This window comes from Thalassophryne amazonica, chromosome 10 (assembly GCF_902500255.1).
Source record: "Thalassophryne amazonica chromosome 10, fThaAma1.1, whole genome shotgun sequence".
Classification (NCBI taxonomy): Eukaryota; Metazoa; Chordata; class Actinopteri; order Batrachoidiformes; family Batrachoididae; genus Thalassophryne; species Thalassophryne amazonica.
The window spans coordinates 113,938,820-114,082,998 of NC_047112.1; the positions used below are offsets into that span (position 1 = coordinate 113,938,820).

A 144,179-nucleotide genomic window follows, 5' to 3' on the forward strand; every position below is an offset into this window, starting at 1 on the left:
GCATCTGCTGTGGAGTCAGTAAAAACATCTTTTGCGCCGCTTTGAACGCCATTATCCTCTGGGTACTATTAGACTCGTTATAGCGGGCAGGGCCGCGGCGAGCAGAGGCAGGAGAAAGCCGCCCGTCTGAATCAGCGCTCCCCGCTTCTTTTATAACTGGTTTTTTCTGTCGGCCAGAAGACGTAAAACTCTTTTTCGTTTTTTCAAGGCCCGGAATTGAGAGTCGCTCAAGGCGATATTCCCCTTTAATATATTCAAAGCGATCTCGGATAAAGTTTTCAGAAGCTCCGGCCTGCAGGTCTTCAGGCTGTGGTGACGCTCCCTCGCCCCGGCTCTGATTAGCGCTTTAAGAGCGGGGGCGTTCCTTTTTAAAAGAGAGCTCATGTCCGTTTATCTTTCTGCAAATAAACTGTGGGCCACTCGTGCGGGAGTAATCCCGATCTCAGTCTGAACTGATCTGGACACTCCTGCGTGCAATCCAGTAATAAATACCCGTAAGGTACGCTCGTAGCATCATCAAGTGCCTCCAAAAAAAATTGTTTTCTGCCGGGAAACATTTGCTGAGCCAGAATGTTCATCTGTAACTTGTCTCTGGGATTTTTAAACAGCACCATATAATTACAATTCAAACTGATGGTTCGACTGTATTTCCCTTTATGAAACACGTTCTGTGTGATCATGATGACGTTCATATTCCGGTGATGTCTGTACTGGGTGAAAATTCTTACAACTTCAGGATGATCCGCTGCTTGAAAGATGAGATCGTCCAAAATAACCAGATGGCTCTGACCTTCAGGGAAAAGGCTGTCGTCCAGAAATGAGTCAGGGAGTCCTCTTACAAATTTAATATTTTTATTCTTCAGTTCAGAATACAGAGGTTGTTCAGACGTATACAGCCATACAATGTTGTCAGGCACATATCTCATAGCGTGGCTACAATTTTCCAGCAATGTTTTCACAAACACAGTCTTTCCCGAACCACTCGGTCCAACGATGAGACAGGAGAATGGGAGCTGAAGTCTGGGGTCAATCTCCACCGTATTTCCAGAGTGAGACATGTTTCAAAATCCGAACGGTTCGGTTTCCCCGTCCTTTAAAAGACGCCGCTTGTCATACACCACCCTGAAGGATTTTTGAAATGACACGTTTGTCAAGCTGAAACTGCTTTTATGACGTTTAATTCCCTGCTGCGGCGTTTTGATAGATGCAGCAAGGGCGGGATCTTTATATAACCCTCGACCAGATCTTTGACGCTGTCAAAGTTTATTTTCTGACAGCTTTCGTGGGTTTGAGTGATCCCCTTCACACGCATGACCGTTTTACCTCGTGCGGTTTTATATGCGTAACTTTTAGGTCCCGCCGCTGCAAACTCTGTGATGACGTCGCCGTTCAACTCGTCGGTGAGCTGCCCCAGATAATTACCGGTAGGCAGCGGGGTTTCACCCCGCCTACAAACGTAAATCAGGCTATCGGTATCATAATACAGAATCCTGTCAGGATTTGCCACAGCCTCCATAAAACCGTACAAGGTCAAACGCGCGTACGCCGTTGTAAACGCCGCGATGAAAATATTGACGGTTTTACCCGGTCGGTTGACGTGCCGCGGGCCGTACCTCCATTGAACCATAGCCGCCTGACTGCTGAGGAATGTTAGATATGTGACCTCGTACTCTTCAGAAAACAGATACCTGAACAGATCGTCAGCATTTTTAACGAGCGCGGTCTGCGTCAGATTCGCCCTCTGGGCGAATTTCCCCCAGAAGGAGTTGAGGCAGATCTTAGCCATCTGTCGTTTTTGCCGGATTGTGACTGATTTTTTCTGGGTCTAAACGAATCTTCTGATTCAGCCAGTAGTCCGTGATGTATTTTTCTCTGCTCTCGGAGTCTTTATCAAATTCGGGAGGGAAACCAGAGGCTTCCTGCTTGTGTTTTAAGAAGGTGTTTATGTACCCCTCAAAGATTTTATCACTTTTTTCCTCAAAATGCCAGACTTCAAAATCTTAGCTACAGCATAGCCTGTATCCAGAGCTTTGTGGAATTCCGGGGTCGTCCAAGTCCCAGACAGAGCTCTCTGCTGCTGACTGTGTGTGCACGCTGCAGCTTGATTATTTTCATCAGCGCAGGTGCGACACAGAGTAAACACAGTTTACCGTGAGGAGTTCTGTGTGGGAGGACGGGAAATTTTAGCCCCTGGGGCGGGTACACGATGGCTTTGATGAGCCCGAAATAAGTCCTGGGGTCTCGGAAATTTCTCTCGATAATTTCCGGATGCCCCGTGGGATATGTGAAATTTACGTTAACGTAAGGATACAGCGAGGTCACGTCGACGTAATAGACCGTCTCATCTTGCTCAGCCGTGTACCTCAGACGGGCCGCGCAAGTCCGACCGCCGTATAAAGCGTCGCGAGGTTCGAGGGGGGCCGGTAACCCCCTGCGGGCGAGGAAACACCGAACGCTCTCATCCCTCAGCCTCATTTCAAGCCATTGATGCTCCCAAATTACGCTGAGGGTGATGCCCGGCATAGCCCGCAGAAAGGCTATTTTTTTCTGACACGCTGCGTGGAGCTCTCCAAATGAGGTGTTTGTGAGAGGGTTTATTTCATGCTGTGTAAAACACCTTGCACACCCGTGGTAAAACATCCGAGAAACTCCCACACTTTTATCCGGCCGTCAATCTGAGCATACCCATCAACATAATAACCTCCTATTTTTTTCTCGCCCCTGTTTAGAGCATGATCGATGATAATGTTTTGCGTCTCAGCAACCCATTCTAACCATTGCACGGCCACGTCCGAATATTTTTTATGCCTCGTTCTATAATTGTCGGCGGAGGGGATCGCCAGCGTTTTTGGAGCAAGAAAGTTAGTTTGGAAGACTTTCATACACGCCGAGGCGATTGTAACGCAGGTAAAAGGATCCACGAGTGTTTCAGCGATGAATTCAGACATAAATTTGGAGCAGGCTGCAGCCAGGATTTTTGTATCGTTATCACAATACATAACGGCCTCGGCTTTAAAATCGAAAATTGCGTTTTTTTTCCGCACGTACCACGCGTTAAATTCCTCTCTTTCTCCCTCTGACATATTTGCGACCCCGTAAGCCGCTGAGTCCGGGTACGGACCGACATAGTTCAGATTTTTTTCTGAACTGAACAGGTGCGGAAAGTAACCTTTGCGGATGATTTCGTCTTTCAGCCGGATCCCCAGGGCTTTAGGCATCTGAGATATGCGCATTGTAAGGAAAGATAACGAATCTATATATTTCTGTTTAAAGGCGGCGTCTGTCATGAGTAAGAGTTTACTCCCGGTCATAATCACAGCGGGGGTTACGCCCTGCTGGACTAAATACTTTAGAAGCAAATAGCCGTCAAAACCTTTTGAGTTGTGAGCGATGAACACGTATTCCTTGAATTTTCTCGTTCTAAAATGTTTAAAGAAGCGGGCTACGCAGTCTGTCCCCCATGCGCTCCAAAAATCACCCGTCTTTGTTACAGCGCTGACGTAAAACGGTACGTGTTCCCCGTTATTATCGACATACGTTTCAAAATCATAAAAAACATATTTCTCTGAATGCGTCTCTTCAGCTTTGACCGGCGTCATATAGCAGAGGTGACCCTCGCTCGGCTCCTGGAGAGCCTCGCCGCATATATGACACCTCTTCTGCTTACACACGTGCGGAGCGCTGTTTTTAGAAAACGCTATGTAATACTCGCGTTTACATCGAGAGCATTTTTTTTCTGTTATCACACACATTAACGAACTTACCGGCGGAAGGACGATACTTCGGCTGTTTATGCAGGCTGTAACAGGCGGGCGAGCGACACTCCTTGTTACATTCGCTGCAGAATACAGGGTTATTTTTCTCATAACACTGCGTGGATTCACAAATTTTACAATATGACGGACAATTATGGGAGGCGTGGTTATTGTACCCCTCAAAGCAAAACTTACATACATATTTCACTCCCAAAAATCTCTTTAAATCGATGATTCCGTAAAAATGATTATTAAACAGAAAAACGAAAAGAGTTTTCTGCAGCACCGGTATTCCTGTCTGGAATTTTGTCAGCTTTCTCTCCCCTTCGGCTCTGAAAAACACCACAATTTTACAACCCAGAGCGTTTTCAAATTTTCCCACCTGCTCTAAAGATACCGGCGTAGCTTCCGTTAATCCGACGCTATTTTGTAACGCCAGTCCGCGCTGCTCCGCCTCGTGCGTACTCAGATGAGGATTCAATAACTGAACGAGGTTTATCGCGAAACATAAAATGTTGTCAGGATTATACACGATATTAAGGCATTTGGATTTTTTCCTCAGAACCTCGTGATGGAGGAGGTCATCTATTCTGCGCTTCCCCGCGCCGTTCTGGTTGCGGATGACTTGAACCACTAATTCCAGAGACTCGTCGGCTAAAACGTTGGAATTCGATTGTATCAATCGTTCTAACAGATTTTGGAAGCCCGTCACATCACCAGCGTCGTTATATGAGCTGATCAAAGCGGCCTCGTTGTAGACTGAGTCCCCACGAATCTCCATTTGGATAAAGTCCCCGGCCCTGGCGTGTGTTAAAGCCTTTTCGACCGAGTTATGAAGAGCCCCTACGACGTTACGGTAAAATTCCGCGTAGTCGGGAATTTCGTCGGCGCACTGGAAATTGAGAGGCAGCCTGATTTCGATATTGTTAAAAGCAGGTCTCCTGATGACGTTAGCAGCCCCACCACCCGTCATGGGAGAGTGTCGGCTGGACCCCGGTCGTGCATCATCCCCGCCTTCCATCAAAACAGAGATCGCCGCGTTTATCGGGGTTAAACGAGCTCTGTTTAAAATCTCTTCTCCGCGCGCATTGCGCGGGGAGGGACTTCTTAAAGGTGAAAAAGCGCGAGCGTCGTTAGGCGTTTGATTTAATTCATCCACCGCGGATTGGACGTGAGGATTAACTTCACATGCGAGGAGGTTTACGGCGTTATTTAACGGAGTCAGACGTACCTGGTTCAACGCCGCGGGACCGGACTCGTCTGGAGGTGAGGTGTGCGGGGGGTCAGGGGGCTCTTCAGTATCAGACTGGACCGTCGAATTTATAGCGTTAATCGCAGAAAATGATGTAGGGGTTAATTTCTTCCGATTCTCGTTCAGCCGCTAAATTGTTAAGAGCCTCATTTAACGGTGTTAAACGAACACGGCTTAAAAGTCTCTCTCCGGACTCGATGTTATTTTGAGGCGGCGAATTTAACGCCTCGGGTAATGGGCCATCTGCTCCAGGAGCGCTCCCCGCTGAGTCGATTATTGAAGCGTTTAAATCCAATACACGTCCGAAGTTATTTTCCCGATGTGAATTCTCTCCTTCCATCTTTTAAAATCTGTAGCAGGAAGAATCTACCTCAAGAAATTCAGTTAATATACCTCTTCAAATGAATTCTCCCGTTCCATCGGAATAAGAGAAAAATAAAAAAATAAAAACAGACTACACATTTTCAAGAAAGTTGCGTGATGAGGTTAATCCCAGCTCAGAATATCTTTGAGCCTTGCGTCTCTGTGGAAAATAGACGGTCTCCCTCCACCGCGTGCTGAAAAAAGAGAAAATCGTTAGTTATTAACTATTTAAAATAAATAAATAAATACATAAACTCCGACTCCTTACCGTGTACATCCGCGGATCGTTTTACGGGTCTCTCCCGCTGACCCGCTTCTCCATGGGCTGTGACAGAAAAAATCGGGTTATTCCAGAGTTTTTAACCGTGATTTAATCTCGATCGCTGTACTTACATCTGCGTGGTGAAGTCGGGGCTTCCAGCCTTCGAACTTCTTCAGGGGGCTCTGACTTGATTTCTAGAATTAACATAAATAAATGAATACAAAGCATCACCCTCGCAAGCGGATATTCTGTACTATTTCAAATATATTACCGAGGACGGGTCCGAACGCGCTCTGGACCGTCTGCGTGGTTTTGTCTAAAAAAAAAAAAAAAAAAAAGACAGTTTCAGACGGCGTGCATCATTTAAAAACACTCATTTCTATCAAAACAGATTACTTAAATCACTTACCCTGAAAGCTGATGCGGTTTTCGCACTCTGCTCGAAGACAAGAAAACTTAATTAAACAACATGGTTTTCCAGGATTTTTTCCGCAAATGTATTCTATTTTATACCCATAGCTGGGGGTCCAGGCATCTTCACTCTTCACCGGTCGTAGTGGAAATGCTCGCTGACTCGTTCCCAGGGACGTAAGTGATAAGGAGCATTGTTGATTGTTCGGGCTCGGGGCAGCATCTCCGCTCAGCGGGTGTCCCGCGCACCATGATCGATTGGCTAATATCTTAAAAGAAAACATCATCTGGCGTGAGTGATAAGGAGCATTGTTTATTGTTCTTCGGGTTCATCACCTCGGGGCAGCATCTCCGCTCAGCGGGTGTCCCGCCACACACACACACACACACACACACGCACACACACACACACACACACGCACACACGCACTCACACAGACAGAGCGTCTGCAACAGGTTTTACAGCCGTGGGGTCATGTTTCCGCGAGCGGCTCTATGCGTGGGTATTTGACCGTCTTGCTGCAAAGACTTACAGCCGAGAGACGGCTATTTGTACCCCCTTCTTTAATTTGACGTCATAGAGGGGGCGGGGCTTAGTGACGTAATCGATTTTGATTGGCAGCTGTCACTTTTTTGACGAAAGGTGGGTCAGTTTTCTCTCTGTTATTGTTCTGCACATCACTGTTATGTTATTAAATTCTGTTATCCTTTGTACCGTGCTCTGCTTATTTTATGCTTGGGTCCTTTAAACGCTGGCCGGTCCTCCGCCCGCGTCCGACACATAACAAGTATCCTAATAAAACCATTTAATTGCAGAAAAAAAATCTAAATCAAATACACATAACAGAAAAAAACTTGCTACACACAAAAGATGTTGAATACAGTGGAGCAAACTGTGTACTGGGTGAACATTCTATTTTAAGAATAGTAGCACGTTTGAGTATTTTTACAACCACGTCTGAAATAAGTCTGTGCCAGTGAAATGCTGCAGTCTGACAAAACATCACAATCAGGTTGCATGACAGGTCATTAATTTCTGCATTATTTTTGAGGTGATGCACTGATTTTTATGTAATTTATGTTTCTTTTCTAACAAATATATGGAAGTAAGGATGAGTGGTTGAGCAGACATTGAAGGCCATTCAACATGAATGGTATATGTCTTTTAAAAACAAAGTGGTGCAATATTAAAATTCAATCTAACCGACAGGTTGAAGGATGAAAATAGTCTCAAACTCTTCCGTCTTTGAGAATTAATAGAAAAGCACGACAACTATTTGTAGTCAAAGTTTAATAAAATAAAATCCATTTTAATCTTTTAAAATGGATTTTATTTTATTTTATTAAACTTATGGAAAAAATATGGAGATGACTAAGTGCACAGATCTCAATCTAAAGAAAAAAGCAGTTTCCACATTTTAAGACCTCGCATCCGCAATGTCAAAAATACTAATGTTCCAAATAAAATGAATCAGTACAGATTCAGCTACAATTTGGTGTTAGTTGTGCATCTCTAGCTTCATTTGTCACCTCACACTGAAACATTTTCTATTTTCCCTATATTTTTGCATATTCTGGATCACCAGATCCAATCATCACCAAACTTTGTTGTTTGATCGAACATTTGACTACTGTTACACCCTAATTTTTTCAAGCCTTTCTGCCTTGTTTTTGTGGAGTGAGAAACTAGAATGTCAAAATTCCCACAATGGTGAAGAATCCTTTAAAAATTTCCTGGATCCGCAGCATGATCTGGATCACCACTAAAATTTAATCACTTGTTCCTCTTGTCATTTCCAACCACTCCACAAAATTTCAGCAAAATCCGTTCAAAACGTTTTGAGTTATCCTGCTGACAAACAGACAGACAAACAAACAAACTCGACCGAAAACATAACCTCCTTGGCGGAGGTAATAACGTAGATCAAGCAGGTAAGGTGCTTTCCAGACAACTTTCATCATACCAAGGGGAAATTCTAAGAATTCAAGGAATTCTATGCATGTTCTTAGAATAACGTCACTAGGAGCTACAGTGAGGAAAAAAGTATTCGAACACCCTGCGATTTTGCAAGTTTTCCCACTTAGAAATCATGGAGGGGTCTGAAATTTTCATCTTAGGTGCATGTCCACTGTGAGAGACATAATCTAAAAAAAAAAAATCCGGAAATCACAATGTATGATTTTTTTAATAATTTATTTGTATGTTACTGCTGCAAATAAGTATTTCAACACCTGTAAAAATCAATGTTAATATTTGGTACAGTAGAATTTGTTTGCAATTACAGAGGTCAAATGTTTCCTGTAGTTTTTCACCAGGTTTGCACACACTGCAGCAGGGAGTTTGGTCCATTCCTCCACACAGATCTTCTCTAGATCAGCCAGGTTACTGGGCTGTCACTGAGAAACACAGAGTTTGAGCTCCCTCCAAAGATTTTCTATTGGGTTTAGGTCTGTAGACTGGCCAGGCCACTCCAGAACCTTGATATGCTTCTTATGGAGCCACTCCTTGGTTGCCCTGGCTGTGTGTTTGGGGTCATTGTCATGTTTGAAGACCCATCCACGACCCATCTTCAATGCTCTAACTGAGGGAAGGAGGTTGTTCCCCAAAATCACGCAATCCATGGCCCCGGTCATGCTCTCCTTAATACAGTGCAGTCGTCCTGTCCCATGTGCAGAAAAACACCCCAAAGCATGATGCTTCCACCCCCATGCTTCACAGTAGGGACAGTGTTTTTGGGATGGTAGTCAGCATTCTTCTTCCTCCAAACACGGCGAGTGGAATTAAGACCAACAAGTTCTATTTTGGTCTCATCTGACCACATAACTTTCTCCCATGACTCCTCTGGATCATCCAAATGGTCATGGGCAAACTTAAGACAGGCCTGGACGTGTGCTGATTTAAGCAGGGGAACCTTCCGTACCATGCATGATTTTAACCCATGACGTCTTAGTGTATTACCCACAGTAACCTTGGAAACTGTGGTGCCAGCTCTCTACAGGTCATTGACCAGCTCCTCCTGTGCAGTTCTGGGCTGATTCCTCACCTTTCTTAGGATCACTGATACACCACGAGGTGGGATCTTGCATGGAGCCCCAGTCCAAGGGAGGTTGACAGTCATGTTTAGCTTCTTCCATTTTCTAATAATTGCTCCAACAGTTGATCTTTTTTCACCAAGCTACTTGGCAGTTGCCCTGTAGCCCTTTCCAGCCTTGTGGAGGTCTACAATTTTGTCTCTGGTGTCTTTGGACAGCTCTTTGGTCTTAGCCATGTTAGTAGTTGGAGTCTTATTGATTGTGTGGGGTGGACAGGTGTCTTTATGCAGCTAACAACCTCAAATAGGTGCTTCTAATTTAGAATAATAAGTGGAGTGGAGGTGGACTTTTTAGAGGTGGACTAACAGGTCTTTGAGGGCCAGAATTTCTGCTGATTGGCAGGTGTTCAAATACTTATTTGCAGCAGTAACATACAAATAAATTATTAATTATTAAAATGTATTAAATAATAAATTATTAAATATTATTAAATTATTATTATTAAAGATTTTTTTTTTTTTTAGACTACATCTCTCTCAGTGGACATGCACCTAAGATGAAAATTTCAGACCCCTCCATGATTTCTAAGTGCGAGAACTTGCAAAATCGCAGGGTGTTCAAATACTTATTTTCCTCACTGTATTTTTAGCCTTATGCTGCTTCATGGATACATGGCATTCAACGCCAAAGAGTTATGTGCCTTTCCACATCAAGTCAAAAACTGAATTTACTCCAGGTGGACTCCAGTTAGGCTGTAGAAACATCTCAAAGATGATTAGTGGAACTAGGATGCACCTGTGCTCAATTTTGATCTTCATGGCAAAGGCTGTGAATACCTATGTACATGTTACTTCTTAGTTTTTTAAAAATAAATTTACAAAAATCTCAAAAAAGCTTTTTTCACATTGTCATTATGGGGTGTTGTGAGTAGGATTTTGAGGAAAAAATGAATTTCATCCATTTTATAATAAAGCTGTAACACAAAAAAAAAAAAAAAATGTGGAAAAAGTGAAGCGTTGTGAATACTTTCCGGATGCACAGTACGTATGGAATCACAACAGGTGTATTTTGATATGCACTGAATTGTGGATTGTAGGGGATACTCATGTAGGGGGCAGAAAGTGTGCAATCAAACTTTTATCAGCATTTAATAAACAATATTAAAGATATATTCAAAGAACACTGATTTCACATACCTGGAGAATATTTGTTATTGTACATTTACAGTTTGAAATTATACACAGGTCATAAAACATGAGGTCACAGAGATTCAAAACAATAAATAAAATATGAAGCCCCTTTCACACCAGGCCTGTGCAGAGTTGCATTGTGCTGTGTATAGTACGCAGGAATGACTGTTTGGACTTTATTTAATGTGCCACAATTGTGAGAGAACTTCAGGAGGTGAAGGTGGAACTGCAGCCGGCGATCATGCAGATGAGCCGTCCGTGATGAGTTAGTGGACGTGGACATGTCCTCTCACTGGCGATCTATCCCTGAGGATTACAGTGGACGTAGAAGCTTGGCCCGCCTCTTCTTCTTCTGTGGTTTTGAAGCTTCATTGCCAGCAGAGTTCAGCGGGATTAATTAAATCTAGCAATGCAGGTATGTACTAATAAAAACCAAAAAGGAATTTTTCACCGGACTGGCATAGGGTTGTGTACAATTACAAAGGCTTGGTGTATAGTCACGCAGTGCTGCATAAACTTACATACAGTAGCAGCGTGTTGTGTAGACTTGCACAGAGCACAGCGTCTGGTGATCTAATCCGAATGTCCGGGAAAAAAATTAAATGTTTAATTTTTTTGTGTCCATTTTGCGGACCCCTTTGCATCCCTCAGCATATTGTCACGTAGGGCTGCATAAGCTCAGCGTAGCCAGTATGCAGCATTACGCAACTCTACATCATCTAGGGGGTGCAGACTGAATAGTAAGTTAGTCCCTTCGGCTGATCCCTTGTTTTGCACTCGGGGTCGCCACAGCAAATCCAAGGTGGATCTGCATGTTGAATTGGTCAGGTTTTACACCGGATGCCCTTCCTGCCGCAACTCCACATTACATGGAGAAATGTGGCAGGGGTGGGATTTGAACCCGGAGCCTTCTGAACTGAAACCAAGTGCATTAACCACTTGGCCACCACCCCTGCCCATTGTAGACCGAATAGTCCGCCCCTAAAAATCGGTCCACCTTTTGCATCTACGCGTGCATCATTTCGGAGCTCTGCCGCTCGTCTAAGATGTGTTGTTTTGTCTGCTTATGTGGTAGTGATTAGGTCAAAACTGTCTACTGGTTCATGGACTATTTGCTGATGTGCTAATCCTGCCATCATGCCTTTAGAGCAAGGAGGGGATGAAGGGCCCAAACTGAGAAGGTGTTCCTTACTAAAACCTCCTGCTGTGATCCATAGGTCTCACACTGATAACAGAAAGTGCCAAGAGGGTGCAGGTTTTCTTTGCAACCACCCACTCCACCAGGTGATTTCACTGATTAATATCACTTTGAGCAGATGGAATCAGTTAATCAGTGAAATCACCTGGTGGAGTGGGTGGTTGCAAAGAAAACCTGCACCCTCTTGGCACTTTCTGGAATCAGTGTGAGACCCCTGCAAGGAAAAGCTGCAGTCTTGACCCTTCGTGGCACAATGTTACACAACCAACCCTGCTCTTGGACATCATCACCTGTCCCTGTTGACCCCCAGAATGTGAATCTGCTACAAATTGTTAATTATCCACAAACCATTAATGAAAATTTACATGAATTGTGAATATCTGTGAACAGTTATTAATTTTGCTGCAAACCGTGAATAAAATATCCCAGAAAACATGAACGCAGGTCTCGTAAAGCGTAAATTGCAAAATGTGAACATCTCAGGGAGGACAGAAACCTCCCATGGAGCAGAAGAGCAAAAGCTCACTTGATCTTGATATTTTCAGTATGAATAAAGACTGTGAAAGTGGCGCCTCACGAGCCGTCTGACTTTTTGGCTTTTCAGCAGGTGTCAGAAACGTTACCACAGGGTTAACTGGCTTGTGGCAGCCAAGCGTTCACAGCGACGTCACTTTTTGATCCTTTGATGTCAATTCATCCTATCATCAGGAAGCAGAATTCACCAAGCATTGGATTGTTCACCCACTAATAGGGAACGTGCCTATGAGGCACCATGACAATTGCACAAATTTGATCCCCCCACAGCCGCGTACCTGCTTTGTCCCGCCACACGTCACGCTATATAAAATAATAATTTCATAGCCAACACCACATCTGCTCTCAGAACTTGGCTGATGAAACCATCTCTCATCGCTCCCAGAATCACAGAGAAATGATCTGCTGTTACAGGTTGTCTCAGTGCATCATGTGGTGGAGAACGCATTTGGAATCTTGTCTCAAAGGTAATTATTTATAATATATGGTGTAATTGATGGGTAAAACAGGCACATTTTCATTCTTATGAGTTGGATGTTATATCTGTAAAGTTATGTTTATTATAGCTGTAACATCTCATTATAATCTCAATTTCAAGTTCAAATGCACTGCACACGATGACACCCACTGTAAGAGGGATCGAACAGGCTCTCAGATGTACGAGGCGTTGGATGCAGCTATGATTTTACACCTTTTGCATATAATTCCTGCTTCATTCATACTTAATGCACAATTCAACCAGCTTCGCACTATGTGTGACGGGGCCCTTAGGGGGCACTGTTTGGTCGGTGACACCAGTGTTAAAGGGGCTTGAGATTTTCTCTGTCTTTAACTCAAGAAACTAACCTCTTACATTTAACATTTGTTTATTACAAATAACATTTCAAAGATTAAAAACACAAATGGTCACACATTCATGTTTGTTTAAAGTTATTACAGTTATGAGCTTTTCATCATTTTTAAAGGCTGTGGTATGTTAAATGTGCTAAAATGTTTCCACAGTCCTGTTTACATATGAAACTGATTTACTATTTCCAGTGGACTTCAAAGTTTCCTTCAGGGGTCACAGCACCTGCCCTGCATGTTTCTAACTCTCGATGTTCCCCTCCTCTGCAATTAACTCTATCAGGTGTTCTCAGCCAATCAAGAGCTGTAAAACACCAATTTAAAAAAAAAAATCAGGTCTGACTTGACTAGGCAGACGTGGAAAACATTCTGCTGACTTTCCAAATTCCAGTTTGATGAGGAGAATTCAAAATACAGATAGAAACATGTACACAAACCTCTTAAATATCACAAAGGTTTATACTCGCATGAGATGGCTTTTCGAGGTGGGTGGTTTGAAAAAGCCTTATTTCACAAAAGTGGAATCGAAAGATAAGAGATGACATGGAACAATATTTATAAAACAAAACAAAACAACAGAAGCAAAAAAAACAAAACAAAACTAAACAAAATAACAACAAAATGTCAATATTTAGCATGACTTATCTTTCCATCACCATGACAACTTGAACTACAGTTCTCATGGGAGCCTGGCATGAAAAACGGGTCGCGAGAACGCAAAACCCACCAGTCACATCCCATCAGTTAATGGAAATGCTGTCATTTCACATTTGTGCTTTATCATTATTCTGAAAATATCCCTTAATGTTTATGAAAATCTGCAATAAAAATCCAGTTAGTGACATGGACAAACCATATGTTTTATTTTTAATGACAGGGAAAGTGATACATGGAGTCTGGGCAAGCAGAAGAATTAACAGAGTTAATCAGTCGGTTGGCAAAATTTCTTCAACTCTGTAAAAACTCTGACATATTCAGCTGTGAAATTTTTGGTTCTGATAAATACACTTGAGCACCAGTGAACTTGTTTTTGTGGGCCACGTTGGCAGCATTTAACAAACACAGAAACTGTAAATAGGTCTTAGTTCATTCATCCACAGTCCATAACAGTCCATAACAGTCCATAACAGTCCATACTGCATAAACTCTGTGTTACATGAGACATGACACATTGTGTCATTGAAATTTGATGTTATTTACTCCTTATCATGGCAAGGTTAATATTTTATATATATATTTTTAACTTTCCTTACTCTCAAGATGGCTGCAAACTAATCTTAGTGCCAAGAAAAATGTGCATCAATCAAGCTAACAGCCTTGATGGTAACTGCAGGGTCGTGGTGGCAACTAAGGTCACTGTTGGTTATATCAGGTAAACATGAATAATTTGTGTGATATTACGAAAGATTAATCTCTCTCTCTCTCTCTTTCTCTGTCACTAAATGTTGATGTTTTAAGCATCAATCAAAACCAAAGCTTCCAGTTTTAATATGACATTATGCAAAATGTTAAACTTCTGTTATATATTTCCATGAAGTTTTTTCAAATTTTCAATTTTCAATTTATTTTCATTTATATAGCGCCAAATCACAACAGAGTTGCCTCAAAGCACTTCACACAGGTAAGGTCTAACCTTACCAACCCCCAGAGCAACAGTGTTAAGGAAAAACTCCGTCTGAGGAAGAAACATCAAGCAGACCAGACTCAAAGGGGTGACCCTCTGCTTGGGCCATGATACAGACACAAATCACAGAAACAATTCACAGAACAATTCATGTTGTTCAATGTTGGTGCACAGGACAGGAGGATCGCCAACACAAATACCACACCCATCTCTGGATGGAGCTGCACCTTAAACAGAGAGAAAAAACAGAATCAGGCATCAGAAAGACAACAAATACTGTATAATTTATCAGCATTAATCAACAAGAAAAACAAAGAAATACTAAGGTGATTGCCGGCCACTAGCCCTAAGCTTCACTAAAAGACCCAGAATTTAGGTAAAGTTGATGCTGCAGCCCGCTCCAATTACTAATAACATGAATTAAAAGAGTAAAAAGCATAAAACAAAACTGCACCAGTATGCTAGCCATATGAAAGGGAAAATAAGTGCGTCTTAAGTCTGGACTTGAAAGTCTCCACAGAATCTGATTGTTTTATTGACGCAGGGAGATCATTCCACAGAACAGGGGCACGAGAAGAGAAAGCTCTGTGACCCGCAGACTTCTTATTCACCTTAGGGACACAAAGTAGTCCTGCACCCTGAGAACGTAAAGCTTGGGCTGGTACGTAAGGTTTAATTAGGTCAGCTAGGTAGTAAGGTGCCAGTCCATGAATAATTTTATAGGTTAGTAGCAGAACCTTAAAATCTAATCTCACTGGGACAGGAAGCCAGTGAAGAGACACCAAAATGGGTGTAATGTGGTTGAACTTTCTGCTTCGTGTCAAAAATCTGGCTGCAGTATTTTGAACCAACTGGAGAGCCCTAATGCTAGACTGCGGTAAACCAGAAAATAGAACATTGCAGTAGTCCAATCTAGAAGAGATAAATGCATGGATCAGGGTCTCAGCATCAGCCATAGACAGGATGGGACGAATCTTCGCTATATTTTGCAGGTGGAAGAAAGCAGTCCCAGTAATATTTCCAATGTGGAGGCCAAAGGACAACGAAGGATCAAAAATTACCCCAAGGTTCCTCACTTTGTCAGTGTGATGTATGACACACGAGCCGAGGCTGAGCGTTAACTGGTCAAATTGATGCCGATGTCTCACTGGACCAAGAACCATCATTTCAGTCTTATTCTTGGGAAAGTGTAGTGACACGGACCCACAACACGGGGCGTAAATGAACGGACAATGGAAGGAGTCAAATTATAACACTTTACTGTTGTGAATGACACAACCAAACACAGCAGATTCAGAATGTGCAACAGTCAATTAATAAAGGTGTCGTGTGGGCAGGCTCGACGATAGGAGACGCCCATCTGGAAATGAACCGGAACCACACGATTTCCACCACCACCGAACCCGAGGAATACTGGAGCCGCCAAGTCCCGGAATCCCCAGGTGGCCACCTTCCCGGCGTGTCGGATCTGGTACTGCTGGCAGAAAGCAAAAGACAGTCAAAGGGTGGGTGTGTGAACACCCAGTAACAATCCTGGTGGGAATTCCACCTCCACCTCTCACTCAACACTTTGCAGCGGTCCCTCAGAAGAAAAAGAGCGCCGTCTTGCACAGCCTCCACTAAACGGACCGGTACTCCTGCAAACACTCACAATAACAGATTTACAAAAGGCTGAGGATATTACTTCCAGATGAAGATGATATCTCGGCAGTTTGGTGGAGGTGTCTTCCTGCTTTTATACCAGATGTGATGATTAGTGACAGCTGTCACCACGGCTTGTTCCTGAGGCGGCAGCGCCCTCTCGTGCCTGAAGCCCGCACTTCAGGCAGGGCGCCCTCTGGTGGTGGGCCAGCAGTACCTCCTCTTCTAGCGGCCCACACAACACTTATCAGAGTTTAAAAGTAGGAAGTTTCTAGACATCCAACGTCTCACTGCTGCAAGGCAATCTTCTAAAGATTTTAATCAATTAGAAGGATTTTCAATTCAATTGAAATTGAATTGAAAAATTGAAATTCAGGATTTTATGTGAACGAGATTACCAGCAGTTATTGGCATGTATAACTGAGTATCATCTGCATAGCAGTGAAAGCTAATCCCAAAATGCCGCAATATGTGCCCAAGGGGTGCTATATAAAGGGAGAAAAGCAGGGGGCCTAAGAGTAAATTATTGAAGAAATGAAGTAAATTATTGTCTTTCATTACCACATAATTGGTTCATCTACTTTCTGCCAGAACAGTAATGTGGTTATTATGACTAGTGTGACAGACTTTCACTGTCACAAAATGTGAATGCAGCACAACTAGGGACCTTGGGTCCCAACCAGTCCATCCCCACATTATAAAACTAGCAATCTGTCTGCTGCAGTCAGGTGATACATAGGTATCCCCTTGATCTTCTCCAGTCTCCACAAGTTCAACACTGTTACTGCACATACCTACACTTCTGATCACCGAGTCCAGCAAATCATTGAAAGATCTGGATCTTAGTCTTGATCCGGGACAATGGGAAATCTGGACAGTCTGACTCCTCACTCAGCTTCTCAAGTGCTGTACTTAAGGGCATCCATTAATTCCAAGAACATTAGAGGCATTGTCTGCAAAGTGAAGGTCAGTAAACCTTTTCTTGCAGAGAAAGGTGCCTAAGTTTTTGGACACCACAAGCCCAGCCAATACCCCGTCCATGCACGTATGGATCTGAGTAACAGAATTCAGTAGGAAAATGTTAGAGATTCTTCACCCAAACTACACAGCAATCTGAGTACAGGCCATCTATAATTTTCAGCCACTTATTTTACAACCCCAATTCCAATGAAGTTGGGACGTTGTGTAAAATGTAAATAAAAACAGAATACAATGATTTGGAAATCCTCTTAAACCTATATTCAATTGAATACACCACAAAGACAAGATATTTAATGTTCAAACTGATAAACTCAGGACCATGCCGTCATTGGGATGGTGGAATGCAGTGGAATGCACTTTTCTGGAAGAAGACCAGTTAGAGCACAGATGGTGAGTTAACTGCTCACAGTTTCCTCTAATCAATACCTCCTTGTCTATCCTCAGAGCCAGTGGTTGGCAGAGAAGGGAGAGATGAAAAATATACAGAGTAGGGTTCCCTCAGGACCAGGGTTGGGAACTACTTCTCAGAGTCATGACAGACTAATTTGTCATCTCCACATACAGTAGTGTTCAGAATAATAGTAGTGCTATGTGACTAAAAACATTAATCCAGGTTTTGAGTAGATTTCTTATTGTTACATGGGAAACAAGGTACCAGTAGATTCAGTAGATTCTCACAATTCCAACAAGATCAAGCATTCATGATATGCACACTCTTAAGGCTATGAAATTGGGCTATTAGTAAAAAAAAATAGTAGAAAAGGGGGTGTTCACAATAATAGTAGTGTGGCATTCAGTCAGTGAGTTTGTCAATTTTGTGGAACAAACAGGTGTGAATCAGGTGTCCCCTATTTAAGGATGAAGCCAGCACCTGTTGAACATGCTTTTCTCTTTGAAAGCCTGAGGACAATGGGACGTTCAAGACATTGTTCAGAAGAACAGCATAGTTTGATTAAAAAGTTGATTGGAGAGGGGAAAACTTAGACGCAGGTGCAAAAAATTATAGGCTGTTCATCTACAATGATCTCCAATGCTTTAAAATGGACAAAAAAAAAAACAGAGACACATGGAAGAAAACAGAAAACAACCATCAAAATGGATAGAAGAATAACCATAATAGCAAAGGCTCACCCATTGATCAGCTCCAGGATGATCAAAGACAGTCTGGAGTTACCTGTAAGTGCTGTGACAGTTAGAAGACGCCTGTGTGAAGCTAATTTATTTGCAAGAATCCCCCGCAAAGTCCCTCTGTTAAATAAAAGACATGTGCAGAAGAGGTTACAATTTGCCAAAGAACACATCAACTGGCCTAAAGAGAAATGGAGGAATATTTTGTGGACTGATGAGAGTAAAATTGTTCTTTTTGGGTCCAAGGGCCACAGACAGTTTGTGAGACGACCCCCAAACTCTGAATTCAAGCCACAGTTCACAGTGAAGACAGTGAAGCATGGTGGTGCAAGCATCATGATATGGGCATGTTTCTCCTACTATGGTGTTGGGCCTATATATCGCATACCAGGTATCATGGATCAGTTTGGATATGTCAAAATACTTGAAGATTGTCATGTTTCCTTATGTTGAAGAGGACATGCCCTTGAAATGGGTGTTTCAACAAGACAATGACCCCAAGCACACTAGTAAACCAGCAAAATCTTGGTTCCAAACCAACAAAATTAATGCCTCACAGATGTGAAGAAATCATGAAAAACTGTGGTTATACAACTAAATACTAGTTTAGTGATTCACAGGATTGCTAAAAAAGCAGTTTGAACATAATCGTTTTGAGTTTGTCGCTTCAACAGCAGATGCTACTATTATTGTGAACATCGCCTTTTCTACTTTTTTTTACTAATAGCCCAATTTCATAGCCTTAACAGTGTGCATATCATGAATGCTTGGTCTTGTTGGATTTGTGAGAATCTACTGAATCTACTGGTACCTTGTTTCCCATGTAACAATAAGAAATATACTCAAAACCCGGATTAATCTTTTTAGTCACATAACACTACTATTATTCTGAACACTAATGTATATATATATATATATATATATATATATCCTGGAATTTCAACCATGTCTTGCACTATGACTCTTCTGGATGATATTCAGAGTGCTCATTCAGAATAAAGTTAATTCAGAATAAATTTGGGACACCAAGCAAATGGCAGCCTGAGTCTTTAACCAAAACCACAAACTTTGACTGTGTGTCAAGACTGTGATCAGCGTTCACAAATTGGGCACTTTTGTAGACCCCACAGTTCTGCAACATATAAGCGGCACTTCTTGACAAGTGAATCACTGAGTTTATTTTTTTTTAATCTACGTAAGGTTGAATAATACTATATGCGCCCATATGGTACTTACGCTTCTTGCTGTCCACAGAGTTCACTGTTCTTCAGAATATGATCTTGTATAGTTTGTGCCTCCAGTGTGTATTATTCGTTAGGAGTCTTTTATATGAGATATTTTTTTCCACAGTAATGTTTTGAGATTGTTCAGAATTAATGAGTGCTCAATTTCCATCTGTTCTGTGGAGCCTTTCAGTGCAATGCAGGCGTACAGCTGCTTCTCAAGCTCCTCACTCACGTCAGATGGTGCGCCCCTCAGAATATAGTCTTTAAGTGCATCACAAGCTTTGGCCAGATTTGGTCTGACCACCTCAGATGTGCAGCGATGCTTGGTGAGATCACAGGAAGTGAGGCAGTCTGTCCCATAGAGACAGTCTTCATCCACATTGCAGTGCTGCTGTCTCATGGTTTCTTGAAAACTGATTTCAGGGACAATGTGGCGGGCATCCTTCACCTTTACATCATGTCGGTCTGTATAGCCAAAACTGAAGGCACTCACATCACACATGAGGAAGCTGCCAAATGTGCCGTGGAAGATATCCTCAACCAGTTCCAGTAGTCCAATGGAGATCTTTGCCTTGTGTGGCCAGGATGGGGTGAACCACTGGTCCATACTGTGACGCACGCTGGCAGGAATCCACAACTCGATAAGCCAGGGGAGGCTGATTCCATACAAAGGTGAATATGGCACCTTCTCTATCATATACAAGTCTCCACAAAAGCCCAGTAACTTGGGCATGTGCTCTCTGTCCTGTAGGAATAATGTCAGCATGAAGTCATTGCGATGCAGCAGAGCCCACATGGTGCGAGCCTCAGGCAGGGAGATGTAGCTGTCCTTATTGGCATCAGCTATAAACAGGACTTGGGATGCAAGATCTGAGAGGCTGGGCTGGTTCCCGACTTTGGTCTGTAAAGAACAAAAATACAGTACAATCCTAAAAAGTAGCCGAAAGAGGTCATATTATATAGCACAGGACAATACACAATATAGGACACTAGCGGCTTAATTTACAGTATCAATGATGCCAACACAAAAGACGTGCACCTTTTCACAGACATGAAGTGAAATAAATAAAGTGTGTACCTTAAGAAAATTAAAGGAGAGTTGTCATTTAACATAAAAAACATAAAAACAACACATTTGTAATCATGTGAGGTTAGGTCTGAGAGCTAGAGGTGGGCGATACTAAATACAGGCCCAGTATCGCCGATATTGATACCGATACTTTTTCATATTTAAGCTTCATAGATCCAAAGGATCCAAAACACCTAGGATAGAATTTCACCAAACATTGTACGTGACAACAAAATACTCAACACAACTTAAAACAAAATCTCCTGCGGCAGAGGGCTGACAAACCACAATACAACAAAGTTAACACACCACAACAAATACTGTAAACAGTTTCAAACTTCTTCTGTTTTTCAAGTCGAACAGTACAATAAAATAACACAAAAAATAAGGAATTTCTTCCCTTCAGTGCACTTCTCTACATTGATTCTTAAATAAAGAGTGTAAAAAAATAGAACTTAAAGCAAATTAAAACAATCTTCTGAGGTTAGAGAGCTGACAAACCACAACAGAGAAAAACTATAACACACCACAACAAATACTGTTAACAGTTTCAAACTTGTTCTTTTTTTCAAGTCAAACAATACAAGAAAATAATACAAAGAATAAGGACTTTCCTCCCTTCAGTGCACTTCTGGCTTTAAAGAAAATAAAAGCATTAAGTGAAAATTAAATGAAGAAAGTATAAATAAATAAAGAAAAAGTGCTGCTCTTACAGACAGAGGAGACTTTGATGAATCTGCGTGTGCAGCAGTTAGGGCATGCGGGAGAGAAAAAAGCTTGAGTATCAATCTTTTTACATGAGGATCGTTAAATATCAATACCAGCATTGGTATCGATATTATCGATATTAGGATTGATCCGCCCACCTCTACTGAGAGCAGTACAAACCGGCGGAAACCCACAAAAACACAGTGAGAATAAGCAAATGCCACATAGAAAGGCCCAGGTGGGAAGTGATCTCAGGACCCTCTCGCTATGAGGCAACAGTGCTAGCCACTAACCCACTGTGCCACCTATATGTGATCACCACAAGCTCACTCATAGTACAGGGAGTCCCACACAGGAAGTGCCAAATTTTGAGTCCACAGTGAAACAGGAAATGTCACATTTTGAACATTTCCTGGATCGACAATAGAGGAGATCTTGTGGGATTTCACGGGAATTCAGTGACAAGTTGTCACTGAAACAAGAGGTACCACATTTTGAGCCCACGATGAAACAGGAAATGTCAAATGCTGAACACTTCCTGGAGCTACAGCAGAGGATATTAACCTGTTTTTCATTATGTTGTTTTTGCGCTGGTGTGTTTATCTTCTGTAAGGTTTTTGTGTAACGTTTTGTTTGTCTCAATAAAAAAATTAAAATAAAATTAAAAAAAAAAAAGAAAGAGGAGATCTTGCATGAATAGAGTAGATCTCACAGGAATTCAGTGCACAGTCGACACTGAAACAGGAAATGCTAAATGTTAAGTCGACATTGAATTCGGGAATATTAAAGTGAGAGGCAGCGCACACCTTCACAGCACATGAGGTCAGTCAGTGAGTATTTAGTGTGTAAATTGCCTGAAGTTTTTTAGCCATGCTAATGCTACCCAGAAGCATTTACTAAAAAATAGTCTGAAGGATGTAAATGAGATGGTGAGGACTTTCCAGGCATGTGAAATGTAAATAAAGAAAAATGCTTAAAATGGTGGGGGTTAAGAGGACCGTAGTTGGGGGGTCTGGGGTGGTGGGATGAAGCTGAAGGTTTTTAGCCATGCTAATGCTCCCCAGAAGCATTTCCTGAAAAAGTCTGAATGATCTAAATGACATGGTGAGGTGTGGAAGAGCTTTGCTCGTTTATGTTTGTGACATATACATATTAATAATTATGGCTTTACAAATAACTTGTTAATCTAGATGAATTACTCAAAGCACCTATAACGTGCCAAATTTTTAAAATCTAAATTAATCACACTTTGATCCGGTCATTAGTCTGCCCACACTGGTTTTGTTCACTTGGTCTGTAAATAAACAGTGTTTTCTGGTGTGCGGACACGCCTTTCTTTCTCAGTTCTACCAGCACCTGTGTTTATTTGGTTCAGATGTGTGTACCTTTGGATGCTTTTTGAGTTGTAGTAAATGGTTGTAAATATCTGCACCAGACCAGATGTTTTTATTTATTTATTTGTGTGTCAGTGCAAAACAAACAAAAAAAAGCAAAATATCATTTGTTCATCAACAGCACATCCATCAGCTTTATGTTGTTCTTTCTTTCTTTCTTTCTTTCTTTTCTTTCTTTAATATTTATTTCATTCATTTAAAAGAAAAACAGAAAAGCAAAAAAACAAAAGCACCACAATACCAGAATGAAAAGGAGCAGAAAGAAGAACAAGTCTTATGATTTCTGCCCCTTTTAACAATACAATCTTTCAATATCCAGCATCATAGTCAACATTATTTAACAGATTGCATTTCTTTAACTTGTCACATACCACTGACCCATTTCATAATTATGACCATTAATTAATAGATTACATCACTGACAGGTTACATTTAAACTTAACACACTCCAAACATTATTAACAGTTTACTTTTTTTTTTTTTTTGACTTTCTTGCAGCCCACTGACTTACTTCATAGTTTCATACTTACTTAATACATCTAATTTAATATGTTTTTAAATAATTTAAGCGACCTTAATTCTTTAATTTCTTTATTAAGATTGTTCCATAATTTGACACCATTTACTGCAATACTCCTTTCCTTTACTTTGGTTCTAAATCTTGTTTTTTTAAAGACTTCTATTCCTTTCAATTTATAACTACTTACTCTTTTTTCAAACATATTTTGAATGTTTGTTGGTAAAGTATTTTTATTAACTTGGTACATCGTTTGTAATATTTTCAAATCAACTAAATCATGAAATTTAAGTACCCTATACTTAATAAACAATGGATTAGATGGATCTCTAAAACCACTGTTACTAATCACTTTTAAAGCTCTTTTCTGCAAAATAAATAAAGGTTGTATATAGGTTGTATATGTTGATCCCCAGATTTCTACACAGTAAGTTAAATATGGGACAATCAATGAATTGTACAATGTTAATAAACCATAACTATTTAATGAATATTTTACTTTATGCAAAACAGCAATGGCTTTCGCTATTTTTCCTTTTATGTAATTTATGTGTGACTTCCATGTAAGATCTTCATCAATCATGACTCCTAAAAATGTCATTTCTTTTACCCTTTGTATATCCATTCCATCTATTTGTAATGACACATTATTTTCTTTCGCTCTATCATTAAACAATATGAAATTTGTCTTATTAATATTTAGTGACAATCTGTTTATATCAAACCAATGTTTAACTTTTTCCAACTCTGTATTTATCACTTGTGCTACTTCCTGTATATCTGATCCAGAGTAAAACAGCGTTGTATCATCAGCAAATAAAATGCTAAATGTTCTCAGACTAAACAGCCTTGTTCATGTTTCCTGCTGCTCAGCTCCACATGCAGTCAAACTTTTTTTTTTGCCAGCTTGCACTCGGCCGAGACAGACACATTTTCTATTCTCTCCCTCCCTCCTTATCTTTCCTGCTTCTGTGGCGTGTTGTCTGTGAGGCTCCAGTTTTTGCTCTTCTGAAAAGCGACAAAAATGGATTTGTTAAAGTGGTCTCTGAACGCAATTGACACTATTTTTTCTACAAGACATTCGGGGGCGGAGGACCCGACCTGTCCTGCCGGGACGCATGTAATGGGCTACGTGATGGACTCGTGGAGGAGATGGCAGGTCATGTGCCTTTACACGCTGTCTGTGGAGGACGTCGAAGATGTGTATCTATTTGGCTTGGGAGTGACCGGCTTTCTGCTGTGTGGTGCGGGCATAGCGCTGGTTTACTGGAAAATTTAAAAAGTGGAGGCTGTTTTGATTGGGCCATCCAGATTGCCCCACTTGATTGATTCGATTGGAAGGACAGTGACTGCTCAGTCGGCAGGTGTTAACCGCACGTTGGAAACCATCTCTGGGAGGATTGCAACGCTGGAAAACCGCCTTGACCGTCAGTAATGACCACATCCTTTCTACATTCAGATGCATTGAGAGCCGCTTTGTTCTCAGAACTGTGGAATCTTTCAGGCGTCTGCTAATCAGACATTCATTTGGCTTCCCCAAGACAGCTGCACTTCAAGGCCACTGCGATAAAAAACCTCCAAGAAGATTAAACACTCAAGCCTCGCTTCCCCGGTCTCCCCCTCCCTCAGCTTCTCCAGCTCTGACGTTGACTGTGAACAGTGACTGCTCAGAGCTGAACCCCCCTCCCTTCCAGGATTCAGTCATGGCCATTGTTTAGCGCCAAAAAGGGCTGCTACCTGAGTGTTCTGATAAACTGGCCTTTCAAATCTTGGCTGTCGTCCTGTGTTCTTGTTTGTCGGTGTGTTTACTGTTCTCTGTGCTGATAAGAGTTTTTTCCTCGTTGTGGCTTCTCGAAGGCAGCAACCTTGAGGGTTTTTTTTTCTCTTCCTTACCTTGTGTGTGCTTTTTTATATGTTTATGTACCGGGCCGGCCTATGTGTGTTGTGTGTTATGTGTGTGTCGTTTGTTATGGGTCGGTCTTGGTTTGCTCAGCCCTGCTGTTGACCAAGGCAGGGATGTACATCTGGAGCCGGTCCCCAGGCACCTAATGGCGACTTCTGCTCCTACTGGCAATTAGGATGGGTTAAATGCAGTAGACACATTTCATTGTGCAGGGAACATGTTCTTCTGTGCATATGACAATAAAATTCTTTTGAATCCTTTGAATCCTTGAAACACCAGTGAAATGCTTTCCTGACAAAAGTAACTTGTTTTAATGACTGACATTGATATATCTACAATGTTTGGGGTTTGTTTTGCGTGGAAACGCTGCTTTGGCTTTAATGGGCATTAATTAATGGAACTCTTAGGTCCATGAAAAAAATCATTAGTTTATCATCCTTGACATTGGAAAAAAGGGGTGAGGGCGGGCGGATTTTTTTAAATATTTTTTCTTACAAACAGGTACATACTGATGTCTGAGACATCAGTCTGTCTGAGACATCAGTATGTTTGAGACATCAGTCTGAGACTGATGTCTGAGACATCAGTATGTTTGAGACATCAGTCTGTTTGAGACATCAGTCTGTTTGAGACATCAGTCTGAGACTGATGTCTGAGACATCAGTATGTTTGAGACATCAGTATGTTTGAGACATCAGTCTGAGACTGATGTCTCAAACTACATCAGAAGAAATTTCAAACCTGAATAATGACACAAACAGCACCTGCACACCAAGTGAGGAACTGAAAGTACGTATCAGCTATTTTTAAAGTAAATCTTGTTTCCATGTTGAATACAGTCAGTGTGTTGCACACTAGTAGTGTGATAAACATGCAATACTGTGTGTGAGTGAGACGGAGCAACTGACTGTGTGGTTGCAACAAACGGCAAGTTCTGGACCCGGCTCGGTAAACGTCGGCTGTCTTCAGCCAAAGCATACTCGCCACCAAGCAGATGCACCGGTTCTTGAATCAGCTGTACTGCTGACAATGAAATTTGACAAAAAAAATCAGCATGTGGGCAGGATGATAAACTAATGGGTTTTTTATGGGGTCTTAACAATCATTAACTAAACTCTGTCAAGTTTAAAACAGTGTAGAAATGTTTGATTCATGATGTTTTTCATCCAGCTTTTAAAGCTGTTCGGCCTTTCAAATTTCACAAAACTGGCTAAATTTAGTTTCCACCGAAATCCAAACATTGGAATGTTGGTTAGTTCTTTGCTGTCAGGCACAACTTATTACATGACAATTATCGCTACAAATTTCAAAAACAGTTTTAATCAATCAGTGTTTTTGTTTATGACCGTCTACAGTTCAGATTTATCAACAAAATAGTTTTTGATTGGCTACACAAGAGCGCTGCTCCGCCCACTCACCAGCCGTCCTCTGATCGCCTGTTCATCAGCAGCCTCCATCACTTTCTCTCTTCCTCAACTTTGTGTTTTTCTTTCACTTTCAATCACTTTAGCAGTTCCACCATGTTTAACTCTCCTCTCCTCCGTGTCTATGTCGTTTATGAGATCGGTTGAAATTTCCTTCTCAGCATGCTCATGCAATCTGTGATGTCAGTATCAAATGGCGTGTCATCACTTGAATTTCAACTCATGTGGGTTGAAACTGTGGATTTTTATCATATTGGTAATATAACATTATGAACCCCTCATTTAAATGCTAAGGAATGAAATTATAGTGGTGCCAAAGAAAATTATTTTTATGACTTAAATCTTACAAAACCCAAAGGCCGTACAGCTTTAATGTTCAAGGAGAGATTCAACAGTGAAATGGTCTCGGATCAAATAAAATAATTATTAATGGGGTCAATTTTTCTTTTACATTTTCTGTATACTGTTTTTTCATCTCTTATTTATTTATCCATCCATTTTCTATACCCACTTAATTCAATTAAGGGTCACAGGGCGGGGGGAACTGGGGCCTATCCCGGCAAAATATAAAACTTCAGCAATCATGACGTGGTGTTATCTGTCAGGAAGCCAGAAAAGAAAGAAGAGAAAGGAAAAGGAAGAAAAGAAAAAAACAGGACAGTGGGAAGTGATAATTTACATGAGACAAATTAGGCCTCCGTGTCAACAAAATATAATGTTTATGTTAGCCACCTGCCTGACTGTGTTATATTAACTGTTGCAGCTTCATAAATGATTAATGTGCACTTGCAAAATGAGTGTCCCAAAAACTAATCTACTGAAAACCCCCCTTAGATAACTTCCTTAGTCTCACATCGCCCTCTGCTGGCCTCTTAAGAACATAACACCCAAGGATTAATATGTAGACATACAAACATAATATCTATGACACCACATCTCCTCTCCTTATGTTAACAAGTTATACCTGTTCACATTTAAATAATACTTTTGTTAATAATTTTATTAAAATTGCCACAAAAATAAAGACATAGATATTCGTCATATGTCATCTTGAAGCATATCTCAGGGAATTTTATCTCTGGTGGTCACTTCTAATGTCACCTCAGTTTGTATGAGTTCTGGCATTCACAAGATGTGTTCAACATGTGCACCGCTCCTCTGGTTCGGCCACATCTCCCTTTAACATGGTTCTATCAGTTTGAAGCTTCTTTACAATCCTTCATATTGTCGTTCTGTCGGGAGCTTTTCTAACTGCAAAATGACATTAATATTGTCACTGAGTTAATTTTGCACGATCTATATGGTCTCAAAGTAGAATTCCACCAGTTTCCGTTTTTGCTCGATTGTAAGCAGCATCCTCACTGGATCAGTCTCAAACCACATCAGAAGAAATTCCTCACATATATTTTGATTTCTGATAAAAAAGAATTCAGATTAGCAGTTGCCAAATGATTTTGTGGCACTTTTTTGGGGGACACTCTGTATGTTCGATTTAGTTACTGTGCACATTTTTGTATTTAGGATTTCATAATTACTGCACAATTTGCACTCTCTTTATACAGTAGCGTTCAGAATAATAGTAGTGCTATGTGACTAAAAAGATTAATCCACATGGGAAACAAGGTACCAGTAGATTCAGTAGATTCTCACAAATCCAACAAGACCAAGCATTCATGATATGCACACTCTTAAGGCTATGAAATTGGGCTATTAGTAAAAAAAGTAGAAAAGGGGGTGTTCACAATAATAGTAGCATCTGCTGTTGACGCTACAAACTCAAAACTATTATGTTCAAACTGTTTTTTTTTTTAGCAATCCTGTGAATCACTAAACTAGTATTTAGTTGTATAACCACAGTTTTTCCCTGATTTCTTCACATCTGCGAGGCATTAATTTTGTTGGTTTGGGACCAAGATTTTGCTTGTTTACTAGTGTGCTTGGGGTCATTGTCTTGTTGAAACACCCATTTCAAGGGCATGTCCTCTTCAGCATAAGGCAACATGACCTCTTCAAGTATTTTGACATATCCAAACTGATCCATGATACCTGGTATGTGATATATAGGCCCAACACCATAGTAGGAGAAACATGCCCATATCATGATGCTTGCACCACCATGCTTCACTGTCTTCACTGTGAACTGTGGCTTGAATTCAGAGTTTGGGGGTCGTCTCACAAACTGTCTGCGGCCCTTGGACCCAAAAAGAACAATTTTACTCTCATCAGTCCACAAAATATTCCTCCATTTCTCTTTAGGCCAGTTGATGTGTTCTTTGGCAAATTGTAACCTCTTCTGCACATATCTTTTATTTAACAGGGGGACTTTGCGGGGGATTCTTGCAAATAAATTAGCTTCACACAGGCGTCTTCTAACTGTCACAGCACTTACAGTTAACTCCAGACTGTCTTGATCATCCTGGAGCTGATCAATGGGTGAGCCTTGCCATTTGGTTATTCTTCTATCCATTTTGATGGTTGTTTTCCATTTTCTTCCATGCGTCTCTGTTTTTTTTTTTTTTTTTTTTTGTCCATTTTAAAGCATTGGAGATCATTATAGATGAACAGCCTATAATTTTTTGCACCTGCGTATAAGTTTTCCCCTCTCCAATCAACTTTTTAATCAAACTACGCTGTTCTTCTGAACAATGTGTTGAATGTCCATTTTCTTCAGGCTTTCAAAGAGAAAGTATGTTCAACAGGTGCTGGCTTCATCCTTAAATAGAGGACACCTGATTCACACCTGTTTGTTCCACAAAATGATGAACTCACTGACTGAATGCCACACTACTATTATTGTGAACACCCCCTTTTCTACTTTTTTTTTTACTAATAGACCAATTTCATAGCCTTAAGAGTGTGCATATCATGAATGCTTGGTCTTGTTGGATTTGTGAGAATCTACTGAATCTACTGGTACCTTGTTTCCCATGTGGATTAATCTTTTTAGTCACATAGCACTACTATTATTCTGAACACTACTGTATGTGATGGGTTTTGGCAAATGTTCAAATGCACTGTCAAAGAAATATTTTGCTGACATAAAGTGTGAGCTTAAATGGCGTGTCCATACTGCGGTTCGTGTAGGCTTTGGGCAGACGGTGGGATGGTGAAGCATAGGGGGCCACCAAGCCCATTTTGCTTGCGGCCCCCAAACACCTTGAAATAGCCCTGGACAGGATGCCAGTACCGAAGACACTTGACAGTCAACGAACGTGGGCGACAAGGCTTGATGTCTCCATGAGGCTCCAGCAAGCGCCCAAGCCAAGTGACAACTCATCATCTCCGGGCAGGTGTCAGCAAAGGCTGCGAACCATTTGGACAGATTCTCTGTCAGGTAGCTCAGTGCATTTGGAACCTCGGCTCCCTCTTTTAGGTTGATTATGAGCAAATTATTTCACACACAATCTTCCATTTCGGGAAGCTTTTTTTGTTGTTTACGCATTGTTTCCACAAACGTGAATACAGTCTCCTCCGTGCTTGTCACGCGTTCCTTTAAATTTGCTGTGTCGGCACATATTTTTTATTTCGTCCGCGTGATTAGATAGTGTTGAATGTAAGCTATCAATCCGCCTTTCCAACCAGTTGATGTGTGCCTCTGCTTTTTCTTCTGCCTCTCTGAAATATTTGTCCATGAATTCCTTCACGGTGTTCATCATACTTGCATTGGGGTCGACAACCTGCTTGTTTAGTTCAGTCATAATGTGCCATTTGGCTGCACTTGACTCCCTAGTTTCATGCATTAAGAAAAGGTAACCTTACAAATATTTTCCTTCTTACATGACAAACAAGTCACTCAATCCTAAGATTTAGAGGTTAGTTTTGGGAAAGTGTAAAACCTATCTCACCACGGAGCTGCCATCTTATCTAAAAAGTGAAAGATAATGTGGTGTCCTGTCACTTTACTGCTGATTAATTATACCTTAGGTGTACTTTTTCCGGCCCTTTTTCTCTTTGTCCGAGGCACGGTTAGCGGGATGGCTACTAAAGACTGGGTGCCGGACTGACCGTGATATGCCATGCCTGAAGCTGGTGCAGTCTGTGTTTGTTATTATGTCATGTTGTTTTGATTTCCTGTTTCTTCACCTTTGTAAGACTTTGTAAAAACCTTGTAACTGTTAGAATGGCCTAAGCAGTGGGTCACCCCTCTGAGTCTGGTCTGCTCGAGGTTTCTTCCTCAATATCAGAGGGAGTTTTTCCTTACCACTTCCACCTGTGTGCTTGCTCTAGGGGGTTAGTAAGGTTAGACCTTACTTGTGTGAAGCGCCTTGAGGCAGCTTTGTTGCGATTTGGCGCTATATAAAATTAAATTGAAATTGAAAGTGCTATTAATTTCAGGTCATACTGCCCACCCCTATGTGATTTTATTTAGTGCCCAAACATTTCATCAATACTGAAACAGCTAACTTTAAACAACACTTTGGAACATTTTAAAACCTTTTGAAATGCCCGTGTTTTGAACATTGTTCCACTCACTCATCACTCATCTTCAACCACTTGCTCCAATTAAGGGTCACGGGGGGGGGGGCTGGAGCCTACCCCAGCAGTCACAGGGGGTGAGGTGGGGTACACCCTGGACAGGATTACAGTCTGTCGCAGGGCCACATATAGAGAAACAAACACATTCACACCCGCATGCACTCCTACAGACAATTTAAAGTTTCCGACCCACCTAACCTGCATGTCTTTGGATGTGGGAGGAAGCCAGAGCACCCAGAGGGAACCCACGCAAACAAGAGTCCTCACAAACACCTAATGTGCTGTGCTGCTACCTGGTCAACACTGTCACCTGCTGGATCGTTCAGGATTGTGCATCCATTTCACAGAATGTGCACTGACCCTGTGCTAGAACCCTGTGTGAGACTAGATTCTTCTTCCAGCTCCTGCTGAAATTCTGACCATTCCCTCCCGCACCTGCAACATGTGTGTTACAGTCTCGCCTGCTTTCGCAATGGATGTGTCCAGTCCAACCCACACCTGTGTAACACGGCGCGTACAATAACAGAGATACATTGATTTTGTGTATTGTCTCGTTCAATGGGAGAATACATGTCATTTAGGCTATTAATAAAGAAATTCATGAGATTGTTTGCCTCACTGAATCCTGGCCTGTATGTCTTTTAATGCACTGATCAGGAATAGTGTTACTGTTTGGTTGTTTTCAGTTTAAAAACAGTTCCATGTGACAGTTCAGTTACTGCATGAGTGACTATACCTGTCCCCATGCAGTGGTAGATAATGTTCTATCTGGAGTTCATGAATACGATTCAGTGGGAACTGCACGGTGCACAGAAACAAAGCAGGAGTCCAGATGTTGCGCTTTTCACGCCCGGATTATGTTGATAGTAAGGGGTCCCACCAAAGAAAAGGATTTTTAAAAATGAAAATTTAAAAACTGACAAACATTGGTTCTGCACAATGTGACTCATTTTGAAATGACTTATGTGGTGTTTATGCAGGGTTTCATGACCTTTAAGTAGTTGAGGATCATCTCATTGAACTTCTCCACGGAGGTCCCCTTGGTGAGTTTGTTGAAGGCCGCAGTCAGTTTCTCATCTCCTAAATCATAATGGAGGGCCTCATCCATGTGGCACTTCAGGACGCCCTCCAGGTCTCCCCAACTACCAGAATACACCTGCAGTAATGGCATAAGCATAAGCCAAGGGAAAGACACCAGCCAGCACAACACCACCAAACAGATTAATGTGCTGTGCTGTATTTTCCAGAGTATAATTTACTTTTTTGTGTCTGTGTTACTAGTTTGGGAGATCGTAGGACTTATATACAGAAAAAGCACATGTTAATCATTATTATTGTTAGTAGTAGTAGTATTCTCTGAGTCTCACAGGAATCAAAACAAAAACAACAATCAAATAATAAATGTCAAGATTAAAGTTACATTGCAATAATGCACAAAAATCCCAAATTAAAGAGCTGATTTAAAAAAAATCAAATGGACTCATGTTTCTATTGTCGTGTTTCCAACACTGGGCCAAAAATCCATGTCCATCTGATGATTCCTTTTGTCCAAATGGCATCATATTGCACATTTATTTGTTCATCTTGTATACTTTTGTCCACTGTGTTACAATGGACAAAAGTACTCTGGAAAATACATTAGTACGAGAACAAAATCACATCTTTGGAGAAAAATAGGCTCCTCTCAGCATGACTGCAAATTTGTAAGTAAGTTAATATGGCTTGCAGCAATTTTAATTCAATTTATTTCATTGATATAGCACCAAATCACAACAAAGCTGCCTCAAGGTGCTTCATAAAGCACACAGGTGACAGTGGTAAGGAAAAACTCCCTCTGATGATGTTGAGGAAGAAACCTCCAGCAGACCAGACTCAAAGGGGTGACCCACTGCTTAGGCCATTCTAACAAGGCTTTTTGCAAAGTTTTACAAAGCTGAAGAAATAGAAAACAGGAAATCAAACAACCTAACTTTTCAAAAGAAAAAAAAAATCATTTGATGAGAAGTCCACAGAGGTGTTTGCACCACAGGCAGGGGTCGCCCAGATATTATATATTAGATTATAAATAAAATGTTCATTACAGCAAACTATTGCTGTCATAGTGGGTGTTGAAAAACATAAATGTGTTGTTTGCTTATCATACTGTCAGTATAAGAAGTAAAGTGATTTTTGCAGGGTAGAGAAGAGTCTGTTCCAGGAACATCGTTCTTTTGAATACATTTGATCTTCACTTATTGTGGGCTCACTTGCCATGTAGTTCAACACCAGTTGGGACTCTAAAGTTTGACTCATTCTTCATGCTACTAAAACTTGAAACCACTTTGCTGTAATATTTAGTGGATAAAAATAATTTGAACACATCTTTATTAATTCTGTCCCCTGTCAAGCTGCTCATGCAGTGAGAATCACATTAAATAATCATATTTATCAATTTCATGCTACATTTATATTATTCTGTTGATTCCTATCTGACACTCCTTATATTTCTGACCTAGTTTGTACAAAAGAGATTTAAGAAAGGTGGCAGACATTATAGGCCCCTCATTTTCATTATGTTTCTTAAACATATGTTTGTTTGCACACTATTGTGTCTGTGTGTACAGTAGTGTTCAGAATACTAGCAGTGCTTTGTGACTAAAAAGAGTAATCCAGGTTTTGAGTAGATTTCTTATTGTTACATGGGAAACAAGGTACCAGTAGATTCAGTAGATTCTCACAAATCCAACAAGACCAAGCATTCATGATATGCACACTCTTAAGGCTATGAAATTGGGCTATTAGTAAAAAAAAAAGTAGAAAAGGGGGTGTTCACAATAATAGTAGTGTGGCATTCAGTCAGAGAGTTCGTCAATGTTGTGGAACAAACAGGTGTGAATCAGGTGTCCCCTATTTAAGGATGAAGCCAGCACCTGTTGAACATGCTTTTCTCTTTGAAAGCCTGAGGAAAATGGGACGTTCAAGACATTGTTCAGAAGAACAGCGTAGTTTGATTAAAAAGTTGAATTGAGGGGGGAAAACTTATACGCAGGTGCAAAAAATTATAGGCTGTTCATCTACAATGATCATCAATTCTTTAAAATGGACAAAAAAACAGAGACACGTGGAAGAAAACAGAAAACAACCAACAAAATGGATAGAAGAATAACCAGAATGGCAAAGGCTCACCCATTGATCAGCTCCAGGATGATCAAAGACAGTCTGGAGTTACCTGTAAGTGCTGTGACAGTTAGAAGATGCCTGTGTGAAGCTAATTTATTTGCAAGAATCCCCCGCAAAGTCCCTCTGTTAAATAAAAGACATGTGCAGAAGAGGTTACAATTTGCCAAAGAACACATCAACTGGCCTAAAGAGAAATGGAGGAATATTTTGTGGACTGATGAGAGTAAAATTGTTCTTTTTGGGTCCAAGGGCCGCAGACAGTTTGTGAGATGACCCCCAAACTCTGAATTCAAGCCACAGTTCACAGTGAAGACAGTGAAGCATGGTGGTGCAAGCATCATGATATGGTCATGTTTCTCCTACTATGGTGTTGGGTCATGGATCAGTTTGGATATGTCAAAATACTTGAAGAGGTCATGTTGTCTTATGCTGAAGAGGACATGCCCTTGAAATGGGTGTTTCAACAAGACAATGACCCCAAGCACACTAGTAAACCAGCAAAATCCTGGTTCCAAACCAACAAAATTAATGCCTCGCAGACACATCCCTCTTGCTTGCCTCTACTGGTGGTTGGCTCTCACTGTGGTATTGTATCACTTCCTGTTCCGGAGCACAGCGGTGTTTTTCTGTATCTGTTAGCTGTTTAATCTGCGCAGTTAGATTGATCTAGTTATCTAGATTACGATTTGTTTCCCAGTGTAATCTTTACGTGCCTTAACTAAAGCACTCCTTCTGCTGAATCACCTCTAAATTATTTACACATTATTCACTTTGCGTGTTTTTAGGAATCCGCTAGCTTAGCATAGCTACTGGCTCTTAGCCGATTTAGCATGGCGGCTTCTCCTGTCTCTCCCACACTTTTCTGCTCTGGGTGTGAAATGTTTAGTTATTCCTCGGCCTCCTTTAGCAGTAACGGTACTTGTAATAAGTGTAGCTTATTCGTAGCTTTGGAGGCCAGGCTGGGCGAATTGGAGACTCGGCTCCGCACCGTGGAAAATTCTACAGCTAGCCAGGCCCCTGTAGTCGGTGCGGACCAAGGTAGCTTAGCCGCCGTTAGTTACCCCCTGGCAGATCCCGAGCAGCTGGGAAAGCAGGCTGACTGGGTGACTGTGAGGAGGAAGCGTAGCCCTAAACAGAAGCCCCGTGTACACCGCCAACCCGTTCACATCTCTAACCGTTTTTCCCCACTCGACGACACACCCGCCGAGGATCAAACTCTGGTTATTGGCGACTCTGTTTTGTGAAATGTGAAGTTAGCGACACCAGCAACCATAGTCAATTGTCTTCCGGGGGCCAGAGCAGGCGACATTGAAGGAAATTTGAAACTGCTGGCTAAGGCTAAGCGTAAATTTGGTAAGATTGTAATTCACGTCGGCAGTGATGACACCCGGTTACGCCAATCGGAGGTCACTAAAATTAACATTAAATCGGTGTGTAACTTTGCAAAAACAATGTCGGACTCTGTAGTTTTCTCTGGGCCCCTCCCCAATCAGACCGGGAGTGACATGTTTAGCCGCATGTTCTCCTTGAATTGCTGGCTGTCTGAGTGGTGTCCAAAAAATGAGGTGGGCTTCATAGATAATTGGCAAAGCTTCTGGGGAAAACCTGGTCTTGTTAGGAGAGACGGCATCCATCCCACTTTGGATGGAGCAGCTCTCATTTCTAGAAATCTGGCCAATTTTCTTAAATCCTCCAAACCGTGACTATCGAGGGTTGGGACCAGGAATCAGAGTTGTAGTCTTACACACCTCTCTGCAGCTTCTCTCCCCCTGCCATCCCCTCATTACCCCATCCCCGTAGAGACGGTGCCTGCTCCCAGACTACCAATAACCAGCAAAAATCTATTTAAGCATAAAAATTCAAAAAGAAAAAATAATATAGCACCTTCAACTGCACCACAGACTAAAACAGTTAAATGTGGTCTATTAAACATTAGGTCTCTCTCTTCTAAGTCCCTGTTGGTAAATGATATAATAATTGATCAACATATTGATTTATTCTGCCTAACAGAAACCTGGTTACAGCAGGATGAATATGTTAGTTTAAATGAGTCAACACCCCCGAGTCACACTAACTGTCAGAATGCTCGTAGCACGGGCCGAGGCGGAGGATTAGCAGCAATCTTCCATTCCAGCTTATTAATTAATCAAAAACCCAGACAGAGCTTTAATTCATTTGAAAGCTTGACTCTTAGTCTTGTCCATCCAAATTGGAAGTCCCAAAAACCAGTTTTATTTGTTATTATCTATCGACCACCTGGTCGTTACTGTGAGTTTCTCTGTGAATTTTCAGACCTTTTGTCTGACTTAGTGCTTAGCTCAGATAAGATAATTATAGTGGGCGATTTTAACATCCACACAGATGCTGAGAATGACAGCCTCAACACTGCATTTAATCTATTATTAGACTCTATTGGCTTTGCTCAAAAAGTAAATGAGTCCACCCACCACTTTAATCATATCTTAGATCTTGTTCTGACTTATGGTATGGAAATTGAAGACTTAACAGTATTCCCTGAAAACTCCCTTCTGTCTGATCATTTCTTAATAACATTTACATTTACTCTGATGGACTACCCAGCAGTGGGGAATAAGTTTCATTACACTAGAAGTCTTTCAGAAAGCGCTGTAACTAGGTTTAAGGATATGATTCCTTCTTTATGTTCTCTAATGCCATATACCAACACAGTGCAGAGTAGCTACCTAAACCTGTAAGTGAGATAGAGTATCTCGTCAATAGTTTTACATCCTCATTGAAGACAACTTTGGATGCTGTAGCTCCTCTAAAAAAGAGAGCTTTAAATCAGAAGTGCCTGACTCCGTGGTATAACTCACAAACTCGTAGCTTAAAGCAGATAACCCGTAAGTTGGAGAGGAAATGGCGTCTCACTAATTTAGAAGATCTTCACTTAGCCTGAAAAAAGAGTCTGTTGCTCTATAAAAAAGCCCTCCGTAAAGCTAGGACATCTTTCTACTCATCACTAATTGAAGAAAATAAGAACAACCCCAGGTTTCTTTCAGCACTGTAGCCAGGCTGACAAAGAGTCAGAGCTCTATTGAGCTGAGTATTCCATTAACTTTAACTAGTAATGACTTCATGACTTTCTTTGCTAACAAAATTTTAACTATTAGAGAAAAAATTACTCATAACCATCCCAAAGACGTATCGTTATCTTTGGCTGCTTTCAGTGATGCCGGTATTTGGTTAGACTCTTTCTCTCCGATTGTTCTGTCTGAGTTATTTTCATTAGTTACTTCATCCAAACCATCAACATGTTTACTAGACCCCATTCCTACCAGGCTGCTCAAGGAAGCCCTACCATTATTTAATGCTTCGATCTTAAATATGATCAATCTATCTTTGTTAGTTGGCTATGTACCACAGGCTTTTAAGGTGGCAGTAATTAAACCATTACTTAAAAAGCCATCACTTGACCCAGCTATCTTAGCTAATTATAGGCCAATCTCCAACCTTCCTTTTCTCTCAAAAATTCTTGAAAGGGTAGTTGTAAAACAGCTAACTGATCATCTGCAGAGGAATGGTCTATTTGAAGAGTTTCAGTCAGGTTTTAGAATTCATCATAGTACAGAAACAGCATTAGTGAAGGTTACAAATGATCTTCTTATGGCCTCGGACAGTGGACTCATCTCTGTGCTTGTTCTGTTAGACCTCAGTGCTGCTTTTGATACTGTTGACCATAAAATTTGATTACAGAGATTAGAGCATGCCATAGGTATTAAAGGCACTGCGCTGCAGTGGTTTGAATCATATTTGTCTAATAGATTACAATTTGTTCATGTAAATGGGGAATCTTCTTCACAGACTTAAAGTTAATTATGGAGTTCCACAAGGTTCTGTGCTAGGACCAATTTTATTCACTTTATACATGCTTCCCTTAGGCAGTATTATTAGATGGTATTGCTTAAATTTTCATTGTTACGCAGATGATACCCAGCTTTATCTATCCATGAAGCCAGAGGACACACACCAATTAGCTAAACTGCAGGATTGTCTTACAGACATAAAGACATGGATGACCTCTAATTTCCTGCTTTTAAACTCAGATAAAACTGAAGTTATTGTACTTGGCCCCACAAATCTTAGAAACATGGTGTCTAACCAGATCCTTACTCTGGATGGCATTACCCTGACCTCTAGTAATACTGTGAGAAATCTTGGAGTCATTTTTGATCAGGATATGTCATTCAAAGCGCATATTAAACAAATATGTAGGACTGCTTTTTTGCATTTACGCAATATCTCTAAAATCAGAAAGGTCTTGTCTCAGAGTGATGCTGAAAAACTAATTCATGCATTTATTTCCTCTAGGCTGGACTATTGTAATTCATTATTATCAGGTTGTCCTAAAAGTTCCCTAAAAAGCCTTCAGTTAATTCAAAATGCTGCAGCTAGAGTACTGACGGGGACTAGAAGGAGAGAGCATATCTCACCCATATTGGCCTCTCTTCATTGGCTTCCTGTTAATTCTAGAATAGAATTTAAAATTCTTCTTCTTACTTATAAGGTTTTGAATAATCAGGTCCCATCTTATCTTAGGGACCTCGTAGTACCATATCACCCCAATAGAGCGCTTCGCTCTCAGACTGCAGGCTTACTTGTAGTTCCTAGGGTTTGTAAGAGTAGAATGGGAGGCAGAGCATTCAGCTTTCAGGCTCCTCTCCTGTGGAACCAGCTCCCAATTCAGATCAGGGAGACAGACACCCTCTCTACTTTTAAGATTAGGCTTAAAACTTTCCTTTTTGCTAAAGCTTATAGTTAGGGCTGGATCAGGTGACCCTGGACCATCCCTTAGTTATGCTGCTATAGACTTAGACTGCTGGGGGGTTCCCATGATGCACTGTTTCTTTCTGTTTTTGCTCTGTATGCACCACTCTGCATTTAATCATTAGTGATTGATCTCTGCTCCCCTCCACAGCATGTCTTTTTCCTGGTTCTCTCCCTCAGCCCCAACCAGTCCCAGCAGAAGACTGCCCCTCCCTGAGCCTGGTTCTGCTGGAGGTTTCTTCCTGTTAAAAGGGAGTTTTTCCTTCCCACTGTAGCCAAGTGCTTGCTCACAGGGGGTCGTTTTGACCGTTGGGGTTTTACATAATTATTGTATGGCCTTGCCTTACAATATAAAGCGCCTTGGGGCAACTGTTTGTTGTGATTTGGCGCTATATAAAAAAATTGATTGATTGAAAAAATTGATTGATTGATGTGAAGAAATCATGAAAAACTGTGGTTATACAACTAAATACTAGTTTAGTGATTCACAGGATTTATAAAAAAGCAGTTTGAACATAATAGTTTTGAGTTTGTAGCATCAACAGCAGATGCTACTATTATTGTAAACACCCCCTTTTCTACTTTTTTTTTACTAATAGCCCAATTTCATAGCCTTAAGAGTGTGCATATCATGAATGCTTGGTCTTGTTGGATTTGTGAGAATCTACTGAATCTCCTGGTACCTTGTTTCCCATGTAACAATAAGAAATATACTCAAAACCTGGATTAATCTTTTTAGTCACATAGCACTACTATTATTCTGAACACTACTGTATGTGTTTGTGTGTGCATGTGCACACACACACTACTGTGTGTTCTATACATATACTGTGAATATTTTATGCAAAACTAAATTGGAGTATTTTCCGTCACATCACATATTTCAGGTTGTCAGTCAGGTCCATATATTTGTAGAGTATATTTGGAAGGAGGATTTAAAGTGGATCTGACACCTAAAAAATTAGGTAAAACTGATATAAATATCAACATATACATACAGTATAGTAAGTTGAAAGTGGTTTTAATTATTATCACTGAGAAATAAAGTTTGTACAGCTTCTCAAAAGTGTGTTTCTTCGAAAGCGCGCTGGCAGCATTCCATCAGCGGTCACGTGATGCCGTGACGTCACAGTGTGTAGAGTCCCGTCTTTGTCATTGACAACAGGAACAGATGGACCTCAGCATGGACAGTGACGAGATCAAGAACTTTTCTGACTCCTCTTCAAGTGTAGATTATTTCTGACTTGGATCCTGAGGATGTTGCAGCAGTGATTAGACCCTACAGCTTGGAGACGTATCTTTCGGACAAACATTCAAACCAGGAGCATTCTGACAGTGAAAATAATGCAGATGGTGTTTATGGCGGAGCCGAAGCAGAGGCAAGAGACGTGCCAATTCCGATGGATTTTGAAAGGCTGCAGAATACTGAATGGTAAGGGAGGCTTTGATTTTTGTTGTTGCTTTTTATAACACTCTATAGCATTTTCGATTCTAGTGTGTGTTTACCGCTTTTGTTATTGTTCCGGAGCCGCGATAGTGTAGCTATTACTTTCAGACCACCGTCATTACCTTCGGGTTTTTGGCGTTTTCGAGTGCCTGGCATTGCATTCATCCATGTTTAGTTACGTTATTTTCACGAAAGAATAGGAAATAAACGGCAAAAGTTTCGAAAAAGATCACCGAAAACAACAGTGAACATGGCAATGCCGTGTTTACTACGTATTGCACTGATATTTTTATAAGTTCCTTGACCATTTCAAGATTATTGTGAACATAACATTTTAGGTGTTCCTGTGAGCAGTGCGAGAACATGGAGACGGTAGAGGAAAGTGTCTGCTGTCGGGAGCAAATGCGGGTGTGCGAGTGGTGCAAGCGGCAGACTGACATTTCGTGCATCACACAACACCGCGGCTTTCGATCAATCTGCCTGGACTTGAAAAGGCTAAAACCTTTCACCCTTGTGTTTGTGCAATATGCTGCGACACACTGGTCAGGCATATCGACAAACAAGTCCCTGAGAGCTGTGTTTAATCAAAGTTTGTGCTGCTAAAAAAAGTGTAAACAACGGCCACCAAGTGTGCAAGCTGATACGGTCTACAGGCAGTGACGTATTTCCGGTTTTGTGCTCAGCGGGAAGCTGGTCATGGGGCGTGCACATTTTTCAGTGGCGGGACGTTCAAATGTTGTATATAACGGGAGAACCGCGTTCATTTTCCCAAAACGCTTAGGTTGACTGAATTATATAACCTTTGTTACATGTAATAAGACTATGTTGTCTTTAAGTGTCATATCCACTTTAAAGATACTTCAGAATAGGAAATATTCCTATTGTAGATAGCTATAGATACATACAAAACAATTACCAATATTGTTCACCATCGATCAGACTACTTCATCTGTGACCATAAAACATCCACAAAATATAGAGTTTAAAGGTTACTCTATCCTGATTGGGCCTTGTCAAGATTTGGGTTAATCAGTGCTGCCCTGTAGGATTTTTTTTTTAACCTTTACTTAACCAGAATAAAACTCATTGAAATTATAAGAGCTAGTGCCACTTAACACTTTTAAATCACTCTTGATGGCTCTTAAAGCAAACCTGTAGATGTTTTGCCTGATTGTATTATCTTGTTCAAGTGTCTGTTTTCTATGTAAATGTACTCTGCCCTGCCTCTTGGCCAGGACACTCTTGAAAAAGAGATTCCTATAAACTCATTTTGGAGTTAATTCCAAGAGTGGAATGTTGGAATGTTGCCTGTCAGGGATGAGGAGGAAAATTTCCAGGGTGGGTGGAAATATCTTCCTCCTCAGGGGGGAAACTATCCAGGGGGGGAAGTTATACTGTTACACCAGCACCCTGCGGTTTGTAGCAGTCCTGCAATCCGAAGCGACAGAGAGAAAAAGAGCAGAATCAGTCAGCTGGAAAAACTACACCTAAGGCATAATTCATCAGCAGCAAATCGACAGAAAGCAGAGAAATTACTAAGATGATCGCCGGCTGCTAGCCCTAAGCTTCACTAACAAACCCCAAAGTTAGATGAAGTTGAGGCGTGACCTGTTTTGTTGCTATTAAAATGAATTTAAAAGGATAGGAAGCATAGTGTCATACTGTGCCAGTATGCTAGCAACACCCCGCATTTCTTCATGTCATGAGGGACATGACTAACTGTGCACGCCGATGGGCAGGCTTCAGGTCGGCAGTAGGTTTAAGACAGGTTTCACATAAACCAATCATATGTAAGTAGTGTTACATAATTGCATCATATATCAACAGTGATTTTGAGGAAAGTGCCCTTATGTTAATGAGACCAAAAAGTAAGGACTTTAGTGGGGTTGACAATTGGATTATTGGGATTTTGGGGTGGTTCTAGAGTAGCATATATAAGATGCCTAAAATCAGGTTTAGGTTTAAGAAGTTCCGGGCAGGTTGTAGGCTGCAGACACAAAATATTTGATGTTGCAGGAACAGTCGATGGGACATCCTCAATTTTAATGTCATCCAATGTTGTAATGGGTATTAGGTTTGCAAAGTATCTCCCTCTATGCTCTTTATGGACACGTCTGCGGAAACAGGCCACAGTCTCAACCTGACAAATTGTCCTCCCTGCCACATAAACTGCACTATCACCATTGTGGATTTTCTGCACTAATTTTCCGGCTAAGCTAATGGATTCTGTGACCACATTAATCTATAATCACCTGCTCCGTGGCCTGCTGTAGAGTCCTAATATTACCCTCCCTGTAGAGCTCTATCTATGTTCACACATAAGATGATGGCGCCTTCCCCGTTAGCGTGAAGGCCATCCACCATTAGCAAGCCTCAGCAACTTCAAAAAAGGCCAGTTATCAATGAAACTAAAGCCTTGCTGCCCACAAAATTGCGCTAGCCACCTATTCAACAATGTCAGCCTGCTAAATGCATCATCATTACCCCAGAAGGGGAGGGGACCAGAGACTATTAATTGATGCCGGCACATCTTTCTGGTGAGGTCACAAGTTTCTATGACCATTTTTGTGACCTCTGAGTGTCTCATCCTAATATCATTGACAATGACATGAATAACTGTGTGGCTATACCTAGTGTCATTCAAAGCGCATATTAAACAAATATGTAGGACTGCTTTTTTGCATTTACGCAATATCTCTAAAATCAGAAAGGTCTTGTCTCAGAGTGATGCTGAAAAACTAATTCATGCATTTATTTCCTCTAGGCTGGACTATTGTAATTCATTATTATCAGGTTGTCCTAAAAGTTCCCTGAAAAGCCTTCAGTTAATTCAAAATGCTGCAGCTAGAGTACTGACGGGGACTAGAAGGAGAGAGCATATCTCACCCACATTGGCCTCTCTTCATTGGCTTCCTGTTAATTCTAGAATAGAATTTAAAATTCTTCTTCTTACTTATAAGGTTTTGAATAATCAGGTCCCATCTTATCTTAGGGACCTCGTAGTACCATATCACCCCAATAGAGCGCTTCACTCTCAGACTGCAGGCTTACTTGTAGTTCCTAGGGTTTGTAAGAGTAGAATGGGAGGCAGAGCCTTCAGCTTTCAGGCTCCTCTCCTGTGGAACCAGCTCCCAATTCAGATCAGGGAGACAGATACCCTCTCTACTTTTAAGATTAGGCTTAAAACTTTCCTTTTTGCTAAAGCTTATACGAGGTCTGTCCATAAAGTATAGGTCCTTTTTATTTTTTTCAAAAACTATATGGATTTCATTCATATGTTTTTACGTCAGACATGCTTGAACCCTCATGCGCATGCGTGAGTTTTTCCACGCCTGTCGGTGACGTCATTCGCCTGTGAGCACTCCTTGTGGGAGGAGTCGTCCAGCCCCTCGTCGGAATTCCTTTGTCTGAGAAGTTGCTGAGAGACTGGCGCTTTGTTTGATCAAAATTTTTTCTAAACCTGTGAGACACATTGAAGTGGATACGATTCGAAAAATTAAGCTGGTTTTCGGTAAAAATTTTAACAGCTGATGAGAGATTTTGAGGTGATACTGTCGCTTTAAGGACTTCCCACGGTGCGAGACGTCGCGCAACGCTCCCAGGCGCCGTCGTCAGCCTGTTTCAAGCTGAAAAACTCCACATTTCAGGCTCTATTGATCCAGGACGTCGTGAGAGAACAGAGAAGTTTCAGAAGAAGTCGGTTTCAGCATTTTATCCTGATATTCCACTGTTAAAGGAGATTTCTTTTAATGAAAGACGTGCGGGCGGATTGCAGCGTCGGCTCGCAGCCGCCGCGACGCTCCACCACAGGAAAAACACCTCCGTTGAAAGCCTTAAGGACAAGTTGGAACATGTCCAGCTGTTAAACAATTTCTCATATACTCACTCCACTGAAAGCCATCAAAAGCCGCCTGGATTTTACAAATGGTTATCAACACGGAGGTGTTTTTCCTGTGCCGCCGCACCGCGCCGGCTGCGTCCCGACGCGCGGACCCGTCCGCACGTCTTTCATTAAAAAAATCTCCTTTAACAGTGGAATATCCCGATAAAATGCTGAAACCGACTTCTTCTGAAACTTCTCTGTTCTCTCACGACGTCCTGGATCAATAGAGCCTGAAATGTGGAGGTTTTCAGCTTGAAACAGGCTGACGACGGCGCCTGGGAGCATTGCACGACGTCTCGCACCGTGGGAAGTCCTTAAAGCGACAGTATCACCTCAAAATCTCTCATCAGCTGTTAAAATTTTTACCGAAAACCGGTTTAATTTTTCGAACCGTGTCCACTTCGATGTGTCTCACAGGTTTAGCAAAAGTTTGATCAAACAAAGCGCCAGTCTCTCAGCAACTTCTCAGACAAAGGAATTCCGACGAGGGGCTGGACGACTCCTCCCACAAGGAGTGCTCACAGGTGAATGACGTCACCGACAGGCGTGGAAAAACTCACGCATGCGCACGAGGGTTCAAGCATGTCTGACGTAAAAACATATGAATGAAATCCATATAGTTTTTGAAAAAAATAAAAAGGACCGTTACTTTATGGACAGACCTCATAGTTAGGGCTGGATCAGGTGACCCTGAACCATCCCTTAGTTATGCTGCTATAGACTTAGACTGCTGGGGGGTTCCCATGATGCACTGTTTCTTTCTCTTTTTGCTCTGTATGCACCACTCTGCATTTAATCATTAGTGATTGATCTCTGCTCCCCTCCACAGCATGTCTTTTTCCTGGTTCTCTCCCTCAGCCCCAACCAGTCCCAGCAGAAGACTGCCCCTCCCTGAGCCTGGTTCTGCTGGAGGTTTCTTCCTGTTAAAAGGGAGTTTTTCCTTCCCACTGTAGCCAAGTGCTTGCTCACAGGGGGTCATTTTGACCGTTGGGGTTTTACGTAATTATTGTATGGCCTTGCCTTACAATATAAAGCGCCTTGGGGCAACTGTTTGTTGTGATTTGACGCTATATAAATAAAATTGATTGATTGATTGAATCCTTCATATTGTCGTTCTGTCGGGAGCTTTTCTAACTGCAAAATGACATTAATATTGTCGTTGAGTTAATTTTGCACGATCTATATGGTCTCAAAGTAGAATTCCACCAGTTTCCGTTTTTGCTCGATTGTAAGTAGCATCCTCACTGGATCAGTCTCAAACCACATCAGAAGAAATTCCTCACATATATTTTGATTTCTGATAAAAAAGAAAAAAAAAACATAATTCAGATTAGCAGTTGCCAAATGATTTTGTATCACTTTTTTTGGAGACACTCTGTATGTTCGATTTAGTTACTGTGCACATTTTTGTTTTTAGGATTTCATAATTACTGCACAATTTGCACTCTCTTTATACAATAGCGTTCAGAATAATAGTAGTGCTATGTGACTAAAAAGATTAATCCAGGTTTTGAGTATATTTCTTATTGTTACCTGGGAAACAAGGTACCAGTAGATTCAGCAGATTCTCACAAATCCAACAAGACCAAGCATTCATGATATGCACACTCTTAAGGCTATGAAATTGGGCTATTAGTAAATTGTCTTGTTGAAACACCCATTTCAAGGGCATGTCCTCTTCAGCATAAGGCAACATGACCTCTTCAAGTATTCTGACATATCCAGACTGATCCATGATACCTGGTATGCGATATATAGGCCCAACACCATAGTAGGAGAAACATGCCCATATCATGATGCTTGCACCACCATGCTTCACTGTCTTCACTGTGAACTGTGGCTTGAATTCAGAGTTTGGGGGTCGTCTCACAAACTGTCTGCGGCCCTTGGACCCAAAAAGAACAATTTTACTCCCATCAGTCCACAAAATATTCCTCCATTTCTCTTTAGGCCAGTTGATGTGTTCTTTGGCAAATTGTAACCTCTTCTGCACATGTCCTTTATTTAACAGGGGGACTTTGTGGGGGATTCTTTCAAATAAATTAGCTTCACACAGGCGTCTTCTAACTGTCACAGCACTTACAGGTAACTCCAGACTGTCTTTGATCATCCTGGAGCTGATCAATGGGTGAGCCTTTGCCCTTCTGGTTATTCTTCTATCCATTTTGATGGCTGTTTTCCTTTTTCTTCCACACGTCTCTGTTTTTTGTCCATTTTAAAGCATTGGAGATCATTGTAGATGAACAGCCTATAATTTTTTGCACCTGCATATAAGTTTTCCCCTCTTGCCTCAAGGTGCTTCACACAAGTAAGGTGTAACCTTACCAACCCCCAGAGCAACAGTGGTAAGAAAAAACTCCCTCTGAGGAAGAAACCTCAAGCAGACCAGACTCAAAGGGGTGACCCTCTGCTTGGTCGGTGTTACTATGACTCAAGTGAACTGGACCACTTTAGTGAGTGACTCAGTGTAACCAGTAAAATCAATTGAGTTTCATGCTCGCCTCATTGCACACTGCGACCACCTTTACGTTAAAAACACAACGTATTGCATTTGTGTGCATGCAGCAATCAAGCACTGATGGACCGCACTCTCACACTTGCACTCTCGCAACCTTTGACATGGCAACCCCGCTTAGTTTAAAAACAAACATGGCGGGGGGACTGAGTGATTGTATGAAAAAAGAGAGAGAGAGAGAGGTTGTGTGTGCGTCAAAAAATAAAACAGCTGGACATATAGGTTGACAATAGTTTTAAAATAAAAAGTTTGACTGCAGCTTGAACTGCAATGTGTAATTTCTTCAGACTTCAGTGAAATTAGTTTAAAAATGTTTTAAACTTCACAAAATTGAGGTAATAATTTTCAAGAACATCACTGAGTGGAATGGAGGCAAAATAAAGAAGCAAGAATAACTAACTCAGTAGTGGCTGAGTTAGAATTTCTTTAAAAAACATGAAATTGCTATTTTAGTTTTTTTAAGTTGAACAAATCATTTGTTTTAGACTGTGGAATACACCAAAGAATATTTCACTTCTGTGGGCTGATCCTCATGATGTGTAAACTGAAATCAAGTTGAAACTATTCCTATATTTTATAACCAAAATGCCACCATGGCTGCAGCTTTGAACACTGTTACAAACAGCCCCGGTCTCCCCTAATCGTTATAACTGATCCGCTGTACCAATAAAGATCACAGCTTTGACCTCCTGAATCAAACAAACATCACTCATTCATTTTATCTTAAATTTTTTCCCTCATTTCCACACCAGGAGCAACATTGGGGAGTAAATCCTAACAGCTCGTGGGCTCACCTGAGCTGAAGTGCGATCCGAAGGAGAATCACTGAGGACATAACGGTCAGGAGGAGCAGCATCATAACCAAACCACAGAAACACATCAGGCAGCCACATCTCAAACAGATTGGCTCCATCTGTAAGATGTAAGGCTGGGAGCTGGTTTTAGTTGGTGTTGTGCTGCTTCTTTTCCACCTACCAAACTCCGAGCCACCTGCGTTAGCGCAGCCAGCGTGCAGCAGTTTTTGGTCGCTCCTTTATCCCAGGTTCCCCCCTCACCTCCCCAAAACTGTGTCCCAAAATTCTTCAACTTACTCCAGCAAAACATACGGAGACAAAAAAATGAATAACTTAAACGTCGGTGAAGTTTTTGTTTCCCCCCAAAACAGCAGTACTTTCAGGGACAACCCAAGCCATTAAATTTCGCGATGCTGATTGGCCAAATATTTATTATTTTTCCTTAGCAACCACACACAATTGGTCATTTTGCTGCACTTGAAGGGGCTCTTTGAGTGATCGCCCAGGAAGAAAAATGATACGTTCTGTCAGTGGAAATGCACTGCTGAATGAGGAAAACTAACTGACATTCATAATACTTTTAAAAAAAAATATGTTTTATAATTTTTCCCCTCCACATCTGGTAGGCAGCGCCAGAGCACCCCTATGGGCCAGCCGCCACTATGTGGTGAAAATTTGGTGAAGTAGTTTTATCATAATCCTTCAAAGCCTTTATAAAGTGAAAATTTGATCCAGATCACCTCCAAAATTTAACTGAATCTTCCATGGCCTAATATATATCTGTGGAGAAAATTTCATCAAAATCTGTGCAGTAGTTTTGACATAATCCTGCTAACAGTAATCCTTCAAAGCCTATATAAAGTGAAGCTTTATCCAGGATACGGATCCAGATCACCTCCAAAATGTAACGTGTTCTCTGTGGTGAAAATGTCATCAAAACCTATAGTTTTGATGTAATCCTGCTAACAGGCAGACAGACACACAGACAAATAAATAAACAAGAGCAATCAGAGATTTCTGACGTCTGCCAGTTCAAATCCGCATCACCTCCAAAATTCATTGTGGTATTTCATGCCCTATCTGTGGTGCAAATTTGGTGAGAATCTGTGAAGTAGTTTTGACAGAATCCTTAAAAGCCTATAAAGTGAAATTTAATCCAGACTCCAGATCTGGAACACCTCCAAAATTTAATGGAGTCTTCCATGGTGTAATATGTATCTGTGGTGCAGACTTTGTGAGACTTTGTGCAGTAGTTGACGTAGTGCATGGTTGACGTCGTACCTGTCCAGTCGTTCCTACTGTGTATTGTGTAATGGAACCTCCTCCGATCGTAGAGACATGAAGTTTGGGGTTCCTCAGGGATCCGTTTTGGGCCCCTTGCTTTTTTCTCTTTATGTAGCACCCCTCGGGAATATATTGCGGCGTTTTGGGATTCCCTTTCATTGCTATGCTGATGACACTCAATTGTATATGCCAATAACTGCTGGTAATCTTACTCACATAAAATCCTTGGAAGATTGTCTTGCATCAGTAAGAAGTTGGATGTCTAGTAACTTCCTACTTTTAAATTCTGATAAGACTGAAGTTATGGTTTTTGGTCCAGCGAGATATCGGCATCAATTTGATCAGCTAGCATTTAGCTTAGGTCCGTGTGTTATACATCATACGGATAAAGTGAGGAACCTTGGAGTAATTTTTGATCCTGCGTTGTCCTTTGATCTCCACATTAGAGACATTACAAGGACTGCCTTCTTCCATTTGCGAAATATAGCGAGGATTCGTCCTATTCTGTCTATGGCAGATGCTGAGACTTTGATTCATGCGTTTGTCTCTTCTAGATTGGACTCTTGTAATGCTCTATTCTCTGGATTACCGCAGTCCAGGATCAGGGGTCTTCAATTGGTTCAGAATGCTGCTGCCAGACTTTTGACACGGAGCAGAAAGTTTGACCACATTACGCCAATCTTGGCGTCCCTGCACTGGCTTCCTGTTTCTGCAAGATCGGATTTTAAAGTACTGATTTTAGTTTATAAAATTGTTCATGGACTTGCACCTCCCTGTCTGGCTGACTTGATAAGTCCCTATGTACCAGCTCGGGCCCTGTGTTCTCAGGGTGCAGGACTTGTGTGTTCCCAGGGTGAATAAGTCTGCCGGTCACAGAGCTTTTCCTATCGTGCCCCAGCTCTGTGGAACAATCTGCCGGCACACATTCGGCAGTCGGACACTGTGGAGACTTTTAAATCACGTTTAAAGACTCATTTATTTTCCCTGTTTTATCATTAGTGTTATGATGTGTTTTTAATCTTCTATTCTTTTACTGCTGTCTTTCTTTTATGGTTGTTTTTATTGTGTTTTAAATTTTTAATTGTTTTTTATGTTGTGAAGCACCTTGAGATGATTTTGTCGTGAATTGGCGCTATATAAATTAATAAATTTGAATTTTGAATTTTAGTTTTAACGTAATCCTTCGAAGCCTACATAAAGTTAAATCCTGATTCTGTGTCTGGATCACCTCCAAAATTTAATGGAGTCTTCCATGGCCTAATCTGTATCTGTCGCTTCAAAATTCATGTAGTAGTTTTGACATAATCCTGCTAACAAACAGACTGACAGACAAAGAACTAAATAAATAAACGCTGATGATTTTATTATGTCCTTGGCAGATGTAATTAGGGATGGGAACTGATGCCATTATGTCCATATTGATGCTATTATCTTTTTTGCTTATTTGTCAAATTCTTGATCGAGTCCCTCGTCAACTCCCAATCAATTTTCATTGTGGAACAATGTTTTCTGTGCAGGCTCTCAGCATCAATGCAGTTTTTTCCTTTCTGCTGAACCCAGAGGTTGATTCCATGAAATTACATCTGAAACCAAAACTCATGAGGTTTGCAAAGTGGAATTGTCAGAAGAAAAACAAACATTCTGGCATTGATATGAGGAATTAAAGACATCTGAGGGAAATGATTCTGATTGATTGAAAGGTTCACAATGGAAACCAGTTCTTTATTTCCATCCCTACTGTAATTGAGGACAGTTTTTCTCAGTTACTAAAACACTAGACCCTGTTGTTTAACCAAATGTTCAGTTACTTGAACCCACTGATTGAATCAGTTATTCTTTTTGGCAAAACCATCAGCACTTTTCACCCGTTTAGACACAACTTACCAACACATTTTCATTGTGATGCACCTGTGTTGGATAATGGTGAGCACAGGTGGCAAAGGTCAAAGACAGTTAAAGTACTGATGTCACCGGCTGAACACAACAAATCCAAATTGAATAGACATGTGGCCAATGATGTGATGGAACATAAATCAGCCAGTTCAGAGAGCGCTGGTTTGTGAGGCACCACAATGGATAGAAACCTGAGGAGGAGTTGGTGGTCGAGGTGGACAACGAAGACAAAGAACAGTAATAGCTGATGAAATCAGCTATTACTGTGATGGACCGTGTTCTTGTCCACGGTATGAGCATGAAGGAGGACGGACAAAGTGTCCAACCAAACATCAGTAGATTCACTGTGTCCACTATAATCTGAAGATTTAGAGAAGAGAGCAGGTAATTATCTATAATTACCTTTTCTGACATTATAGTATGTAAATGTTGACAGGAATTACTGTGTGACTATACTATAATCTGTACCACAGTATACTGTAAGAAAATACATATTTCAGTCAATCACTGTGCCAAAGTACTGTAGTATTGTAATGGAGGGTTAGTCTAACTGTTTGTAGGCCTAGTATGTATATTTTTGTACTTTATTTTTTTATGCATGATTTCTGTTTGTTTTTGTACTGTACAAGTGCTACGTGTAAATGCACATGATTTCTGTTATTTGTATTTTTTAAACTATGTACAAGTGCTAAATGCACATGATTTCTGTTTGTTTTTGTACTGTACAAGTGCTACGTGTAAATGCACATGATTTCTGTTGTTTGTCCTTTTTTTTTACTATGTACAAGTGGTAAATGCACATGATTTCTGTTTGTTTTTGTACTGTACAAGTGCTACGTGTAAATGCACATGATTTCTGTTATTTGTATTTTTTTTTAACTATGTACAAGTTCTAAATGCACATGATTTCTGTTAGTTTTTGTACTGTACAAGTGCTACGTGTAAATGCACATGATTTCTGTTATTTGTACTTTTTAAACTATGTACAAGTTCTAAATGCACATGATTTCTGTTTGTTTTTGTATTGTACAAGTGCTACGTGTAAATGCACATGATTTCTGTTATTTGTACTTTTTAAACTATGTACAAGTTCTAAATGCACATGATTTCTGTTTGTTTTTGTATTGTACAAGTGCTACGTGTAAATGCACATGATTTCTGTTATTTGTACTTTTTTAAACTATGTACAAGTTCTAAATGCACATGATTTCTGTTTGTTTTGTATTGTACAAGTGCTACGTGTAAATGCACATGATTTCTGTTATTTGTACTTTTTAAACTATGTACAAGTGCTAAATGCACAAGATTTCTGTTTGTTTTTGTACTGTACAAGTGCTACGTGTAAATGCACATGATTTCTGTTATTTGTACTTTTTAAACTATGTACAAGTGCTAAATGCACATGATTTCTGTTATTTGTACTTTTTAAACTATGTACAAGTGCTAAATGCACATGATTTCTGTTAGTTTTTGTACTGTACAAGTGCTACATGTAAATGCACATGATTTCTGTTATTTGTACTTTTTAAACTATGTACAAGTGCTAAATGCACATGATTTCTGTTATTTGTACTTTTTAAACTATGTACAAGTGCTAAATGCACATGATTTCTGTTAGTTTTTGTACTGTACAAGTGCTACGTGTAAATGCACATGATTTCTGTTATTTGTACTTTTTAAACTATGTACAAGTTCTAAATGCACATGATTTCTGTTAGTTTTTGTATTGTACAAGTGCTACGTGTAAATGCACATGATTTCTGTTATTGGTACTTTTTAAACTATGTACAAGTTCTAAATGCACAAGATTTCTGTTTGTGTTTGTACTGTACAAGTGCTACATGTAAATGCACATGATTTCTGTTATTTGTACTTTTTAAACTATGTACAAGTGCTAAATGCACATGATTTCTGTTTGTTCTTGTACTGTATAAGTGCTACGTGTAAATGCACATGATTTCTGTTATTTGTATTTTTAAACTATGTACAAGTGCTAAATGCACATGATTTCTGTTTGTTCTTGTACTGTATAAGTGCTACGTGTAAATGCACATGATTTCTGTTATTTGTATTTTTTAAACTATGTACAAGTCCTAAATGCACATGATTTCTGTTATTTGTACTTTTTAAACTATGTACAAGTGCTAAATGCACATGATTTCTGTTTGTTTTTGTACTGTACAAGTGCTACGTGTAAATGCACATGATTTCTGTTATTTGTATTTTTTTTTAACTATGTACAAGTTCTAAATGCACATGATTTCTGTTTGTTTTTGTATTGTACAAGTGCTACGTGTAAATGCACATGATTTCTGTTATTTGTATTTTTTAAACTATGTACAAGTGCTAAATGCACATGATTTCTGTTATTTGTATTTTTTAAACTATGTACAAGTGCTAAATGCACATGATTTCTGTTATTTGTATTTTTTAAACTATGTACAAGTGCTAAATGCACATGATTTCTGTTTGTTCTTGTACTGTATAAGTGCTACGTGTAAATGCACATGATTTCTGTTATTTGTATTTTTTAAACTATGTACAAGTGCTAAATGCACATGATTTCTGTTTGTTTTTGTACTGTACAAGTGCTACGTGTAAATGCACATGATTTCTGTTATTTGTATTTTTTAAACTATGTACAAGTGCTAAATGCACATGATTTCTGTTTGTTTTTGTACTGTACAAGTGCTACGTGTAAATGCACATGATTTCTGTTATTTGTACTTTTTAAACTATGTACAAGTTCTAAATGCACAAGATTTCTGTTTGTTTTTGTATTGTACAAGTGCTACATGTAAATGCACATGATTTCTGTTATTTGTACTTTTTAAACTATGTACAAGTTCTAAATGCACATGATTTCTGTTTGTTCTTGTACTGTATAAGTGCTACGTGTAAATGCACATGATTTCTGTTATTTGTATTTTTTAAACTATGTACAAATGCTAAATGCACATGATTTCTGTTATTTGTATTTTTTAAACTATGTACAAGTGCTAAATGCACATGATTTCTGTTATTTTGTATTTTTTTAAACTATGTACAAGTGCTAAATGCACATGATTTCTGTTATTTGTATTTTTTAAACTATGTACAAGTCCTAAATGCACATGATTTCTGTTATTTGTACTTTTTAAACTATGTACAAGTCCTAAATGCACATGATTTCTGTTATTTGTACTTTTTAAACTATGTACAAGTGCTAAATGCACATGATTTCTGTTTCTTTTTGTACTGTACAAGTGCTACGTGTAAATGCACATGATTTCTGTTATTTGTATTTTTTAAACTATGTACAAGTGCTAAATGCACATGATTTCTGTTATTTGTACTTTTTAAACTATGTACAAGTGCTAAATGCACATGATTTCTGTTTGTTCTTGTACTGTATAAGTGCTACGTGTAAATGCACATGATTTCTGTTATTTGTATTTTTTAAACTATGTACAAGTGCTAAATGCACATGATTTCTGTTTGTTTTTGTACTGTACAAGTGCTACGTGTAAATGCACATGATTTCTGTTATTTGTATTTTTTAAACTATGTACAAGTGCTAAATGCACACGATTTCTGTTTGTTTTTGTAGTTTTTAAACTATGTACAAGTGCTAAATGCACATGATTTCTGTTTGTTTTTGTAGTTTTTAAACTATGTACAAGTCCTCAATGCACATGATTTCTGTTATTTGTACTTTTTAAACTATGTACAAGTGCTAAATGCACATGATTTCTGTTTGTTTTTGTACTGTACAAGTGCTATGTGTAAATGCACATGATTTCTGTTGTTTGTACTTTTTAAACTATGTACAAGTGCTAAATGCACATGATTTCTGTTATTTGTACTTTTTAAACTATGTACAAGTGCTAAATGCACATGATTTCTGTTATTTGTACTTTTTAAACTATGTACAAGTGCTAAATGCACATGATTTCTGTTTGTTTTTGTATTGTACAAGTGCTACGTGTAAATGCACATGATTTCTGTTATTTGTATTTTTTAAACTATGTACAAGTGCTAAATGCACACGATTTCTGTTTGTTTTTGTAGTTTTTAAACAATGTACAAGTCCTAAATGCACATGATTTCTGTTATTTGTACTTTTTAAACTATGTACAAGTGCTAAATGCACATGATTTCTGTTTGTTTTTGTACTGTACAAGTGCTACATGTAAATGCACAGGATTTCTGTTTGTTTTTGTACTGTACAAGTGCTATGTGTAAATGCACATGATTTCTGTTGTTTGTACTTTTTAAACTATGTACAAGTGCTAAATGCACATGATTTCTGTTATTTGTACTTTTTAAACTATGTACAAGTGCTAAATGCACATGATTTCTGTTATTTGTACTTTTTAAACTATGTACAAGTGCTAAATGCACATGATTTCTGTTTGTTTGTACTTTTTAAACTATGTACAAGTGCTAAATGCACATGATTTCTGTTATTTGTACTTTTTAAACTATGTACAAGTGCTAAATGCACATGATTTCTGTTATTTGTACTTTTTAAACTATGTACAAGTGCTAAATGCACATGATTTCTGTTATTTGTACTTTTTAAACTATGTACAAGTGCTAAATGCACATGATTTTTTGTTTTTTGACATGCATTTAGCCTACAGTGAACAATAAACATTGATTTCTTTGGCTTCATGTCCTGAGCGTTGTATTTTCTATTTTTGTTTTTAATTTTGATTGACTTGAGGCATGATTTGACATCATAGTTCAGTTTTAGGCACAGATTGAACTGTTTTGAGGTGAAAGTTTGCTTTTGCAAGAAGAGTCTGGGGTTTTGTGAATGTAGCTTGAAAATTGGGTTTTGTGTTCAGTTTAGAGAAAAGAAGAGCAGCTTTTGAGAAATGTGTCTTAGTAATTGAGAAAAACTGTAATTACATTTGAATGAATTGGGAATGTGGTTCCCCCCCACTCCACACACACACACACACACACACACACACACACACACACACACACACACACACACACACACACACACACACACACACACACACAAAAAACATTGTCAAACAGACATTTTGAAAGTTTTACGTGCAATTTTATTATTCAGTTCATTTTAAATGTGGATCCTGAAATATTTGCCGAATAGAATGCATCAAAACTTAAACTGAATTTGGTACCTTGTAGTTTGCACTGAATCACAGCTATGACTTAGAGCGGAACAATACATCACATATGTTGACATTTGTGTCTTGGCACCTATATTGTATCATTTTTGAAACGAGTATTGTGATACCATGAAAACTCAACTACTATATGGAAGAAATAATGATTTCTTGCAGAAAATAGATAAATGACTGAGAAAATATGCAAATAGGAAACAGACAACATAACTCAGCCACATGGGGTGTGTAGCCAATACGCAATGAGTACTGGTTCCAAGCCCAGATAAACGAGGAGGGTCGTGTCAGGAAGGGAATCTGGCATACAAAAGCCATAAAAAATTATGCAAGTTATAAATTGAAATTTCATATTGGATCAGCTGAGGCTCAGTGTCACCGACCGAATGGTCCCCTCTAAAATTGGTCCGCTCTGCCTTCACTGTGCCTTCAATGGCACGTGTCTGAGACGGACTCTCTACACCCAAAGCCATCAAAGGGAATAATGTGATTATTAACCATCAGATGACAAATTAAAACCTCTTAAATCATTCCAAAGTCAGTTTTAAGCAGAAATGAGGTGATAATCACACGGCAGCAGCATGTCTGAGACTGACGTGCTGCTGTGGTGCTCCTCTGATTGCGCCCTGTCTTTTATTATGAAATAATGCTGAATTTATGTGTAAATGATTGTTGTGCAAAAGCTTCAGCTATCTGTTGCTTAGATAGATGATGACTGGAGTGAAGTTTTAAGCAGAAACAAGGTGATAATCAATGAATCGCTGCCGACACTCCAAAATGATGCATATGCAGTGAAGGCAGGGCGGACTGATTTTTAGGAGGGGCCGTTCGGTCAGTGACACTGACTGCCACAACAATGACTGCCACAAGTGTCATTGCCCAACAGGATCAGAAACTGAGCTACTGCTGGATGAATAAGAAGAAGAGGAGGAGAATGTGAAGTTAGAAGAGTGAAGTAAGAGTCAGGACTTTGACTGTTGCCAGGTAAAGGTAGAGTGCTGGTTGATATGATGAAAGGAGAAAAGTAGATACATTGTGTGTGGATTGGAGGAGAGATGGTGTTGCTCAGGTGAGGGAGCACATGACTCCCATCCTGGCTGCACTTCACTGGTTGCTGGTATATTTTAGGGTTCATTTTAAAATTCTTATGTTTGTCTTTAAGTCTCTCCATGGTTTAGCTCCATCATACCTCTCTGGGCTTCTCCATCCTTATATACCTAGTCAGTCTCTCAGATCGGCTGACCAGCTGCTCCTGGAGGTGCCAAGGTCGAAAAGAAAGCTCGAGGGAATGGCTTGCCACTGGGACTTAGGGAGGCACCTTCATTGGTTCTTTGTAAAGTTCATTTAAAAATGCATCTTTTATTCTCTGGCTTTTGATATTAACGAGACTTAGTTTGAGGATTTTTATCATTTTATTTTAGTTTTATTTTGTGTTTCTTGTTTTATGTTATTCTATCTTAATTTGAATTATGTTTGTATTGTACAGCAGAATGTGTCAGTGGTGGCTATTTTAAGGTGCTTTATGAATGAAGTTGGTATGGTATAGTATCCTTGAGGTCAGTTTAATGGAAGACTATGCTAAGAATGTGTTGGCGGTTATGCAAGTGTCTAACAGGGTGATGAGTGTGAGGATGGAAATTGAAGGGGTGATAATGAATGTCATCAGTGCATATACACCACAGGTAGGTTGTGAGGGGACAAAGAAATATTTATGGAGTGACTTAGATGAGGTAGTGGAGAGTGTGCCCAAGCAAGAAAGAGTGATGATTTGAGCAGACTTCAATAGGCAGGGGAGAGTGTAGCGAGACAGCATTGGATGGTTGTATGTAGGATGGCTTTAAAGGTGAAGAAAAGGAACAGCATGAGACCTCAACAAAGGATAAGATGGTGGCAGCTGAGGTAGGAAGTCTGTTGTGTGAAATTCTTTGCACAACTGCACGTGCCGGCGCCTCTCTCACATTCAGTCTCCACCCGTTAATGATGAGTTTCTCTCCTGCATGACACAGTGCTTGCAACTGTGTGCTTCAAAGTCGTGCAAATGTAAGGGAACCTTAAGGAAAAGGTGTATAGCGAGTAGTACAAAAGTTAAACACGAAGGGCCCCTTCACACATAGTACGAATAAGTACAAATCAGGACGAATCACGGTGGAACAGCTCGTATGAGTGAACCACAAAAACATCGAGCCGACGGGCAAGTGTGACCAATCCCGCTGCAACGGTGTCGTGCATGCTTGTGCATGACACCGTCGCAGCAGGAACACAGTGCCAGCAGCTGAAGCATATGTAACCACATCGCGAAGCTGCTGTGAAAAAAAGGAAAATACATGCCACCCATGGGATGCAAACCTGCAATTTACAAAAGCTATGCTTACCAGATGGAAACTTTACCACTGCACTGCTATCACTGTGTTACAGTGGGGAAAATAAGCATTTGACCCCCTGTCAGTTTTGCAGGTTTTCCCACCTACAAAGAATGGAGAGGTCTGTAATTTTTATCGTAGGTACACTGCAACTGTGAGACAAAAAAAAAAAAAAACAGTAAATCACATTGTATGATTTTTAAATAATTAATTTGCATTTTATTGCATAAAATAAGTATTTGACCCCCTAGAAAAACAGAGCTTAACAATTGGTACAGAAACATTTGTCTGCCATTACAGAGGACAGACGTTTCTGGTAGTTCTTGACCAGGGTTTCACACACTGCAGAAAGGAATTTTGGTCCACTCCTCCATACAGATCTTCTCCAAATCATTCAGGTTTGGAGTTTTAGCTCCCTCCAAAGATTTTCTATTGAGTTCAGGTCTGGAGACTGGCCAGACCACTCCAGGACCTTGAAATGCTTCTTACGGAGCCCCTCCTTAGTTGCCCTGGCTGTGTGTTTGGGGTCATTGTCATGCTGGAAGACCCAGCCACAACCCATCTTCAATGCACTTACTGAGGGAAGGAGGTTGTTTGCCAAAATCTCGCAATACATGACCCCATCCATCCTCCTTTCAATATGGTGCAGTCGTCCTGTCCCCTTTGCAGAAGAGCACCCCCAGAGTATGATGTTTCCACCCCCATGCTTCACGGTTGGGATGGTTTTCTTGGGGTTGTTCTCATCCTCTAAACATGGTAAGTGGAGTTGATTCCAAAAAGCTCTATTTTGGTGTCATCTGACCACATGACCTTCTCCCATGCCTCCTCTGGATCATCCAGATGTTCACTGGTGAACTTCAAACGGGCCTGGACATGTGCTTGAGCAGGGGGACCTTGCTGCCCTGCAGGATTTTAAACCATGACAGCATCATGTGTTACTAATGTAATCTTTGTGACTGTGGTCCCAGCTTTCTTCAGGTCATTGACCAGGTCCTCCTGTGTAGTTCTGAGCTTTCTCAGAATCATCCTTACCCCACAAAGTGAGATCTTGCATGGAATCCCAGACTGAGGGAGATTGACAGTCATCTTGTGTTTCTTCTACTTTCTAATAAATACATCGTGTCTGAGCGTCTTTATTGATATATCCCCCTTTCAGGGTGTAACACAGACACCACCACTGCCTGTGAGCAGATCAACAGTACAGTCACGCGGCTGCAGACACAACACCCTCACCCTCATCACTGGGGACTTTAACCACACCTCCCTCTCCGCCACCCTCCCCACATTCACCAAGTATGTCATGTGTAAAACCAGGGACAATAGAATACTGGACCTTTTTTACACCAATGTGGAGGATGCTTACACCTCCACCCCCCTCCCCTCGCTTGGACGCTCGGATCACAATCTCGTCTATCTGCTCCCCCAATACACACCCAGGGTGAGAAGAGAGCCAGTGCAGAAAAGATCAGTGAAACTCTGGACTGAAGATGCCACTGAGAGGCTGAAAGACTGTTTCAGAACCACAGACTGGAGCATGTTTCAAAACTCTTATGGTGAAGACATCAACGGCTTGACCCACTGACTACATGAACTTCTGTGTGGAGAGCACTGTGCCCATCCAGAGGGTACGGTGCTTTCCCAACAACCACCCCAGGTGATCCCTGAGCTGAAGGTCCTGATGAACATGAGGAAGAGGAGACAGAGAGGAGCAGCGTAGAGTCCAACAGGAACTCCAGTGGAAGATCCAGGCAGCCAAGATGGAGTATGGAAGGAAGATGAAGGAGCAGCTGGCCCAGAACAACGTCAGAGACGTGTGGAGATGCCTCAAGACTGCCTCTGGATTTGGGCAGGGTGCCAGCAGGACTGCAGATGGAGATTCTTGGTTTGCAGAGGAGCTAAACAGTTACTTTAACCATTTTGGCTCCTCCACGCCTGCCCCCCTGCCTGCTCCCAGCTCTCCACACGTCTCCAGAAGTCAGCCCTCCAGCCCCTCCGACCCCCCACCTTCTTCCCCCTGGTCACCTCCACTGCACCCCGGACTTTGTCCCTCCCCCCCCCAGACTGTATTCAGCACCAGCCCACCTCAGCTCACACCCTAGCTCCCCCTTCCCTACCCCCTCGCTGTAACTCTGACTGAGGTGAGAGGCCAGCTCCTGCGGCTGAAGCAGAGGAAAGTAGCAGGACCTGATGGGATCTCCTCAAGGCTGCTGAGGAGCTGTGCAGATGAGCTCTGTGAGGTCCTCAGCCACATCTTAAACATGAGCCTCAGCCTGGGGTTGGTCGCCACCCTGTGGAAGATCTCCTGTGTGGTCCCGGTTCCCAAAATACCGCACGCCAAGGAACCGGCCCACTACAGACCAGTTGCCCTGACCTCCCACCTCATGAAGACCATGGAACGGCCCGTCCTGTCTCACCTCCGCACCGTGGAGAGCGACATCCTGGACCCACTGTAGTTTGCCTACAGGCCCAACATCGGGGTAGATGACGCTGTCACCTACCTGCTGCAGTGAGTGCTCACCGACCTGGAGACTGGCAGGAGCGCTGTGAGAGTCATGTTCTTTGATTTCTCCAGCACTTTCAACACCATCAGACCGGCGCTGCTGTGGGAGAAGCTGGAGGACGCAGGTGTGGATGGACATCTCGCAGCCTGGACTATCAACTACCTCACTGACTGCCCACAGTATGTGCGGCTGCGCGGCTATCTGTGTGAGGTGGTAAGGTGCAGCACCGGGGTCCCCCAGGGCACCATCCTCTCGCCTTTCCTCTTCACCCTTTACATCCGGACTACACCGACAACATGGACAGCTGCCATCTCCAGAAGTTCTCTGATGACTCTGCCATTGTGGGTCGTGTGTCTGAGGGGAACGAACTGGAGTACCGGTCGGTCATCACAGACTTCGTGGACTGGTGTGAGCGCAACCACTTGTGTCTCAACACCAGTAAGACGAAGGAGATGGTGATCGACTTCAGGAGGAAACCACCACCTCACCCACCGGTGAACATCCAGGGGGAGGACATAGAGATTGTGGACAGTTTCAAATACCTGGGTGTTCACATCAACAACAAACTGGACTGGACTCGCAACACTGACGCCCTGTACAAGAAAGGCCAGAGTCGCCTCCACCTCCTGAGGAGACTGAGATCCTTTGGAGTGAGCAGGCCTCTGCTTAAGGCCTTCTATGACTCTGTTGTAGCCTCTGCTCTCCTCTATGTTGTCGTCTGTTGGGCCCCGGGCAGCACAGAGCAGGAGAGAAAGAGACTGAACAAGCTGGTCAGGAAGTCCAGCTGTGTCCTGGGCTGTCCTCTGGACTCTCTGGAGGAGGTGGCTGAGAGGAGGGTGTTAGCCAAGTTCAAATCCATCATGGACAACTCCTCTCACCCTCTGCACCGGACTGTAGTGGAGCAGAGAAGCTCCTTTAGTGACAGACTGAGGCACCCTCAGTGCAAGAAGGAACGATACCACAGGTCGTTCCTCCCTGCTGCTGTCAGACTGTACAATAACACTGTGAAATAACCACATGCAATAATATATCCACAAATCATGTGCAATAACAACTCATTTACAAATCCCTGCACTAATGTCACCTTATCAAAATCTAAATTCCACTTCACATATTGTAAATAATATGCTCCTATGTTTTTTTCAATTCCAATCATGTTTATATGTGCATATGTACTTATGTGTGTGTGTATATATATATATATATATATATATATATATATATATATATATATATATATATACACACACACACACACGCAGTGAGGAAAATAAGTATTTGAACACCCTGCGGTTTTTCAAGTTCTCCCACTTAGAAATCATGGAGGGGTCTGAAATTTTCATCTTAGGTGCACGTCCACATAATCTAAACACAAATAAAAATCCGGAAATCACAATGTATGATTATTTAATAATTTATTTGTATGTTACTGCTGCAAATAAGTATTTCAACACCTACCACCCAGCAAGAATTCTGGCTCACACAAACCTGTTAATTTTTCTTTAAGAAGCCCTCTTATTCTGCACTCTTCACCTGTATTAATTGCACCTGTTTGAACTTGTTACCTGTATAAAAGACACCTGTTCACACACTCAGTCAATCACACTCCAACCTGTCCACCATAGCCAAGACCAAAGAGCTGTCTAAGGACACCAGGGACAAAACTGTAGACCTGCACAAGGCTGGGATGGACTACAGGACAACAGGCAAGCAGCTTGGTAGAAGACAACAACTGTTATGATTATTTATTAGAAAGTGGAAGAAACACAAGATGACTGTCAATCTCCCTCGGTCTGGGATTCCATGCAAGATCTTACTTTGTGGGGAAGGACGATTCTGAGAAAGCTCAGAACTACACAGGAGGACCTGGTCAATGACCTGAAGAGAGCTGGGACCAGAGTCACAAAGAAGGCAGCGGCGTTTCTGGATGTTGTTGATGTATGGCTTTCACTTTGCATGGTAGAGTTTTAACTTGCACTTGTAGATGTAGCGATGAACTGCGTTAGACCACAGCACATTTTTTCACTTTGCGTTTGTCCATTTCAAATGAGCTCATTCCCAGAGACAAACTGTGTTAACTGACAATGGTTTCCTGAAGTGTTCCTGAGCCCACACAGTAAGATTTTACACAATGATGTTGGTTTTTAATGCAGTGCCACCTGAGGGATCAAAGGTCACGGGCATTCAATGTTGGTTTTGGCCTTGCCGCTTACATGTAGAAAGTTCTCCAGATTCTCTGAATCTTCTGATTATATTATGGACTGTAGATGATGGAATCTCTAAATTAAAAAACAACCAAAACCATGAGAAATAATTTGACAATGAAAGTAAAAATCTCAGAAATCCCTTAAGAAACATATCAAACCAAAAACACAGAGATCCAAACAATCAGAACACATGCCTTCACTATAAGCAAACATTAAAACAGTACAAAAATACAGTGAGGAAACAACAAGAGCAGCATGTTAGAAACCAGCTACACACAAATAAACACACAAACAAACAAATCCATTCTGGGAAATTGGAAGGAAGATCTACAAAATGGAGATGTATGAGTAAACCACTTCACCAAGCTTTGGCCCAATAGAGAAAAACAGAAACAACACATACAAGACAAAGCTGAGAGTCAGCCTTTAAAGATGACCAGAACACACTAGATTACCCCGTTACCCTAAAAGAACTACAGGACAACAGAAAATCAACTGAAACCAAGAAGGCCTGTGGTGTTGACAACATCCTAAATGAAATGATCAAATTCACAGATCTCAAATTCCAATTGGCCATATTAAAGCTCTTTAACATTGTCCTCGGCTCTGGGATCTTCCCCAGTATTTGGAACCAAGGGCTGATAACGCCGCTGCACAAAAGCAGCAACAAACTCAACCCTCATAACTACCGTGGAGTCTGTGTCAACAGCAACCTCTGGAAAATCTTCTGCATATAATCAACCACACACTCCTACACTTCCTGGCTGAAAACAACACCCTGAACAAATCCCAAAGTGTTTTTTTTTAACCAAATTACCGTACAACAGACCATATTTTCACCCTCAGCAACCTGATTGGCAACCAGATAAACAAAAACAAAGGGAAACTGTTCTCCTGTTTTGTAGATTTCAAAAAACCATTTGATTCCATTTGGCACAAGGGTCTGCTGTGCAAACTGCTGGAAATTGGAGTTGGAGGAAAAACACGTGACATCAAAAAGTCAATGTACACAAACAACAAGTGTGCTGTAAACATTGGCAAAAAAAACACAGACTTCTTTCCCCACAGCAAAAAGCGGACAGGGATGTAGTTTGAGCCCAACCCTCGTCAACATCTACATCAATGAATTGTCAAAATCATTAGAACAGTCTGCGGCACCGGGTGTCACTCTAATAAACACAAACACAAAAAATCAAATGCCTGTTTTTTCACAGATGACCAGGGGCCTGTACTACGAAGCGGGGTTAACTTACTCAGATGTAACCCAGGGTCAATCTCTTAAACTGGGGTTGACAAAACCTGGTTTTCTCAAGTGGTGTTAATCAGTACTACGACGCTGAGTAAGATGTTGATTTGTTGAACCTGTGTTAACCTAAGTGGAGTATGTGTGCATTCACATAAAAGGGGCAGGTTGCAGCACACGTCACCATTTTTCAGTGATGGCGCGGTCACCTTACTTTACCGAAGAAGAATGCACGATTATTATGCGGAGCTACGAGGAATTTAAATTAACATTAAGGGGGAAATCGAACACATCGTCTGCCAAGACAGGCTTGTTGGCAACGTATTGCTGATCGGGTAAATGCGTACGTACAATTCAATTGTTCCCCAAATCTGTTACAGATGATTAACCTGTGGAATGTCTAATATGCGTAAAATAATGACCTTCTTTCATTAATTACGCCCAGATGCAACACGATTCAGAAGTGGGCGTAGGCCTACTAATAAATGTAAGGTTAATTTAATGTTTCCTAAATAGGCTACCTTGACTGTATGATTGCTCAATATTTCAGATGTAATAGCAGTGCAAAACGCACCTGGCAGCAGGTGAAGATGAAATATAAAAACATCCTTCAGAACGGTAGGTTTATATTCAGAGCTTGATAAGTCCCACTTCGCCTAATTAATGGACATGCATTAGACCTATTTTGATATTAGTAATTACCCGCAATTGCATAAAACCCTTCTTTAATTTGCATTGCGGATAAATGGCCAGGGAAAACGACAAATGCATCCAACAGTTTAGATAGAGCAAGTACTACCTTGCAAATCATACGACATACAGTATTCTTGCTCAGATGTTCAGCATCACTGATGGAATACATAAATTGTCCACTGGCAAAACAGGCACAAGGCACATTATCTGCTCGATCGTCGGGGCATTGTTACACTGTAAAAAATGACTTGTTTTTACAGGAAAACACTGGCAGCTGTGGTTACCAGGGAATTCCTGTAAAACATACAGCAGCACAGTAGATAACATTACAGACATAATATGTATATGGATTTACAGTGAATGAACCACGGCTGACTCACATTAAAGGAACTGTTAAATCTACAAACAAGAGCTCTCTTTTTTTGTACATTTAACTGCTGTATTTTTTACAGGAATTCCCTGGTAACCACAGCTGCCAGTGTTTTCCTGTAAAAACAACTGTCTTTTTTTTTACAGTGTATGATGGGTGATGTTACAGATGTCAGATCAGCTGACAAAGATAACGAATTCCCTCGGCTGAGAATCAATATCTTTCATAGAGAATATCATCCGGGTATGTCAGCAGATTCTGGCGGTCTTTAAAAACCCTCGCCCTGTGAAGAGAGCCCCTCACAGTTTGTGCTCCAATATCAAACGGATCATCCAGGTAGGCCGGCATTGTCTTCGGAGTGATTGAAGGTGGATGGACGGTACTTATAAAGGGAGTGGTTAAGAGAAAACCTCAAGCTAACCGAGAACATAACCTGCTCAGAGCAGGTTTGGCACACAGCATAAATTGCCATGGCAGCATACCTCGATCAAAACCTATCCACTTTTCATAGTACGGGTTAACCGGGAAGTTACTCCACACGTCATCAACTTACTCCCGAAGTTACCCTGATAAGCCAGTAACCCCGCTTCGTAGTACAGGCCCCTGATGTTGCTGTCTCCAAACCAAGAATGGCTACAACAACAACAACTTGACCTTCTACACAATTTCTACCAAACCTGGGCTTTGACAGTGAATGTAACCAAGACAAAAACTATGACATTCCAAAAAGGACTCAGCCTCCAGTCACACAAATAAAATTTCTTGCTGGATAAGATGAAGATATAGAACACACAAAAAAACTACACCTACCTCAGAATAAACATCAGCACCACAGGCAATTTCAACAGAGCTATAAATGACCTGAGAGACAAGGTAAGAAGGGCTTTTCATGCCATCAAAATGAACATCAAAGTAGACATCCCAATTCAAATCTGGCTCAAAATATTGGACTCTGTCATAGAATCCATTTGTTTATGGCTGTGAGGTCTGGGGCTGCTCGCCAACCAAGATTTTGCAAAATGGGACAAATACCAAATTGAGACTCTGCATGCAGAATTCTGTAAATCCATCCTCCGTGTCCAACGGAAAACACCAAGCAATGCACGCAGAGCAGAATTAGGACGATACCCACAATTATTAAAGTTCAAAAGAGAGCAATTAAATTTTATGACCACCTTAAAAACAAAGCCCTGATCCACAGAGAGAGACGCCCCCTCAGCCAGCTGGTTCTGGGACTCTCTACACAAACACAAGCAGAGCCACCAAACACAAACCTTGTTAGACTAAACCAAATCATAAGAGAAGAAAAAGAAAACTATGTGACACATTGGACAAAATCAACCAAAAACCAGAGTAAATTGGAATGCTACTTGGCCCCAAATAGACAAGAGTCCGTGGCAGAATACCTGAGCACTGTGACCAACCCAAAGCTCAGGAAATCCTTGATCATGTACAGACTCGGTGAGCACAGCCTCGCTGTGGAGAAAGGCCACCACAGACAGACCTGGCTCCCCAGAGAAGACAGACTGTGCACCCACTGCTCAGAACACGAGGTGCAGACCGAGCTGCACTTCCTGACCACCTGCCCGCTGCACCAACACATCAGAGACACGTACTTCCAACAGATCACAAACACCCAAAAACACTTTGAGAGCATTACCAACATAAAAAAAAACAACAAAAAAAACAAACATACGGATCTGTTGGGTGAAGTACGGCAACGTGCAAACACAGCAGAAAGGTTTGTGAGCTGCTGTGACATGAAAAGAAGGAGCAACGGACATAAACCACCATAAGCCCAAATCAGGAGATTAAACTGCTATGTCACCCTATGTATGTATAATATAACAATTTATAAGATAGTATATTTTTTACACTGAAAGCAATCAATCCCATGTCTCCTATTTATACATTTATTTACTGTAGACTATTGTTAACTGTATGTACATACATCTTCTTAATTTTAATTTTTTTGCTCTATCCCATGTCAGTAAAGCTCAATTGAAATGAAATGAGAGCGAGAGAGAAGGCTGGATGATGTGGAGAGAGTAAATCAGGAAGTGCAAGATATTAGTAAGGATGACAGCTCATCCTTACTATGGACAGGACAGCTATGATGTGGATGAAGAGTGGAAAGGCAGTCAGTCCAGATGGCATTCCACTAGAGGCATGGAAATGTTAAAGAGAGATGGAAGTGGAGTTTCTAATCAGATGGTTTAACAAATCTTGTAAAGTGAGAGGATGCCTGAGGAGTGGAGAAGACGTGTGCTGGCTCCTGTTTTTAAGAACAAGAGTGATATGCAGAACTGCATAACTACAGAGGAATAAAGTTGATCAATCCCAACTCTATATGCTTCTTACCCAGTGTGTTGCTATACGATGCTGCGGGGACCCCAATTTCCCTGAGGGAGTCTTCCCAAGGAATCAATAAAGTTCTATCTAATCTAATGAAGTTATGGGAAACGGTAGCAGAAGTTCGGCTTAGAAAACAGATGATCTGTGAGCAGCAATATGGTTTCATGCCAAGAAAGAACACTACAGATGCAACGTTTGCACTGACAGTGCTGATGGAGAAGTATAGAGAAGGCTAGAAGGAGTTACATTGTGTTTGTATATTTAGAGAAAGGTTGTGACAGGGTGCCAAGAGAAGAGTTGTGGTATTGTTGATTAGATTGTACAGAACTTTATTGATCTCTTGGGAAGACTCCCTCAGGGAAATTGAGGTTCCAGCAACATTGTATAGCAGCACACAGGGTAATAAGCACACAGTGTATAAAAAGTGAAAGTAAAAAGAAAACCATTTTGCAATATAAATGCACAATATAAATACCGGACATACTTATCAGTACTGGTTTACTGGCTACTACTGTTCCTCTCATTCCCGTCCTCTGTCTTCTTGTTACTTCTCCTCCTGAGTGAGGAGATGTACAGTCTGATGGTCTGAGGGACAAAGGAGTTTTTCAGTCTGTTGGTCCTGCACTTGGGAAGGAGCAGTCTGTGGCTGAAGAGGCTCCTCTAGTTGCTGATGACGGTGTGCAGAGGGTTACTGGCATCGTCCATAATGTCCAGCAGTTTGTCCAGTGTTCTCTTCTCTGCCACTGTCACCAGAGACTCCAGCTTCATGCCAACCACAGAGCCAGCCCACCTGATCAGTTTGTCCAGCCTGGATGTGTTCTTCTTGGATGTGCTGCCCCCCAGCACACCACGGTGCACAAAACCGTTGCAGTGAGATCGTTCACGCCTGCCCGTCAGCTCGATGTTTTCGAGGTTTGCTCATACGAGCTGTTCCGCCGTGATTCACCCTGATTTGTACTTATTCAAATCAGGGACCTCCCTAAGGGTCCCTTATGTTGGGTCCCTTGGCCTCTACTGGTGGTTGGCTCTCACTGCGGTATTGTATCACTTCCTGTTCCGGAGCACAGCGGTGTTTTGCTGTATGTGTTAGCTGTTTAATCTGCGCAGTTAGATTGATCTAGTTACCTAGATAACGATTTGTTTCCCAGTGTAATCTTCACGTGCCTTAACTAAAGCACTCCCTCTGCTGAATCACCTCTAAATTATTTACACATTATTCACTTTGCGTGTTTTTAGGAATCCGCTAGCTTAGCGCAGCTACTAGCTCTTAGCCGGTTTAGCATGGCGGCTTCTCCTGTCTCTCCCGCACTTTTCTGCTCTGGGTGTGAAATGTTTAGTTATTCCTTGGCCTCCTTTAGCAGTAATGGTACTTGTAATAAGTGTAGCTTATTCGTAGCTTTAGAGGCCAGGCTGGGTGAATTGGAGACGCGGCTCCACACCGTGGAAAATTCTACAGCTAGCCAGGCCCCTGTAGTCGGTGCGGACCAAGGTAGCTTAGCCGCCGTTAGTTTCCCTCTGGCAGATCCCGAGCAGCCGGGAAAGCAGGCCGGATGGGTGACTGTGAGGAGGAAGCGTAGTTCTAAACAGAAGCCCCGTGTACACCGCCAACCTGTTCACATCTCCTATCGTTTTTCCCCACTCGGCGACACACCTGCCGAGGATCAAACTCTGGTTATTGGCGACTCTGTTTTGAGAAATGTGAAGTTAGCGACACCAGCAACCATAGTCAATTGTCTTCCGGGGGCCAGAGCAGGCGACATTGAAGGAAATTTGAAACTGCTGGCTAAGGCTAAGCGTAAATTTGGTAAGATTGTAATTCACGTCGGCAGTAATGACACCCGGTTACGCCAATCGGAGGTCACTAAAATTAACATTGAATCGGTGTGTAACTTTGCAAAAACAATGTCGGACTCTGTAGTTTTCTCTGGGCCCCTCCCCAATCGGACCGGGAGTGACATGTTTAGCCACATGTTCTCCTTGAATTGCTGGCTGTCTGAGTGGTGTCCAAAAAATGAGGTGGGCTTCATAGATAACTGGCAAAGCTTCTGGGGAAAACCTGGTCTTGTTAGGAGAGACAGCATCCATCCCACTTTGGATGGAGCAGCTCTCATTTCTAGAAATCTGGCCAATTTTCTTAAATCCTCCAAACCGTGACTATCCAGGGTTGGGACCAGGAAGCAGAGTTGTAGTCTTACACACCTCTCTGCAGCTTCTCTCCCCCTGCCATCCCCTCATTACCCCATCCCCGTAGAGACGGTGTCTGCTCCCAGACTACCAATAACCAGGAAAAATCTATTTAAGCATAAAAATTCAAAAACAAAAAATAATATAGCACCTTCAACTGCACCACAGACTAAAACAGTTAAATGTGGTCTATTAAACATTAGGTCTCTCTCTTCTAAGTCCCTGTTAGTAAATGATATAATAATTGATCAACATATTGATTTAGTCTGCCTTACAGAAACCTGGTTACAGCAGGATGAATATTTTAGTTTAAATGAGTCAACACCCCCGAGTCACACTAACTGCCAGAATGCTCGTAGCACGGGCCGAGGCGGAGGATTAGCAGCAATCTTCCATTCCAGCTTATTAATTAATCAAAAACCCAGACAGAGCTTTAATTCATTTGAAAGCTTGACTCTTAGTCTTGTCCATCCAAATTGGAAGTCCCAAAAACCAGTTTTATTTGTTATTATCTATTGTCCACCTGGTCGTTACTGTGAGTTTCTCTGTGAATTTTCAGACTTTTTGTCTGACTTAGTGCTTAGCTCAGATAAGATAATTATAGTGGGCGATTTTAACATCCACACAGATGCTGAGAATGACAGCCTCAACACTGCATTTAATCTATTATTAGACTCTATTGGCTTTGCTCAAAATGTAAATGAGTCCACCCACCACTTTAATCATATCTTAGATCTTATTCTGACTTATGGTATGGAAATTGAAGACTTAACAGTATTCCCTGAAAACTCCCTTCTGTCTGATCATTTCTTAATAACATTTACATTTACTCTGATGGACTACCCAGCAGTGGGGAATAAGTTTCATTACACTAGAAGTCTTTCAGAAAGCGCTGTAACTAGGTTTAAGGATATGATTCCTTCTTTATGTTCTCTAATGCCATATACCAACACAGTGCAGAGTAGCTACCTAAACTCTGTAAGTGAGATAGAGTATCTCATCAATAGTTTTACATCCTCATTGAAGACAACTTTGGATGCTGTAGCTCCTCTGAAAAAGAGAGCTTTAAATCAGAAGTGCCTGACTCCGTGGTATAACTCACAAACTCGCAGCTTAAAGCAGATAACCCGTAAGTTGGAGAGGAAATGGCATCTCACTAATTTAGAAGATCTTCATTTAGCCTGGAAAAAGAGTCTGTTGCTCTATAAAAAAGCCCTCCGTAAAGCTAGGACATCTTACTACTCATCACTAATTGAAGAAAATAAGAACAACCCCAGGTTTCTTTTCAGCACTGTAGCCAGGCTGACAAAGAGTCAGAGCTCTATTGAGCTGAGTATTCCATTAACTTTAACTAGTAATGACTTCATGACTTTCTTTGCTAATAAAATTTTAACTATTAGAGAAAAAATTACTCATAACCATCCCAAAGACGTATCGTTATCTTTGGCTGCTTTCAGTGATGCCGGTATTTGGTTAGACTCTTTCTCTCAGATTGTTCTGAGTTATTTTCATTAGTTACTTCAACCAAACCATCAACATGTCTATTAGACCCCATTCCTACCAGGCTGCTCAAGGAAGCCCGACCATTATTTAATGCTTCGATCTTAAATATGATCAATCTATCTTTATTAGTTGGCTATGTACCACAGGCTTTTAAGGTGGCAGTAATTAAACCATTACTTAAAAAGCCATCACTTGACCCAGCTATCTTAGCTAATTATAGGCCAATCTCCAACCTTCCTTTTCTCTCAAAAATTCTTGAAAGGGTAGTTGTAAAACAGCTAACTGATCATCTGCAGAGGAATGGTCTATTTGAAGAGTATCAGTCAGGTTTTAGAATTCATCATAGTACAGAAACAGCATTAGTGAAGGTTACAAATGATCTTCTTATGGCCTCAGACAGTGGACTCATCTCTGTGCTTGTTCTGTTAGACCTCAGTGCTGCTTTTGATACTGTTGACCATAAAATTTTATTACAGAGATTGGAGCATGCCATAGGTATTAAAGGCACTGCGCTGCGGTGGTTTGAATCATATTTACCTAATAGATTACAATTTGTTCATGTAAATGGGGAATCTTCTTCACAGACTAAGGTTAATTATGGCGTTCCACAAGGTTCTGTGCTAGGACCAATTTTATTCACTTTATACATGCTTCCCTTAGGCAGTATTATTAGACGGCATTGCTTAAATTTTCATTGTTACGCAGATGATACCCAGCTTTATCTATCCATGAAGCCAGAGGACACACACCAATTACCTAAACTGCAGGATTGTCTTACAGACATAAAGACATGGATGACCTCTAATTTCCTGCTTTTAAACTCAGATAAAACTGAAGTTATTGTACTTGGCCCCACAAATCTTAGAAACATGGTGTCTAACCAGATCCTTACTCTGGATGGCATTACCCTGACCTCTAGTAATACTGTGAGAAATCTTGGAGTCATTTTGATCAGGATATGTCATTCAAAGCGCATATTAAACAAATATGTAGGACTGCTTTTTTGCATTTACGCAATATCTCTAAAATTAGAAAGGTCTTGTCTCAGAGTGATGTTGAAAAACTAATTCATGCATTTATTTCCTCTAGGCTGGACTATTGTAATTCATTATTATCAGGTTGTCCTAAAAGTTCCCTGAAAAGCCTTCAGTTAATTCAAAATGCTGCAGCTAGAGTACTGACAGGGACTAGAAGGAGAGAGCATATCTCACCCATATTGGCCTCTCTTCATTGGCTTCCTGTTAATTCTAGAACAGAATTTAAAATTCTTCTTCTTACTTATAAGGTTTTGAATAATCAGGTCCCATCTTATCTTAGGGACCTCGTAGTACCATATCACCCCAATACAGAGGTGTCAAGTAACGAAGTACAAATACTTCGTTACTGTACTTAAGTACACTTTTTAGGTATCTATACTTTACTCCATTACGTATTTTTCTGCCTACTTCCGACTTCTACTTATTACATTTTCACACAAGTATCTGTACTTTCTATTCCTTACATTTTTAAAACAAACAGCCTCGTTACTCTTGGCTTCAGCGCCGGTGGATGTGCGCCCTTGCTCATAGGGGGTCGTTTTGACCGTTGGGGTTTTACGTAATTATTATATGGCCTTGCCTTACAATATAAAGCGCCTTGGGGCAACTGTTTGTTGTGATTTGGCGCTATATAAATAAAATTGATTGATTGATTGATTATGTGTCAAGGGGCCCTTAAGGAGGAAATGCAGGTGATTGGTGTGACAGAGGAAGTTACAGAAGACAGGGTGAGATGGAAACAATTGAAATGCTGTGGCAACCCCTAATGGGAGCAGCCTAAAGACGAAGGTGAGACAGAAAACATCAAGGATTATGATTTCTACTTCAACACAAGATTCTAAAAATTAAACATTCACCACAGATTAATTTGTGAGAACAGTAATTATGAATTACATATCAAAATATGTACTGAATCACTATGGTATGCATTGAATCGTAGAGCTAGAGTATTGTTTCACCCTTTGTCACCCTTTGCATCTGCGAGCTGATCACAGAGTGCTGACTGGATCACTGACCTGGCTGTGAGGCTGGACGGAGAGGCACTTCCTCAGCTGAAGCGTGTCTTTCTCACACAGGCTCCTGCACGCTGAACCAGCAATCACTCCTTTTCTGTATTTGTCACACTGAAAACACAAAAGAGCCACTGGTAAGCGGAAACAAATGTGTCTGGATGGATGAAGGACATCTGGTGGGAAAAAATATACTCACAATTGAGTTTTTGCAATCATGACCACGGCACAGTTCTGTGTACAGCGAGTACTCCACATACACAATCCAGCTGCCCACAAACACCGTGAGCCAGGAAAAGAACAGGTACTTCATATGTAGGTGTGAGAATCTGGTCTGTTGGAAACATGACAAAGATGATGACTTTTCCATGAGGACCACAGCTTAAAATGCAGATATGCACCAGAAGAACCAACTATAGTGACACCGCCGCTGATGACTAACACCGACGACAGTGCCGTGCCACTACCAGCTCATTTTTTACCTTCATTTGATGTCAACGTGTAGCATCATTGACATGGTAGGTCTGATATATTTGTTGGCATTAGGAGGGCCTGACACCACTATTTTTGGGTCTATCATAATGGGAAGAGCTGCATACTTACTGCTCCAGTATACTGTAATAAAGTATAGCATAGTAGATGTCCCTGTTTTCTGGGGACACCAGGCGAGCTTAGAAATATTTTCAAATTAGACTGGCATCCTGTCCTGGGTGTACCCCGCCTCGTGCTCTTTGACTGATGGGATAGGCTCCAGCCCCCCGTGACCCTTGATTGGACTAAAGGCAGGCTTACACTGTGCGAGTTTTGGCCCTTTTTCAGCCGATTTTTCACTCGTGCAAGAATTCTTTGGATCGCACTGAGTTTCAGCTTAATCGTGCGTCCTGCATCGTGTAGTCTACATGAAGTAAAGAGCTGCGTTTAACATCTCATGACCACCTCCCGATCAGGAATCGTATGGTCGGATGAAATTCAAACCTGTTTGATATTTTGGTCGGCTGTCGTGGCTCGTGAGGGTTCAAGCGTCTACGCGCTGATTACCTCTTGCACTGTGCATGTGCAAACACCGGAGAGAGCAAAAAGTGATCTCATGTAAAGTCTTATGGTTTTTTTTGTGTTCCCTCGCAATAATCTAATATCATATTAAAGTTCATGCCTATCAGCGCGCACAGTGAGTGGAATCAGGTGGGGGAGACTGAACGTATATGCGTGTGCACACATACACACACACACACACACACACACACACACACACAGCAGACAACAGGATTTACGACAGATGAGGGAATAAGTTGCTGCACCTTGCACAGCTGTATGACTCCGTATGAAATATAGTTTATTTATACAACAGTGTAAGTAGCAACACCTGTTCTGAATGTTTATGTTTTCTTTTTTTTCTGTCCTCTCGTGAATCATGTTGCTGTCTGCTGTGTGTGCACGTACGTTCAGTCTCTCCCACCTGATTTCACTCACTGTACGTGCTGATAGGCATGAAAAAAAAAAGTTTTTTAAAAAGAAAAAAAAAGACTTTCCGACGTGTGGTTTTTGAACATACAGTGTGAGCAGTCAGATCGCATCAGGCCATACAGTGTGAGACCATGAATCGTGCGCTCTGAACTTTTAAACCCTGCGGTTTTGTCGCACAGTTTGAGCTGGAGCCAAGAACAACGATTGAAAATATCGTACAGTGTATGCCCAGCCTAAGCGGTTAAAGATGAGTGTGTGTGTGTGTGTGTGTGTGTGTGTGTGTGTGTGTGTGTGTGTGTGTGTGTGTGTGTGTGTGTGTGTGTGTGTGTGTGTGTGTGTGATTTGATTTTTCTTTAGGGGTGGTGGCCAAGCTTTTAGTGTGCTTGTCAGAGCAGCAGGTTCCCAGTTCTTTTTATTTTATGGAGAAAAAAACACACACCACTGGATCTTTACCCAGAGAAATGGTTGGACTATAACGCTCCGTTGAAGAAGCTACAGCGGATGCTAGTGAGACAAACGGGTAAGTTGTGTTTGTAGCGTTAGGTGCTATCTAATTTACTCATTTTCTGGCATTTGATACAACCAAACACTGCATGAAATAACACCATACATACAGTGAGGAAAATAAGTATTTGAAAACCCTGCGGTTTTGCAAGTTCTCCCACTTAGAAATCATGGAGGGGTCTGAAATTTCATCTTAGGTGCATGTCCACTGTGAGAGACATAATCTAAAAAAAAACAAAAAACAAAAAATCCGGAAATCACAATGTATGATTTTTTAAAAAATAATTTATTTGTATGTTACTGCTGCCAATAGGTATTTTAACATCTACCAACCAGCAAGAATTCTGTCTCTTACAGACCTGTTAATTTTTCTTTAAGAAGCCCTGTTATTCTGCACTCTTTACCTGTATTAACTGCACCTGTTTGAACTTGTTATCTGTATAAAAGACACCTGTTCACACACTCAATCACACTCCAACCTGTCCACCATAGCCAAGACCAAAGAGCTGTCTAAGGACACCAGGGACAAAACTGTAGACCTGCACAAGGCTGGGATGGACTACAGGACAACAGACAAGCAGCTTCGTAGAAGACAACACCTGTTATAATCATTTATTAGAAAGTGGAAGAAACACAAGATGACTGTCAATGTCCCTCGGTCTGGGATTCCATGCAAGATCTTACTTTGTGGGGTCTCACTTCCTGGTCAATGACCTGAAGAGGGCTGGGACCACAGTCACAAAGATTACATTAGTAATACATGATGCTGTCATGGTTTAAAATCCTGCAGGGCAGCAAGGTCCCCCTGCTCAAGCCAGCACATGTCCAGGCCCATTTGAAGTTCACCAGTGACCATCTGGATGATCCAGAGGAGGCATGGGAGAAGGTCATGTGGTCAGATGACACCAAAATAGAGCTTTTTGGAATCAACTCCACTTACCATGTTTAGAGGATGAGAACAACCCCAAGAAAACCATCCCAACCGTGAAGCATGGGGGTAGAAACATCATACTCTGGGGGTGCTCTTCTGCAAAGGGGACAGGACGACTGCACCGTATTGAAGGGAGGATGGATGGGGTCATGTATTGCGAGATTTTGGCAAAAACCTCCTTCCCTCAGTAAGAGCATTGATGATGGGTCATGGCTGGGTCTTCCAGCATGACAATGACCCCAAACACACAGCCAGGGCAACTAAGGAGGGGCTCCGTAAGAAGCATTTCAAGGTCCTGGAGTGGCCTGGCCAGTCTCTAGACCTGAACTCAATAGAAAATCTTTGGAGGGAGCTGAAACTCCAAACCTGAAAGATCTAGAGAAGATCTGTATGGAGGAGTGGACCAAAATTCCTGCTGCAGTGTGTGCAAACCTGGTGAAAAACTACAGGAAACATTTGACCTCTGTAACTGCAAACAAAGGCTACTGTACCAAATATTAACATTTATTTTCACAGGTGTTCAAATACTTATTTGCAGCAGTAACATACAAATAAATTATTAAAAAATCATACATTGTGATTTACAGATTTTTTTTTTTTTTAGATTATGTCTCTCACAGTGGACATGCACCTAAGATGAAAATTTCTAAGTGGGAGAACTTACAAAACCGTATGGTGTTCAAATACTTATTTTTGTCACTGTATATTAACGTTACGTAATCTTGGCATTTCTTATGGTACTACTTGTCAGGTAGTATTTTAACTTTATTTGTGCTTTTATACGAGCTCCATACCATACCAAGCCAAGGCTGTTTATATCATGCCACAGGGTAGAATTATTAAAATATTTAAAAAGTGTTTCATACACAGGTTAAAATACACAGGTTAAAAATATTGATAGTATAATTAATATATGGTTACAAATGATTTATATTTTATAATAGTTTTTTCATGATTGTTCCATTTTAAAAACAATAATCCGGTACAAAAAGTATAAATACTATGTACGCTATTTATGTACAGTTTATTAAGAGTTCAATGAGTTTGCATTGAACTCTTGAGGGGGCCATGGGGGTTGGGTGCAGAGAAGATTGGGTGGCGGTCAAGGGCGGGTGGCACGGCAGCCTGGTCCATGCTCACAGCTCCTGGCTGTTAGGACGTGGAATGTCACCTCGCTGGGGGGGAAGGAGCTTGAGCTTGTGCAGGAGGTTGAGAGATACCGACTAGAGATAGTCGAGCTCACCTACACGCACAGCTTGGGCTCTGGTACCCAACTACTGGAGAGGGGCTGGACGCTTCATTTTTCTGGCGTTGCCCACGGGGAAAGGCGGAGAGCTGGGGTCGCATTGCTTATTGCTCCCCAGCTCAGTCGCCATGTGTTGGAGTTCACTCCGGTGAACGAGAGGGTCGCGTCCCTACGCCTTTGGGTCGGGACAGGTCTCTCACCGTTGTCTCGGCCTACGGGCCGAGCAGCAGTGCAGAGTACCCGACCTTCCTGGAGTCCCTGGGAGGGGTACTAGATAGCACTCTGACTGGGGACTCCATTGTTCTCCTGGGGGATTTCAACGCCCACGTGGGCGGCGACAGTGAGACCTGGAGGGGAGTGATCAGGAAGCACGGCCTTCCCGATCTGAACCTGGGTGGTGTTCAGTTGTTGGACTTCTGTGCTAGTCACAGTTTGTCCATCACGAACACCATGTTCGAGCACAAGGTCGGTGATCAACTTTGTAGTCGTATCATCTGTACTTCGGCCACGTGTCTCGGACACTCGAGTGAAGAGAGGGGCAGAGCTGTCGACCGATCACCACCTGGTGGTGAGTTGGATCCGCTGGGAGGGGAGGAAGCCGGTCAGACCTGGCAGGCCCAAACGTATCGTGAGGGTCTGCTGGGAATGACTGGCGGAACCCTCTCTCAGCGAGGTCTTCAACTCCCACCTCCAGGAGAGCTTCTCCCAGATCCCGGGGGAGGTTGGAGACATGGAGTCCGAGTGGACCATGTTTTCCACCTCCACTGTCGATGCGGCCGCTCGTAGCTGTGGTCACAAGATCTCTGGCGCCTGTCGCGGCGGCAATCGCCGAACCCGGTGGTGGACACCGGAAGTAAGGGATACCGTCAAGCTGAAGAAGGAGTCCTACTTATCTTTGTTGGTAGGTGGGACCCCAGAGGCAGCTGACAGGTACCGGCAGGCCAAGCGTGCCGCAGCCCGTGCGGTCATAGATAAAGGTAAAAACTCGAGTCTGGGAAAAACTCGGGTCTGGGAGGAGTTCGGGGAGGCCATGGAGGAGGACTATCGGTCAGGCTCGAAGAGATTCTGGCAAACCATCTGACGCCTCAGGAGGCGGAAGCAGCTCTCCACCAGCACTGTTTACGGTGCAGGTGGGGAGCTGTTGATCCAGACTGGGGATGTTGTCGGGTGGTGGAAGGAGTACTTCGTGGATCTCCTCAATCCCATCGTCACGTCTTCCGAAGAGGAAGCAGAGACTGGGGACTCAGAGGCAGACTCATCCATTACCCAGGCCGAAGTCACCGAGGTGGTTAGAAAGCTCCTCGGTAGCAAGGCTCTTGGGGTGGATGAAATCCGTCCTGAGTACCTTAAGTCTCTGTATGTTGTGGGACTGTCTTGGCTGACACGCCTCTGCAACATTGCGTGGCGATCGGGGACAGTGCCTCTGGATTGGCAGACCAGGGTGGTGGTCCCTCTGTTTAAGAAGGGGGACCAGAGGGTGTGTTCCAACTATAGGGGGATCACACTCCTCAGCCTCCCCGGTAAGGTCTATTCCAGAGTACTGGAGAGGAGAATTCGACCGATGGTCGAACCTCGGATTCAGGAGGAGCAGTGTGGTTTTTGTCCTGGTCACGGCACACTGGACCAGCTCTACACGCTCCATCGGGTGCTTGAGGGTTCATGGGAGTTCGCCCAACCAGTCCACATGTGTTTTGTGGATCTGGAGAAGGCGTTCGACCGTGTCCCTCGGGGCACCCTGTTGGGAGTGCTCCGGGAGTACGGGGTCCGGGGTCCTTTGCTAAGGGCTATCCGGTCCCTGTATGACCGCAGCAGGAGCTTGGTTCACATTGCCGGTAGTAAATCAAACCTGTTTCCAGTGCACATTGGCCTCCGCCAGGGCTGCCCTTTGTCACCGGTTCTGTTCATTATTTTTATGGACAGAATTTCTAGGTGCAGCCAGGGTGTAGAGGGGGTCTGGTTTGGGAACCACAGAATCTCGTCTCTGCTGTTTGCGGACGATGTGGTTCTGTTGGCTTCATCAAATCAGGACCTTCAGCGTGCACTGCGGCAGTGTGTAGCCGAGTGTGAAGCGTCCGGGATGAAAATCAGCACCTCCAAATCCGAGGCCATGGTTCTCGACCGGAAAAAGGTGCTTTGCCCTCTTCAGGTCGGTGGAGTGTCCTTGCCTCAAGTGGAAGAGTTTAAGTATCTCGGGGTCTTGTTCACAAGTGAGGGACGGATGGAGCGTGAGATCGATAGACGGATCGGTGCAGCATCTGCAGTGATGCGGTCGCTGTATCGGAACGTGGTGGTGAAGAGAGAGCTGAGTAGGGGGGCAAAGCTCTCGATTTACCAATCGATCTACGTTCCGATCCTCACCTATGGTCATGAGATTTGGCTCATGACCGAAAGAACGAGATCGCGAGTACAAGCGGCCGAGATGAGTTTCCTCAGGAGGGTGGCTGGGCGCTCCCTTAGAGATAGGGTGAGGAGCTCGGCCACTCGGGAGGAGCTCGGAGTCGAGCAGCTGCTCCTCCACGTCGAAAGGAGTCAGTTGAGGTGGCTCAGGCATCTTTTCCGGATGCCCCCTGGACGCCTCGCTGGAGAGGTGTTCCGGGCACGTCCCATTGGGAGGAGGCCCCGGGGAAGACCCAGGACACGCTGGAGGGACTACATCTCTCAGCTGGCTTGGGAACGCCTTGGGGTTACCCCGGAGGAGCTGGGGGAGGTGTGTATGGATTGGGAGGTCTGGGCGGCTTTGCTTGAGCTGCTGCCCCCGCGACCCGACTCCGGATAAAGCGGAAGAAAATGGATGGATGGATGGATGGATGGATGAGTTTGCAGATCGAATGCTAGTGACAGAGAACTGTTTTGCACCTGTGCAGAAAACTTTTGATGTTCTTTTGAATAAAGCAAAATGGAGTGAAGATGTTGGCTGTGTCTCTGCCCTTCATTTAGCTCAATACTTACCACGTACCTTTCCCAAACTACAACCCCAATTCCAATAAAGTTGGGAAGTTGTGTAAAATGTAAATTAAAAATAGAATACAATGATCTGAAAATCCTCTTCAACCTATATTCAACTGAATAAACCACAAAGACAAGATATTTAATGTTCAAACTGATAGAGTTTTTTGTTTTTGTGCAAATATTTGCTCATTCTGAAATAGCAGAGAAGCTTGTACAAGCTTCTCTACTATGGAAACCACCTGGACAACTGAGAGCCTTCACAGAATCATTCAGAAATGGATGCCTGCAACACATTTCAAAAAAGCTGGGACAGGGGAAACAAAAGATTGGGAAAGTTGATGAATGCTCAAAGAACACCTGTTTGGAACATTCTAGAGGTGAACAGGTTAATTGGAAACAGGTGAGTGTCATGATTGGGTATAAAAGGAGCATCCCTAAAAGGCTCAGCCGTTCACTAGCAAAGATGGGGTGAGGATCACCACTTTGTGAACAACTGCGTGAAAAAATAGTCCAACAGTTTAAGATCAATGTTTCTCAACATTCAATTGCAAGGAATTTAGGGATTCTATCATCTACAGTCCATAATATAATCAGAAGATTCAGAGAATCTGGAGAACTTTCTACATGTAAGCAGCAAGGCCAAAAACCAACATTGAATGCTTGTAACCTTCAATCCCTCAGGTGGCACTGCATTAAAAACCAACATCATTGTGTAAAGGATCTTACCACGTGGGCTCAGAATCACTTCAGAAAACCATTGTCAGTTAATGACTTGCAACTCATCTCTGAAAAACTGAAATTTATCCTCTTTGCTGATGACACAACGATAGTATGCTCAGGGGAAAACCTGGAACAACCTATGATCAAAATAGAAATAGAAATTATTAAATTAAAAAATTGGTTTGATGGTAATTAATTGTCACTTAATATTTCAAAGACAAAACTAATGCTCTTTGGACACCGAGAAATCAAAACAAAATTAAATCTTAAAATTGACATGGTTCCTATTGAAAGGGTTAACCAATACAGATTTTTAGGAATAATAATCAATCATAGGGTGTGCTGGAAACCCCACATTGCTAGCATACAATCCAAAATGGCCAGAAGTATTTCCATAATGGGGAAAACCAAACATTTTTTAGATCAGGATTCCTTACATATTATTTACTGCACATTAATACTACCATATATTAGTTATGGCATTGAGGTATGGGGTAATACATACAAAAGTAATGTAGACACACTTTTTAAGCTGCAGAAAAGGGCAATAAGAATCATCCATAATGCAGGGATCAGAGATCACACGAGTACACTGTTTTTACAATCCAAAATCCTAAAATTTAGAGATTCTGCTGAATTTAAAAATTTACAAATAATTTACAAAGTGAAACAAAACCTACTATCAGAAAACCTCCAAAAATTGTTTAGTGAAAGAGAGGGAGGTTACAATTTAAAATATAATTTAAGAAAACAGTGTGCCCGTACAATAATGAAACAAATGTGCCTTACGAGACATGGGGTGGATTTATGGAATAACCTAACCGAGGACATCAAAGTATGTACTAAATTACATCAATTCAAAAGAAATTGAAAACTTAAAATATTAAAAAAAAATATGAAACTGAATAACGTAATCTTCTGTATATACACGGGTGTGCATGTTTGTGGATCTAAACTGTTATATTATCAAGCCATATCGAATCTAGTGTGTGTATTGGTGTATGTAAAGGTATTTGTGTATATGTGTATAGAGGTAATATATTTATGTAAATATATGTTGATATGTATATAGATAGGTGTGTGTTTATATAGGTATGTATGATCACAAAAATTTTTATTTATTCTTGTCTGCACAGCCGAAAACAGTACATGTGAAAGGAGGTAGAAAATATAAGTCTTACTTCATCCTACTCCCTTTGAGCAATGTACGGACTCTAAAAGACGAATGTGCCTGATGTATAAATGTTTTTAACTTGCTCAAATAAAACTCTACCATGCAAAGTGAAAGCCATACATCAACAACATCCAGAAATGCCGCCTCCTTCTCTGGGCCTGAGCTCATTTGAAATGGACAGACGCAAAGTAGAAATGTGTGCTGTGGTCTGATGATCCACATTTTAAATTGTTTTTGGAAATCATGGACGTTGTGTCCTCTGGACAAAAGAGGAAAAAGACCATCCAGATTGTTACCAGCGCAAAGTTCAAAAGCCAGCATCTGTGATGGTATGGGGGTGTGTTAGTGCCCATGGCATGGGCGACTTAGTACATATCTGTGATGGCACCATCAATGCTGAAAGGTACATCCAGGTTTTGGAGCAACACATGCTGCCATCCAAGCAACGTCTTTTTCAGGGACATCCCTGTTTATTTCAGCAAGACAATGCCAAGACACATTCTGCACGTGTTACAACAGTGTGGCTTCGTAGTAAAAGAGTGCAGGTACTAGACTGGCCTGCATGCAGTCCAGACCTGTTGCCCACTGAAAATGTGTGGCGAATTATGACGCACAAAATATGACAACAGAGACTCCGGACTGTTGAACAACTGAAGTCATACATCAAGCAAGAATGGGAAAGAATTCCACCTACAAAGCTTCAGCAATTAGTGTCCTCAGTTCCCAAATGCTTATTGAGTGTTGTTAGAAGGAAAGGTGATGTAACACAGTGGGAAACATACCACTGTCCCAGCTTTTTTGAAACATGTTACAGGCATCCATTTCAAAATGAGCAAATATTTGCACAAAAACAATACAGTTTATGAGTTTGAACATTAAATATCTTGTCTTTGTGGTGTATTCAGCTGAATATGAGTTAAAGAGGATTTGAAAATCATTGTATTCTATTTTTATTTAATTTTTACACAATGTCCCAACTTCAATGGAACTGGGGTTGTATCAGAGCAGAGGCTGCAACATTTTGGAGGCACTGGGATGTTTGGTCAGAAAAAAATCCACCAGCCGTAAGTGGAAGCAGTGTTGGGCACAGTTTCGCTAACTGCTAATTAGCAAAGCTAACTTTTCTAATCGCAGATTAGCTTTTCAGCTAACTCCAAAAACCATCAGCAGACCAATTAGCTTCCGTTAAATTTAGTTCCACTATCTTTTAGTCCGCTAACGTTTTTGGCTGGCATAGTTAGCAAAGCCAAAAGCCATACGATCAAAAACATTTGTAAACCCTAAAATCGTGTTAGTTCCTGTCTTACATGTTTTGCAGCAGTCAGGCAGCTGTGAGGAGCTGAGCTCAACCCTACCCAGCAGAAGGGGCCTGACTGCAAGGCTGCTACAAAAAAGTCATTTACATTTAACATACAGTGCCCCAGACATGTGGCAGAAGACATCAAAAGCAAAGCAGTTTTGAGTTATGGTTTTATTTATAAACCAAACTAATTCCAGACAGTTTATCGACATTAACATCAGCTCTGTCATTTTTACAAAGTGAAAAATATTGCACATATCTTTTAGTTTTGAAGTAATGTGCTGATTCTGAAGGTTTGAACATTAACACACAGATGCCAAAAGGCATTATGGGAAAATGAGCATACACTCTTCACTGGTTGGTTGGTTTATTTATTTGTAAGAACTAACACTCAGGTTACTGTAACTGTGGTGTTTTTTTTTACAACGAAATGTGTATTTATAATGTCTCATTTTTTCATTTGTTTCTTAAGTGGGTAGTTGTAAAACAGCTAACTGATCATCTGCAGAGGAATGGTCTATTTGAAGAGTTTCAGTCAGGTTTTAGAATTCATCATAGTACAGAAACAGCATTAGTGAAGGTTACAAATGATCTTCTTATGGCCTCGGACAGTGGACTCATCTCTGTGCTTGTTCTGTTAGACCTCAGTGCTGCTTTTGATACTGTTGACCATAAAATTTTATTACAGAGATTAGAGCATGCCATAGGTATTAAAGGCACTGCGCTGCGGTGGTTTGAATCATATTTGTCTAATAGATTACAATTTGTTCATGTAAATGGGGAATCTTCTTCACAGACTAAAGTTAATTATGGAGTTCCACAAGGTTCTGTGCTAGGACCAATTTTATTCACTTTATACATGCTTCCCTTAGGCAGTATTATTAGACGGTATTGCTTAAATTTTCATTGTTACGCAGATGATACCCAGCTTTATCTATCCATGAAGCCAGAGGACACACACCAATTAGCTAAACTGCAGGATTGTCTTACAGACATAAAGACATGGATGACCTCTAATTTCCTGCTTTTAAACTCACATAAAACTGAAGTTATTGTACTTGGCCCCACAAATCTTAGAAACATGGTGTCTAACCAGATCCTTACTCTGGATGGCATTACCCTGACCTCTAGTAATACTGTGAGAAATCTTGGAGTCATTTTTGATCAGGATATGTCATTCAAAGCGCATATTAAACAAATATAATATAGGACTGCTTTTTTGCATTTACGCAATATCTCTAAAATCAGAGAGGTCTTGTCTCAGAGTGATGCTGAAAAACTAATTCATGCATTTATTTCCTCTAGGCTGGACTATTGTAATTCATTATTATCAGGTTGTCCTAAAAGTTCCCTAAAAAGCCTTCAGTTAATTCAAAATGCTGCAGCTAGAGTACTGACAGGGACTAGAAGGAGAGAGCATATCTCACCCATATTGGCCTCTCTTCATTGGCTTCCTGTTAATTCTAGAATAGAATTTAAAATTCTTCTTCTTACTTATAAGGTTTTGAATAATCAGGTCCCATCTTATCTTAGGGACCTCGTAGTACCATATCACCCCAATAGAGCGCTTCGCTCTCAGACTGCAGGCTTACTTGTAGTTCCTAGGGTTTGTAAGAGTAGAATGGGAGGCAGAGCCTTCAGCTTTCAGGCTCCTCTCCTGTGGAACCAGCTCCCAATTCAGATCAGGGAGACAGACACCCTCTCTACTTTTAAGATTAGGCTTAAAACTTTCCTTTTTGCTAAAACTTATAGTTAGGGCTGGATCAGGTGACCCTGAACCATCCCTTAGTTATGCTGCTATAGACGTAGACTGCTGGGGGGTTCCCATGATGCACTGTTTCTTTCTCTTTTTGCTCTGTATGCACCACTCTGCATTTAATCATTAGTGATCGATCTCTGCTCCCCTCCACAGCATGTCTTTTTCCTGGTTCTCTCCCTCAGCCCCAACCAGTCCCAGCAGAAGACTGCCCCTCCCTGAGCCTGGTTCTGCTGGAGGTTTCTTCCTGTTAAAAGGGAGTTTTTCCTTCCCACTGTAGCCAAGTGCTTGCTCACAGGGGGTCGTTTTGACCGTTGGGGTTTTACATAATTATTGTATGGCCTTGCCTTACAATATAAAGCGCCTTGGGGCAACTGTTTGTTGTGATTTGGCGCTATATAAAAAAATTGATTGATTGATTAATTGATTGATTCACACTCCCATCCAGTAGATGGCAGTGTTCTATGGATTCTGACTCAGAATCAGTGCATTACTTTAAAACTAAAAGATGTGTGTGATATTTTTCACTTTATAAAAATGACAGAGTTGATATTCATGTCAATAAACTGTCCGGAATTAGTTTGGTTTATAAATCAAACCATAAGTCAAAATTCCTTTGCTTTTGATTTCTTCTGCCACACATCTGTGTTGTTCCATATTGATAGTCACCCTGCTCAGAGTGCCGCTCTCATCAGACCGACATCTCTGCTATTTTGGCATTGTGGGATAGCTCGCTCCCACAGATCAAGCTCGCCGGACTACTTTCACCACCCTGCTCAGCGTGCCACTCTCGTTGGAGCGACAACACACAGAATGTGTCTCTTCCCAGCTAGATCTCTTTCAGTGCAGCTTCTTGTTCTGACTTTAACACGAAGTTAACACCCAAGTCTTCCATCACCAATTGTAAATGGTAATCAAACCATTCCAGTCGTATCTTTCTGAACTCTTCCGCATCAAACTCCATCGTGTCAGATGAAGTTGCTCATAAACTTTAAGTTTCTTAAATATTTATTACAACCACTCTTAAAACTTCAGTTATCTTTATAATTTTATTACTGGTAAATTTTAGAATTAATATCACATTTATCTGGGAACTACATTTTGAACAGGAATTCATCAAGCACGTCAGCTGTGAGCATGTACTAACATAGAATACCCAGAAACTGGACAGTTGTTCTGCCATAACGAGAGCGTCCACTTTTAGCTTGTCATAAGCTAAGCAAGTGGCGCTCGTGAGAGTGTGGTTGAAAATAAATGACACTTCCTTACGGCAGTGGGCAGGGCAAACAAAGACAGAAGCTCTTACTTGTTGTTTGTGTTGGGTTTGTGATCACCTTTGATTTTATTCAGAAGTATTTATGGTACTTAAACTCAAAACCGGCTTGTCAGTAGCTGACAGTGTACCGGAGTCAGTATTAAAAGTTAGCGGTTAGCTGTAGCTTCCGCTAAATTTTTTTAGCTGTATATCGCCTTTTTTTTTTTTTTTTTTTTTTGCTGTATATATATTGTTTATTTTTTTGTTAATGTCTTTTTTTCTTTGATTACTTTGTTTACGAGTTTTGTTGTTGTATATGACTGAATTTTGTTGCATGGGTGTCTAATAAATTCAAATTCAAAATTCAATTCAATCAGCTTAGAGTTATAAAAGTTAACTTTTCAGTTTGCGAATTAGTGGTTCGCCGACATTCACTGTGGCTCTGTCAACACCTACAGCAGGTTGTATCGCTAGTGCGCACAACCACCACTAGAGGGCACCACCATATCACAGAGTTGTCTAGAAGCCTGTGTTGAACTGTTTAAAGCCCACTTTTCTGATAAAAATGGAGTCGGACCCGGAGAACGTGCAGTTACAAGTCAAAGGTGCTTTATATGAACTAAATGTTGAACAACTGCTAAAACTATGTAATGGACTACAAACATCTGGACTGGGAAAAGAGCAACTTGCTGACAAAACCCGAGGCCAGCGATTCGCACTTGTCATAACCTATATTAAAAGGGCTGAGTTATCTGAGCGAGAAGACGAGGGAATGTTTCACTTGCTCAGTATTAACGACTTGATTGAAAATACAAAAATGCCAGAGTCAGAGCCATTAGGTGAAGATAAAGAGAGAAGACAATGCCAAAAAGAGGTAAATGCACTGCGGACTATGCTTCAAGTAAAAAGGTGCTATACATCAGATAATGAGTAATGAACTGAGCCAACAAAGCACACCAGCACAGAAACGTGCTTCAGTGCCGCCAGATTACTCCATGTGGCACAAAGACTTTAACCCTCTTGGGTCCGAGGGCATTTTTTGGACAGTTCACTCGCCTGGCATAAATGTTTTATTATTGCTGTTAACAGCTCTCCCTGCATCCCACAATCAAGTTTTATTGTCTCTTTTTTTCAGGACAACCTTCAGAATATATATGCTTTTGTTGTGTTTTATAAGTGTAATAAAGGTTTACAATCAAAAATAGGCAAGGAAAAAATAAAGCGGAAAATAATTTTCCACACACATTTTTTCAAAACACACAGCAAACTATAATAAAAAAACTGTTTTGACACTTTTGAGACTGTACAACACAAAGGTTAAAAAAATAAACACAAATGCACATTTTGAGCAATATATACAAAATGGTCTATGCGTCCATTGATATGGTAAACAGTGCTTTACTCAGAGAAAGCAACAGAGTTATCCAGTAACATTCACATGCAAACTAGTGGAGCAATCCTGATAGTTACACACTCTTTGTTTGAGCACGTGAGATTGTCATCAGAGGCTCTCCGTCTGCTCCTGCTTTCACTGATCGCTGTGTGTAATGGTGCAGGGCGCACTGAGTATGTACTAATAGTATGTACTCATTGGAGCACCCAGGGGGCTATTCAAATGGGCCAACTAGTAACATATCACTCCTGAAATGATTTTTGGCTTTTCACGTGAGGTAAATCTGCCCTACGATTGGATTTTGGAAAACCATGTGACAGTGAACCAATTCCAATTGGACACTCACATTGCGCACGTCATCACTCAGCTTCTATGAGGAGTACAAAGATGGCTGATGGCTGGCTCGAAAGTCCACGGAGCTAACTTTTCAGCAAAAAAAAAAAAAAGGAAGTTTCTATCTCATATCATTCAAAAGTTATTTATAATTTAGTAAAGCTTGGTCTTAGCCGTCGTACACGACGGCCTCGGCCCCAGAGGGTTAAAATAGCAGGCCAAATAGAGGAGTCCGGACAAAAAAGACAAGCTCACATTTTCTAGTTTGGCCAGTCAGATTGAAAGTAGGCTCAGGAAAGGCTCCAATAAAGATGAAAGAATTGATGTAGTGATGTGAGCCATCACACCAGGTCTGCAGCTAATAAGAAGTTACCTGAAAGGCAAAGGTGATCTTACTCTGCCTGCCCTGCAGAGGATCCTAAGGTCTCACTACCAGGAGAGAAGGGCTGCTGAACTGTATAAGCAGCGCTTACCAGAGGCTCAGAGCAGTATGGAGACCCCTCAAAACTTCCTTCTGAGAGCTACGGACCTTCATCAGAAGATTCTCTTCGCATGCCAAAAAACCAAGTTGGGTCTAAAATATGATCCCGCCTTGGTTCAGAGTTTATTCATGCACACCATCTTATCAGGTTTTCAGAGTGACAATGTAAAGACTGACATGCAGCCCTGCCTTCTTCAGTCAACTACATCTGATCAGGTTTTATTGGAGAAAGTCAATTGCATGTGCGAATGAAAAGGAACAAGACAAGAAGAAACATTTTGTTCCCCAACGAGCGACCACAGTGAATGCTGTCCACCCCAGTGACACTCCAGCACCCGCTGAGAAAAAGCCTGCCCAAAAACAAAGCACAGCCACTGCCATGCCTGATCTGCTGTCATAGAAACAGATGCAGTCTGAGATGGTGCTTTTAAAGGACCTGCGAGCTGAGGTGTCGCAAATCAGAGAGACCATGCAAAAGACTACAGTCACAGCACAGTCCACCAGTGGAGGACCTGAGGACCACTACTCAGAACTGTCCTTCACACCTCACCCATCGTACCAGCTGGACCCATCTGCTCAGCCCTATTACCCTCTACACTCCCGAGCCGCTCTTCAGCCGTACTATCCAGAGCCTGGTTCCACATCGATGAGAGGTACTGCCAAGTCCCAGCAGCCTTCACCTGTCAGCGGGACTACATGCCCCGGCCACAACCAAGGTGTTATTTTTGCAGTCAGGCAGCTGAAAAGTTTTCAAGGAATCTGATGAAGATGTCATCTTTACATTGAAACGTTAGTCCCTTTTGTGTTTTGCACCTTTAATCATTTTTTTTGCACAGACATCTGTGTTGCACCAGCGTTTCCCTTTTTCTTCAAGTTTGTCCAGACCTGGTTGCATCAGATTATTGTGCTTGGCAGAAGAGCAAAGAATTTTTCCTTTTTTGCTTAGATGAAGAGTTTTGTCAGAACTGCTTCAGATGTGGGACAAGTGAACATTTTAGAGCAGGCTGTAAAGTACAGAGGCCAGTGAACCCAGCTAGGGGTAACCCTTTAAACTAGAAGGGGTCACTCCAACAGGACACAGTGTGACCAGAGACACTGTTAGGTCCCAGTGTTGTTATGGTTGTGCTATACAAAGTGAAAATCAGAGTTTAAAATGTTGTTCCTTGTGTAAGAGCGCCTTTTACTGCTCCGAAAAGTGCCAAGGGGAGCACTGGCCCATACACAAAACCAAATTTAAGCCCTACACCTGTGATACTATTCATAAGAGGGTAGGAAGTTCTCTCAAAAACCAATGAAAAAGAAACTGTGGAAAAGACAAATTACCTTATTATTAACATTACAATAATCTACATATTAAATACCTATAATATCAGGACTTTGAATGTTGGTAGTATGACTGGTAAAGGGAGAGAGCAGGCTGATATGATGGAGAGGAGAAAGGTAGACATATTGTGTGTGCAAGAGACCAAGTGGAAGGGAAGTAAGAGCAGGAATGTAGGAGGAGGGTTCAAGTTGTATCATGGTGAGGACAGGAAGAGAAATGGTATTGGGGTCATTTTAAAGGAAGAATCTGATAAGAGTGTGCTGGACATTAAGCAAGTGTCTGACAGGGTAATGAGTGTGAAGTTGGAAATTGAAGGGGGTGATGATGAATATCATCAGTGCATATTCCCACAGATAGGTTGCAAGATGAAGGAGAAAGAAGATTTCTGGAGTGAGTTAGATGAGGTGGTGGAGAGTGTGCCCAAGTATGAAAGAGAAGTGATAGGAGCAGACTTCAATGGGCATGTTGGATAAAGGAACAGAGGTGATGAGGAAGTAATGTGTTGGGAAGGTGTCGTGACACGGACCCACAACAGGGGGCGCTAAAGGAACGGACAATGGATAAGCCAACCAGTAACAATTTAATGTTGTGAAAACACACAACGGAATACAGACAGAGATATGGATTGCCAATGAGACACCAGGTGACGTGTGGGCGGGCTCGAAGATAGGAGACCTCTGGCGAGAGATGAGCTGATTCCCACACAGCTTCCACCACCAGTGGGCCTGAAGAACACCGGAGCCGCCAAGTCCCGAGTCCCCAGGTGGCCTCTGCCTTCGGCTGTCGACCCTGGTACTGCTGGCAGAGAACAGAGAAAATCCAGGTGAGTGTGAATCCGCACACTCAGTAGTCCACTCACAGTCAATGTTCTTTAAGGAGGGAGCACCTCCACCTCCAATCACACACTCGTGCAGCTCCTGTGTAACCACTTATCTGCTATGGAGCGTGATGCGAAGTCGTCGCGGTCACGCTCTTACTCCAGCTCCGATAAGGACACCACAGGGCAAATGGCTGCAAGGAAGAGTTACGTTAGCAGAGAAAATTACCACAGAGAAGGTTACCTCTTGGTTGCTGATTTCTCGGCGGGGAGGTGGAGTTGTAGTCCGGCTTTTATGGTGATGTGGTGAATGAGTGACAGCTGGTGCAGATGATGAATGACAGCTGTCACTCTCCGTTGCTCCGACGCCCTCTCGTGCTTGAAGCCCGCACTCCAAGCAGGGCGCCATCTGGTGGTGGTGGGCCAGCAGTACCTCCTCTTCTGGCGGCCCACACAACAGTAATGGGTAGAAATGGTATCAAGGACAGGAATGTGGAAGGACAGATGGTAGTTGATTTTGCAAAAAGGATGGAGCTGTGGTGAATACTTACTTTAGGAAAAAGGAGGAGCACAGGGTAACATATAAGAGTGGAGGAAGGTGCACACAGGTGGACTACATTCTTTGTAGGAGATCCAAGCTGAAAGAAATTGGACACTGTAAAGTGGTGGCAAGAGAGAGTGTAGCTAGATAGCATAGGATGGTGTTTTGTAGGATGACTTGAGAGGTAAAGAAGAAGAGGAGAGTGAGAACTCACCAAAGGATCAGATGATGGAAGCTGAAGGAGGAAGACTGTTGTGTGAAATTCAATGAACAGGTCAGAGAGGCACTAGATAGAGGGGAAAAGATTTTGGACAACTGGAAAAGTACTGCAGATATGGTGAGAGAGACAGCTACAAAGGTACTGGGTGTGACATCTGGACAGTGGAAGGAAGACAAGGAGACTTGGTGGTGGAATGAAGATGTCCAGAAAAGCATATGGAGAAAGAAGTTGGCAAAAAAGTTTTAGGATAGTCAGACAGATGGAGAAAGTACAGAGGCGTACAAGGAGATGCGGCGTAAGATGAAAAGAGATGTGACAAAAGCTAAAGAAAAGGCATATTCCGAGCTGTACAAGATGTTGAATAGTAAGGAAGGAGAAAAGGACTTGTACCACCGATATATATTAGGGCATGGAAGACTCCACTGAATTTTGGAGGTGTACCAAATCCGGATTCTGGATCAAGATTTCCATATAGGCTTTGAAGGATTACCTCAAAACTACTTCATGGATTCTTGCCATATTTGCACCACACATAGATATTAGGACATTGAAGACTCCATTGAATTTTTGAGGTGATCCGGATCTGGACCGGTGGATGAAAATTTAATAAGGTATGTCTTCTATAATACATTCCAATTCTAAGGTAGAACTCTACTAGTGTATACTAAGGTATATCTAAATGTCTAAAAAAAGAAGAAGAGTAGAATAGAAGAGTAGAAAAGAGTAAAGTAGAGCCACTTAGGTGCCTGGTCTTGAGAACCAGGGATGGTAAGTTGAAAACGTCAGAAATCTTTGATTGCTCTTGTTGTTATTTATATTAATTATTAAGATCCTATTGTCTTATGTACAATCAATAAACACCCTCTATCAATCAATCAATCAAACAATATTTACATTTTAACAGTGTCTGCAGGAGGGTGTGCGTGTGCGCATACATGAGCTTTTGATAACAGCTCATGCATGTTCGCTTTGAGTTAACTTTGAGTTAGCGGAAGTTAGTTTGCACGCTGACGTCTGTGAAGTTTCTTGTAAATCACTCCAGAGGTGTTATCAGGTTACAAAAACTGTGTTTCAGTTGTGATGGAAAATTATTCATTTATGCCTTACAGATAGCCTGCCTAAAACTTTTGCATCTAAACTCTGTATTTATTTCTCACTAGCTTTTACGTAATACGCATATAGTATGACAAAGAGGTTATATTTACACACAAGCAAAACAGAGTTTGCAGCTAGCTAGACCAGCTATGCTGCTCTACTCTGATTGGCTGTTACCCCAACCCTTAAAAAAAAAAGGAACAGAATGAAATGGAATGTGACTTTTTGACCTCTTAAAATAGGTCAAGGTTTGCCATCTCTGAACTTGTCCAAGGTCTGTGTCCCATGATCCCTATGAATTTGAAGGCTCTGGCAGTAATAAGACTGGACTTATGCTGAGCACAGACAGATGGACGTAATGTCTTTGCAACACCCGATAGCCATACTTGATGGCCTTGGGTAATAAAACAATCAATAAAAATGTATTTAGAACCCCTACAGCAGGGCTGGCTTCCCTTCTCTCCATATATTTTCACTTACAGTGCATCCTGAAAGTATTCACAACGCTTCACTTTTTCCACATTGTGTTATGCTGCAGACTTATTCCAAAACAGATGAAATTCATATTTTTTCCTCAAAGTTCTCCACACAATACCTCAAAATGACAATGTGAAAAATGTTTTTTTTTCTTTTTTAGATTTTTGCAAATTTATTAAAAAAACAACAACTAAGAAATCATGTACATAAGTATTCACAGCCTTTGCCGTGAAGCTGTTTCCACTGATCATCCTTGAGATGTTTCTGCAGCTTAACTGGAGTCCACCTGGGGTAAATTCAGTTGATTGGACATGATATGGAAAGGCACACACCTGTCTACATATAAGGTCCCACAGCTGACAGTCAGAGCACAAACCAAACATAAAGTCAAAGGAATTGTCTGTAGACCTCTGAGACAGGACTGTCTTGAGACACAAATCAATCAATCAATCAATTTTATTTATATAGCGCCAAATCACAACAAACAGTTGCCCCAAGGCGCTTTATATTGTAAGGCAAAGGCCATACAATAATTACGTAAAAACCCCAACGGTCAAAACGACCCCCTGTGAGCAAGCACTTGGCTACAGTGGGAAGGAAAAACTCCCTTTTAACAGGAAGAAACCTCTAGCAAGGTTTCTTCCTGTTAAAAGGGAGTTCTCTTACTTCTGTACCCTTCCCCAAATCTGGGGAAGGGTACAGAAACATTTCTGCTGCTCCATCATTCATAAATAGATAAATGGAAGAATTTCAGATCCACCAGGACTATTCCTAGAGCTGGCTGCCTGTCTAAACTGAGCGATCTAGGAAGAAGGGCCTTAGTCAGGGAGGTGACCAAGAACCTGATGGTCACTCTGTCAGAGCACTAGCATTCCTCTGTGTCCTTCCAGAAATACAACCATCTCTGCAGCAATACACCAATCAGGCCTGTATGGTAGAGTGGCCAGACAGAATCCACTCCTTAGTAAAAAGCATATGGCAGCCCACCTAGAGTTTGTCAAAAAGTACCTGAAGGGCTCTCAGACCATAAGAAACAAAAATCTCTGGTCTGAAGAGACAAAGATTCAGCGCTTTGGCGTGAATACCAGGCATCATGTTTGGAGGAAACCAGGCACCATCCCTAAAGTGAAGCATGGTGGTGGCAGCATCATGCTGTGGAGATGTATTTCAGTGGCAGGAACTGGGAGACTAGTCAGGGTTGAGGAAAAGATGAATGCAGCAATGTACAGAGACATCCTGGATGAAAACCTATCCAGAGTGCTCTTGACCTCAGACTGGGTCAACTGATGGAGCTTGAGAGGTGCTGCAAAGAGGAATGGGTAAAAACTGCCCAAAGACAGGTGCGTCAAGCTTGTGGCATCATATTCAGGAAGACTTGAGGCTACATGTAGCAACATAATTTACATAATCACATGTGTGATTACATAATCACACATGTGATTATGTAATCACATGTGTGATTACATAATCACATGTACATTCTGTCAGAATCACTATAGAGGTGAAAAAACACACCGTTCTCTCTCGACTCAAGCAACATCTGTATAAAATTGGGGCGGGTAGACTGTCCACCCCTTTGGTCACACATTTTCAACAGTACCTCACAGATACTCTTATCATTTCAGGACTGGAATCCAGTGATTGGTGGACCGGCAGAAAAAAAGAGCTGAGAGGCTTTAAATCTGCCATTTAGGCACCATCACTCCTGAGGGCCTAAAACGACGATTACATTTTTATCTATATGATCAGCTCTCTTGTATAGGGCCATCAATTGTACATAAAAATAAACCTCACTGCCCAATACTTGTCCCTGCACCACTTTAATGTTAGTTTAAGGAGCCATAAAAACTATTTTTTCGGTCCACCGAGCATTCCAAAACGGTGGTTCTGTTGCAGGGTCCATTGGCTCCTGGTTGCAGGAGAGACTGGATTCAAACTCATCTCTCCTGTTTTTCAGCAGGTGACTCTGCTACTGAGCCACACAACCACCTGGTCATGCTACCATTTATCTACCACACATCACATCTGTGGAGCTAAATCAAGGTCAAAGGTTTTGTAATCTGAAAATAAAAAAAAGATTGAAAAAATAAATTTTGAAACTGAAGATTCAATGTTTGTCCTTGAATTTTATAATAATTTAAAAAGTATTATCAAAATAAAAATAAGTGTAAGATATATATTTTTCAGTTTAAATTCATTTTTAATTCAGCTCTATAATTTTTTTGATCAAATAATTTATTTTCATTCATACTTCTTTTTTTCACCTTCAGATCTTTTTTTCACTTTCAGATCTTATTTTTTCAGTTTCAAACTGTTGGCCCCGTTCTGGCGTGGGAGGGCGTGGCTTCGATTGAGAGGGGCGTGGAATTGTGAGTGACAGGAAAGCAATCAGTCCTCACATGATGTTGCTTTCAGGAAAAATGATGATAAAATGATGATAAATTATTATAAAATTCAAGAACAAACACTGAATTTTCAGTTTCAAAATTTATTTTTTCAGTCGTTTTTTATTTTCAGATTACAAAACGTTTGGCCTTGATTTAGCTCCATACACATCCACATCAAAAGGCCTTGCAAACAATCATAGCACTGAAAGATAACTGTAACCCTGACCCTCACTTTAATCCTAACCCCTGACCTCTAACCCCTAACCTCTAACCCCTAACCCATTCGGTACTTGGGAGTGGGTTGTGCACGGTTGGAATTTATTCATTATTTTACTTACAAATCTGACCATGCAAGATGACTGCAGTTTTAACAGCAGTGACCACACAACTGCACAAATAGCTCCCGACTATTCTAACTTGTATTGATTTTTCCATAGGTGAAATGCATCAACTGCAAAAGGATTGTGGAAATAACAGTGGACAGGGAAACAAATGTACGTTTGGCCTTTCCGATCGATAGCTTGTGGCTTTCATTTCAGCTCTGCCTAATGCATTTATCGTTGGAATTATGTATTGAGTGTTTGGAAGGGAAAGAATTACACAAACATCACTAACAAGGAGATATTGATTGTGGCCATGATGACAGCTATTAATTAGACACTGGCTGGGAACTGCGGACATGTGCTGAGGTGAGTGGAAACAAGCGGCTTCTTGTCATGGTTGAACTTCCTGTGAGGCTCAACAACACTTCTGCTGCAGAAAGTCTGACATGACTGAAGACAACAACTGCACAGTTAAGAAATAATGTAAAGTGCTGCCAGATGATAGTGAAGATAAAAGTGGATGAACAGTGAATATTACTGCTGTGAAATGAAGTTTTTGCAGCACACATGCACACAGTCATCCATTATGGATGATGATAAAGTGATCCCTCAGAGGTCGGTGGATAATGGGCTCTTTTGGCTGCTGTGCACAGCTGAGAAAGCCATAAAAAAGAGAAAGACTGGAGAGGGCAGGGCAAGGAAATACCGCCTGATATCACTGATAAAAGACAAACACTGGCAAACGTGTGCAGATCCCTCTGATAAATCACACTGTGGATCCATGCAGAGACTCACGACTGGTCAGAGAACACAGACTGTCTGGAGGAAAAAGATTCTCATATGTCTGCAGAGAGATCTGACTCACCCCCCCCACACACACACACACACACTGAAGCAACATGTGTGATTTTTGTCAGAAGCCGATAAGCCTTCAAGCAAGTGTCATGTGTTGCTCACGTGCACAATGTACATGCAAACGTGTGTCGCTGCCTGTGTGCATCTGGACCAAACAGTCTGAGCTGCAGCAAGAAGAAACTGCAGCGCCGATGACATTTTCCGTTTAGTCGTAAAAGCCATCAGCCTGTATGTGTGTGTGTGTGTGTGTGTGGATGATGTTCCACATTTATGAATCCTATTAAGTTGAAGCCATGAGTTGAATATTTACCCAGTTTCATTTTCATTCCAATTCACGTGTCTTCTGAGCAGAAGCGACACAGGCTGACTATCTCTGTGGTTCATATTGTCCTGTTTACTATCATTTTGTACACAAGCAGCAGCCTCGACTTTGGAAATGAAACAAATTGTCAAATGAGCTCATTTCAAGATACATGTAACTTCAAAACCACACAAGCTGAAAGACACAGAGAGAGAAGCTCCAGCTACATTCGTATAAAATCCTTTGCACGGGGTTGTGTGGCAGTCCAGCCCTGCTGCTTGAGGTTGAGATTAAAGCGGCACTCAGAGAGCACGTAGGGTATCGCCTCCTCCTTAGGAAATATAACTCATGAGAATATAAGCATTTTGTTGACTCTTTAATATTCTGCAACCGATCACTAGGCAGTAAATCAGCCTGAAGTTAGTCGGTTTATCCAGTGCTGTATCCACAAATGAAATAATGGCTGAAGTCATCAAGGTTTAACAACAATCTGCTCAGCTGACATGTGACTGTGAAAAATTGGTCAAGGTCAACCCTATGTAAACTCATGTGAGGTCATCACACGAGCTAAATGTTGTGAACCCGCTGTTATTTCTTCTCAGGTTGTCAAGTTCTCTAAGAATTTCCTAAGGTGACCTCTGTGACCTTGAAAAGTAGGTCAGGGCAACCCATGAAAATTCAGCAAAGTATGTCTTCTATAATATATTCCAATTCTAAGGTAGAAATATACTAGTGTATACTAAGGTATATCTAAATACTATCTAAAAAAGGAAGAGTAGAACAGAATAAAGCCACTTAGGTTCCTGGTCTTGAAAACCAGGGATGGTATGTAGAAAATCTTTTTTTATCCCATGGGAACTCTCCCTACCCACCCAAGCAGCTCAGGAAAACAGACATATCATAATCATATATCATAAGACATATCATAAGAAAACAGACATCATGTATATAAGTGATATTTAAATAATAAGGCCAATAAACAACATATACAAGAAATATAGTACTACATAATATTATAGGAATTAGCTTCTAAAACCTAAATATTAATACAGGAGAAGACTGTAGAATACTTATATTAGTATGTAGACTAGTAGTAAAATTAAATTATAATTAGTAGGCTCAGCTATAAATATGCTTATTTTATTATAGAAACAGAAGCTATGATGTAATGTGTATCTATCTAAAGTAACCTACTCGCTTACTATAGGAAGATAAAATACATAATCATTATGCTATCAAATGGAAACCTAAAAACTAGGTTCTACATGTTGATATCTATTAAAGAACCCATAAACTGAAGAATTGTTAAAAATCTACACCGTGTAAAATAAAATTGTAAATAACGAAAATAAGCTAACTATAGTTAGAAGAGCTGCCATTAAATTAGCTGTTAATGGTAAACGGACTGCATTTATATAGCACTTTTCCATCTGCATCAGACGCTCAAAGCACTTTACAATTATGCCTCACATTCACCCCAATGCCATACAAGGCACTCACTACACACCGGGAGCAATAGGGGATTAAAGGCCTTGCTCGAGTCAGGCGGGGATTTGAACCCATGATCTTCTGGACTCAAGCCCAACACCCTAACCACTAGACCATCACCTCCCTGATCCAACTGTTTGTTGTGATTTGGCGCTATATAAAAAAATTGATTGAATTGAATTGGATTGAATGAGCATGTCTCGTAATTACAAGATCAGATGTCTAATTTTTTTGTTATCCAGCTTCCGTACGATGGGCTTCTTTACTTCTTATCCCTCAATAAAGACAAGTGTGAGAATTCACGAGTCATAATCAAAAATCAACCGTTTTGTAAGTGTGGATTTTCCCCCAAAGTGTTCCTGGATGAATGAGCACGGGGCATCTCACCAAAATGAGACGTCTTCTGTTCTTTGTGAATTACATGTTGACGTGCAGCCGGTTGCGAGACGGGAGCTCAGGGACGGTCAACAAATTATCACGGTGAAAGGAAATGCTTTGATAAAAACTCACGTCACATTTATGGTTTGTAGTGCCACCAAACTCACATCACACATCAATGAGCTCCCTCTGGTTTGACGACAGCACTCAGTTTGGAAAAAGGTCATCACAATGATGCTACTGAAAATTTAAACAATGAAAAATTAGGAGATGAGGGGTTTAATTTTTTTTTAAATCCAGTGAATGCAATGCACTTCTGTACATTCTGACTGCACAAAGAAGAATAGAAAAAAAGCTGTTTGGAACATTTTTACCTTCCAGCTGACTGAAGCAGACACCACTTACTCCTGCAAATGCAGAAATGTCTTTGCACTTCTGCTTTGACTTTAATATCCATAAAGCTACCTGAAGACCATGAAGTGTTGGCTAAGATCAGCTTTGGTGTTTCAGTGGGAGCAGGCCTCTCTGTCTGAGCGCCGCTGAGTGCCACTTTGAGGCTGATGCGTCCTAGAAAAGCGTGCTGGTGGCCGTCCCCTGAGGCCTTTCTTCCTGTCCTCACTGACAGCTCCAAGTTCCAAACAAAAACAGCAGAAAAACATTTCTAGAAAGAACAACCGCCCAAACACATTTCTGCCATTATACTGTCTGAGTCCGTGCAGGGGCAGCCCAGTCTCACGTTTTATTTTCATGCTTCAGTGACAAAATTAGTCAAATTTTCGTGACAGGTTTTTTTTTTCCTAATCCTACTCCTACCCCCCACCCTAACCATAACCACCCCAACCCCCCGCTTCATTTTTAATTTCATGCAGCCATCACAGAATGAATTAGAATGAATTTGTGCTGCCGTGATGAAAATGAGGCACTTTTCGTCACAATATCACAAACCAGTGGATTAATGTATATTTTGTGCTGCTGAATCACGACTTGCCGTGAGACCGGGTTGGCATGGGGACGTGTTAAAATGAACCAACCTGTGGAGGTTAAAATTAGCTTCCTGTGAGCTTCAAACTCTCTTCTCCTTAATCTAATTAGATTTCAGTTTTGATAGAAAGACATGTGAAGTGGGGCAACAGCATGTCTGTGGAGGGGGCGGAGCTTGTTATTATTTTGATACTCAGCTTGGGACTCCTCTCCACTCCCCTCACCCTGGCTTCCTCCCTGCCACGTCGAAGGTGTGGTTTTTACTGCTGCAGCCTTCAACCCCCCAAGCTGGGCGGCGCGGCCCCTCCTGCTGCAGCCTTCACCCACTTTGCCTCAAAGCACGTAAACAATGTCAAATATATATGTGCTGTCTTTAATTCTGATGTGTGCCATTATTACGGTAAACAAGTAATAATTGTGGATTAATTACTGTAACTGTACACGTAATTTCGTTGTTGTTGCACTCGTGTAATGAGGATGACAATAAATCTCATCTCAACTCATATCATATTGTTTGACTGAGCTGTCTAAATTCATTTAGATCTCATTCTTTAATGTGCTTATGGCCTCAGAAAGTGATGGAGATAAAGTCAGAATTATTGTTTTTTTTATTTTTATCACTCAGACACAGGCCTGTTCTCTCTGAGTGCTCCTCTAGTTCATGTCATCCGTGTGGCATTAAATAATCTGCTGCATGGCAGCGGATCCACGGAACGAACTGTCACACAGAACATCTGATGTGCAGTTACACAATACTGGAAAAAAGAGAGAAAAACTTAAAATAGAATGTCTGTACCAGCTGGATGGAAGTGGTTGCTACAGCAACGGGGATCACGGGAGGGTGGATTCCTGTCGAGCCAACGACCGTCAACTTACTTTTCCTAAATCATTCGGAAAATAACCGACAGCCTCATCCTGAGGGTTTGCAGCCGAACATCCCCAAAACCAGTTACCTGCACGTGCGGAGCTTTTCGGAAGCGTCCCCATGGAAACGGACCTCTGGCCATGGTCAGAACATCTCACAGCAGCTGGTTCACGAGCGGAGCCGGGAGAAACGCGCCAAACGTCCACGTGCCGAACATGACAGCACCGTGCACGAGCGGACCGTGCGCGGCGGCGGACTGCAGCGGAGTGACACGCGCCTCCATGCTGTCGTCACAAAGGAGGCTGGGTCTGTGATCCCGCTGCTTTATTCTTTTTATTGATTCCCGATGAGCTGACCGGTGTCAGTCCGAGAGGAGTTTGTCTCGTTAAAGAATATTTTGACGGATTAAATAATTAAATAACAACAGTGAGGCTTTTTTTTTTAAATGTGCAATTTATTTCAGTGATGGATCCTGTATCTTGATATTTCGATTTTTTTTATTTTTTTTTTTTGAACCAGCTTTTGTCTTTGTATCTCACATTTTTAAAGCTGCACAACAGATTCTATATATTGAAGGCATCATGATTCTGACAGAAAGAAAGAAATCCAGAGTGTGCACGTGCAGCAGCACAGGCCTCTACGTCTTCAAGATTACTTTATTTTCGTGAGCTCAGACCAAAATGGGCCCTATCTTTCCCTTTTGGGCCATAGATATAAAACACATGGTGCAAATTCATTCAGGGTCAGGCTGAGTGCACCTGGTCATATTGATGAGTTCTGCTGCAAAAGTACTCAGTGACATGTGGTCTGAAAGAAAAAAATGTAAAATGAAATAAATAAAATGGTTAGATTTATCCAGTGATTTGTACTATACTGTATTTGTACTATTTGTACTATAACCAGCTGTGCCTCACCTTGGATTGCGCAGTCACTGGGCAAACTGCTGACACGCTGTGCAGTCAGACTGTGTCTGTATGTTGCTATTAAAATGGTCAAACACTGCTTATGTGAACTTAAATTCTATAGTTTAGCTGATGTACATAATGTACAGTGTTTTTTGTACGTGTGTGTAACGTCTTTCGTGTGCTAAGCGATAACAAAACGGCTGCAAAAACACACAAAGTGAGGCACGCAGTTCTCTTGCCTCATGCTAGGGGGCACTAGTGATCCCAGGGATTCTTCTTGCAACAACTCATCGGTTGCAGAATAAGTGACAGCAAGATACAAGAGCAGCTGTTCATTATTTTTTTCCTCTTGCCTGGACTTTACTTAAAGAATGGAGGATTTCATATCCAAACTGAAACAGTTTTTTAAATTGGGCTTTCAATTGAAGCAGGAGGTAATAATTAACCCTCTGGGGTCGATGCCGTTGTAAACGATGGCTAAGAACAAGCTTTACTAGATTATAAATAACTTTTGAATGATATGAGATAGAAACTTACTTTTTTTGCTGAAAAGGTAACTCCGTGGACTTTTGAACCAGCCATTGGCCATCTTTGTACTCCTCATAGAAGCTGTGTGATGACGTGCGCAATGTGAGTGTCCGATTGGAATTGCTTCACCGCCAAAATCCAATCATAAGGCAGATTTCCCTCACGTGAAAAGCCAAAGATCGTTTTCAGGAGTGATATGTTTGTTGTGTGGGCCACTGAAGAGGAGGTACTGCTGGCCCACCACCACCAGAGGGCGCCCTGCTTGGAGTGCGGGCTCCAAGCACGAGAGGGCGCCAGACCTAGAAGAAGTGACAGCTGTCATTCATCCCCTGCACCAGCTGTCACTCGTTCATCATCATCACCATCATAAAAGCCGGACTGCAACTCCACCTCCTCGCCGAGAAATCGACTACCAGTAACAAGGTAATTTCTCTGCTGCCTGACACTGTGTGTGTTTAACCTGAACTTCTATTGCAGCCGTTTTCCTGGAGTGTTTCCTTATCTGGAGGATTGGCGTTTGGTGTGACAGTGACGGCTTCGTCTCACACCCCAACTCAGATAAGTGGTTGACCAGGAGCTGCACGAGTGTGTGTGATTGGAGGTGGAGGAGCTCCCTCCTAACTGTGTTTGGACTGTGAATTACTGAGTGTGCGGACTCACACTCACACATCATATCTCTGCTTTCTGCCAGCAGTACCAGGGTCGACAGCCGAAGACAGAGGCCACCTGGGGACTCGGGACTTGGCGGCTCCGGTGTTCTTCAGACCGTTGGTGGTGGAAGCCGTGTGGGATGCGGCTTCTCTCTCGTCAGGGGTCTTCTATCTTCGAGCCTGCCCACACGTCACCTGGTGTTTATTGACTGTGCAAATTACTGTACATTTCGTTGTGTATTATCACAACATTAAATTGTTACCTTTTGGCTTACTCATTGTCCGTTCATTTGCGCCCCCTGTTGTGGGTCCATGCTACGACACCTTCCCAACAATGTTACTAGTTGGCCCGTTTGAATAGCTCCCAGTGATCAGTGAAAGCAGGAGCAGACGGAGAGCCTCTGATCAATCAATCAATCAATCAATTTTTTTATATATAGCGCCAAATCACAACAAACAGTTGCCCCAAGGCGCTTTATATTGTAAGGCAAGGCCATACAATAATTATGTAAAACCCCAACGGTCAAAACGACCCCCTGTGAGCAAGCACTTGGCTACAGTGGGAAGGAAAAACTCCCTTTTAACAGGAAGAAACCTCCAGCAGAACCAGGCTCAGGGAGGGGCAGTCTTCTGCTGGGACTGGTTGGGGCTGAGGGAGAGAATCAGGAAAAAGACATGCTGTGGAGGGGAGCAGAGATCGATCACTAATGATTAAATGCAGAGTGGTGCATACAGAGCAAAAAGAGAAAGAAACAGTGCATCATGGGAACCCCCCAGCAGTCTACGTCTATAGCAGCATAACTAAGGGATGGTTCAGGGTCACCTGATCCAGCCCTAACTATAAGCTTTAGCAAAAAGGAAAGTTTTAAGCCTAATCTTAAAAGTAGAGAGGGTGTCTGTCTCCCTGATCTGAATTGGGAGCTGGTTCCACAGGAGAGGAGCCTGAAAGCTGAAGGCTCTGCCTCCCATTCTACTCTTACAAACCCTAGGAACTACAAGTAAGCCTGCAGTCTGAGAGCGAAGCGCTCTATTGGGGTGATATGGTACTACGAGGTCCCTAAGATAAGATGGGACCTGATTATTCAAAACCTTATAAGTAAGAAGAAGAATTTTAAATTCTATTCTAGAATTAACAGGAAGCCAATGAAGAGAGGCCAATATGGGTGAGAGATGCTCTCTCCTTCTAGTCCCCGTCAGTACTCTAGCTGCAGCATTTTGAATTAACTGAAGGCTTTTTAGGGAACTTTTAGGACAACCTGATAATAATGAATTACAATAGTCCAGCCTAGAGGAAATAAATGCATGAATTAGTTTTTCAGCATCACTCTGAGACAAGACCTTTCTGATTTTAGAGATATTGCGTAAATGCAAAAAAGCAGTCCTACATATTTGTTTAATATGCGCTTTGAATGACATATCCTGATCAAAAATGACTCCAAGATTTCTCACAGTATTACTAGAGGTCAGGGTAATGCCATCCACAGTAAGGATCTGGTTAGACACCATGTTTCTAAGATTTGTGGGACCAAGTACAATAACTTCAGTTTTATCTGAGTTTAAAAGCAGGAAATTAGAGGTCATCCATGTCTTTATGTCTGTAAGACAATCCTGCAGTTTAGCTAATTGGTGTGTGTCCTCTGGCTTCATGGATAGATAAAGCTGGGTATCATCTGCGTAACAATGAAAATTTAAGCAATACCGTCTAATAATACTGCCTAAGGGAAGCATGTATAAAGTGAATAAAATTGGTCCTAGCACAGAACCTTGTGGAACTCCATAATTAACTTTAGTCTGTGAAGAAGATTCCCCATTTACATCAACAAATTGTAATCTATTAGACAAATATGATTCAAACCACCGCAGCGCAGTGCCTTTAATACCTATGGCATGCTCTAATCTCTGTAATAAAATTTTATGGTCAACAGTATCAAAAGCAGCACTGAGGTCTAACAGAACAAGCACAGAGATGAGTCCACTGTCCGAGGCCATAAGAAGATCATTTGTAACCTTCACTAATGCTGTTTCTGTACTATGATGAATTCTAAAACCTGACTGAAACTCTTCAAATAGACCATTCCTCTGCAGATGATCAGTTAGCTGTTTTACAACTACCCTTTCAAGAATTTTTGAGAGAAAAGGAAGGTTGGAGATTGGCCTATAATTAGCTAAGATAGCTGGGTCAAGTGATGGCTTTTTAAGTAATGGTTTAATTACTGCCACCTTAAAAGCCTGTGGTACATAGCCAACTAACAAAGATAGATTGATCATATTTAAGATCGAAGCATTAAATAATGGTAGGGCTTCCTTGAGCAGCCTGGTAGGAATGGGGTCTAATAAAGATGTTGATGGTTTGGATGAAGTAACTAATGAAAATAACTCAGAACAATCGGAGAGAAAGAGTCTAACCAAATACCGGCATCACTGAAAGCAGCCAAAGATAACGATACGTCTTTGGGATGGTTATGAGTAATTTTTTCTCTAATAGTTAAAATTTTGTTAGCAAAGAAAGTCATGAAGTCATTACTAGTTAAAGTTAATGGAATACTCAGCTCAATAGAGCTCTGACTCTTTGTCAGCCTGGCTACAGTGCTGAAAAGAAACCTGGGGTTGTTCTTATTTTCTTCAATTAGTGATGAGTAGAAAGATGTCCTAGCTTTACGGAGGGCTTTTTTATAGAGCAACAGACTCTTTTTCCAGGCTAAGTGAAGATCTTCTAAATTAATCACATGCTCAAACAAAGAGTAACTATCAGGATTGCTCCACTAGTTTGCATGTGAATATTACTCGATAACTCTGCTGCTTTCTCTGCATAAAGCACTGTTTACCATATCAATGGACAACAAAACGCATAGACCGTTTTGTATATATTGTTCAAAATGTGCATTTGTGTTTATTGTTTGAACCTTTTTGTTGTACAGTCTTTCACACAAGACCTCAAATTACCTTTATAAAGTGTCAAAACAGTTATTATAGTTTGCGGTGTGTTTTGAATAAATGTTTGTGGAAAATTATTTTCCGCTTTATTTTTTCCTTGCCTATTTTTGATTGTAAACCTTTCTTACACTTATAAAACACAACAAAAACATATATATTCTGAAAGCACAGGTTGTCCTGAAAAAAAGAGACATAACACTTGATTGTGGGATGCAGGGAGAGCTGTTAACAGCAATAATAAAACATTTATGCCAGGCAAGTGAACTGTCCAAAAAATGCCCTCACACCCCAGAGGGTTAAAGGATGACCAACGTCGGAGCTAAAAGGTTTGTTTCAGACAACAGAAGAGCCGCTGTCTTTTCAAATGCAATGAGACACACTAAAGGCTGGCTGTGTGGATGTCCAGTAAGAAACTGTCTTTTCAGCTTTTCCTGCCTGATTTTCTCAACTTGTGACAATGTCTGGACTCAGATGGGATATTGTGACCTGAAGAATTTGCAAAGAAGTGTCATCACAGACGAGCGGTCGACTCCTCAGGTTCAAAGCCAGAAAAGACTCCAAACATACAGTCAGAAATGAACTGATGAAGGACGACTTTCCTCCCTGGCAGTGATCGCCACTGAGACACAGAGACTTTGTTCAGATGGCACGGCACATGGACTTCATTTATAAGTAAAGGTTTAAGACCATAATAACCTTTTTTTTTAATTAAATGTCCTTTTGAATGCTGATATGAGATTTTAAACAAAACCTGTTAACTGCTGCCAATCAAACGGTGAATAAGCTGTTCTGAGAGGTTCATCTGATTGTGATGACGTCAGTGCCTCAGCAGCCATCAGCCTCACCACACGTCACTGTAAGTACTGTTCCATATTATAGAAGGATGTGCTCACTGTGCTGAATAAAGTTAACATGATTAAATATGTACATCATTTCACATGACGATCACAATGTTATTTTGTCACATTCTGATCACATTCTGCAACTGATATACATATTTAAATGTAAATTCATGTAAACTCCACTGATGTTTTTTCGGTGCAGCAGGAAATACTACTAGTGCACTGTGTGCAAAAGCATTGGATTTACAGTGTTCATTATTCATTTTTATATAACGGCTGAGTGGATCCTTGTCATTTGTATGTCACATGACATGGATTAATTCATCCCATTTGTGTTGCATTGCATTTAGAGTGCAAATGGGGTTCCATTTCGAGTGCAAATTTGGTTCCATACATTTGGCACTATTGCACTCTGCGCACACACACACACCTGCACACACACACCTACACACACACACACACACGCATGCACCCACGCACATACACAGCAGCCGTTAAGCCTTCAAGCAATGTGAAAAGCTTGAAGGCTTAACGGCATATATATAACATATGATGTGATGCGCAAATGTGCATCAGACTGACGGCTGGTTGCTTGTGGTGTAAATAGTGTATTTGTGTAATTGATCTGAATGTAAACCAGCGTGGGCGCTTTTTTTAGTATTATTATTAATATCTTTATTTATTTTTGCTTGATGGTGAGAGCTGTAGAGCTTCTTAACAGGCTGTGTTCAGTATTTGTCAAGAAATGTGTGTGTAAGTTGTGAATGTCACACTGTTAGCGGAGGCGCGCCTCAAGATTTGAACTTTAGTGTGGTCCTGTTTTGAGCTCACAGTTGTTGGCCTCACACACACATGCTCCGTAGCTCCCATGAATAAACTGTCCCTGCGTGTCTCCATGTAATTTCCAGTCATCTATAGTGTAATTTCTTTTCTGTGTTCATGTTGTCTGATGTGACATCGTGGGGAATCCCTGCTCAAAGGGCCTATTTACATGAAATTACATATTTAAATGAGCGTGGCCCAGGAGGAGTTTGGTTCCATGCTCAATTCCATGTTCAGTGGGATGTACAAACTGAACATGTGTGGATCCATTCCTAGGCACACTTTGATACATCTGAATATTTTTGTGCGACGAACAAAGTAAATTAAGTAAAAATTCTTCACTACTGTACTTAAGTACGTTTTGGGAGCCTTTGTACTTTACTTGAGTTTTTTAAATTCAGCGTACTTTCACTTTTACTTCACTACATTTCCGACATTAATTGCATACTTCTACTCTACTTCTACTTCTACTCCAAAAAAAAAAAAAAAAACAACACACACACACACACGAAAAAAGTCGTGCTTTCACCCAGAGACAACTAGTTACTGCAGTGAAGTCAGGCCGATTTGTCATGAGGCATGTCTGGTAGGCTTTTTTGCAGTTGCACACTTGGGGGGTGTTTGTCAGGAAAATGATCATTTCTCTACATTGATTACAGACCTGCAGCGGGTCTGTAATCAACTTTTCTACAACGCGGCTTTGCTTTGAACCTTGAACCAATCAAAGCCGTGATTCGAAGATCAAAGCAGTGCTTCGATCTACGATTTGTAGATTTTATTTCGCTTTATCCTAATTTTTCCTGCTAAAACCTTGAAGAGCATATGTCTGTGAGTAATATTTAATATTTTTATGTTAAACTGACCGTTTATGGTCTTCTGAAACAGTTGATAGATGTATTTTATAACTTAAAAGCTGTGTTGATTTGTTTTCTGTATAATTAATGGCTCAGCATTCGTTGTCGTAAGAGAGTCAAATTGTAATTTTTTATTTATTTTTATTCATATATTAATAATAGCAACAACAATAATAGTCTACATAATAGACAATAATATTAAATAATAATAGACTAATAATGTTACAATACAATTTTAGAGAAAGAGACAAAAAGAACCTAATGAAACAAAACACAACAGAAAAGATAAAACCATGTAACAATGAAAATAAATAAATACATATAGAAATAAATAAGTGTTTCCTGTAAACACCTAGTGAGTAGCCTACTCTCATTGAGGTTTTGAAACCTTGTTTCTGAAGTGTTTCTGTGTGATGTGCACAATTTTCAGCTGCTTGTGTTGAATTCTTTTTATAGTGTTAGACCAGGGGTGGGCAATCATGTGCCATGAAGGGCCGAAACACTGCATGTTTTCATTGCAACCAATCACTGCAACAGGTGATTTCATTAATGATCAGGTGTTTATGCTCAGAGGAGACACTCATCACCCACCCACCTGCTGAGGATTGGTTGCAATGAAAACCTGCAGTGTCTCAGCCCTCGCTGCCCACCCCTGTGTTAGACGGTGCTGTGACCTCCTTTATCAGCTCCTTTATGCACACAATTGCGCTGAGGGTTAGAGTTCATACATTCAGTTAATCCATACATCCAAACATTTCTGCAAAAAGTATTTAGTTTACCAACTTGGATGAAGTTAGGACGTTGTGTAAAATGTAAATAAAAACAGAATACAATGATTTGCAAATCCTCTTCAACCTACAGTATATCAATCAATCAATCAATTTTTTTATATAGCGCCAAATCACAACAAACAGTTGCCCCAAGGCGCTTTATATTGTAAGGCAAGGCCATACAATAATTATGTAAAACCCCAACGGTCAAAACGACCCCCTGTGAGCAAGCACTTGGCTACAGTGGGAAGGAAAAACTCCCTTTTAACAGGAAGAAACCTCCAGCAGAACCAGGCTCAGGGAGGGGCAGTCTTCTGCTGGGACTGGTTGGGGCTGAGGGAGAGAACCAGGAAAAAGACATGCTGTGGAGGGGAGCAGAGATCGATCACTAATGATTAAATGCAGAGTGGTGCATACAGAGCAAAAAGAGAAAGAAACAGTGCATCATGGGAACCCCCCAGCAGTCTATGTCTATAGCAGCATAACTAAGGGATGGTTCAGGGTCACCTGATCCAGCCCTAACTATAAGCTTTAGCAAAAAGGAAAGTTTTAAGCCTAATCTTAAAAGTAGAGAGGGTGTCTGTCTCCCTGATCTGAATTGGGAGCTGGTTCCACAGGAGAGGAGCCTGAAAGCTGAAGGCTCTGCCTCCCATTCTACTCTTACAAACCCTAGGAACTACAAGTAAGCCTGCAGTCTGAGAGCGAAGCGCTCTATTGGGGTGATATGGTACTACGAGGTCCCTAAGATAAGATGGGACCTGATTATTCAAAACCTTATAAGTAAGAAGAAGAATTTTAAATTCTATTCTAGAATTAACAGGAAGCCAATGAAGAGAGGCCAATATGGGTGAGAGATGCTCTCTCCTTCTAGTCCCCGTCAGTACTCTAGCTGCAGCATTTTGAATTAACTGAAGGCTTTTTAGGGAACTTTTAGGACAACCTGATAATAATGAATTACAATAGTCCAGCCTAGAGGAAATAAATGCATGAATTAGTTTTTCAGCATCACTCTGAGACAAGACCTTTCTGATTTTAGAGATATTGCGTAAATGCAAAAAAGCAGTCCTACATATTTGTTTAATATGCGCTTTGAATGACATATCCTGATCAAAAATGACTCCAAGATTTCTCACAGTATTACTAGAGGTCAGGGTAATGCCATCCACAGTAAGGATCTGGTTAGACACCATGTTTCTAAGATTTGTGGGACCAAGTACAATAACTTCAGTTTTATCTGAGTTTAAAAGCAGGAAATTAGAGGTCATCCATGTCTTTATGTCTGTAAGACAATCCTGCAGTTTAGCTAATTGGTGTGTGTCCTCTGGCTTCATGGATAGATAAAGCTGGGTATCATCTGCGTAACAATGAAAATTTAAGCAATACCGTCTAATAATACTGCCTAAGGGAAGCATGTATAAAGTGAATAAAATTGGTCCTAGCACAGAACCTTGTGGAACTCCATAATTAACTTTAGTCTGTGAAGAAGATTCCCCATTTACATCAACAAATTGTAATCTATTAGACAAATATGATTCAAACCACCGCAGCACAGTGCCTTTAATACCTATGGCATGCTCTAATCTCTGTAATAAAATTTTATGGTCAACAGTATCAAAAGCAGCACTGAGGTCTAACAGAACAAGCACAGAGATGAGTCCACTGTCCGAGGCCATAAGAAGATCATTTGTAACCTTCACTAATGCTGTTTCTGTACTATGATGAATTCTAAAACCTGACTGAAACTCTTCAAATAGACCATTCCTCTGCAGATGATCAGTTAGCTGTTTTACAACTACCCTTTCAAGAATTTTTGAGAGAAAAGGAAGGTTGGAGATTGGCCTATAATTAGCTAAGATAGCTGGGTCAAGTGATGGCTTTTTAAGTAATGGTTTAATTACTGCCACCTTAAAAGCCTGTGGTACATAGCCAACTAACAAAGATAGATTGATCATATTTAAGATCGAAGCATTAAATAATGGTAGGGCTTCCTTGAGCAGCCTGGTAGGAATGGGGTCTAATAAACATGTTGATGGTTTGGATGAAGTAACTAATGAAAATAACTCAGACAGAACAATCGGAGAGAAAGAGTCTAACCAAATACCGGCATCACTGAAAGCAGCCAAAGATAACGATACGTCTTTGGGATGGTTATGAGTAATTTTTTCTCTAATAGTTAAAATTTTGTTAGCAAAGAAAGTCATGAAGTCATTACTAGTTAAAGTTAATGGAATACTCAGCTCAATAGAGCTCTGACTCTTTGTCAGCCTGGCTACAGTGCTGAAAAGAAACCTGGGGTTGTTCTTATTTTCTTCAGTAGAAAGATGTCCTAGCTTTAGGGAGGGCTTTTTTATAGAGCAACAGACTCTTTTTCCAGGCTAAGTGAAGATCTTCTAAATTAGTGAGACGCCATTTCCTCTCCAACTTACGGGTTATCTGCTTTAAGCTACGAGTTTGTGAGTTATACCACGGAGTCAGACACTTCTGATTTAAAGCTCTCTTTTTTAGAGGAGCTACAGCATCCAAAGTTGTCTTCAATGAGGATGTAAAACTATTGACGAGATAATCTATCTCACTCACAGAGTTTAGGTAGCTACTCTGCACTGTGTTGGTATATGGCATTAGAGAACATAAAGAAGGAATCATATCCTTAAACCTAGTTACAGCGCTTTCTGAAAGACTTCTAGTGTAATGAAACTTATTCCCCACTGCTGGGTAGTCCATCAGAGTAAATGTAAATGTTATTAAGAAATGATCAGACAGAAGGGAGTTTTCAGGGAATACTGTTAAGTCTTTTATTTCCATACCATAAGTCAGAACAAGATCTAAGATACGATTAAAGTGGTGGGTGGACTCATTTACTTTTTGAGCAAAGCCAATAGAGTCTAATAATAGATTAAATGCAGTGTTGAGGCTGTCATTCTCAGCATCTGTGTGGATGTTAAAATCGCCCACTATAATTATCTTATCTGAGCTAAGCACTAAGTCAGACAAAAGGTCTGAAAATTCACAGAGAAACTCACAGTAACGACCAGGTGGACGATAGATAATAACAAATAAAACTGGTTTTTGGGACTTCCAATTTGGATGGACAAGACTAAGAGACAAGCTTTCAAATGAATTAAAGCTCTGTCTGGGTTTTTGATTAATTAATAAGCTGGAATGGAAGATTGCTGCTAATCCTCCGCCCCGGCCCGTGCTACGAGCATTCTGACAGTTAGTGTGACTCGGGGGTGTTGACTCATTTAAACTAACATATTCATCCTGCTGTAACCAGGTTTCTGTAAGGCAGACTAAATCAATATGTTGATCAATTATTATATCATTTACTAACAGGGACTTAGAAGAGAGAGACCTAATGTTTAATAGACCACATTTAACTGTTTTAGTCTGTGGTGCAGTTGAAGGTGCTATATTATTTTTCCTTTTTGAATTTTTATGCTTAAATATATTTTTGCTGGTTATTGGTAGCCTGGGAGCAGGCACCGTCTCTACGGGGATGGGGTAATGAGGGGATGGCAGGGGGAGAGAAGCTGCAGAGAGGTGTGTAAGACTACAACTCTGCTTCCTGGTCCCAACCCTGGATAGTCACGGTTTGGAGGATTTAAGAAAATTGGCCAGATTTCTAGAAATGAGAGCTGCTCCATCCAAAGTGGGATGGATGCCGTCTCTCCTAACAAGACCAGGTTAAATTGTTATATGCAATTGAATACATCACAAAGACAAGATATTTAATGTTCAATGTTGGGAGGGTGTCGTAGCACGGACCCACAACAGGGGGCGCAAATGAACGGACAATGAATAAGCCAAAAAGGTAACAATTTAATGTTGCGATAATACACAACGAAACGTACTGTAATCTGCACAGTCAATTTAACACCAGGTGACGTGTGGGCAGGCTCGAAGATAGAAGACCCCCGACGAGAGAGAAGCTGCATCCCACACGGCTTCCACCACCAACAGTCTGAAGAACACCGGAGCCGCCAAGTCCGGTGGTCCGCATGGGTCTTAGCCCTCGTCCGGGCCTGTAATAGGGCAGAGCGGGCGGTCCGCCACACCCGGCAGCACCTCCTGAGGTGGGCCTGGACCGAGGGCACACCGACCTCTCCCTCCACCAGTGGGAACAATGGGGGCTGGTACCCCAAACATGCCTCAAAAGGGGAGAGGCCGGTACCAGACGAAACTTGGCTGTTGTGGGCATACTCGATCCAGGCCAGATGGTGACTCCAGGCCGCCGGATGCGCGGTGGTGACACACCGAAGGGCCTGCTCCAACTCCTGGTTGGCCCGCTCTGCCTGGCCGTTGGTGTGGGGGTGGTACCCGGACGAGAGACTCACGGTGGCCCCCAGCTCCTTGCAGAAACTCTTCCACACCTGTGAAGAGAACTGGGGACCACGATCTGATACAATGTCCGATGGTATCCCATGCAGCCGCATGACGTGGTGGACCAGGAGGTCTGCCGTCTCCTGGGCCGTCAGGAGCTTCGGGAGGGCCACGAAGTGGGCCGCCTTGGAGAACCGGTCCACTATCGTGAGAATCACGGTGTTGCCCTGGGACGGCGGGAGGCCCGTGATGAAATCCAGGCCGATGTGAGACCAGGGGCGATGAGGCACTGGCAGGGGTTGGAGGAGGCCCGTCGTCCTCCGATGGTCTGCCTTGCCCCTGGCGCAGATGGTACAGGCCTGGACGTAGTCCCGGACGTCAGTTTCCAGGGACGCCCACCAGAAGCGCTGCTGGACTACTGCCACAGTCCTACGCACTCCGGGATGACAGGACAGCTTGGACCCGTGACAGAAGTCCAATACGGCAGCTCTTGCCTCTGGTGGGATGTACAGTCGGTTCTTGGGGCCAGTCCCCGGGTCCGGGCTCCTTGTCAGGGCCTCCCGGACGGTCTTCTCCACGTCCCAGGTGAGGGTGGCCACGACAGTGGACTCGGGGATGATGGTCTTGGTGGGGTTCGACAGCCCCGCTTTGGCTTCGTGCACCCGGGACAATGCATCTGGTTTTTGGTTCTTGGTCCCGGGGCGATACGTGATCTGGAAGTCAAAGCGCCCGAAGAACAGAGACCAGCGGGCTTGCCTGGGGTTCAGCCGCTTGGCGGTCTGGATGTACTCCAGGTTCCGATGGTCCGTGAAAACCGTGAAGGGCAACGATGCCCCCTCCAGCAGGTGTCTCCACTCTTCAAGAGCCTCCTTCACCGCAAGAAGTTCCCGATTGCCGACGTCATAGTTCCGTTCAGCGGGGGTCAACCTCCGGGAATAAAAGGCACAAGGATGGAGAACCTTATCAGCCTCCACGTTCTGGGACAGCACGGCTCCTATCCCTGAGTCAGAGGCGTCCACTTCTACTATGTACTGGCGATCAGGATCAGGCTGCACCACAACTGGTGCAGTCGAGAACCGGCGTTTCAACTCCTGGAACGCGGCTTCGCACCGATCCGACCAGGCGAAGGGGACCTTGGTGGAGGTCAGGGCAGTCAGGGGGCTAACTACCTGACTGTAACCTTTAATGAACCTCCTGTAGAAATTTGCAAAGCCTAGGAACTGCTGTAGTTTCCTGCGGCTTGTTGGTTGGGGCCAATCTCTCACCGCCGCAACCTTAGCTGGATCAGGGGCGACGGAGTTGGAGGAGATGATGAACCCCAGGAAGGACAAAGAAGTGCGGTGGAACTCGCACTTCTCGCCCTTCACAAACAGCCGGTTCTCCAACAACCGCTGTAGGACCTGATGTACATGCTGGACATGGGTCTCAGGGTCCAGGGAAAAGATGAGTATATCGTCCAGATATACGAAGACGAACCGACGCAGGAAGTCCCGCAAGACGTCATTTACCAAAGCTTGGAACGTCGCGGGGGCGTTAGTGAGGCCGAACGGCATGACCAGGTACTCAAAATGACCTAACGGGGTGTTGAATGCCGTCTTCCATTCGTCTCCCTTCCGGATCCGAACCAGGTGGTACGCGTTTCTAAGATCCAATTTAGTGAAAATTTGGGCTCCATGCAGGGGCGTGAACAATCCAACAGAGGTAACGGGTATCGGTTGCGAACCGTGATCTCGTTCAGCCCTCTGTAATCAATGCATGGACGGAGTCCGCCGTCTTTTTTACCCACAAAAAAGAAACCAGCACCTATCGGGGAGGTGGAGTTCCGGATCAGCCCGGCAGCTAAGGAGTCCCGGATGTAGGTCTCCATTGATTCGCATTCCGGACGTGAGAGGTTGTACAACCTACTGGACGGGTACTCAGCGCCCGGGACCAATCGATGGCACAATCATACGGTCGGTGCGGGGGAAGAGTGAGCGCCAGATCTTTGCTGAAAACGTCAGCAAGATCATGGTACTCCTTTGGCACCGCCGATAGATTGGGGGGGACTTTGACCTCCTCATTAGCCGTAGTGCCGGGAGGGACCGAGGATCCTAAACACTCCCGGTGGCAGGTTTCGCTCCACTGCATGACAACCCCGGACGGCCAATCTATCCGGGGATTGTGCTTCACCATCCATGGAAAGCCCAAAATCACTCGGGAGGTAGAAGGTGTTACATGGAACACTATCTCCTCCCTGTGATTCCCAGACACAACCAAAGTCACTGGTTGTGTCTGATGTGTGATTAATGGAAGCAGGGTGCCATCTAGTGCTCGCACCCGCAATGGTGTCGGCAGAGCCACCAGAGGGAGCCCTACTTCCTTTACCCATCTGCTGTCCAGCAGATTCCCTTCAGACCCCGTGTCTACCAGTGCTGGGGCGTGAAGGGTTAAATCCCCACAAAGGATTGTTACTGGGATTCGTGCAGATTTGCGGGGTTTTCCCGCGTGCGTGTTATAGCCCACCCTTAGCCCAGTTTCTAAGGACGGGCGTTGTAGTTTGACCGTTTGGAGGCAGTCCTTCTGCATGTGCTCGCAAGAGCCGCAGACAAAACACTCCCCGCGGGCCAGCCTCCTTTGTCTGATATTTGATCTTAATTTGGCCCTGCTCGTGTCCATAGCCTCCTCAGCAGGGGGAGCTGTAGCCTCACGGAGCTCTCTGGCAGTGAAGCGTGGGGACGACATCACGTTTTCGGAACCGGAAGGGGGAGGGACGGCTCGTGCCCGGTCACGCCCCCCGGCCTGCTCCCGACGATGCTCGTTTAAACGGTTGTCTAAGCGTATAACTAAATCGACAAGCCCGTCAAAATCCCGCGGTTCCTCCTTAGCCAGTAGGTGCTCCTTAAGGACCGGGGACAGTCCGTTTACAAAGGCGGCGCGGAGCGCAACGTTATTCCAGCCGGACCTCGCTGCCGCGATGCGGAAGTCGACTGCATACTCGACTGTGCTACGGCGCCCCTGTCTCATCGACAGCAGCACGTTCGAAGCGGTCTCGCCTCTGTTGGGATGATCAAACACTTGTTTGAACTCCCGTACAAACCCAGTATAAGACGTTAGGAGCCGTGAATTCTGCTCCCAAAGCGCCGTACCCCATGCGCGTGCCTCTCCTCGAAGCAAATTAATAACATAAGCCACCCGGCTAGCGTCTGATGCGTACATGACAGGGCGCTGTGAAAAGACGAGCGAACACTGCATGAGGAAGTCCGCGCACGTCTCGACACAGCCCCCGTACGGTTCCGGAGGGCTTATGTATGCTTCAGGGGACGGTGGGGGGGTTCGTTGAACGACCAGTGGAACGTCTGATACAGGCCCAGGACCAGCCAGAGGAGTGGCTGCAGCAGCGCCCTGATCGCGCGCTTCCACCCTGGTGGTGAGAGCCTCCACCCTCCGATTAAGGAGGACATTCTGCTCGGTCACTAAATCTAACTGCAGCTCACTCAACACGCCTCCCACTGACGCCTGCGCTCCTGGCTCTTCCATTGGCCGTTCAAGCTCGGGTTGACGCCCCTCGGAATCCATGACGATGGCCGAGAAATCCTGTTGGGAGGGTGTCGTAGCACGGACCCACAACAGGGGGCGCAAATGAACGGACAATGAATAAGCCAAAAGGTAACAATTTAATGTTGCGATAATACACAACGAAACGTACTGTAATCTGCACAGTCAATTTAACACCAGGTGACGTGTGGGCAGGCTCGAAGATAGAAGACCCCCGATGAGAGAGAAGCTGCGTCCCACACGGCTTCCACCACCAACGGTCTGAAGAACACCGGAGCCGCCAAGTCCCGAGTCCCCAGGTGGCCTCTGTCTTCAGCTGTCGACCCTGGTACTGCTGGCAGAAAACAGAAATATGATGAGTGAGTGTGAGTCCGCACACTCAGTAAATCCACAGTTAACGAGGGAGGAAGCGCCTCCACCTCCAAGCACACACTCGTGCAGCTCCTGTTTGAGCACTTATCTGGGTGGGAGGTGTTGCGAAGCCGTCGCTGAAACACCTCAAACGCCACCTCCACAGACGAGTCTCACCGACAGGAAAACGGCTGCAAAGAAGAGTTTAGACAGATACACAGTCTTAAGTTCACAGAGAAATTACCTTGGTAATGGTAGTCGATTTCTCGGCGGGGAGGTGGAGTTGCAGTCCGGCTTTTATGGTGGTGATGATGAACGAGTGACAGCTGGTGCAGAGGATGAGTGACAGCTGTCACTTCTTCTGGGTCTGGCGCCCTCTCGTGCTTGGAGCCCGCACTCCAAGCAGGGCGCCCTCTGGTGGTGGTGGGCCAGCAGTACCTCCTCTTCAGCGGCCCACACAACAGTTCAAGCTGATAAACTTTATTGTTTTTGTCCAAATATTTGCTTATTTTGAAATGGATGCCTGCAACAGGTTTCAAAAAGCTGGGACAGTGGGCTGTTTACCACTGTGTTACATCACCTTTCCTTCTAACAACACTCAATAAGCGTTTGGGAACTGAGGACACTAATTGTTGAAGCTTTGTAGGTGGAATTCTTTCCCATTCTTGCTTGATGTACGACTTCATTTGTTCAACATTCCGGGGTCTCCGCTGTCATAAGGGCCGGAGTAGGTCAGACCGTAAGAGTTGAACGACAAAGGAACGTTTACAGACACCGACCGGCGAGCAACAGCAGACAGGATGACCGCAACGTGGCCATGGCTCTGTTGGAGGCTATGATGATAAGAGTTTTTGTGACTTTATCATCCGTAGTCTGCTTGAAAGCACTGTTTAAAGATACTTATCCCATTGGTGGGAAGCGCACTTTAATAAACAAGGATATTTTCAGTCTAAACTTGTGTTAAAGTAACATCGTTGTCTCATGTATGCGGACACAGTGAGCTAGCTAAGTCTGTGCTCCGCTTTAAAGTATTAACTTATGACAAAAAACCCACCTAAACTCAGCATGACAACAATTAATGTGTACATCTGACTAATTTAGTGCCATTATTGTGATGTGTTTTTTTTTTGTTTTGTTTTTTTTTACATCGCCATTTCATGTTGTTTTTGTTGAAGAATCCAGGAGGAATAAGCGAGGAGGGTTTGACTACTAGCTTCAACATCTGTATCAACGTCCACCACCACAAAGCAATGTGTCATTACTGGTAAGAGCAAAAAAAAAAAAAAAAAAAGGCCATTCATAGACACAAAGTGCAAAATTCATAGACACATACAAAGAACATTCATAGACAGATTTACTGAACAAAGTCAAGTCGTGCTTCTGAGAGATCACACCTATGTTATAACTTATATCTATTGTTATGTTTTATATAGAAATATAGTGTATTCATTAGTCAGTATTTCTTTAGAAATATATAAATATTTATTTATAGCCTAATCATACCACCCCAATTCCAGTGAAGTTGGAATTGCGCCTCATAATTCGCCACACATTTCAGTGGATGACAGGTCTGGACTGCAGCCAGGCCAGTCTAGTACCCGCACTCTTTTACTACGAAGCCACGCTGTTGTAACACGTGCAGAATGTGGCTTGGCATTGTCTTGCTGAAATAAGCAGGGACGTCCCTGAAAAAGACCTTGCTTGGATGGCAGCATGTGTTGCTCCAAAACCTGGATGTAAGTTTCAGCATTGATGGTGCCATCACAGATGTGTAAGTTGTTCATGCCATGGGCACTAACACACTCCCATACCATCACAGATGTGTAAGTCGCCTATGCCATGGGCACTAACACACCCCCATACCATCACAGATGTGTAAGTCGCCTATGCCATGGGCACTAACACACCCCCATACCATCACAGATGTGTAAGTCGCCTATGCCATGGGCACTAACACACCCCCATACCATCACAGATGTGTAAGTCGCCTATGCCATGGGCACTAACACACCCCCATACCATCACAGATGCTGGCTTTTGAACTTTGCACTGGTAACAATCTGGATGGTCTTTTTCCTCTTTTGTCCAGAGGACACGATGTCCATGATTTCCAAAAACAATTTGAAATGTGGACTCATCAGACCACAGCACACTTTTCCACTTTGCGTCTGTCCATTTCAAATGAGCTCAGGCCCAGAGAAGGCGGCAGCGTTCCTGGATGTTGTTGATGTTTGGCTTTCACTTTGCATGATAGAGTTTTAACTTGCACTTGTAGATATAGTGACAAACTGTGTTAACTGACAATGGTTTTCTGAAGTGTTCCTGAGCCCACATGGTAAGATCTTTTACACAATGATGTTGGTTTTTAATGCAGTGCAGCCTGAGGGATTGAAGGTCACGGGCATTCAGTGTTGGTTTTCGGCCTTGCCGCTTACGTGTCGAAAGTTCTCCAGATTCTCTGAATCTTCTGATTATATTATGGACTGTAGATGATGGAATCCCTAAATTCCTTGCAATTGAACATTGAGAAACATTGTTCTTAAACTGTTGGACTATTTTTTTCATGCAGTTGTTCACAAAGTGGTGATCCTCACCCCATCTTTGCTTTTGGCTGAGCCTTTTGGGGTTGCTCCTTTTATACTCAATCATGACACTCAACTGTTTCCAATTAACCTGTTCACCTGTGGAAAGTTCCAAACAGGTGTTCTTTGAGCATCCATCAACTTTCCCAGTCTTTTGTTGCCCCTGTCTCAGCTTTTTTGAAATGTGTTACAGGCATCCATTTCAAAATGTGTCAGGATTCGGCCCATTCAGCACCCTGGTCATGTTTTCATCATTTTGCCTCACTGCTCGTTTTGATTATTCTGTCTGTGGTTTCTGTTTATCTCCATGTCTTGTGTCTTCTCATCTTGTTAGGCTCTGTTTATGATTAGTTTTGTTTCATTTATTTTCTTTGTATCACCGGGTTACCATGTATTTAGTTTTGTCTTTGTTCCTGTCTGATCTGTAGTTTGTTCTTCTTTATGGCTCATTGTAATGCATTTGTATTGTTTTACTCGTGGTCCCTTTAGTTACTTCAGTCCCAGTTTAGTTATTTGTTTATCACATGTATTGCTTTATACTTTAGTCACTGGTTTTGGTTAGTATTTATCTTCAGTGTTTTCTTCTTGTTATCTTCCTTTAGTTATTCATTGCTTTCTCTGATTATCAGTTATGCTGTGTTGTACTTCATTGGTATTATTTTGTCATTGGTTTAGTCTTGTGCCCTTTATTTTTCTTAGTCAGCTAATCATGGCATTTACTTTCTTAATTTATTCTGTATCAGCTCTAGTCTAGACCTTGTTTTTTTTTCTTCTTTACTTGGACTCTGCCTTGCACTTATGTGTATTTCCCTTTATTCTTTAGCCACAGGGTGAGTTCTGTCTTAGTTAAGTCCCTGCCTTTTTATTTTTGGGGTCCTGACACAGGAGCACATCAGTTTGTGATTTTCAGTTCTTTTTATCTCTGTTGGTTGTGGATGTGTCACTGGCACTTAGTTGTTTTGTCTTTCACACCCACCTGTCTTGTCTGGCCACTCCCCTACCAGAACCTTCCCCACACCTGTTTTACATCATGCCCTGATTACTCCCCTTCTATTTAAGCTCTCACAGTCCCTCACTTCCCTGCTACTTTGTCAATCGTGTGTCACATCCTCGCCTTTTTGTCACAGTCTGTTTGCCTCGTTTTATGACCTTGCTTGTTTACCTCAATCTCCGCCACGCCGTGAACCTGACTCCTGCTTGTGTACTGAACTACGAGTCTGCCTCTTGCTTGTCTGTACCGCCGCCCCGCTGACTGCCTTTTGTGTACCTGACCATTGCCTGTTTTTTGATAAAGCTCATTTTTACCTCCATGCCTCAACTTGTGAGTGTGCATAGTGTGTCCTACCACTGTCTGTGCCACGCACGCCACACGCAGTCATGACAAAATGAGCAAATATTTGCACAAAAACAAAAAAAGTCTTTCAGTTTGAACATGAAATATCTTGTCTTTGTGGTGTATTCAAATTAATATAGGTTGAAGAGGATTTGCAAATCACTGTATTCTTTTTTATTTACATTTCACATTTCACCTGTCCCAACTTCATTGGAATTGGGGTTGTAAATATGCCCATGTCTTTCTTGATATCAGGCATTTTCCCACACCTTTTACAGGACAGTGATGGTAGCTCAGTGGGAAAGTTTCTGACTGGCAATCAGAGCTTTTGGAAATTGCAGGTTGGAATGGATGGCATGTATTTAATTTTATTTTTTTTTCACAGCAAGCTGCTCACACTGTGTTCCCATGTGCATGAAACCATCTCAGCGGCATCGTTCACGCCTGCCTGACGGCTCCATGTTTTCGTGGTTCGCTCATAAGAGCTGTTCCGTTGTGATTCCCCCCGAGTTGTCCTTATTTGTACTATGTGTGAAGGGGCCCTAAGGTTTGTGTCCAAAGAATGTTCCCTGTGAATTCGTCGACTCTGGCAGTAATAGGACTGGAGTTGTGCTGATCACAGACGGATGGACGAACGGATGCAAAGTCTTCGCAGTGTCTGATGGCCGTATTTTGGCCTCGGGTAGAAATTACACATTGATGCACTTAAAATTTAGTATTTTTGTGAGTCTGTGTAGTACAATACTGACATCTAAATCCATTCTAACACCTGTAGAGGGATCTAGAAACAGGAGAAGGGACTCTTCAAATCTGAGACCTTGAGCAGCGAACTTAAGAATAGTGGTCCAAAATTTGAATGAGCAGTGCAAAGAATTCAGTTATTGTTATTGGAAGTGATTCATTTCAGATATTTTTTTTTTATTTAATAGTGTGACACAAACAACCCAGTTTCATGGCAAGTCGTGATTCAGCAGCACAAAATATACATTAATCTATTGGTACATGATATTGTGATGGAAACTGCCTCATTTTCATCACGGCAGCATGAATTCATTCTAATTCATTCCGTGATGGCTGAACAAAATTAAAAGTGAAGCGGGGGGGGGGGGGGGGGTGTGGGGTGGTTATGGTTAGGGTGGGGGTAGGAGAAGGGTTAGCAATAGTGAGTTTTAAAAAACCCATCACAAAATTAGTCTATTTTTTTTCCACAAAAAAACAAGCAAACAACAAAAAAACGTGAGACTGGGCTGGGCATAAAATACCGAAGGTATTGAGGGTATTTTTGGAGTTCTGTGTGGATTGGAACTGTCAAGTGATACCAGCTTCAGTATTCATTCTTATTTTGATTTCTGTCCTCACTCCAGTTTGCTGTCTGTTTACATTTGCATGATGCATACCTTTAGTAAGTTTATATACGAGGTCTGTTAGAAAACTATCCGACCTTTTTATTTTTTTTTTAAACCATATGGACTTGAATCATGTGTGCTTGTATCAGCCAAGCTTGAACCTTCGTGCGCATGCGTGAGTTTTTTCACACCTGTCGGTTACGTCATTCGCCTGTGGGCAGGCTTTCAGTGAGCACTGGTCCAGCCCCCTCGTCGGATTTTCATTGTCAGGAAAATGGCTGAGCGATTGGAGCAGTGCTGAATCAAATTTTTCCAGAAACTGTGAGAGACAGCCAGGTGGAAACCATTCGGAAGATTCAGACGTCTTTCGGTGGCTTTTCAGTTGAGTGAGTAGCCGAGAAATTATGTAACAGCTCGGCATGTCACAACTTGTCCTGTGAAACTTCCAACACAGACGTGCTTTTTGTTGTGCGCCATGAGCAGCTCCGTCCCGACGCGTGAATTCCTCTGCATGTCTTTCATTACAAAATCTCCTGTAACAGTGGAATGTGCTGCAAAAGTGCTGATGTCCACCTCTTCCACAATTTCTCTGGTAGTCAGACGACGTGCCTGATCAACACAGCGTTCACTTTGGAAATGATCTGGTCGTTTCAGCCTGTCAATGGCCGCTCGGAGCGCGGCACGCCCTGCGCTATGGGCCGTCTTTAATCTGGTTGTAATGATCCTAAATCTGTGTGACGCCCAGGGTATCCTCACCGAAAGCCGTCTGAATCTTCCGAAAGGTTTCCACCTGGCAGTTTCTGGAAAAATTTGATTCAGCTCTGCTCCAATCGCTCAGCCATTTCCCTGACAATGAAAATCCGACACGGGGGGGTGGACCAGTGCTCACTCAAAGCCTGCCAACAGGTGAATGACGCAACCGACAGGTGTGAAAAAACTCACGCATGCGCACGGAGGTTCAAGTTTGGCTGATGCAAGCGCACATGATTCAAATCCATATAGTTTAAAAAAAAAAATAAAAGGTTGGATAGTTTTCTAACAGACCTCGTGTGTGTGTATGTGTGTATATATATATATACGAGGTCTGTCCATAAAGTATCGTACCTTTTATTTTTTTCAAAAACTATATGGATTTCATTCATATGTTTTTACGTCAGATATGCTTGAACCCTCGTGCGCATGCGTGAGTTTTTCCACGCCTGTCGGTGACGTCATTCGCCTGTGAGCACGCCTTGTGGAAGGAGTGGTCCCGCCCTCTCGTCGGATTTTCATTGTCTGGAAATGGCGGAATGAAAAGGACTTTTTTTCCATCAGAATTTTTTCAGAAGCTGTTAGAGACTGGCACCTGGAAACCATTTGAAAAATGTATCTGGTTTTCAGTGAAAATTTTACGGGCTTCACAGAGAATAAGGACTTTAACTACAGCTTTAAGGACCCCTTTAAGGACGGTCGGTGCGCTGCGCTGCGAGCTGCGACGATGCGGCACAAACCACTGGATCATTTCTAAACGGATGGCTCTGTGGATACGAGACCGTTGTGCGCTCTTTCTCTGGTTATCACCAGAGTGGGACATCAGCCATTTTCCGGCAGATTTCACTTTTAACAAGAGATTTTGTCATGGAAAGCCACGCGGAGGCTTCGCACGTCACGACCGATTCGCTGATGAAGCGAGACAAAGGAACACCTCCGTTTCGGAGTGTTAGAGGACAAGTTGGGACATGTCTATCTCGGCTTTCAGTGCTTACCAGTCGAGTGAGTATAAAAGAACTTGTGGAGAGCTGGCTTTTTTATAGAGCAACAGACTCTTTTTCCAGGCTAAGTGAAGATCTTCTAAATTAGTGAGACACCATTTCCTCTCCAACTTACGGGTTATCTGCTTTAAGCTGCGAGTTTGTGAGTTATACCACGGAGTCAGGCACTTCTGATTTAAAGCTCTCTTTTTCAGAGGAGCTACAGCATCCAAAGTTGTCTTCAATGAGGATGTAAAACTATTGACGAGATACTCTATCTCACTTACAGAGTTTAGGTAGCTACTCTGCACTGTGTTGGTATATGGCATTAGAGAACATAAAGAAGGAATCATATCCTTAAACCTAGTTACAGCGCTTTCTGAAAGACTTCTAGTGTAATGAAACTTATTCCCCACTGCTGGGTAGTCCATCAGAGTAAATGTGAATGTTATTAAGAAATGATCAGACAGAAGGGAGTTTTCAGGGAATACTGTTAAGTCTTCAATTTCCATACCATAAGTCAGAACAAGATCTAAGATATGATTAAAGTGGTGGGTGGACTCATTTACATTTTGAGCAAAGCCAATAGAGTCTAATAATAGATTAAATGCAGTGTTGAGGCTGTCATTCTCAGCATCTGTGTGGATGTTAAAATCGCCCACTATAATTATCTTATCTGAGCTAAGCACTAAGTCAGACAAAAAGTCCGAAAATTCACAGAGAAACTCACAGTAACGACCAGGTGGACGATAGATAATAACAAATAAAACTGGTTTTTGGGACTTCCAATTTGGATGGACAAAACTAAGAGTCAAGCTTTCAAATGAATTAAAGCTCTGTCTAGGTTTTTAATTAATTAATAAGCTGGAATGGAAGATTGCTGCTAATCCTCTGCCTCGGCCCGTGCTACGAGCATTCTGACAGTTAGTGTGACTCGGGGGTGTTGACTCATTTAAACTAACATATTCATCCTGCTGTAACCAGGTTTCTGTAAGGCAGAATAAATCAATATGTTGATCAATTATTATATCATTTACTAACAGGGACTTAGAAGAGAGAGACCTAATGTTTAATAGACCACATTTAACTGTTTTAGTCTGTGGTGCAGTTGAAGGTGCTATATTATTTTTTCTTTTTGAATTTTTATGCTTAAATAGATTTTTACTGGTTGTTGGTGGTCTGGGAGCAGGCACCGTCTCTACGGGGATGGGGTAATGAGGGGATGGCAGGGGGAGAGAAGCTGCAGAGAGGTGTGTAAGACTACAACTCTGCTTCCTGGTCCCAACCCTGGATAGTCACGGTTTGGAGGATTTAAGAAAATTGGCCAGATTTCTAGAAATGAGAGCTGCTCCATCCAAAGTGGGATGGATGCCGTCTCTCCTAACAAGACCAGGTTTTCCCCAGAAGCTTTGCCCATTATCTATGAAGCCCACCTCATTTTTAAACATTTTAAAAATGAGGTTTAGTTTAAACATTGTGCACGTCCTCTCAAAAATACAACTTTTGTATGTTTTCAGATAGTTAAATGGTAAAGCATTTTATTAGCTTGTACATCTGTGGCTAACAGGTTATTTAATAATTAAAGTTTTCAACAGTAATGCCTAATAAATTATCTTAAAGACGGAAACTGAAGCAGCAGAACCTCTCTGCTATAACAAAGTCATCCACAGGAGGGCACTGTTTGCTTATACATTATTAAAAAGTTATATATAACCGGTGGACGTGTGTGTGTGTGTAAAACAGTGTGTGCTTACAAATCTTAAAAAAAAATCTTAGTTTTACACAAGTAATTCTCAAATGATGTTTCTTAAAAAATATTTTGTCTTCATTTTTATCAGTTTCTTAATTTTTCCTTCATGTTTCTCACAGCTTCAGTCTTAAAACTCATCTAAACAGACAAAAATATTCTTGGGTAAGAATTTTTTTTTATGAAATTACAAAAATAATTTTTTCAAATGAAATATACATTCTAAAAATAGAAATAATCCTAAAAAATGTTTCTCCTCGTTCACGGTGGTTGTGTGTCTGATTCCTTCTGCTTCTGCTCGCGATGCATCTGGAGAATCAGCCTCCTGATCTTCTGCCTCTTCTGCCGCACTCGTTTCCGTAGAAACCAGCCTTGTAAGTCAATGGGGGAGCCAAAGTGCACCACGGGGTTCTAAGGAACCAATCAGAGCGCTCGGTTTAAGTGCAAACTTTGACCACAGTCGTGTCACATTTGTGTGAAATACAATGATGCCCACCTGCAGGAAGCTCTCCACATACTGCAGCAGGTACAGCCCGCAGTCGTAGCCGTTGTCCTGTTGGCGGACCCTGCAGGCGATGTTCGGCATTGCAGCTTGCGTGAAGAGGCGGGGCGTGCACTTTCGGACCTCCCACTCCACCTGTAGGTAACTAACACATGGAATGAAGAAGCACACAAAATGTGAGAACATGTTTAAAGAAGATTTAAAAACTTGAGCTGAGGTCACGTGAGGATAACACGGCTGTCAGCATCTTATCAAGTGTGCAGTGATTAGATGTTAGTATGAGCATGTTATTACTATTTCAAAATATTATCCAACTGTGTTATATGAGGCGGCTGAAAGTTTCTGCCTCCAACGTGATTATTTCAACGAGCAACATATCGAAGTGAAAAAAAAAACAACCTCAAAAAAACAGAAAAGCAGGGAGAAGCAATCGATCCCTGTCTCAATCAACCAACATTCAGCCAATCATGTTTTGCACCACTGGTCATGTGACACCAAGTGTCACAGGGCACTAACGAGTATTGTTCTATTGATAAATCTATTTAAATAAATAAATCAAGTTTACAATGATGAATCTATCACTGTAATGACTAATTTACAGATGAGTCCATTAATTTATCTCCAAAACAGTGTTTACAACAGCTCGGTTCAAACGAAGTACGTCAAGAATTCTCAGTCGAATAACTGTGAATGTTCATAAACTACAGGTTTTGGACAATTTATCATCATTGATAATTCAGTGATTTACTGAAATTGGGATCAACATTTTTTTGTTTTACAGGAAATGAGGCTCCAACAGCCATCAGCTGCTAATGCAACAACAGCGCCACCTACAGGCACAGTCCTGTAACTTTTCCACTCCTAGTTTTAAATGGATCCATCCTGCTCTCAGTTTAACATAAAGTGTTTTCTGCTGAAAACTTTCATTACGTTGCTGTTCTTATTTTCACCTATTTTTCAGCAAATAGTTTTCGAGCTTCTACATTTTGTGTCACTCTTTCAAACAGTCGTTTAGTTTGACAGTTTACATTTTTACACCCACCCGTCTGCTCCTTTGATTGTCTGAGTTAACTGTGTTTTGAAATCAGCTGTGGCTCTTGTAAAACTTTTTAAATTTTGGGCTGCAGGAACAATTCACTCGTTCACATCGTAGACTTTCATTAACATGCTGGTTATTCTGATAAACAGGTGAAAAGCTGAGACTCACTCTCGAAGGTGTTTGCAGACGTCCTCGTGGCTCGACAGATTGAGCGAATCCATGACGAGGAAGCACGGCCTGCAGGGGGCAGCAACACAGCTCAGTTTAAAGACTGATGAGGAATAACGTGGAGACTAGAGACGCCCAAATCTGTTCCTGGAGGGCGTTTGTCCTCATGGTTTCATGTCCACCTGTTCTACTCACACCAGACTGTTTAAGTCTGGTGTTTCCTGGCACCTCATTGGCTGAGCACACCTGTCAGAGTTAATTAACCGTCAGTGGGGCAGGGACGGGGCAGGTGGCCTCCAGGAGTAGATTTGGGCGGCCCTGGTGTCTGAGAGAACTCACCTCTTCATCATGGTGTCTTTCTGACAGCCTCTCTGAGTGCACGCCTTTAAGAAAGACACATTAATTAATATGTGAATTTAAAACCAAGCAGATTTACTCAGAAATGTGCAGATTAAAACCAAGCAGATTTACGATGGTTTCAATCTGCACATTTCTGAGTAAAATCATATTTCAGTTGTAAAATAATCTGATTTGACAGAAGGTGTGAATTTGTCCTCTGAGTAACTGCAGTGACTTAGATCTGACAAGCGAACAAAGACAAACACGACTATTCAGAACAACTGAAATAATACAGAAAGGTTCCATATATTTCAGGGTTTGTAATTTATGTCCTGTCTGAGGATGATTTTATTTAGCTTGTGTTTCAAGATAATGCAGTATTATCAGTACATTTTAAAGTGAAGTGTGAGTATCTCGAGGAAAAGCAAATGATGGTATTATTTCTGCCTGTGATATGTAGATATGTATGCACAGGATTAATGCAGTCATTGATTTTGTAAAAACTGCATATTCAGGTCTGAAATTTTGGGTTGTGCACTGTAAAAAACAAACAATTCCCTTGTTTTTATGGAAAAGTTCTGTCAGCTGTGGTTACCAGGAGAATTCTGTAAAAATTACAGTTAATATGTAAATTGTTCTACATAAATTATGTAAGTTTTACAGTGTAAACCTGTTGTAATTTTATTGTCTGTTTAGAAGATAAAATCTCTGCCAAAAAACCTGTTATGTTTAATTCTCCTCAAAATGTAGTTTAACAGACACATCACCTTTTTTCAAATCTTTAATTATCAGAATTTTAAAATTCTCATCTGTAAAATCTAACTGTATTGTACAGTTTTTGGTATTAACTGTTTTTCTGTGTTTAAACTACAGTCATTTGTAAATTCTACAATGGTATATGATTATTTGAACAAATTTGTACTGTTAAATTCACAGTAAAGTTTTGTTCCACATTTTACACATTATTGCTGTAAATTAAACACTACTCCATTGTTTTCCAGGTGAGGACCAATGAACGTCTGAATTTGGGTCATTTTGTCATCTTTGAACATGATATGTGGTTATTCTTTAATATATTTGTTTAAATATGAATGTTGACACAGTGGGAATGTTCGGGCTTTTTCAGGCAACAACATGGATGATAGACCCTTTGTTTCCACACGATTTATGAAACCTTGTTGCTAATCACAGGGTTATGGTGGCCACTAGAGGCCACTGTTGCTTGTTTTTTTTTTTTTTTTTAATCATTATTAAAACTAACTGGATGGTCCACTTGAGGCTAAAAATCTTTTCCCTCTCTGTCTGGAAAAGGTCAGCTTTCAAAAACAGAAAAAAATGGGCAAAACTGCAAATATTCCAAAACCTTCTGTGCTCATTTCACATGGAATGTGGAGTTGCTTCAGGAAGGGTTTCAGGTAAAAAAAATAAAAATAAAAAATCAACGTGGATCCACATCAGATCTGCTGATGCTGCTAAGAAAGGAGAAGCCAAAAGAATGTAGGAGTACTTTTAAAAACTTAAAAATAAAATTAAACCAGCTCAGACCTGGTGGACTGAGTCACAGTATCTGTTATATTTCATGTGATCACGATACTGAACAAAAGAATTCTCTGGACAGGGTTTCTGGCTTTTTTTTCCATGATGGATTGGGAAAACCCAGGATCAGTTTTCAGTGCTGGAATATGAGCAGCAGTTTCATTTCAGTCCCTGTTTAAGTGACGGAGGAGTTAACAGGTTTGATTTATTTAACCTTCACATGAGTGCAGCAAGAATGTTTTATCAGAAGTGACATTTGAAGTTTAATCTGCAAAAATCTATTTATATTTAGTATCTGACAACAGATGGAGAAAAAATACACAATGAGATTTTTCAATGAACTTGACTGAATGTGACGTCCGGAGCGTGGAAACAGTTTGTCGGATGGTGGTGTGTGTGTGTGTTTGTTTGTTTGTTTAAATGTTTGTTTACCGGAGGCTGCTGGGACGTCGGAGTGACAGCTCCTTTTTCACCTGTTCGCTCTGCTCCAGCTGCAAATCAGTCATGAAAACAACAGCGTCAAAGGCACAAAGTCAACTTTACCGTCACAGTAACATTTACGATGAAACCCAGACGTCGTTTCCTCACTCAGCTTCTGAAGTGCTGCAGTCAGGGTTCCCACTGAGTCCACAAAGGACCATGACAGATATGTAAAAAACATTACATGGGCTGAGAAAAACAATGTGTTTCAATTTCAGACTCACCTGCTGGCCTGTGTCGGACCTCAGACTGAACTTCCTCCAGTCCCGGGAAGCAAACCACCACCAAGAACCAATGAGAGCTGCAGAAAGAAATCAGCACAACCGCTTTAAGCTCCAGAGGGTGGAAAAGTGCACTTATTTCAAAAGATTTCCGGGTCAAACCTCACCCCTGCCCATTCTCCATGTAATGTGCAGTCATCCGGGGTAAAACTTGTGCCAAATCAACACATAAGATCCACTTTAAGAGAAACGAGGGAGAAGCTGAAGGGACTTACTTTGACTTTAAGTTCCAGGATTCTGCCAGTGTGACTTTTCCTGCATCACCCTCTGAAATAGTTTTGTGCCAATTCTTTAGTGTCTTGGAGACGATGAACCTTTAACCCACAGATGCACAATTTCTGGCCTGTGGGTCACATGTGACCCACAATCCTTTTGTTTTGGCCAAATATAGCGACTGACAAGCTGCTAAGTAATAAAATACTTTTCAACACATTAAAGAGTCGTCTTTTGTTGTTGTGAAGGTTTATTTTGGATTTAGAATGTGAAGTTACTGTCAAATATAATGAGTTTATTTGTGTGTGTGTGATTTGTTAAGGTTCACCACTGTGGATCTGGTGTGATCCACATGTTGATTTGGCCCAAGTTTGATCCCAAACAGACTTTGTTTTCCAAACTGAGTCAGTGGAAAGACAAATGATTTTTTATGAGCTTAGAGGTGAGCGTTATGAAACATTAAATGAATATCACTGTATTTTTTGTACAGTGTCAGTATTATGTCACAGTATCACTGGTTTGCACTATCTGCCTCCTGATTAATCACAATGTACACAATCCATATCACGTGTGCTATCACACCAGTGATGGTTATTACTCTGGTGTACCGCTGACCCCATCGCAGCTTTAATAAAAGTATTTTTACGAGTCATTTTCTGAGGTGGATTTCTGTCTTTGTGTCAAAAGTCTTAAAAAGAATTCATGGCATATCTGGAAACACAACAAAATAAACCACAAAGTGACGTCGGCCACACTTACGACTGATTGACAGGCACAAACAGGAAGTCTTTCTTGAAGATGTCGACATTACGGGTCCACCTCTTCACCCTCTGGTGCCTCATGTGGCGATCACTGTAAAACAAACAAAGAAACAAACAAAATGCAGTGAAGAGGAGAAAATAATTCTTTCCTCCAGTAAAGTTTTAAGTCTTTATCCAATTAATTCTGGTGTTTCAAATGATGAACGGAGAACAAATCCACATCGATTTCACCGAATTGTAGAAATCGACGAGGAAAAGGAAATTTATTTCAAAAGAAATGTATAAATAGCAAATGAAAAGACAGAAATAAAAATAGTTAAAACTTATGAAGAAATTCCAGATTTATACATTTTTAAGACATGCAAACAAATTAAACTGTTACATTGAAATATTGAGAATAATAATTGCATACGAACTTGCTGCTATTTGAAATATTCTCTCCATCAGTGATTCCACTTATTTCTGAATTAAGATTTACTTTTTTGAAACCTAAAACCTCACATTGATGAGAACTATTTCTGTCATCGTTGTAGAAATAACTACACTGCGGTGCGGCCCCTCCTGCTGCGGCCTTCACCCACTTTGCCTCAATTCATATGACGGACTGCTTCAAGTTTAGTGCACAAAAACAATGTCAAATGTATATGTGTTGTCTTTAATACTGATGTGTGCCATTATTACGTTTAAACAGTAATAACTGTGGATTAATTGCTGTATTTTGTCTGAGGTATTTGGAGTGTAAACATATTTTCGTTGTTGTTGCACTCGTGTAATGACAATGACATTCTCATGTCTCTGATCAAAAGAAAACACCATCAGTGTGTTTATATGGTTTACTTACGAAACAAAGTTGGCGGCGTCTTCGCTGGCGTTTTGCCGTCTGCTCAGCTGGTTGTAGAAAAAACTGCTGAACACATGGCTCCTCTCAGCCACAGCGCCACCTACTCCTTCCAGAAGGTACCTGCAGTAGGAAAAGGCAGAGTTTGAAGACAATCCCTCTCTGCCGACTCCTAATGGCGGCTGAGTAGAAACACATCTAATTTTTAAAATGATCTTGTTATTTTTGTATTCTTGTCTCATGGACTGACTTGAGGTAGAAGTCGACGATGACGTCATTGAGGTACACGCCGTCATCCAGACACGCCAGATCGTCTTTTGTCACAGTGATACTCCCCTTACATGGCCTGGCTGGATACTGGATCAACCTGGTCAACACATAAATCTCAATCAGTTTACAACTTGATGTGCATTTTTGTGATACGAACATGTTCATTGTTGAAACAGAGGATCTGATGAACTCAGGAAAAGATTCTGGATCATTTAACCTGCTGGGAAGCTGCTGCAGATCAATCGAGTCGACGGTGGACTTTTCTGATTTGCTGCTGGTTTCTGTGTGTTTGCGCATCTTCTAAAAATGAATGAAAAAAATGAGATAGAAAGACCAGATAGTTTAATAAAATACTCTAAAGTGACACGACTGATGTAAGTTGTCTTTCTTTGCTTTGAGTACTCGTGTGTTTGTACCTTCATCTTTTCTACCATCGAGGTTTCCGGATGGGACTTGTTTACTCTGCTGGCTGGAAACGTTGCTGTTCCTCTTTTATCCCCACTTGACAACACAACTGAGAAAAGGGGGGGAAAAAACAAACAAAACATTTTTTCCACACACTTTTACAAATATTGTGAAACACATGATATCGTCTATGAGCCAGTCATCAATTTTGACCTGATCAGTACAACGTAAGGTGACGAAATGACACTCAGAATCCAGCCTCAGTGTATCATGACTTTCACAAACATGTATGATAACCATCCCAGGGTGGCAGCTGTAGCCAGGTAGGGGTCAATGAAGAATTACACAGAGGTCAAAATGTAAAAAAGCTCCAGTCATGTTGAAAATGATACCACATTATTTGTCTGATTGTAATGATTCCATAAAGGTGTAGTTTGTACTATCTATGACTGAATGTTCTGGAGTTATGGGGTGAAAACAGCAAAAATGGTGACAAAGGTCAGTTTCAGTTTGTACTGTTTGTTATCTGTAGTCACTCTCACTCTGAAGGATTAGAACCTGGATTCACAAACAAACCAGTTGACTTTAGACAGAAAGAAGCCACTTAGATGAGCAGTGACCCCAATATAAAGACCAATCCAGCAGTTTATACTCATTATTTTGGAGACATTGGGACACATAAACCAACAAAGTAAACAATGAGGTAACACTGTTGAAATGCTGGAATGATGGCGTTAGTGATGTCAGAGATCATCCATTCTCAAGCCAACACGAGTCATACTACCTGAAAGTCTGCAGCAGAGCTGGACAGGGACAGCGGTGAACGGTGCACGTAGGCGACGTCATCATCTGCAGGCCGTTTCCTCTTGGGGATCTTGAATGTAGACATCATGCTGAGGACAAATATCAAAAAACAAAGTCTGTGTTGATGCATTCAGACAGACAAGTTTTAAAAGCCTTGAAATGACGGCACGATGCAGGTTAATCACAAAATCTTATAAAATCATATAAAAATATGTAAAACACATAAAAACAGATTCACTCTGTAAGAGATTTATGGCAGGTGTATTTTTAAATGTCAGAATGATCAATAACCCTGAACAGACTAACAGATTAAAATGAATTACTAACAAATGAAATACTTTAGTATCGACTGATCCAAACTCAAATTTTACAATAATATATATCCATAATCAGGACACATTTAACTTTGAAGAAGCATTTTTAAAAAATTATAACCACACATTAGATATTTTTCATTTGAATTTTGATTATTTTTTATTTCAATGATATCATTATAAGTCAACAGATCATTAATAGCAGTATTTATAATATGATTAGAGATATCTTTAATCTAAACTCAAGACTAATTTATGAGTGAAGGAAAAAAATGTCCGTTAGACATAAAATCATACATCATAGGAACCTAATATACCCCTTAAAATCACAACATGTACCACATTTAATCACAAGATCAACATAATCATAATCATAAAATCAAACATAAAACCATAAAATAAACAACCAAAAAAAAAACAAAAAAACAGTGATAATAATTGTTTAAAAAGTCATAATAGCACATTTATAGAGCTCTGGCTCTATTGTTGTCATAATGTACAAAATAAAGATGTAATTTCAGTACAATTTAACAAACTTAATTAAAGCCCAGAATAACAAAACTCAGATCAAAATTCAGTGGAATCTTCACTAATATCTATCTGTGGTGCAAATTTGGTGAGAATCCTTGAAGTAGTTTTGGATCCGGATCAGATCACCTCCAAAATTTAATGTATCTCTAATTTGTATCTGTGTTTTAGTAGTTTTGACGTAATTCTGCTAACAGACAAACAAATAAACAAACAACAAATAAATAAACAAATAAATAAATACAGATGATTTTATTTCGTACTTGGAAAAAATTCCCCATTTTCTTACTTGATGCACATTTTCTGGTAATTTTAGTGTGTTAATATAAAGTTTTTGTAAATTTCCTGTTAAAAGAGTTTGAGTCTCAGATCCTGATTTTACCTGATTTTAGCTGCTAACGAGCCGAAACGTCGATTAAAACTCACAGTTGGTAAAGTTGCTCAGGTTTGATCTTATTTGTGTGAAGCGTCTTGAGGCAACTTTGTTGTGTTAAATATAAATGAAAATTAATTGCAATTGCAGCGTCCAGCCGTGAAAGTGCTGCAAAATCTGCTTTGTTTCACTGAAATGAACGTTGATGATTAACGTCAAGCTGCCAACTGCTTCGAAGCTCCTACGTCATCACTTCATAGACCCAATCGCGATGACATCACGGATGACGTCACGCGTCGGGCGGGGCCACACCGGTCGGCAGAAAACTCTGACTGTGTGCACGTGGTGATCATCACACGCTGACGTCATAAAAACACATATAAGGTCCAGAACCGGCGTGACGTCAGCAGATTGCAGTTTTCTGCCTCCCGCCTCTGTGCTCATGTGCGGGAAAGACAAGTAAATAACAACAGATCCCGTCTATCTCTGTAGACTGTTTACAAATAAAACCACGTGACTCCATGATGACAATATATACAAAAGTCAAAGCTCACTTTGTAAACTTCTTACAATATACACTCTAAAAACTGTTACTGTGCGCTGCTCACATTTTTTTTTTTTTTTTTTTTGGTGAAACATTTTTACACTTAAAAATTATGGAAGCCCGTTTGCGCCACTTGAAAAAAAGTTTTTTAATTAATTGCGAGATAGTATCTCACAATTCTGACTTATTATCTCACAATTCTGAGTTACTATTACATGGAATGATAACCATTGTTTTGTGTACATTTTTATAATAATAATAATAATAATACGTAATAATAATAATAATTCTGATGAGGATGAGGATACTCTGAATAAATTAATATATTATATACAGACATAATACATATAATAGGAATGGACGCTAATTTCAACAGGGTCCTCAAACGTTCCACAGTGATTCAAGCTGCATATTCATTTATAACGTTAATGAATAAAATTAAAATCATTTAAACAAATAAACACTAAAACAAACACCATAGTGTGATGAAACGTCATAAAATAAACATGATAATATCAGACGCTTCGTTCCTACTGAACAAAACCAGCCAATTAGTGCTCGGAAATATGAACATATTCTGTTCACTCCCACATATCTGGAGACAACGTGACATAGAATAAGGATCATATTGATTTATGTACGTTTTTGTTGCGCAAACTGTGTATCTGTGCTGTTAAATGTGAGTTTAAAGGCGACGAGGTTCAAATGCGCGTTCCCGCAAAGGGGGTGCTTTTCACTGCAGGGGTGCTGAATCCGGCACAACACGTCTCAAGCGATGCCTTGCTCGTAAATCTACGCCAACAAACGGATAGTTTCTCTGTCCGTGGTTATGCCAGCCATCCAGCACTTCTGGTGCATCCATCTGTAGCCGTGTTGTTGACCCGACATCTGTAGCCGCTGATGGTTGAACTCCGCCACTTCGACAACGTCCGTTTTATTTCGCCTGCGCCACAGATGGTTCCTTGCCAAAGTTCTTTGTAAAGTTCGGAGGCTTATTTCAATGTCATCCTCCTCATGTAATAGCGTCCGAATCTCAATGTTTGTGAAACCACACTGAAAATAGCTTTCAATGATCGAATGGAATGACCATGTAGGGGGCAATGCATTTCGTAACATAAAGTATCTCAGAATTGCGAGATAATAAGTCAGAATTGTGAGATAGTAACTCAGAATTGCGAGATAGTAACTCAGAATTGCGAGATAATAAGTCAGAATTGTGAGATAATAACTCAGAATTGCGAGATAGTAACTCAGAATTGCGAGATAAGTCAGAATTGTGAGATAGTAACTCAGAATTGCGAGATAGTAACTCAGAATTGCGAGATAAGTCAGAATTGTGAGATAGTAACTCAGAATTGCGAGATAGTAACTCAGAATTGCGAGATAATAAGTCAGAATTGTGAGATAGTAACTCAGAATTGCGAGATAGTAACTCAGAATTGCGAGATAATAAGTCAGAATTGTGAGATAGTAACTCAGAATTGTGAGATAGTAACTCAGAATTGCAAGATAGTAACTCAGAATTGTGAGATAGTAACTCAGAATTGCGAGATAGTAACTCAGAATTGCGAGATAAGTCAGAATTGTGAGATAGTAACTCAGAATTGCGAGATAGTAACTCAGAATTGCAAGATAATAAGTCAGAATTGTGAGATAGTAACTCAGAATTGTGAGATAGTAACTCAGAATTGCGAGATAGTAACTCAGAATTGCGAGATAATAAGTCAGAATTGTGAGATAGTAACTCAGAATTGCGAGATAGTAACTCAGAATTGTGAGATAATAAGTCAGAATTGTGAGATAGTAACTCAGAATTGTGAGATAGTAACTCAGAATTGCGAGATAGTAACTCAGAATTGCGAGATAAGTCAGAATTGTGAGATAGTAACTCAGAATTGTGAGATAGTAACTCAGAATTGTGAGATAATAAGTCAGAATTGTGAGATAGTAACTCAGAATTGCGAGATAGTAACTCAGAATTGCGAGATAAGTCAGAATTGTGAGATAGTAACTCAGAATTGTGAGATAGTAACTCAGAATTGTGAGATAATAACTCAGAATTGTGAGATAATAAGTCAGAATTGTGAGATAGTAACTCAGAATTGCGAGATAGTAACTCAGAATTGCGAGATAAGTCAGAATTGCGAGATAGTAACTCAGAATTGTGAGATAATAACTCAGAATTGTGAGATAATAAGTCAGAATTGTGAGATAGTAACTCAGAATTGCGAGATAGTAACTCAGAATTGCGAGATAAGTCAGAATTGTGAGATAGTAACTCAGAATTGTGAGATAGTAACTCAGAATTGTGAGATAATAAGTCAGAATTGTGAGATAGTAACTCAGAATTGCAAGATAGTAACTCAGAATTGTGAGATAATAAGTCAGAATTATGAGATACTATCTTGCAATTAATAAAAAAAAACTTTTTTTCAAGTGGCGCAAACGGGCTTCCATAAAAAATACTGAGTCAATGAAAAAGCTGTGAAATCATTTAACCCCCCACCATTTTGGCTTGTCATTATCTCACAAATAAAAAGTGAAATTTTCCATCGATGGGATATACAATATACAGGCTAAGAAGGGGTTAAAGATACTGGATGATCTTGGTAAATCTAAATAAAAATATTAAATATATTAGAAATTTCCAAATATTCTGAATGACATTTACCAAACAAATTAAGTATATTTAAAAAAAACATTTTTTTAGCAAATGCTAATTTATCTCAATAAAATAAACTCAAATGATAAAGTTAAGATAAAATTAACTGATAATTTTTTTAGGCATTTCATTTACTATATCAAACTCAAACAATCAACTGAATGTGTTTCAGAGATTTTATTGTCAGTATGGTTGTTTCTTATTGTGATATTATACTGAATTACTTTTTAGAGTGAAGAAAAGAACCAGACTAAAATAACTAAATAACTAAAAATACATCAAAGTGTTTGATTCCTGGTGTCTAAGTTCAATAAAAAGGTGATGGTTGACTGCAGACTTAAAATGACTGCATTGTTATAAGACCTGACAGCTAATGGTAAATGATTTGATGCTTTAATAACTGTGTAGACAAAAGTAGATTTACAAAGTGCTTTGACATGAGGTATTTGGAGGAAGGATACACTCGAGTGTAAATTTTGAACCAAGCTGAACCGATGTGAAAAATATGAAGGAGCAGTAATGCACTGTAACTTGACTGAATGAACATATTTATTCACGATTGAACAGTTATGTGCACAATGTCACAAACTGTCAGTATGAACATCAACAATGGTGTCAACGCCATTGACACCATTTGTTTTCAACAAGGAGATCAGGGTTTGGGGACCCTGCGTGCCCTGATGGAACCTACCCAGCAGGCTTTGCTCTCGATGCCTGAGAGAATGGAGTGTGACATGTGGCTCCACTCTCTGTGGAAGACGTTGAGGATTCATTCGTATTTGCTTTTATGGTGGGAGGTTTGGTGCTGATTGGTTTGTGCACTGCCCTAACCCACAGGAATATTAGCAAGACGGCTGCTTCCAGAATTTTGTCCCCTCATCATAATTAATGAGTTGGGCAATGCTGTGTAATCTCAGACTGCGTGAACTCTTGAACTCAACGCAAAATGGATTCAATCTCAGAGAAAATCACAGTATTGCATAAGATTGTACTGCTGAGGACCACAGAATATTCTTCATAAATTTGGACTCTCGACGGTCAGGGATGCAGTAAATAGAATTCTGTATCTCTCCGCCAAACATCAACATGGCAGCCTTATCGGCTCCTGAAGGCCAAATTCCCTGCTCTTCCAGCAGAAGGTTCTACAGCCTTGGTCAAGGAATTCGCCCCCCCCCTTCTCATCTACCCCCCCCCTCCAAGCCTGCTGTTGCCTAGCAACATCAGACTTTACACACACAGACAGAAATTGACAGAAATTTAACTCATCTGCACACGATGCATGTCTCTCTCCCTCCATCCCTATTACTCCCCCCCCCCCCCCGTGTCTCTCCACTCCCCCCACCCTGGCTTCCTCCTTGCCACCTCGAAGGCAGTGCGGTTTTTATTGCTGCAGCCTTCAACCCCCAGGCTGGGCGGCGCGGGCCCCTCCTGCTGCGGCCTTCACCCTGCCTCAATTCGGAAGACGGACTACTTCAAGTTTAGGGCACATAAACAATGTCAAATGTATATGTGTTGTCTTTAATTTTGATGTGTGCCATTATTACGGTAAACAAGTAATAATTGTGGATTAATTGCTGTATCTTGTCTGAGGTAATTGGAGTGTAAACGTAATTGCCCTTTTTTGGGATCAATAAAGTTGTCTGAAGTCTGAGTCCTCACACAAATACACAATTAATCATTTCCAAAAACATACAACAGTTAAAAAACATACAATTTTAAAAGAAAGTCAGTTGCAATTTAAAAAAGGAATAAAAACAGGATAAAATCAAATAAAACAATATAGAATAATAAATACAATAAAATTGATGCTGGTAAAACTACTTGTCGATCAAGTTGTACTTAAAATCACTGAAGTAAAACTCAGTCAAGTAGCTGTAAACAAAACTATACTGTAAAAAAGTTAAAACAATTGTACTTATTTATTTATTTATTGCAAAAAGCAACTGGGAAAAAAAGGGTGTGCGCTGAAGAAAAACCACTAGGTGGCACCATTGCTCTCCCTGGTCACCACCAGGCGTCATTAATTAGAGTTCCGCCACATTATCAGAAATCAGGAATATTTAGTGCTCAGTGTTAAATGTTGCCATGTGAATTTTTAATGGTCATGTTGTTGTTGTTGTTTGTGGTGCTGTTGTTGTCCTCTGGAGCAACAGCTCTAAATAAGACACGGTGAAAAAAGCTCTGCACCTCCACCCAGAGGCGTAGGAACAGACAGTGCAGCACGTGTCATCGCACTGGGGCCCGGGACATACAGGGGCATGTGAACTAACTTACATTATAACAGTGAATCGCACTTTTACACACACTGTGCACACTACACACAACACATCATGCACATTATACAGCTGAGTCATTACTTTTTAACCTTGGAGCAAACCTCTGTCATGGTTTCACAACTGGTGAAACAGTTAAGTGCAATATATTCCAAAATGGTGTGTTTTTTAATGAATAATAGGTTAAATTTACAATAAAGAATACTCAGTTAAAAGAATAATATATGTCTGTTGAAGTATTTCATAGGATGCTACGCAGTGATGAATGCTGGGTAAACTATACGCTGCATCCATGTCAACCAATGACATAGCTAGATTTATGACAATGAGTGACACCAAAGATCTTGCGGAAAAATGTTTTCCTAAAAATATAAATCCACCATTAATAAGAGAAAGGACAGAAAAGAAAGAGAAGAGACGAGAACAAAGCTGACTAAATTACACGACCAGCCAGCGCCAGCAGCCCCCGATGAGTTCGGGCCGTGTCGCTCCTCTTGTTTCTGTGTTGCCGGTGACAGTGGCTTCAGCTGAGAGACTGTTTTCCAAGTTAAAAATGATTAAGGGGCAGAAGCGGCTGAGTGGCTTTTCTATCCTCTCCACAGAAAACTCAAGAGCCAAGGAGTTGGACACTGTGGATGTCATAGAGGATTTTGCCCAGTGCAAGGCGCACAAGATGTCCCCTTCCACTGATCCAGATATTTTTCAGGCAACGTGGTGTATCTTAACAATCTGACTGTGGTGAGTTGCCACATCCCTTCCCTGCTTGATCACTGCTGTGCACCAGTTTCACAAGAGGTCTGTGTTTGGCTCATGTTACATGGTTACTGTTTGGTTGGAAGATCTTTAAATAAAGTGTCAAAAACAAACCAATAATATCTCTCTTCTGTCTTGTCATGCTGTAGGCTTCATTTTATTCTCACCTCTTCTTGCCTTAAGGTTTATCATGTAGGGGTGCACTCTTGACTTTGAGAAAAAAAAAAAAGATTTTGTCATTTCAGCACCACCATGAATTAGACAGCTCCTCACCTGCTGTGTGATGTCATGATGATGTATGTTGACCTGCAGGCTGCAGACTGATGTGCACATGTGATTCAGAGCTGGGGGTGTTAAATCTAGATTCTTGACCTGTTAAAAATGTATAATACAATAACCCAAGTCATGTATTTTATTGTAAAATCAATCCAACACAATGTTGCTAAAATCTATATCGACCTCATAGTGTGGGTGGGCACGTACATGTGCGTGATTGCACATGTACGCCTAATATCTAGTCATAATATAATAATGTAATAATAATGACTTTATTCCAAACTGAAGACTACATAGATACATGACACTCAACAAAAATATAAACGCAACACTTTTGGTTTTGCTCCCATTTTGTATGAGATGAACTCAAAGATCTAAAACTTTTTCCACATACACAATATCACCATTTCCCTCAAATATTGTTCACAAACCAGTCTAAATCTGTGATAGTGAGCACTTCTCCTTTGCTGAGATAATCCATCCCACCTCACAGGTGTGCCATATCAAGATGCTGATTAGACACCATGATTAGTGCACAGGTGTGCCTTAGACTGCCCACAATAAAAGGCCACTCTGAAAGGTGCAGTTTTGTTTTATTGGGGGGGGATACCAGTCAGTATCTGGTGTGACCACCATTTGCCTCATGCAGTGCAACACATCTCCTTCGCATAGAGTTGATCAGGTTGTCAATTGTGGCCTGTGGAATGTTGGTCCACTCCTCTTCAATGGCTGTGTGAAGTTGCTGGATACTGGCAGGAACTGGTACACGCTGTCATATACGTCGGTCCAGAGCATCCCAAACATGCTCAATGGGTGACATGTCCGGTGAGTATGCCGGCCATGCAAGAACTGGGACATTTTCAGCTTCCACGAATTGTGTACAGATCCTTGCAACATGGGGCCGTGTATTATCCTGCTGCAACATGAGGTGATGTTCTTGGATGTATGGCACAACAATGGGCCTCAGGATCTTGTCACGGTATCTCTGTGCATTCAAAATGCCATCAATAAAATGCACCTGTGTTCTTCATCCATAACAGACGCCTGCCCATACCATAATCCCACCACCACCATGGGCCACTCGATCCACAACATTGACATCAGAAAACCGCTCACCCACACGACGCCACACACGCTGTCTGCCATCTGCTCTGGACAGTGTGAACCGGGATTCATCCGTGAAGAGAACACCTCTCCAACGTGCCAAACGCCAGCGAATGTGAGCATTTGCCCACTCAAGTCGGTTACGACGACGAACTGGAGTCAGGTCGAGACCCAGATGAGGACGACGAGCATGCAGATGAGCTTCCCTGAGACGGTTTCTGACAGTTTGTGCAGAAATTCTTTGGTTATGCAAACCGATTGTTTCAGCAGCTGTCCGAGTGGCTGGTCTCAGATGATCTTGGAGGTGTACATGCTGGATGTGGAGGTCCTGGGCTGGTGTGGTTACACGTGGTCTGCGGTTGTGAGGCTGATTGGATGTACTGCCAAATTCTCTGAAACGCCTTTGGAGACGGCTTATAGTAGAGAAATGAACATTCAATACATGAGCAACAGCTCTGGTTGACATTCCTGCTGTCAGCATGCCAATTGCACGCTCCCTCAAATCTTGCGACATCTGTGGCATTGTGCTGTGTGATAAAACTGCACCTTTCAGAGTGGCCTTTTATTGTGGGCAGTCTAAGGCACACCTGTGCACTAATCATGGTGTCTAATCAGCATCTTGATATGGCACACCTGTGAGGTGGGATGGATTATCTCAGCAAAGGAGTAGTGCTCACTATCACAGATTTGAATGAATGAATGAATGAATGAATGAATGAAAACTATTTATTTTGAACATTTGATACAACAACAATTACAAGATAGATCAGTAAAGACAACAACAAAAAAGTTCCTACTGTGTACCCAACATGTCCGAAAAGGGGTAGGGTGAAGCATCAGCTTATTTATCCCTACCCCTTCTTCCCCACAACCAGTAATACCCTTTGCCACATATACGCATAGATTCCTACACACCTAAACCGATATCAATATATATATATCTATATATATATATATATCTATTTAGACTGGTTTGTGAACAATATTTGAGGGAAATGGTGATATTGTGTATGTGGAAAAAGTTTTAGATCTTTGAGTTCATCTCATACAAAATGGGAGCAAAACCAAAAGTGTTGCGTTTATATTTTTGTTGAGTGTATATATATATATATATATATATATATATATATATATATCTATATATATATATATCTATTTAGACTGGTTTGTGAACAATATTTGAGGGAAATGGTGATATTGTGTATGTGGAAAAAGTTTTAGATCTTTGAGTTCATCTCATACAAAATGGGAGCAAAACCAAAAGTGTTGCGTTTATATTTTTGTTGAGTGTATATATATATATATATATATATATATATCCATCTCAGTAGATGTGGGGCAGAAGTCGGGTGAATGGCCTCATTAGTGTTGTCGGGAAGTGTTCATGTCCCCAGGATTTCAGCATTCTCAGGTGATGTGTACATGTAATGAGGGAGGGTGTGGCCTAAACCGATTAAGACCCTATATCAACATGTGCATAGTTATCAGGCAGTTTGTTTGTCTCAGGCAAAATGGGCCAAAGAAAGAGATTTAACAGATGAGATATATATAAAAAAAAAAACCCAAAGTAGCTTTCAGAGGAACGCAGCACTCTGAAAATCCTGAAGCTAC

The 144,179-nt window shown here is 41.5% G+C and overlaps 3 protein-coding genes across 4 annotated transcripts; all 3 read right to left on the bottom strand.

Moving 5' to 3' along the window:
- Positions 1-19,212: 19,212 nt before the first annotated feature.
- Positions 19,213-101,124, bottom strand: LOC117519382 (divergent protein kinase domain 1A-like). 2 transcript variants are annotated; one of them, XM_034180727.1, is made up of 6 exons: positions 100,946-101,112; positions 100,789-100,841; positions 73,499-73,633; positions 73,306-73,413; positions 31,927-32,091; positions 19,213-20,345 (listed from the first exon to the last, which is right to left on the bottom strand). In XM_034180727.1, exons 1-6 carry the CDS (start codon positions 100,977-100,979, stop codon positions 19,533-19,535), a joined length of 1,308 nt encoding a protein of 435 aa, XP_034036618.1. In that variant the 5' UTR covers positions 100,980-101,112; the 3' UTR covers positions 19,213-19,532. The 2 variants fall into 2 exon arrangements, with proteins under 2 accessions (XP_034036618.1, XP_034036619.1); XM_034180728.1 differs by lacking the exon at positions 100,789-100,841 and having other exon boundaries at positions 100,946-101,124.
- A 25,242-nt stretch (positions 101,125-126,366) lies between these two features.
- Positions 126,367-128,164, bottom strand: senp6b (SUMO specific peptidase 6b). Its single transcript, XM_034179245.1, has 4 exons — positions 128,154-128,164; positions 127,815-127,883; positions 126,602-126,752; positions 126,367-126,516 (listed from the first exon to the last, which is right to left on the bottom strand). The coding sequence occupies exons 1-4, from the start codon at positions 128,162-128,164 to the stop codon at positions 126,367-126,369; spliced, it is 381 nt and encodes a 126-aa protein (XP_034035136.1).
- A 224-nt stretch (positions 128,165-128,388) lies between these two features.
- On the bottom strand, positions 128,389-133,826 carry LOC117518190 (sentrin-specific protease 7-like). Its single transcript, XM_034179246.1, has 9 exons — positions 133,722-133,826; positions 132,750-132,832; positions 132,513-132,629; positions 132,266-132,385; positions 131,423-131,515; positions 130,394-130,470; positions 130,233-130,310; positions 130,122-130,180; positions 128,389-128,394 (listed from the first exon to the last, which is right to left on the bottom strand). Exons 1-9 carry the CDS (start codon positions 133,824-133,826, stop codon positions 128,389-128,391), a joined length of 738 nt encoding a protein of 245 aa, XP_034035137.1.
- Between the last annotated feature and the right edge of the window lie 10,353 nt (positions 133,827-144,179).

What these genes read in the sequence shown, in the direction of transcription:
- LOC117518190 (XM_034179246.1), bottom strand. Translation starts at nt 133,826, where the DNA reads ATGTCTACATTCAAGATCCCCAAGAGGAAACGGCCTGCAGATGATGAC. An exon ending in GCTCTGCTGCAGACTTTCAG is followed by an intron (nt 132,833 to 133,721) that starts GTAGTATGACTC and finishes ATTCATTTTTAG; the next exon opens with AAGATGCGCAAACACACAGA. An exon ending in ATCGTCGACTTCTACCTCAA is followed by an intron (nt 132,386 to 132,512) that starts GTCAGTCCATGA and finishes TTCCTACTGCAG; the next exon opens with GTACCTTCTGGAAGGAGTAG.
- LOC117519382 (XM_034180727.1), bottom strand. Translation starts at nt 100,979, where the DNA reads ATGGGGACGCTTCCGAAAAGCTCCGCACGTGCAG. An exon ending in CCGTCCAGCCTCACAGCCAG is followed by an intron (nt 32,092 to 73,305) that starts GTCAGTGATCCA and finishes CCATTACTGCAG; the next exon opens with GTGTATTCTGGTAGTTGGGG. An exon ending in TGATCCTCAACTACTTAAAG is followed by an intron (nt 20,346 to 31,926) that starts GTCATGAAACCC and finishes TGTTCTTTACAG; the next exon opens with ACCAAAGTCGGGAACCAGCC.
- senp6b (XM_034179245.1), bottom strand. An exon ending in GTCTGCAAACACCTTCGAGA is followed by an intron (nt 126,753 to 127,814) that starts GTGAGTCTCAGC and finishes TCCATGTGTTAG; the next exon opens with TTACCTACAGGTGGAGTGGG. An exon ending in ATGTGGAGAGCTTCCTGCAG is followed by an intron (nt 126,517 to 126,601) that starts GTGGGCATCATT and finishes TTGGTTCCTTAG; the next exon opens with AACCCCGTGGTGCACTTTGG.